This window comes from Vulpes vulpes, chromosome 12, assembly GCF_048418805.1.
Source record: "Vulpes vulpes isolate BD-2025 chromosome 12, VulVul3, whole genome shotgun sequence".
NCBI lineage: Eukaryota > Metazoa > Chordata > Mammalia > Carnivora > Canidae > Vulpes > Vulpes vulpes.
The window spans coordinates 76,765,077-76,902,797 of NC_132791.1; the positions used below are offsets into that span (position 1 = coordinate 76,765,077).

Genomic DNA, 137,721 nt, shown 5'->3' on the forward strand with positions numbered 1-137,721 from the left:
GACCAGAGACCTCCAGAGTTAGGATTATCTAACTTGCTGTTGGGCATGGGACAGTGTTTGCCCTAGGGACCATGGGCCATCTAGCTCAGAGGGGATTGGGAGAAGCTTATGCCTCCAAGGCTAGTGGAGGGAAGTCTGACATGAGTCCTGGATTGGGTGTTGTCAGGTCGCAGGAAGTTCAGGGCTTGGGTGCCTTGGTAATTTTCACCAAGGTCCTTGATCAGAGGGCATGGTCACTCTGCTAAGCTGGGAAACAGGGGTGATTGCCGAGTATCTTTACCTCTTTCTTGTTTCAGACACAGTTAGGGAGTGATCATCTCCACCTTGTTCTATTGTGAGGAACAGAGTGGCCTCTTCTGTTTACTGTCAATATTTGATGTTCTATCTTCCCAGGATTTAGCTCCTAGCTGCTAGGGCAATTCCTTCCCGACTTATGAGGATTGACTATAATTCTATAACAGCAGAGGAAAACTCAGAGAAATGTTGCTGGCCCACAGTGAGTGCTCAAGAAATATTAGCATCCTCTTATTGTCATTACTGAGAAATGCTGAGAAAATGTTCTATGAGACCTTGGTGGTCTGGAACCAGCTTGTACACCAGGGACGTATAGTCCCTCCCTTCCTAACTCAACATTCAATGACTTCAGTGCTTTCAGATCTCCAGCGTCAATCAGCTGTGGCAGGAGAATTTATACCACGGAAGCTGCCAAACACTGCAGACCAGGATAGAGTTTTTCCCTGGAGAGCCAACAATTAAATATTTACCAGCATACCACAGCCTGAGAAGGACCAAGAACCCAAGTAGCCCAGTGAATAATGAAGGGGCACTTAAAAATATTTGCCTTTATCAGAGTGAGAGGAAATTTGAAAGTGAGTTTAAAATAAGATCATACCCAAAAGAAGTCCACATTAATATGAGATTTTTAGGATAGCATCGCATTTGCAGAAGAGTACTATCCATTTATATATTTTTGCTCGCCTTGGATTTTTAAGGTGAGGAAGTGGCATGCAGGAGGAATCCTAAATTAGCTTATGAAATAATTATACATTTTAAAAAGATTTTATTTATTTATTGAGAGACATAGAGAGAGAGAGGCAGAGACATAGGCAGAGGGAGAAGCAGGCTCCCTGTGGGGAACCCGATGTGGGACTCAATCCGGAGACCCCAGGATCAATCCCCGAGCCAAAGGCAGCCGCCCAACCACTGAGCCACCCAGGTGCCCCGAAATAATTATACATTATTAATGAGTTGATAATGTTGAAGAAATCTGTATTTTCTGCCATATACATAGCATGTGTGTGCAACTGATCCCTGTTAACCTTATCACTTGGTAGATTATGAAGATGCTGTAATTATGAGAGCTAGAGTTTGGGCATTGAAATCAATAAGATTACTAAGAAAGGAACAAGAAAACATTGTTCTGCTAGTGATATGTTTGGTTGCTGTTAACACAGAAACTCACAAATATCAGTTTTTCAACTCCATAAATATTTATTTTTCTCTCAGGCAAGATCTAATGCAGCTTTCCTTTTTTTTTTTTTTTCTTCCTTTTTTAAAGATTTTTTTTTTTTTTAATTTACTCATGAGAGACAGAGAAAAAGGCAGAGGGAGAAGCAGGCTCCATGCAGGGAGCCCAACGTGGGACTCAAGGATCTTGCCCTGGGCCAAAGGTGGTGCTAAACCACTGAGCTACCCAGGGTGCCCTAGTGAAGGTTTTCTGATTGGTCTTTGCATGGCTGCCAAGGGACCATCTTGTGGCTCCGGAGTCTGGGGTCATGGAGTCCTCTGCTGGTCCTCGGCATTTGAGAGAAAAAAAGAGAGAAACTTTCATGGGAGGTTTTCCTGGGTCAAGCCTCAAGGTTGTAAACTGCTGTGTTACAATTCTTCCACTGTCCATTGTTTAGATCTTAGCCCTGTGGCCATCCCTAGTTTGCAAGGGAGCCTAGCAAATGTCATTTAGATTGAATTTTTGTGTTCCCCTCAATTCCTAATGCTCAGTGTGATTGTATCTGGAGGTGAGGACTTTGGAGGTGAACAGTTTGAGACCTCATGAACGGAATTAGTGTCTTTATTTATTTTTTTTTTTTTGGAATTAGTGTCTTTATAAGAGACCCTAGAGAGCTCCCTGGCCCCCTCTGCTCTGTGAGGACACAGCCAGACCAAACCTGCCAGCGCCTCAGTCTTGGACTCACCAGCCTCCAGAAACTGTGAGAAATAAATGTTTATTGTTTAAACCCCCCAGTCCGTAGCATCTTTGCTACAGCTGCCCAAGTGCAAAGGCCCTGAGGTAGGACCAGCCTGTGGTTTAAGGATCAGGTAACTCCTAGGGAGATGAACTGATTCTGCCAACAAAAGATACCTCTTCTAACTAATAGAAGAGGGAACACAATTGATGACTTGTTTAAACATTATCATTATCACCTTTACACGAGTATAAGGTAGCACACAAGTGACCACCAAGTCTGGAAAGAATTCTCACAAATTTAGACAGTTAAAGGTAATTTATCCAGTAAAATGTATCCGCTGGAAGTTCTATTTCCCTGAGAGACAAAGCATGCACCTTGTATCTTTTGTATACCTGGTGAGAGACTCCTGAGTTGATTTCAGTGGTATGTGTCTACAGCCAAGGGCCAGACCTTGCATTGTAAAGTCAAGAAGTATGACGTCATAGCGAACATACTGTGTTTTTAAGGAGGGAGGGTGAAGAGGACACTGCTTCCCTCCTCAAAGCAACTTTCATGATTTTTCCCTTATGGAGGCCAATGTGGCTGGGACAGAGCACAGAGGAGAACGGGGGTAGGGTCGGCAGGGCACCAATCTTACCCACAACACACCCACCAGTGGTCATTTTTCTGCACCCAAAGGGGGACAGTGACAAGTCATGTTGCACCTCTGCGGCTGTCTTTACTAACCTCCAGTTTCTCCTTATGTCTGCCCCTGTGTCTTTCTCTTTTAATTACTTTTGTAGTTACTTTTTTGTTGTGGTGAAATAGATATAACCTAAGTTGCCATTTTAACAATTTTTAAGAGTCAGTTGAGTGGTATGAGGTGCAGTGGCATTGTTGTGAAAGCATCACCACCATCCATCTCCAGAACTTTTTCATCACCTTAAACTGAAACTCTGTCCCCTTTAAACAAGAACTCCCCATACCCCCTCCTTTTAGAGCCTGGCAACCACCAGTCTACCTTCTGTTTCTGAATTGGACTATTTTAGGCACCCCCAGGTAAGTGGAATCCTACGATATGACATAATATCACAAGTACTTTCTGTCCGAGTCCCTGCTTTCAACCCTTTTGACTATATACCTACAAGTGAAATTGTTGGATCATATGGAAATTCTACACTTAATTTTTTGAGGAAACACCATACTGTTTTCCACAGTGGTTGCATCATTGTACATTCATACCAGCAATGCATAAGAGTTCCAATTTGTCCACATTTTGCCAACACCTGTTATTTGTTTTTTCTTTTTTGGTAATAACCACCATAACAGTGTAAATCTTTTCATTAGGTTTTAGACACGCATAATTACATTTGACCTCTGTTTTCTACCCCAAACACAAATTTATGTCAGCACTGCAGGAGCAGTCTGAACCTCGGCCTACCTAGCAGAGTGGAAGAGGCTTGAGGGTGGCCCATTGTGGGAATCAAGAGAGAACCTGGCCAAGATGGAAGACCTCTTGGAGGAGGTGGTGGCAGACCAGGGTCTGTGTTCAGGTGAGCAGTCAGAAGGGGATTCCACAAAAATTTCAGCAACGTATCTGTCAAAGAGGGTGTGAGGATCTCAGTAGTGAGATGTGGGACAGGATCAAAGACATTTGGAGACCAGAGGAGCTACTGATACGGTAGGAATCTGTCAGCAGGTGGGTGATAGTGGGCAGGGGATGGTCTGACTCAAACCAAAGGGCTTATTCTTGGAGTCCCTTTCTTTAGCTCTCCAGGACCAGAGCCAAGTTTCTGGAACAGGTACTAGGAAGAAACAGAAGATGGACGCAAAGACAAAGCCAGCTATCAGAAACATGGTTCAAGATCAAGATAAACAGGGTGATTTGGTGCTAAGATGTGGGCTCTGAGGGATCCTGAAAACTCACTTGCTGGAGCTTCAGATTGGAATAGGGTAACTAGTAAAACCAAGTCTGCAAGGCCTGGGATCATGGGCTCTGGCTCTGGGAGAGAAAAGATTCCCCAGGCAGCAATGCCAGGCAAGGAGGGAGAGAGGTAACCTGGTGCTCTGGGAACTTGTGAGAATGAATGACCATTGAATTTTAAAGTATTATTCCAAACTGCTCTGATATTAGCCACAGTTGATTTTAAATGACAGGGCAGAAATCAGCTGTGCTGTGAATTTTCATTAGACATCAACTGAAAGAAATGAATAAAAGAAAGTTCTATGAGTTGAAGTGTTTCACTGAACTTTAATTTAAATTTCAGTTGCTGGTTTGAGGTGACGTTGGTCTGGGTGTCCCTCTGTAGCCCTGCTTTGTCAATGCCTGTCTGATTTTAGCTCTAACCTGGGATGATACCCGTTTTTACTATTTTTTTTAAAAATTTTAGTTATTAAGAAAAAACAATAGTTCTAACATTTGAGATAAGGCAGTTCATTTAATTCTGTTTGATAACAGCAAACTCAAAATCTGTGGAGGAAACTAACGATTGACAAATGTAAATTTTGTCACAGTCTCTGCCAAACCAGGCTGGCATTATGTGCACATGCTTTTAAGAATTTGAAGGTTATTACCACAAACCTTAGGGGCATTTGGCTGGTTTGGTTGGTGGAGTGTGTGGCTCTTAGTCTTGGGTTGGTGAGTCTGAGCCCCATATTGGATGTAGAAATTACTCAAAAGAATTTCAGCAAGCTTTATAGTGACAGCAATTTTATTAACTTGTTTACCTACTTGTTTAATAACTTCTGCACAATAATAATAATAATAATAATAACCTCTGCACCTACCATGGGGTTTAAACCCAACAACCCAGAGATCATGAATCACATACTATCTCTGCTGAGCCATACGGTCACCCCACTTACTCACTTTATTGAGAGCTTATTGTGTGCCAGGCAAGCATTATTCTAAACATATATAACTCATATGAACTCATATATAACTCATATGAACACATTATATTAATGAGTATAATATAAACTCATTAGAACACATTATATTTATCAATGCCATCCTGGGAGGCAGGCACTCCTATCATTATCCCCATTTTATAGGAAGGTGAGGAAAGTATAGATTACAACTTTCTGCCAACAAGATCACACTGAATTCTCTGGCAGCAGCACACCTGGGATCCCATTCCTTTTTATAAGTGGCCTCAGATTCTACCAAACTTTTGGTGGTTTACTTTCTGAAAGCTGGGTTCATCTCACCTCTCAGCGCTGCCGGTTCCAGCACATCTCTCACCCAGGTCCCTAACCTCATTCCACCCCGGGACAAAGTGACTACAAGCCACAGAACCTACTAAGGATAGTCCAGTACTAGCGAGGTCAAACACACACTCCTTCAATCCACTATCTACAGTCCTGTAGCAATTCCCAAGCCAAACCTGGGGCTCTGGACCGATTTTTTTCAAGATGAAGAAAGGGAAACTGATTTCCAGAGAAAGATGTGTCTGTTTTACAACAGTGGATCACTTTTCAGAATCTCCTTCTCTAGTAGGAATTCAAGGAGACTTTTCACCATTTGAACAGATGGTCTGCATGATTTCAGGTCTCCAGAAAAATTTCCCTGTGATTCAAAAGCCGGTCTTCAAGTCTCCAGGTCTCCAGGTCTCCAAATTGGCCTTTTCACCAGCCAAGCCACTGTGCCAGAATTATGTACCTGCTCACACAGAAAAAGATCCCTTGCTCTTTTTAGGGGCAGTTTGTAGTTGGGCGACCAGATCCTGGAGGACTCTAGCAGGCTGAAACCAACCGCGGACCCCACATCTGAGCAGAGGCCCCGGGAGCCACAGGTCGTTCCAGGCTGGTGTGACACAGCCTGCTTGCCTGACTCACTAGTTAGAATCTATGCTCGGGAAATAAATCCAAAACCTGGTTACCCTGACTGGGGGGAGAGAGGACATGCAATTTTTCTTTGCTCTCTCCCCTACCTCCACTTCTCTCCAGAGTGACTGCCCTTCACTATATTTTTAAAAAGACGAAAACAACAAAACTCCCCCAAACTTTTTTTTAAAAATGTATATGGAGAAAACCAGGAATGAAATAGAATAGGAAGGACTGTAAATAGAAACTATTGGGTGGCAGAATCAGGGAGTGATCGGATGGACAGCATTTTGATGTAGAAGGTGGCAGCCAGACAATATGTCATACTCACCTGCATGGTCTTCACCAGGTGCAGAAAATTAATTTCATGGATCATGTTAACAGGAAAAGAAACAAGGAATGCCCACAGAGACCTCGTGGCGCAATGGTAGCGTGTCTGACTCCAGATCAGAAGGTTGCGTGTTCAAATCACGTCGGGGTCAGTAATTTTAGTGTCGGTGGAAGGTTCTGGTCTGGGAAGTAAAATGGAGGAGGAAGAGGAAGGTGCCTGCCACACTTTCTCCCGCTTTGGCCTCCCTCATGAAAATGCCTTTAAAAAGTAGTAGGCAGGAATACACAGGAATGTGTGATGTCAGTATTCTGTTTTTGGCTTTTTTGGGGGGCCCATAGAAACATTTTTACTCTTTTATTGCAACTGTTCTGAATTCCACTTTTCTCCCACTTGGCCATTATTATTCCAAATGCTCCTGGCTTCCTTTCCACGCTCACTCAGTGCTGGCAGACCCATCTCTTCATCCAGATGCCTCTCTTTAACCTTTGGGACCTTAGTGGATCCTCTCAGACAACTAGTCTGCTTCTCCTAGTTGACCTTGGCTCCCCTGCTCCACATCTGGCTCAGCTTTTCCATTCTAGAGAGTTCACATAGCAAGCCCACCCTTGGCTCTCTGGGATTCTCCACCACATCAAATCAAAGAAGAGTTCCATTCCTTTCCAAACACAGAAAACCTGAGCACAGTTTTGTTTGCCAAATTGAGACTACAGGGAATGAGCCACGATATCAGAGAAAGTTAGCTTACCAGGCTAGAAGTTCTGTGAACCCTCTAAAACTCTATGTCAAGAATATGTGCAGGAATATGTGTCTTACCCTCACCTGGGGCTCTAGACTTTCATCCCCCATCAACAGATATGAACGATCCCATTACAGCATAGAAGAAAGGGAAAGCACATTTACTTCATCTATTCTATCACTTTGTAAAACATAGAATAAGTTTAAGACATGACCTCTGGGATGTCAGCAGACATTGTGCTATAGATATAATGTACACATTCACATAGCACACAGTAACAGATGTCACATCTGATTAATGCCTTTGTGCACTGTAGAAGTGTAGCCACATTAAGCTTTTTTCATTTCTTCTTAATCCTTCTCCTAGGAATTAAGTCAGGCTCAGTGCTATTGCATTAAAAAGATAAATTGCATTCCTGAAGGGAAAAAAGAGAACTCATTTTTTGTTTCTACAGATTGAAAGGAAAAGGGGAAAAAAAGAAAAAAGGACAAACCAGAGGGGAATCAAATATGACCTATGGGAGTGCTACTTTCCATAGCAGAGTGGTGTAGCAGGAGCGTGCTGGGCCTATAACCCATCTTCTGCTGTGTTTAATCCCTTTCCCCCCAAAGCAAGCTGCATTTTAGTACAGGGAGCAAGAAAGAAAAGATTAATTTGTGTTACAAATCTTGTGAAAGGCTTGATTCTTTAAATTATGTAAAAGGTTTAGAAATAAAAACCTAACAAAATTTGCAAACCTGCCATCTATATCTCTTTGATGGTGTCTGATAAGCTCTTTGGTCCATTTTTTTAAACATATGAAAAGGTGCTCCAAATCATAGGTCAGGAAAGAAATGAAAATTTAAACAATGAGCTACCATTACGTACCTCTTAGAATGTCCAAAATCCAGAACACTGATATCAAATGCTGGCAAGGATGTGGAGTCACAGGAACTCTCATCATTGCTGGTGGGAATGCGAAATGTTACAGCCACCATGGAAGGCAAAATTAAACATAGTCTTACCATATAACACAGCAGTTACACTGTTATTTGCCCAAAGGAGTTGAAATATATGTCCACACAAAAACCTGAGCCCTGATGTTTATAGCAGCGTATTCGTAATTGCCAAAACTTGGAAGCCACCAGGATGCCCTTCAGATGGTGAGTGGATTAATAAATTGTGGTCCATCCAGATAATGAAATATTATTCAGCATTAAAAAAAAAAAAAGAGCTACCAAGCCATTAGTGGACTTGGAGAAAACTTAAATGCATATTGCTAAGTAGAAGAAGTCAAGCTGAAAGTCTACATGATTCCAAATACGTGACATCCTGAAAAACCAAAACTATGGAGGCAGTATATGACCAGTGATTGCCAGAGACTGGTGGGAGGAGGGAGGATGAATACACAGAGTATAGAGAGCACAGAGGATGGGGGGTGGGAAGGTTAGTGAAAATACACTGTGTGAAATTATAAGGATGAATACATGTCATTATACTTCTGTCCAAACCCACAGAACTATAACACCACGGGTGAACTGGAATGTACACTATAAACTGGGTGATGTGATTACGATGTGTCAAAGTAGGTTCATCAGTTGTAACAAATGTACCACTCTGGTGGAGGATGTTGATAATGCGGGAAGCTGTGCATGTGGTACCTTCCTCTCAATTTTGCTGTGAAACCTAAAACTGCTCTGAAAAATTAAATCTTGAAAAAAAGACAGAAGAAAAGATTTAGTACTTAGAAATACTCTTTGTGAAACTCCCAATCTTTACTTTCAAGGGATGATGCATTTAAAAGGTTTTCCTTCTATTAAGTTTTTATCATCCAATGCGAAGACTAATCAATTTTGAAGACAATCAATTCAATGATGTGATTTAAAGAAAATTTACATGTGTAAGAAAAGAGTAGTGAACTATATAGCTGGCCTCTGTATTATTAATATTTTTGGTCATTTTGTGTAAAATGATTTTACAAAAGAAATTTAAACATAAAAAAATTTATATATATATAATCACAGTGGTCTAAGAAAGATGGAAATTGTGGACCTCAGAGAGGGTAACCAAAATAATGAGCCAGCCAGGAGTCAAACCTAGAATCTTCTGAATCATAGTCAGATGTATTATCCATTGCGCCTCTGGCCCACACAGATACTATAATTTACACTTATAGGAAAAGGAAGTGGTGAAATTGCTATGTTGCTCTAAATATGAATGTGTGAAGTCTTTTCTTTCAACTTCCTTTGTCCCTCTTACCAGGATCTCCAACACCAAAACAAAAGAGTTCTATTGGTTCCTTAGCTTTAGTTCACTCATACAGTATGATTTCTTCGTGGTCAATAAGAACTCCATTTTGATGTAACTTCAAAAAATCTGAGGAATGGTTAATGTTTTTAAAAGTACGCTTAATTGAAGATGAATTACACTAAACAGAGAAAATGCAAATATGTAAAACACTACCCACCCCATAGTCAGCAAGATTTGAACCTGCACAGGAGGACCCCAGTGGATTTCTAGCCCATCACCTTAACCACTTGGTCACAACTACAGCTGCTAGGAGGTGTTTTCTATCTCCTTAATGTTACCATATATTATGTATTCTAGGCTACTTCAGGATTAGTAATACAAGAGAGCAAAACAGAGGATCCCCATGAATGAAACTGGAGAGGAATCAACCAACTTCTCTTCTTGCAGATGATAAACTCAGAATGCTCTTTGGGTCTTTTCTAGATAGCAAATCAGCTATATGTTGCAATAATCCTCTTTAATTCCCTTTAAATAATCCTTTAAAAACCCTCATATTCTTGCTGAAGTAGGAAATTTATCCTCAATAAATAATCTGACAAAGATGTCCTCATAGATACCCTATGTCTTCAGGAACCAAATCCAGTGCCTGGAACAAGGGCTCAATGCAGTCAGCTGCTATTGTAAGCATCATTTTTAAATTCGAGAAAGTAGACCCATCAAAATGTTCCAGAGGGAATCCTATCTCCTGTTTCTTGGTAAAGCTCAAAATATTTTAAATCAGCTGATAGAATATTTTTAAATGAAATAGGGAAGTAGAAAATATTTCTGAAAGTCAAAGCCACTTCATTGCATGGAGCCTTCTCTCACAAGGGCAAGAACAGCTGTATCTGATACTCTGGGGACAATAGTTTAAAGGTGACTTCAAAGCAAGAAGAGATCCCCAGGATCTCCACATTTCTGAAACTATACCACCATTGTCACAATCTTATCTGTATGTTTATGAGTGCGTGTGTGTTAGTGTGTGAGTAGATGATTCTATATTTCATTGATCGCTCTATAGAATTGAAGAGGGATAAGACTTGACTGATAAACTACTGCTCATGTACTGAAGGATTGAAAATTATCTGCAGCCCAGAACTCTCCTCTGGGCTTCATGATATAGAGCTGTCCTAGTAATTTCTTTTAGCATGTTCATGGACATCTCAAAAGTAAGACATCCTAAATGAATGCTCTACCCTCTCCCTACAAATCTGAATCTCCTTCAACAACCCAAATTTCATCAGGAGCCAAAAACAAAGACTTATAAGTCCCCTTAACTTTCTTCCTTTCTCTGATTTTCAACCCATCAATCAGGCTTTCAATTCAACCTCCCCATTAGTTCTCAAATCTGGCTCTTCCTCCCAAGCCATGGGCCCATTTTCTTCCATAAGCTTCTTACAGTTTGTCTCAGGGGTTATTACCACAACTTGTTAGAAGTAATTTGGCTCCCAGGCTCTTGTTTTTGAACTGATTCATTCATTTCTTCATTCTTTCAAAAATATTATTTGAGCCCAATCACGTGCCAAGCACTTTGCTAAGTGCTACTCATTCAATGGAGAGCAAGAAAAATAAAGCCACTCCTTTGAGGGATTTCCAGAATAAACAATTATAGAAGTGGACATTTATAGTTAAGTATGACAAGTGAGAGGTCCAGTGTGCCAAGTAGCCTGTAGGAGTAGTGCTAGGTCCCAGACATGAACATCTTGGATGGTTGCCTGGAGAGTCATTCATTAGACTCCAAGTTTCATGAAGAAAGTGTACAGTTCTACCTTTATTACCTTGGAATGGATAAATGGGTACTTGATGACTAGATGTAGAATGAATCATAGCTAAGCTCAGATGTGAAGGATGAGTAGGAGTTTGCCAGGTTGGAAAGGGGTGTGGTGGTCTAGACCTAAACCTCACAGGATATGAGAGAAACTGAAGAAAGTTCTGTCTTGCTGGAACATTATTTTTTGGAGAAGTCCAGGGAGGGGCAGCAATGAGAGGGAATAGCAGAGATGTATTTTAGAAGAGATTTTCTAGGTAGGGCTACGTCGGCACCAACTGATGTGTTCATTTGAGAATGCAAATCTGGCTGCGTCCCTTCCCTCCTTTTTAAAGTCTTCGAAGATATTTTGTGGCCTAGAAGGAAGATCACAAATGGCATAGGAGGCCCCCATCATGGGCTTCTATGTGATCTTCTCGGCTTCTTTTCTGGGCCCTCAGTCAAGGGAGCCTGGGATTCCTGAAACAAGGAAGGACCTGCTCTTTTTATATGGTGCAGGCTTTTTCATGCTGACCCTCTGCCTTATTACCTTGGAGCTCTGTGCCCCTTCTTTAGGGCTTCTGTTTAAATAAAAAAGTTGAAAGAGTAAGGGATTATCTGTATACCCATCAACTAGATTCAACAACTGTTAATATTTTGCCATATTAGTCTTATTTGCCTTCTTCTTCTGGAACATATAAATTTCCTTTGTAGACATCATGATGCATCGTACCTACACACATATACTTGTATCGCATCTCGTAATACCATGCCACCATTATCATAACTAAAGAACCCAGTGATTCTTTATAAAAACATCTAAGATCCCAGCCTTATTTAAATTTCTCTAAGTAGGGCAGCCCCGGTGGCGCAGCGGTTTAGCGCCACCTGTAGCCCAGGGTGTGATCCTGGAGACCAGGGATCGACTCCTAAGAGTGGAGCTTGCTTGCCTCTTTTCTCTCTCGGTGTGTGTGTCTTTCATGAATAAATAGAATCTTTAAAAAAAAAAAATTTCTCCAAACATATTTTTTGGAGCTGGTGTTTCTAACCAGGATCCAATCAAAGTTCATTCATTCATTGCATTTGGTTTGTAATGTATCCTTAGTCCCTTACAGTTTAGAACAGCACCCCAGCTTCTCCTTGCTGTTCCTGTTTGGACATCGACTTTTTAAAAAATCCAATTTGTCTTGTAGAATGTCCCACATTCTGGATCTGTCTCACTGTTTCCTCAAGGCAACGTTAAATATCTTCCTTGACCCTCTTTAAAACGAGAAGTTGAGTCGAAGTTACTGATTAGATCCATTCTGATTAGATCAAATTCAGGTTAAAAATTGGGGCTTGGCACTACCGGGTACTTGACACAGTACTTCACATCAGGAGGCATTTGTCAGGAAATCCACAGATGGCGAAGGTAGAGTGGTCCCCTCAGGGCTTTCTTTTTCCCTTTGCAATTAGCAACTAATCTTGGGGAGGTCCTTTAACACCGTGCACACACTGTCTCCCAGATACCCTGTCCTGAGGGTTTGAAAATAAGGGGTGCTCTGTGCTGAGTGTGTGATTCCTCTGAGGATTGCCGACGGCAAGTCTTCCAATTCCACCACTTCCCAACATTTGTTAGAGGGTACAGTGAAGCTTGACCTTTCTCCTGCCTTTCCCCATCCCCAGTCCTTCCTGGGGTCATCCCCCCACCCCCAGCAGGTGGGTTGGCGCTCTGTTGGGGGTGTTTGCACCCAGGGACTGGAGAACCTGGAAGGGTCCGGCAACCTGCAGGGGCTTAGCCGCGGGCATCAGGGCTCCCCTGGCAGGCCGACTGAAACTCAGGGTGCTGGACCGCGCCCCAAAGATCCTGACCTGTAGGCCGAGGGTAGTGCTGAGCGGAAAGAGGGATTAGCTGGGGACTTCCCCAGCTACCACTGGTCTGCGGCCCGGGAGGAGGGACTGTGCTAATGGCGTGGGACAGACACTGGGGAACAAAGGGACACGAAGGAAGGGGTGTGGAAGAGACATACGCCGGGGTCTAAGGCTATTGGGGTGACGTGAATAGGAAGAGAAGATGCTGCTTATCGACTTTCACCGAGAAAACAGAAGTAGTAAAAAAATGGACCACCAGGAACCGATCCTGGTGTCTTAAGCGGACAATAAATAAAGGAGCTGCACAACAACCACGAAGGGATTCGAACCCTCAATCTTCTGATCCGAAGTCAGACGCCTTATCCATTAGGCCACGTGGTCCTCCTGCGACATAGTTTATGTATGTTCAAAATTTGTTACAAGAAAATTGTCATGAGGTTTTAACTGCAACCTAGTGAAATTATTATTGTCAACCAAGGCATTTTCAAAAGTCTTATGGTCTAGACTCTTAGCCACAGAGAATGCATTGAAGGTTCCGGGAGGTCGGTGGTGGGGTGGTGGAGGAGGCAGGTGATGGGCAGTAAGGAGGACACCTGTTGTGATGAGCACTGAGTGTTGTATGGAAGGTGAAGGATCACTGAAGTCTACAACTGAAACTAATATTACACTATATGGTAACTGGAATTTAAGTACGATCTTGAAGAAAAATAGAAAATCCTCAAGTCTGGTTGGAGAGACAAGTTGAATCTAATGGTGAAAACCACAGTAAAGTTACAACCAAGGTAACCACCAAGGAGAGGGATATGGCGCAGTTTGGACAGGGATCTGGAAGAGAAGGCAACAGTGAGGAGGGGGTGCTTGAGCCCAGGGCTGAGGTGGGGCATGGGAGGGAGGCAAAGACGACACCGGATTGCTACCTGTACCCAGAAACGGGTACAGGTTGGTAGGTAGAGGTTGTGGGTAAACACAAGAATTCACTTCTGTGCACTCCAGAAATCCTGCGGAAAACAACTCTGAGATAGAAATTCACATAGGACAAAAACCATGGGAGAGAGATCACAGCAGCAATGTTTTGTGATCTGGAAAGCCAGTGGAGGTGTGATAGTTGACTTGTCAGACTCCAAAAAGCTGAATCCTAAGCAAGTCGTGTGGGAAAGCCAAAGCAGTCAGATTTATCCATAAGCCCTCCAATCCTCATACCCCAGGGCCAGGCTCAGGGACTGTCAGGGGGGGGCTTCATCTGGATACTGCCTGTGAGCCGGGGAATTGTGTGTCCCACCGCCCCGCCCCCAGTACCCTAGAATGTGGAGCTGGATCTGGAGCTAGGGCTTCCAAAGACATAGACAAAGTGAGGCGAGGTCATATGGGTGGGTCTGGTCCATCACGACTGGTGTCCTAATAATAAGACGTTGGGACACAGACACACAGGAGGAAGACAACCCCACGTGAAGACACTGGGAGAAGAGAGCCCTCTGCAAACCTGCTGACAGGGTTGACCTCCCTCCAGAACTGTGAGAAAGGAAATCTGTGGCTTAAACCAACCACCCAGGCTGGGGCACTGTGTTGTGGTGGTCCTAGCAGACTAATCCATTGTCCACCCTTCATCCTGGAGGAAGACTGAAAGTTTATTTTCTTGAGAGAGAGAAATATGTGATCTCCAGCCTGGAGCAATTGATTCTCAAACTTTCCTCTGTATCACAATCACCTGGAGAACTTGCTAAAACACAGACTGCTCTGTTTTTGATTCCGTGGTTCTGGGGTGTGGACAAGGGTGTGCATTTCTAGCCAGTTCCCAGCTGATACTCACTATCTGATTCCAGGGGACACTTTTGAGACTCACTAGACTGGAGGAGGATAACACACAGGGCTAGCAGAAAATAGCAAGAGCTCAATAAATATTACCCACTTGCTCTGAGTCGTTGCAGTGTACTTTTACACACACCAGAAGGCCCACACATTCTGATTGAAAGGAGCAGTGAGAATTCTGGGAAGAGAGGTCATTTCTTTTATTTTATTTTTAATTTTTTTAAAAATTTAAATTCAGTTAATCAACATATAGGGTTTTATAGTTTCAGAGGGACAGTTTAGTGATTCATCAGTTGCAAAGAGATACCATTTAAACTAGGCTTTTGAGTTTAAGCTTTTCAGCAAGTTGAGGATGGGATTGTCGGGCGCTGGGAAAGGAGGGAGGTGGGGCGAGGGCAGGCACTGCAGGGTGATGCACGGCTGGGCCTCTTTCAGAAGAGGGAGAAGTCTCATAAGTTGTAGGAAAAGTCGCCGTTCAAAATTTATAACCATTATTACTTCTGTTTCACTGTGGGTCTAAACCCAGTAGGTAGAGGAGTTTTCTCCAAACAACTTCCACAACTAGAAAAACTGAGCATGAGAAAGCACAGAGTTTTCCCCATAGGGAGCATTTGGGTTTTTGCATTAATATTTAATTTGATAAGTTCCTTTCTTTGCTAAACAAAGCATCAGTGAAGCTATGGCTAGTGGGGAGAAAAATGATCAAATCCACTTAGTAAAAAGAAATAAGCCCTTAGAACCTGAAAAGATTAATTGGGATTTAAATTCTAATTTAGAAGATAAGCACATCTTTCTCGTGGCCTTCTGGCACAAAGGTAGCGTATCTGACTCCAGATCAGAAGGTTGTGCGCTCAAATCATGTCGAGGTCAGTTGAGGGTATCTTTTTAGGGTGAAGACGAAATGGAAAACAAGACCCTTTCCCTCTGAGATATATATAGTAGTTGGCTTGGAGAGGTTTCCAAGCAGTTGTGATTGTGAAAAAATAAGATTTACTGAGTGAATCTTAAAGATCTTACTGACTTTATGGAATGATTCATGAATTGGGCAATATCCCATCTAGTAGATAGAAAGGAGCTCCAGGGAGTTGTAGGAAATGAGACTTTTATAGGCAGAAGGGACTGGGAAGAAGGAAGTTATACTAGCAAAACGCAGAGAGGTTCAGGCAAAGTCACTTGCCTTTAGGGGGTGACAGGCACCCTCTTTAAAAAGATGTTATTTAAATTCAATTAATTAGCATACAATGTCTTATTGGCTTCAGAAGTAGAGTTCAATGATTCCTCAGTCTGACACCCAGTGCTCATCCCATCATCCAGTTACCGGGTTCCCTACCCAGTTGACAGGCATCTATCTGGCAGATTACCTAATGGTGCTGAGTAGCCGATTACTGATTGAATGACTGGTTGAAGATTCCATTTCTGGGCGATGCTGAAACTGTAACTGTTAAGTCTCAGTCTCCTTCCTGTGATTGGACTTAGTACACATAACTCCATTTGGGGCTTGTGGTCCTGGTTTTAGCTTGACAGAAAGGACGGCACATCTGCTCTTAGCAGAGTGTGGGATGCATTGTGAGTCCTCTTTTGCTCTTAGCTTGCCATCGGAATTCTAAATGGGGGAAGAATCCCCTACATGGACAGTACATTCTTTGTGACCTTCTTTAAAGATTTAATGTCAACACCCTCTTCTTGGGCATCAGGGGATGCACAGTCTTCTGGTTTCCCCCATTCTTCTCTGGTTGCATTCCTCACTGTTCCTTTGTTAGTATCTGCCTGTAACAATGCATGTATTCTTCTCAGCTTCCTCCTCCTTCCCCTTCCCCCACTGAGCCAGGAATCTAGAGCTCTCCTAGACATGTCCTCTTCTTCACTTCCTGGTCTGAGCAGCGAATTCTGCTTTTTATTTCCTAAAATGTCATAGCCCATGTATCCTCCTCTCTTCAGGACCACAAGGACCTCTTTCCTTTCATCAGTATCTCTTGCCCTGGATGTTGACATGAACCTCCTAACTCCTCTTCCCAGATCTCCTGTTAGAGGTTCAGTGAAACTGGAGTCCTTGTTACACATATTTTGAAACCCACATCTTGTCCTGATATCCTCCTGCTTAAAACAGCCAACTGTGTGTCACACAGGCCTTCTTTCAGCTCCTAGAATACATGTTACTCCTTCCCAGGATGGGGCCTTGGTCCCTGATCTTTCCTCCGAAAGGAATGTTCCCCTTGGTTTGCTGCATGATTCTGCTGCAGGTGAGCTGGGGAGACCCCAGGCCCTGGGGCCTTGCTCCAGCCAGATCCAAGGGCTTTGCCAAAGGTTCTTGGTCTTGTCATGAGGATGAATTCGAGGACAGGCAGGTAGCACGGTGATGAGTAACACAAGGGGGAAAGTTTTTTAAAGCAAAAACTCACTGTGGAGATGTGAGAGCATGAGAGGCAGGGGGAGAGAGGGGAGGAGAGAAAAAGATGGAAGAGCTTGAGAGAGACACAGGGAGAGCTCACACAAGCAAGAGATTACCCTGGAGCTGCATGCCCTGGGGTGTTGTGTTTCTATCTTTTATTGATAGTTGTGAACTAGGGGACGGAAGGTTTATTACTTGAGGCTGGAAGCAGAGTTTCCTGCTTTTTCTTCCTAACCTGCTCAGGGGTTTCCTGTGGTGGCTCCGCCACCCGGCTCCTCTCATGGTGGAGTGCAGCCAGGACAGGCCTGGACCTTCCCCACAGCTGGCCACCGCCTCCTCCTTGCTGGCATCCAGGCATCCCGTTAGAGCCTCACCAACTGCCTGCTCTAAAAGTCCCACCAACATGAACACCAACTATGCATGTTACCCTGAAGAAATAAGGTAAACTCTCTAATTTTTCAGTAGTTCATTTAAAAGTTGCATTAAGTAAAAATCAGTAGCTAATACTTAACTGGTGGTTTTATAGAATTTTTCAAGTGTTTTTAATAGACATCATTTTTATTTACCTTTAAAGTCCCTGGAAGAATGTAGGGCAACCCCTCTAGGCTCCATTTATCTATGAATAAACGAGAATTAACGCATCACATAACTTGATCAAATTGATTTATTTGTCTCATACTGTCCTGTTCTGTTTTCTTCTGTTGCTAGGATTTGGAGAAACCCATTTTATAGCTCCAAATCTTCCTTTAAGATCAACATTGATAGCCTTTTGATTTGCTACAGTAGCTTCCTGCCATCCCTCCCCTTCAAAGCATCCTAATCACAGCTGCCAAGTAAATACCATAAGTTCTCTATTCTGAATAAAAGATGTAAAGATAGAGATTAGAGCAAGATAGATACATGTGAAAAACCTCCTGGCTTTCTTTATATAATCCAGACTATCAGAGTCTATCACCTCCCTGAAACCCAAATTTAAGACTCACCTCAGTAAAGATAATTTTCAACAGTTGTCAATTTTTTTTCTCTGTATTGGTTTTTTTTTCCCCCAAACTACTGAAAAGTCCTCAAAAACAGAGGCCACACTCCTATTTGTTTCCAGGCCCCCTTTGGCTTTTGGTTTTCCAAAGCACACATGACCCTCAGCAGCTGGTGGTCATCCTCCCCAGCGGCAAGTGATAGGGATGAATGTAAGGAGTAGGATTCAGGGGGATTCCTATTTTCAGCATATTCTTCACTATTCTCACTTCTGATGATGATACCATCCTTGTACAAACTTGAATCTTCACAGAGGAATGACAATAGGTCTTTTTTTCTAAAAGGAGATAACTTGTTTCAAACTTGAATTGAGTGCTGTGACCTAGTAATTAATCAAATTGGCTTGCATAGTAAAATGAGAGATTTTTCAGAATTTGTTTTTATCAATGATTTAAAGGGGGATGTGGAGAGACTTTTTTTTTATATGTTGGGTATTTATGTTTGCTTTTCACCTTCAAAAGTCTCCAAGGGCCCACATATCCATTTCACCTTTCTTCTAGGCCATTGGTTTTTGTGTTTAGGTGAAGCTTTTTTTTTTTTTTTTTTCATTGGATTTAAGGAAATCCTATGGGGAAAAAAGTCGATTTTACTACGGCAATGAAACTTTAGTTAAGAGGAGAAATAGATACCACAGGCTGCTGGTCATTGATGGTTGGATGGTAGAATTCCTGCCTGCCACGTGGCGGGCCGGGTTTGGTTCCCCGCCAATACATCCTTGGCATCTTGCCCACGTTGGAGTTAAAGTATTTTCACTGAAAAACTACAAACTAAAATCACTTTGAAGTAGCTGTGTTCCTCGTACCCGAGTATGGCTGGGAAAGATCAAAGCTAGTCCTCCTGTTGGGATCCCTGGGTGGCTCAGCGGTTTAGCGCCCGCCTTCGGCTCAGGGTGTGATCCTAGAGTCACAGGATCGAGGCCCGTGTCGGGTTCCCTACATTGCGTGGATCCTGCTTGTGTCTCTGCCCCTCTCTCACTCTGTGTCTCATGAAAAAATAAACAAAATCTTAAAAAACCTTACATAATAATAATAAAAAGCTAACCCTCCTTTTGCATGCCATTTCACCTTCATGAATTATGCCAGTTGGCATGCATTTGGTTTGTCCAATGCCCTGAAACGTCATCCTGTCCGAGCTGGAGGGCACTCCGACTTCAAGGGAGGGGTCTTTCAGAGCCCCTAGTAGTCGAGGGCGGAATGTAGCCACGGACGGAAATCAAGGTATTTTCATTCTATCTTGGCAGCGATTATTAAAAAGTAATAAGAAAATTCAGATGCAGGAAGGTGCTAAAATGTATTATCTTGACATTTAAAGGTGAAAAGCGAGCTCGTTTGATGGGAGCAGAGTGGCGCAGCGGAAGCGTGCTGGGCCCATAACCCAGAGGTCGATGGATCGAAACCATCCTCTGCTATGTATTAGGGCTTTTTTGCCTGTTTCAAACTCAAGATTTTAGAAAAAGGGAGTGAATGAAGTTGATGACCAGACGTGTGAGTCCCCAAAGTAGTTTGTTACAAGTACGGCCGCCTGTCTGTAACAGAGGCACACCTGGCCATTGCATCTGGTTGGTCTGTTTTTATTCGGTCCCCGGTTTAGGGACCATCCAATATGACCCTCGAAGGTCAGGGAAGTGTCACAATTTGTAGTAACTTCTGTCACCACATCTCTATATACAAAATTTTGTTCCTTCAAGTATGAGAACAGGTGCGCTGGAGCGGTTGTCATAGAAACCAACCGAAAGGTCAGTTTATGCAGGGAAAAGATATTATTCCTCATGGGAATATATCCAGACAGCTATAAAGCCGTCATGTAGTCGTGGCCGAGTGGTTAAGGCGATGGACTTGAAATCCATTGGGGTCTCCCCGCGCAGGTTCGAATCCTGCCGACTACGGAGTAGCGTTTTTCTTTCTAGGTGGACCAGCTTTGCTTTGGAAACTAAAACACAAAATAGCACGAGATGCATCGTTTTCCTGGGTCTTCTTATATTTCTCCATGGGATTGTAAGTAGGTAGTCCTGTCCTTTAAGTGTGACACTTGGTGGAAAAAACTTTTGAAAATGATTTTGGGAAAATACTTAGGGATTTCTGAGACCTCCAGAAAGATGCTGAAAAAATGCCTGGGCTTTCATTCTTTCTTTAATTGCTATTTCCTTAGTGGACATCCAGCTGGAGCCTGACTTCCGAAACCTCGCTTGCTTCAGCTTGTCGTTCTTGCAGGAATTAAGGCACATCCAGGGCATCCCTTTCCTATTCACGAGCACATTTAGTGTTTTGGAAACAACATCTCAAACAGAAATTTCCAACCTTTCCTCCTTCTGTTATCATTACACTTAGGAAGCCAGAAGTGCAGAAAGGAAGGATAGTATAGAGAATTTTCAAAACTATTTTCAGACGTTGGCTAAATCTTATTAAAAAAGAAGAAAAACAAAACTGTTTTGCTCCATAAAACTAACACATACACAATAACTGTATATGCAACACAAATAAGAATAACTGTAACAAAAATTTACCTTTCTTTACACTTGCAGTCAATCCATAACAATGCAGATAAGCAAAAAGAAAGATGTAAAAATACTTAGAAATGTAAAATACTTAATCCTTGAAAGTACTAGTAAATTCCCATGTTATATTTAACTTTTTTTTACTTCTTGCGTTTTCTATATTCGTACATGTCCTAAGAGATTTTTAAGTGTTGAGCGTTTTCTATATTCGTACATGTCCTAAGAGATTTTTAAGTGTTGACACCCATCGGTAGACAAACTTTCATTGTCAAGGCTAGGAATATAGTAAATGCAGTTTTGATTTTTCTAGGGACACTGGTACTCAAGCCCTCCGTGGACCCTGGGGAAAAATCCAAGCAAAGATGAGCTCTGTTGGGCTGTTCCTTCAGCGGAGCAAGTTTGTTGCCTCCTGGGATTCCGAGAACGAGAACTTTCAACCTGTCCAGAGCATGCGACTCACTGCAAAGAACTTCCAAAAGCTTGTCTGAGAGTTCACTTACCCGTGGCCCCATGGTGTAATGGTTAGCACTCTGGACTTTGAATCCAGCGATCCGAGTTCAAATCTCGGTGGGACCTGTCTATGTTTTGGTATCTTCCCTCTTCTCTTAAAGCAGCCCGCACCCACACTTGGCTGGACTCCTGAGCACCTGCGAGCCTCAACACCGCATCCCACCATCCGGCAGAACAGCGTCGCCTGCGCTTTCCTCTAGAATTCTACCTACGTCCTCCTCGGCCCCTCCTCCTTCGTGAGTAAATCAGGTTTTCATCCGAACCGCCCTAAATACTCCTGCTTCACACCCCAGACCTCAGTTCTGGGTTCTGGGTGCACCAGTTTCTAACACGAACTTGGCAATGCGTGTGAGTTCCAGTTGTGTTCATTTTGGAGCATTTGTTGTCTGGGATGCAGTGGATTTTCTTATTAATATTTAGGAAATGAAAATTGCAGTTTACACAAGATTGAGCACAAGGACAAACTCTGCATTGCATATTCATAAGTATTCCAACAAAGACACTTACGAGGTGGCCCCATGGTGTAATGGTTAGCACTCTGGACTTTGAATCCAGCGATCCGAGTTCAAATCTCGGTGGGACCTGCTCTAGTTTTGGTGACCACCCTCCATATTTCAAATTGCTGGAGGGTTCTGGCTGTGAGCGTGAACTTTCCACTCTCGCTTTCCTCATCCGAAGAGCATCAGGTAATTCCTCACACGCTTCTCACACACTGGAAAAATGACCAATTTACATCACTTTTGTATCCTTGTGAAACACTCGCTCTTAACTCCCTGGGGTCCGGGAGTCCATCTGATCTTTAGTCTTTAGGCCCTAATAGTTCACTTGTCAGAAGACCCTCTTTTCTTCTCTGAAGCTCCTCATGATGTCATGCACCGTGCAAGAATATGCACAACAATTGCAATAGAAAGAGTCCTCAGAGAAGGACTCTTTGGTTAGCACTGTGGGCTCTAAATCCAGCAACGTGAGTCCATATCTCTTCCAGACCTCAGCAACATTTTGGTGATTTTTCCCTCTATGGTTCTCCTAACTTATTTGATCCCCTTCCAGGTGTATACATCTGGCTGCAGGTTCTGCCAGTTGCTTCCAAATCAACATAGAAGAGTCCCTGGCCAAGAGAAAATTGTCTCTGACTACTCATCTCTGGAATCCTAGCCCTACTCCCCCTCACACTCCATGTCCCTTTTTTCCTTTTTGCCCAGAGCTTCTTGGCTCCTGGTGAGTTGGACTGCCGGCCCAGGTGCCTAAGAATTTATGTTTTACAGTTCCAAACCTAAGTCCTTCCTTTCATGGAGCCACTTAAACTGTTCCATCAGCTTCTAAACGCTGTCCTGAAAAAGTTCTCTTGTGCACTGGTACAGCTGCAGACTACATCTTAGAGCCTCTACTGTCTGCATTCATTGGAGGCTCCATGCCCACCTCAAGCTACTGTGTCACCTCCATTATTTTGCAGATACACTGATCTCTTAGGGGTACTCATTCGTCTTTCAGGGGGGCCCCAATTTCAAGGGCCTCCTGATGTAACGCATAGCACTTGGACTTCAGATCTCAGTGGACCTGTCTCAGTTTTGGTCACCTTGCCCTTGCGTTTCCCAAACCAGGAGTACACTTTGGTATGTATGATATTCCCTTACCCTTGCACTTCCTCTTCCACATCAATAACCAGCTCCTTGCTCTTTCCTCTGGCTACTGAAAATTGCACTCTGTTCATCATCCTCACATCCTCCTAGAATCTCTCCTCTTGGAGCTTCGTTTTGCTTTGTCTGGTGCCTGAAGTCAGTCAGATCCCCAGAAGTTAATTATGTGCTCCAGTGATTAAGAGTTCATGTGTCAGAGACCCCACCTGTGACTCTTTCCCCAACATGATCTTCATGCACATCTTCTATAGACCTGCAAACGTCCAAACCATGGAGTGAGACCCAAGCCATCATAGTCATTTGAGAGTTTCCGCTTGTTTTCATACAAGAGGCTCCCTCTTAATGTTTCTTAGATTGAATTTCTGCCCACACACTTTGAAGATCAGCTGACCAGATGCAGGAATGTACATGTCTTCCCTTGAAGGTTTGTTATACAGAAGCCCCATGGTGTGACAGTTAACCTCTAGGCATTGGACCATAAATTCCCTCTGTTGATTCTCCTTAGTTCAAGCATATCCTCTAGGGCTCTTGATAACAGCAAAAGAAGAGCCTCTATAAACTCATCTGGCCTCTAAACATGGTTCCAGAAAAAGCCCTGCAAACTTCCTCATATCTACTAAGCCCTAGTCCTGGTTATGTTTTAGAACTTCTGTATCAGTTTCCTACTGCTGCTGTAGCAAATTACCACACATTTAGTGGCTCTAAACACCTTACCAGCATGGCAGCTTGTTTTGTCAAAGCACATAAGATGAGAAAGCAGTAGTTCAAATGTTTTGGTAAATTGGAAATCACAATCTGTTGTAATCTAATCATGCAAGTGAGATCATATCACATTTACTGTGTTCTGAAGGTCAGGAGCATGTCACTAGGTCCAGCCCACGCTCAAGGGAAGGAATTTCACAAAAAGTACGTCTACCACACTGGGCTTCAAAGACCCTAGAGAATGCAATGCAGAATGAGCCCTGTCTGGCTCTGGCCTTCTGCTATGACTGACTGATACTTTGCAGGCAGCATTTTCTTTTCTTTTTTCTTTTTTTTCTTTTTTTGCTTTGTCAGCAAATGCTATATTGAGAGGCTATATAATTCCTGGTACCTCCCAACTGGGAAAATAACTTCCAGGTTTTAGCTTTTATCTATCTTTTTTCTAGGTTTTCCTTTATCTATCTTTCTTTATAATGAAGCCAGCCAGCATTGAAGAGCTAGACTATCCCTCCTGACAAGTAAATCAGAATCTCATGGTATCATGCCCTGACTTGGGTAGTTTCCTAAAGTGCCCCATGGATTCAAATGTGCAGCAAGGAATGAGACCCACTGAGCTAATTTTCCCCTGACCATCCTATTCAACTGGCTGCCACTCCAAGGCATTTACTACTTTCTGACATATAGTATGTTTTGATTTTTAAATTGGTTATTGCCTATTTCTGCATAAGTAAGTTTCGCCAGGGCAGGGAATTTTATGTATGGTGTATGTTCCAGTACTTAGAACAGTGCCTGGCACATATGAGATACTTGATAAATATTCCTGGGAAGACTATTAAATGATTCTTTTAGTTGAAATAAATGAACTCTTTCGTTGAATAAATGAATAAATGAGAGAATCAATGAACTCTTCAGTTTGGCCTTGGTCATCGTGTTTGACAATTCCCAGACCTAACACTTCCAAACCCAAATACATTTTTTTTCTTTCCAGAAACATTTTAGAATTTGTCATGCACTTAAGCTTAACAACAATTACAACTTTGTATTCTTTACCTGTTTTATAGGTATTTATTATACTGATTTGATAATTAATGTTTGCTCTTTATTAAATAATTCCTTGAAAAAAAAATTCCTTGACACCTCCTTAGAGCCTGCAGTTTGAATCCTGATCATGTTGTAGAGCATGTGTATGCCTGCGTGCACACACACAGACACACACATACCCAGAGTTATATTTCTGGTAGTGACATTGGATATAGATGAGAAAGAGAAAAATCAGCTCCTGGCATTCAGGAACTGGCTTGACTATCCACTAGGCCTGGGTGTCCTCAGGAACTGGTCTGGCACTTACTTCTAGGGGATTTTTTGTGTGGAACATAAACAATTTCACAAAACAGGAGTATCAGACAAGGGCTTTCCCTGGTCATGATGATGTGATACAGAAACAAATGAAAGCAACAGAACATTCCATAATCTAGTCTAAAAATAGACAGGAAAAGAAGGTCACTGTGTGTACCACAAAAATACCAAACATCTCCTTCCAGCCAACATAAGGACCACTAGTTTTCCAAATTTAGCTTCATTCTATTCTTACCTTTTTCTAGATAGAATTTATGAAGATACCAAATCACAGACCCTCTCTTCTTGACAGCAATCAATCCAGAACAAAGCCCAGCTTCTTTGTCACTTCCTTCAAGTCACCCAACAGAAGACAAATGTTACAATAAGCCCCTCCTCTCCTTTTTCCAAATTTGAGATATAATTGACATATAACATTGCAGAAGTTTAAGATGTGTAACATGTTGATGCGTTTATATGTTGCAAAATTGTTACCATATAGCATTACGGAACACCTTCATCATGTCACATAATTGACATTTCTTTTTTGTGTGATGAGAATATTTAAGATATGGTCTCTTAGCAACTTTAAGGTATATAACATAGTATTCTTGACTATAATCATGAGCTTGTACATTAGATCTTGAGAAATCACTCATCTTCTAACAGCAAGTTTTGTTCCCTTTGATCTCCAACTCCCCAATTCCACCCCCCTGCCCAGCCCTTGGCAACCACCATTCTACTCTGTATTTCTGAAAGTTCAGCATTCAGCTTCTTAAGAGTCCATGTAGAAGTGAGATCACACAGTATTTGTCTTTCTCTGTTTGATTTGTCCCACTTAATATAATGGCCTCATGGTCTACCCGTGTTGTCACAAATGGCAGTTACCTTCTTTCTCATGATGGAGTAAGATTCCATTCTGTGTGTATCTCTGTATATACATAATGTATATATACACAGCCTTTTCCTTATCCATGCATTCACTGACATGTCGGTTGTTTCCGTATTTTGGCTATCGTAAATAATGCTGCCATGAGAATGGGAGTGTGGATATCTCTTTGATAACATGTTTTCATTTCCTCTGGATAAAAACCCAGAAGTGGGATTTCTGTGTCACATGGTAGTTCTATTTTTAATTTTTTTGAGGAGCCTTCACACTGTTGTCCAGAGTGGCTGAACCAGTTTATATTCCCACTAACAGTGAACCAGGGGTCCCCTTTCTCCACAGAGTTGCTAATGCTTCTTATCTGTTAACGTTTTGGTGATAGCCATTCTAACAATGTGAGGTGATAGCTTATTGTGGTTTTGACTTGTACTTCCCTGATTATTAATGATGGCCATTTAAATGTTTCCTTTGGAGGAACGTTGTTCAATGAAAGGGAAGTCTGCACAAAATGATCTCCAAAGGCCGAAGGAGCCAGAAGACTGAAAGCATAGGCCAACAAGTCCAGTTTGAGGAGAAATGATTTGCTAAGGGGATTTAGGGACCGAAGCATTTCTTGGGAGACTTCAGCTCCTGTATGACCTGCTTTTATAGGCTTAGAGACTGGGAGCACCTGCAGGGGGGCCCATCGGGGGAGGTGTTGGAGACTCACGATTTTATCTCCAGAGCAGATTGAGGACACTGCGCCCTGCGGGTGTGCTTATAAGGGTGGGTTAGACAGAAAGAATGCCTGCGTGTATGTGTGTGTGTGTGAGGGGGTTTGGAGTGTGTTTGGGGCTGTGCTCAGGAAGGCTTCAGGCCACAGGGGTTTTCATAGCAGTTTTATCTAAGATGGTGTTAGTTTAGTTCATACAAATGCCTATATGGTTCTCTGACCATTTTTAAATTGGACTTTTTTTGTTGTTATTGAGTTGTACGAGTTCTTTCTATCTATATTTTGGATATTAACTCCTTATCCAATATATGGTTTGCAAATATTTTCTCCCACCCCATAGTTTGCTTTTTCATTTTGTTGATTTCTTTTGCTGCACTGAAGCTTTCTAGTTTGAGAGTCCTACTTGTTAATTTTTTTCTTTTGTTGTTTGTGCTTTTGGTGTCCTATCCAAAAAAATCATTGCCAAAATAAATGTCAGTGAGCTTTCTCCCAATATTTTCTTCTAGCTCTATGGCTTCTTGTCTAATATTTATGTTTTTAATCCATTTCGAGTTGATTTTTGAGGGTGTGAGATAGAGGTCCAATTTCTGTTTTCTGCATGTGGTTATCCAGTTTCGATAAAAATCCAGTATTTGGGTTTTATCCAACATGAAGGTTGTGTATGACTTTCATTATGTTGAGGTACATTCTTTCTAGACCCAACTTGTTGAGAGTTTTTCTTTTAATCATAAAAGAATGTTGTGTTTTGTCAACAATATGGCAAGACATGTGAAATATGAAAGGATGTTTGTATTTAATAAGGTCTTTTCAACTACCCCTTTCATGTGATCCTCCAAGGTTCTAGTGGTGGCAGCAACCAATGCAACTTATCCAGCTGCAGGTGTATTCTTGGTGATCTTTGGTCAGAGGGCATTGAAATAGGCAATTAAAAAAATAAAAAATAAATGACAGTAGTAAATTGTTAAATTTACCTGCTCAAAACAAACAAAAATCGAAACAAAACCAAACTCCCTCAGATGGTCCTAAAATTCTTTAATCAAGTTCAAAATCTTTAGTCTGACATTGGGTACCAGTTGATCTGACCTTCACCCCTCACTCCAGATTTTTACCAACCACCTGCTCGCACTTCCTGGAGGTGATGAGGATTTCTAAGAAGACCTAATGTTCCATATGGCAGCCATCCTTCTGAGAATCCTGCAATAATATATGTCATGTAGCTAGTTTAATGATGGTTTCAGTATACATGGCCTATAGGAATGACGAAAACCAATTTGATTTTTAAAATAATAGCAGTCCTGAACTTCATGTCAGGGGCTCCCAGGTATCCTCAGGAAGTGTATTTGGTTTTTATTCAGGTCCACTCCTCCCCCTGAACCCCTCTTTCCCCGGTCTATTCTTCCTCCCTCCCTCCTTCCTTCCCCCCCTCCCTCCCTCCCCTTTTTATTTTCTTTCCCTTTTTCCTTTATCACGACAAGAGGGCCATTTGCAGAGAGTAAAGAGGTCTTCATTAAGAAAAACATATAATCAAATAATGGAGATTGCAAGAGAACCCTGGCCATGCTCAGTGTTGTTAAGAACTGCTTGCTCAATATAGCAACATAATATTTCTGTGATGCCCCTTTCCCAGGTGACGAGGTGGCCGAGTGGTTAAGGCGATGGACTGCTAATCCATTGTGCTCTGCACGCGTGGGTTCGAATCCCATCCTCGTCGTCAGTTCTCCCACTCCGTCAGCGGGTTGAGGTTTTAGCTCCTTAACGAGAGATTCTGAGGTTTTAGCTCCTTCACGAGAGATTCGTCAGCAGTTGGTGGAAGTGTTGGTTTAAGAAAAACAGAAACTGGCGTAATGAGGTATTTTGACTATTAATACCGCTTTAACCGTTTTACGGAGGTTTCTGGGGTTGGGAAATGTTCCTCTATCCCTTACGGTGCGAGTGTCGCGCCGAATCTGCGCCCCCAGGGTGCCCACGGAGGTCAGAAACTCTGGTTCCGGACCGTGGGACTTCTAACGCCGGCCAGCGCCTTGAGCCCGGGGCCCTCTGCGGCTCTTGCCTGAGTTCCGGACCACGGTGCAGGTGCGGCGATTACCGGACGTCTCTCCCTCTGCCCCCTTCACGGGGTGACCTACGCACTCCCAGGTGAGGCCCGGCCGTCGCACAGGTGATGCTAGCGCCTCCTTCTGGCAAAAAATCCCTCTGCAAGGCCCGATCATCGAAAGTCATCCTCCATTTTTGTATTTTAGTTAAATGAACTTAAATCCAAGAACTTTTGCAAGCGCTCCAGCCTCTAATGGTTTCTCCCTTCTTGATCGTCTTCTGCCACTTGCAACTTGATTTTAGCATATAATCCCCAAAACTCTCTCCTGCCATCTGTTTTCACTTTACTGTGAATTATAGCAAAGGTCGGGTTGGTTACCCAGCATAGAATAACAGCATTATAGCAAAAGGTCAGGTGCACAGTGTGGAATAACGAAATTCGAAGGGACCAAAGAGATGATGGCTCTGGAAACGCTCCCCCTGTCACTTGTCTCTGTTTTACAGATGAGGAACCTGAGGTAGAGACCAAACTGATTGTTCTTTAAAAAATCACATAATGAGCCTTTCATGGAAACCAAGTTCTTTCAGATCACGTGGTTCTGGTGATGGGATCTTTCCAACATGTGCAATCCTGCGACCGACTCTGTGACTTTTGATAGCTAGAAAATCCTTCTGAAGTAGATTGTTTATGAGCCAGCGGATCTGCCAGAGCCTCATGAGGATTGAGGCCTACAAAGCATGATTTTGAATTTCATTGAACAATATCTGGTTTATACAGTATATGTATTTTGGAGATGGTTTACAAACTTCTAAATAAAACAGACCATGAGACCATTAAAAATTATTACCATGTTAAAAAAAAATCACAATGGAAAACATTGATAGGATTCCTAAATAAAAATTAAAAACTATCACATGGCCCAAGGCACCCCATATCTCAACAAGAACATAGCATGTTAAAATATAGCAAACTGGAAAATGTCACTCTTATGACATGCAGAGATCGTCTTCAACTTTTAAACCAATGTCCCCTTAACCTGGCTGAGTGATAGATGGAAGGAAAATGTCACATAACAGTTAATTGCCCTTATGTCTTGCTTCAAAATTCAAGATAATTGATTTCCTCCCAAATACTATGAGGGACACACTGTAGTTGAACAAAGTTGGATTTATTGTGTTGTTGCAATGAGGAAGGCAAAATATCATGCTAAGTGACTCAGTAACTCTCTGAGTGGTTATTTTAATAATTTTTGTCTTGGATAGTGAGAGGATCAAAGTAGGACTATATTGGTTTAAAGAATTGGTCAAAGGCTAAAATTGGTTTAAAGAAATGCAGCAGTCCCTCATATTAGCAGGAAGGAGGGGATGTTTGGTTATTTTTGTTACATGGGCACTGTTACTACTTTTCATCTGTGCTCAGACATGATTACATACAGTTTTTTTTAATTTTAATTTTTATTTTTTATCTTGCTTCCTGATGGTCACAGAGTGGCCTTGACTGGTTTCCTTTGAAATTATTTATGTTCAACAGGAATTGACCAGGGCTTAGCTGGGTGTGCCAGGCCAACTCCTAGCAATGCTCACGCTGAGCTGTGAATGTCAGAGCAACTCCTGGCTGTCAGGGACTGCTCTTCTTTTCTCAAAATGCATCTAATTCATACACTCAATAACTCATTTTAAAGATGAAATGCAGTAAGGTCTAAGATAATAGGAAAGGATTAATGATTTCTAAAATTCGTAAATCTGCATTGATTTCTCAGATGATTCAAGTACTGGCCTCAGTTTCATATTCCTTACAGTATCCAAGCCCTTTGTCTAAGTGACTTCTTAGTTCCTCTTCAAGAGATGCAGTGTCACCCCTTGTCTATGGGCTGGGGCAGGAGGATGACTTGGGTCAATGGGATATGAGTAGACGTGAGTGGACCAGGGCCTTTAGATATGTTTGCATGGTTGAGCTTGCCTCCTGCCCCTCTGCCATCTTCATGAGAGGCATTCTTCTGCAGGGAGCACTGTGCTTTTACCCATGGTCCCAGAATGAATACGCTGCCAACTGACCAGAGCGCCTGCAGTGAGGAGCCGAGTGGAGCTGTACCCACAACTTAAAATACAGCCTTTAGTTAAGTTTGGCTGAGATCGTTTGCCTTCAGATGCTTGAGTAATAAATGCTTATTGTTCTTTGCTTCGAAGTATTTGTGGTTTGTTTTGTGTGTTTGTTATGGAGCAATAAGCTAATGGAAGCACATAGTCTTTGCTCCTTCCAGGACATAATCAAGAGTCCTTCCATTTTTGAGCCTGTCTCCTCTAATATATAATTTACTTATATTATATAATCTACTTAGTCTCCTTTTGGGTTTCTGTTGCTCCCTTCCCCTCTCCCTATCCCCCACCCCAAGTCTGTTAAGGACATAGACTTTTGTGTACTTTGTTTATTGTGATCCTAGAATCTTAGATCCTAGATCCCGGAATCCAGCACTTGGAATAGTGGCTGGGGAGGGAAATTGGAACATGGAATGTGCTCCATGAGCATTTATTATGTTGATGAATCTGTTCTTCCCTGTCCAGCAGGGCTCACATGTAATCCACATCCAGGAAACTTTCTTCTTTTTTTCTCTTCTTCTGGTCATTTTTTCCATCAATCTCTAGAGTGTTACTTTTTTTTTTCTGAATCCCCTTCTCAAAGCAGAAAGCTTTACACACTTATTAGTGGGTGCATATATTCTTATTCTCTTGATTTGGGGGCAAGCCCTTAATCTCCAATGACAATGTAAAGCTCAGGATGCCTGTGGATTGGTCTACCATTTTCAATTTTTTTCTCTTTGGCACTTCTTGGTCTGGAAAGGTTGTCTGCTCCTTTGATATGCTTTGCTGTGAATGCAGGAGAAAGACAAGGAAAAAGAAGAAAATAGGAAAGAGTTTGTGTCAGGAACATTTTTATCTTTTTGGGTCAGATTTTCCACTTCCATTAAAGTCCTGGGGAGAGTATGGGTAAAGAAAGTCAGTTTATCCTCTGGTCCACAGGTTTAATTAAATACCCATCTAGTGGGGAGGAGGAAGTTTTTGTGTGTTCTCAGGGTACGAGAAAAATGTGAGCCACTTAAATGTCTTTTAACTATAACTATTCAGTTCTTTTGAGATTATGTCATTTCTCTGGTTTATAAAAGGATGCTTAGAGTAAATGCTACGTTTTGTGAGGAAGGAAGCAATGAGTGGCTTCACATGACATTGACTTAACATTGCTTTTTTTTTTTTTTTTTTTAAGTTTGAGAAATCTCAACACCTAGGACTCAACGTTCAAGCCCCAACTTTATAGCTGATTAGGGAAAACCAGAGTCATAGAAGAGATCTAAAAAAAGAGGCTGGGGAGAGGAAGAGGTAATTATTACCTTGTAACATTCATTGCTTTGACCTAGCAAAAGCATTTGTATCCTCCACTTGATTTGACTGAACTGTTTCACCATGAAGCCAAGAATTGCTAATAACTTTTTCTTTATCCTGAATTATTAAGTTCAAGTATTTAGGCACAAAAATTTGTTTTTGTGCATTTCGCACAGCTGTCTTCTCGGTGTCCTGCTTGCCTACACCCTCTATCAGCCCCTGGGCTCTTTGCGTGGCCTTACTGCACCTTGCACCTGTTCTGGAATGTAGGTCGGAATCTCGTCCTTTTGATGGCAGCAAGAGCAAAGGCAAGAAGGAAGGGAAGGGGGAAGATGAGGGTAAGAGTGAAAGCCAGTGACCCGGACTCCGCGAGTCCCCGGCCTCCCGAGGGCACCCGGCGAGCTGCTGACCCTCAGCCCTCCTTGGGGAGGCGCCGCTTCACAGCCGCGAGCCGCCCTGGAACTGTGAGCTCAAAAATCCGGATTACTGGACGGGCTTGTTCCGTGTCTTCGGTTCTGACCCTGGTCCTTCTCAGGCCTTTGAGAAGGGGAAAAAAAAAAAAAAAAAGTAGGAGAAAAGACACGGGTGTGGAAAACAGAACAGGTAAAAAAAAAAAAAAAGCATATCGGGGCAACGCATAAAGACTTATACTAACCACGAAGGGATTCGAACCCTCAATCTTCTGATCCGAAGTCAGACGCCTTATCCGTTAGGCCACGTGGTCTTTGAGCCTGCTGTGCAGCCGTGGCTCTTAGTACGTCTAATGAGCTTTCTGGCCCATCAGCAGTCGTCCAACAGCGCCCCGGCCTCCTTGTCCTTGAAACTATGGCCTCGAGATGAGGTTATTTGGTTTATTTGGGGCAGCGGAGTTGGAACTCGGGAAGGTAGGCACTGACAATTATTTCGGTCTGGGGTACCCGCCTGACCAGCCAGAGCAGAAAAGCTGTTTCTGGCACCTGAGAGATGCCAAGATACTTCATTCATATGTCTGCATCCAAGGACATATATATTTTTTAATAAACTAACTCAGAGCTGCTTCCTTATACATACTCAGCCACAGTCAGTATTTTCAGACTCTGGGTACTTGGAAGGTCCTTCTGGACAGTTATCATGTAAACCGCAGCCGAAGAAAGCCTTAGCATCTGTACGGTTGTCTTTCTCGCTTTTCCTCCTGGACACCTGCAGGGTCCCTGGGCATCACCATTTGCCCTTCTCGTTCTCCTCTGGGACTTTTCTCCGATTGTAATATTACACTTTCCCCAGTGTGTCTATCTGTTTGGAGAAGAAGAGGGGTCTCAGGCACTGGCCTGGTGGAGACACTATCTTCAGGAAGATTACTGGCAAGGATATCCAACCAAAAGAATTTTTGAGGATGACTGGTGTGTTGGTATCCATGACATGCATCAACATATTTTCTGATGATATCTAAGAAAAAGCTATCCTAGATATCTGTAGTAGAAGATAATGATGAAAGCCTCGGACAGTTAATAATTGTTGACAAGAAATGTGCTGCTGATATGGGCCTGGTTACGGAATGGTGGACAGTGAAGGTTGGGATGGGGGTCAATCCATCTATCATGTTCATCTGGATGTTTTTGGAGGGGAGAAGATGAATTGGCCTCCTTGTTTAGCATACTTTAGGGATAATTTTCTTTTCTTTTGGCAATTATCAAGTTTGCAAGTTCCAATATGTTAGACAGTACACTTATTTTTGCCTGTATATGGAGAGGTTGAAGAAATAATTTTCAAAAACCCTATACATTACAAAAGACATTGTTGTATAGTTTATGATTAAAAAAACCCCCAAAACACAAAGACCAGATCACAAACTTGAAAACTCCAGAGATTTTTTTCTGATGAGAAAATGTTACTCATATTACTCCTTTGATCAAAATTAGTGATGGTTTCTTACTGCCCCTAGACAAATAAAACCAAAACCTGTTTGTACTGCATACTCACTTTCTTACGACTGGCACTTTCCCTATCTCTTCTGCCACAACTCAGGATTATATTGTAAGATCTAAAATTTCAATGGCTCCTTTGGCATCTCTGAGCCTTACAGGGCCCCAAAAAGTCCTGTGAATTCACCTGTTCTCACAGGATATGCCCCGTACTTGGCCAATTCCCCCATCAACCAGACGAGGTACATTCCAGCCCTTCAACCTAATGGGTTTCACCTGTCAGTCCTGGAAGCTATTAAAATAAGCCAATTCCATCTTTTTGGAGAGAACTAGGGGTCACACCTTCCTCTCTCTGCTCCAAAGTTCACCTCTCACAGTTCTTGCTGGTCACTCTATTCCGGAGTGCAACCTGAGCAAACTTGCATAGCTTGCAGTGGCCTCCTCTTCTAGGCTGTGAGTATACCTCTACCAGTCTCATCTGTTCAGTGTTGAGCGTGGTGTATTGGGCCATCTGGTATTGTTTAGGGAGGAGGATCCCTCCTTCACCTATAGTGTAAATGGGAGGTGATCAGAATACAGCTGCTTTACTTTTCTCCCCAAAACCTCCTCCTACAATCTGCCTCACCTCCATGTTCGGTCACACTGTTTTGTAGTTCTCTAGAAACCCTTAACTGTTATACCTCCTTGTATTTGTTATTTTTCTATCTAGAAGCCTCTTCTTGGCTACCTGCCAAGCTCTTACTCATTCTAGATTGGACTCAAAATCTGCCACCTTTCCCAAATTGGGCAATTGTCAGGGCAAAGGTAATGCAGCAAATCTTTTTTTTTTTTTTTTCAGCAAATCTATTTTGTTCAAGTTTTCACAGATCTCTTTATCCATGGTGATGACCCTTTGTCAAACTCTGAACTGAAATACTGGAATGTTCACTTAGTTACTGGGTAATGATGTTATTTTGGGTACTGAAGCAGTGGGTCACTATGAAGTAGGTTGTCAGCATATTTAAAGTAAACTTGGAAATTCAAGTTTCCATGCGTATCTGGTGTCTGGATGGCTGATCATGTGTCAGGTATCCGATTAGCTCCTTTTCAGAACTTGGGCTCTAATGCTCAGGTGGACTTTGTTTGGCAACCACAGCTTTCACTAGTCCCTGCAGTTCAGAACTGGAGAGAGAGTGAGTATCATCTCTGAAGATGGATGGAGATTGAGGACAAAAAAGACTTCTCTTGTGTTTGGTTGTATATCTCTTTTTCCTGCTGTGTCTGCACTTTTTGCTGTAATGAATCTTTGTATGTTCATGTTCAGTCATGTGAGTCCTTCTAGAAAATCATCCAACTACTCGATGATGTAGCTACCAGAAACAATCATTTTTCCTTATTCTCACTGTGCTTTAGTGAATAATATTTGAAAAATATCTTACTGTACTATACAAACTTGTTTAAAAGCATGACTAGGCCATAGACTACTTAAATACTTTTCTTAGTGCAGTATCTGACACATAAATATCTGTATAGGGATCATTTCTGAGAGATATGTAACACATACACTTTTAAAAATGAGCCTAGAGAACAGTCCTATCAGAGATTGTAAAGAAGGTAGGTGGTAGAGACATTACCAGCAGCGACCACATAAGTGGTTTTCTCAGGTCAGAGTTCTATCGTGGCCACCAAGACTTTGCATTCTGCCTCAAACTGTTACTTATTTACTCTGAAGATTAAGACTCTCATAGCTGCACAGGTTTGGGGCTGGGATGGCCCAGTAAATTTCTTGTCTATGGCTTTAGCCACAAGGCCACAACTACCTAACAAGCAGCTCTTTGAATTATGCGTGAAAGGAAATAAAACTCATTGCTACATTCAGCTTATTTTAGCGTTTACCCGCTTTCATACATCAGTGAGACTCATGATAACTGGTTGCAATAGTAGCAGTGTCACTTTGGCAGCCACTAGAAATGAGGTTTATTGTGGAAACTCATATTAGTTATTGATAGAGTGTCCTTTATTGATGTTCTATTTATGTCTAGAAGTTGTAAACACTTTCACGAAACCATTGAAACTTCAGAATTTGGCAAAACAGCCTCTTTTTTCTTAGTTGTGAAACTAAACCACAGAATTTTAACTAAAGTGCTGAAGCAAAAATTGTTAGCAGAGGATGGTTTCGATCCATCGACCTCTGGGTTATGGGCCCAGCACGCTTCCGCTGCGCCACTCTGCTTCTCGGCAACTTCAGACTCCTAATAATACTTTTAACTATGTTTCAAGGTACAGGCAGAACCCTTCCCCCACCTCACGAAAACGCCTATGTACTTCAACCTTCGGCTACCACAAGCTGCCAGTTCTCTTCGGAATAATATCGGTCCCAGAATCAAAGAGAAAGCGAAGTAGACGCAGAACTCCCGGTTGAGGTTCCGGACGTAGAAGTGAGAAGTGGCGGGATATAAGAATTACAAGCTTTAATCAGCAGGGAGGGTAGAGAGAGGAACCGAGTAAGGAACCCGGGCTTCGGTGCGGCCGCCGAGGATTCCCCTGCGGAGACGCTGCCCAGGCTCGCTTCCGCCCGCGGGAGAGCACCCCCCGGGCCCGGTGATGCGGCCATTGGCTCTACGCGTGAGCCCGGGGCCGGGCGAGCGGCGGGAAGGGCTGGTCCGCGGACGCAGAACGCCGGGGGCTCCGCGGACTAACGCGGGAAAAACGGTGCCAAACGCTCCTTTCCTTTAGCGCAGTTAAGAAAGTCTGAAATTCCCATTTGGGGACAGAGGGCGGAGGCGCGGAGGGCACGGCGGCAGCGGGGGAGGGAGCGCGCCGGCTCAACCCCCGTGACGTCACGGGGGTCCGGGCGAGGGGCGGGTTCGGGCAACGGCCAGTCCCCCGTGAGCGCTTCCTGTTTTCAATTAGGTCCGCGATCCGCATATATAAGGAGATTGCCCCAACGGTTTTTCACGCTGATTCTGAGAACGTTCTGAACGTTGCAGATATGTCTGGTCGCGGCAAGGGCGGGAAGGGGCTGGGCAAGGGCGGCGCCAAGCGCCACCGCAAGGTGCTGCGCGACAACATCCAGGGCATCACCAAGCCCGCCATCCGGCGGCTGGCCCGGCGCGGCGGCGTCAAGCGCATCTCGGGCCTCATCTACGAGGAGACCCGCGGGGTGCTCAAGGTGTTCCTGGAGAACGTGATCCGGGACGCCGTCACCTACACGGAGCACGCCAAGCGCAAGACGGTCACGGCCATGGACGTGGTCTACGCGCTCAAGCGCCAGGGCCGCACCCTCTACGGCTTCGGCGGCTGAGCTCCGCATCCGTCTCCTTTTCTAAACACACAAAGGCCCTTTTCAGGGCCGCCCACATGTGTCCCGAAAGAGCTGCAGCTTTTCTTGCTGTTTTAGTAAACCCGCGTTTGCGCTTTTAGATTTCAGACGCGGGGCGGGGGTGGTTGGGTTTTAGTTGCGGAGTGAGTCTTTAACTGGTTAATTCCCGGATTCTGGGAGTTGCTTTGCTGGCAGTCGGGTCTGTTCAGATCTTCGCTTCCTGACAGTTTTAAGATGGGAGAACAGGTCACGTGGCGCCGCCTGCTCTCCCAGGGAGCTTCCCTCTGTTTTCGAGGGTCGAGGTAGGAGTCGTGCGTGCCTGGTTCCACTGGAGAGAGGGGATCCCCGGCCGGTAGGCAGCGGGTGGGCCTTCCCCGCCGAGCCCCGCGCCCAACATGGCGGGGCGGCTGGGAGACAAAGGGAGCGCGCCCGGCCCCCGCTGGGCGGCGGGGGAACAAAGGAGTCCCGCGGGATGGCCGGCCACGACCTCGCTCCGCCGTGTCGCGCCCTCACCCGGGGCCCCGTTCCCGGTCGTCTACGTTCGGAAGGCACTGGGGGGAAACACCCTCGCGGGGGGAGCTGGCCAGTGTTTAGCATCGCCCCCGAAATTTCCTGATAGTTTGAAAACCTTAAAAAGATAAGGGTGTTGCTTAATGAACAAAATGTCAACAAAACCTAAGCAGACACGATAGCATTTTTAAAACGTGTACAAATAGGCCTGGGGATATTTTACCCAAGGTTACTAGGTGTAGGGAAGGATATATTCTTCCTTCAAGGTCTTCCAGCTGCACTAAAGTTTACAGGAGACGTATGGACAGGAGAAAAAAATACCTAAAGTTTTATTACCTTTGGGCAGAGGCCCAGTAATGAAATGGAGACAAACATGACGGGCAGGCAGTTTATACCTTTTAGACTGAAGACAATAAATTTGTGGGGAGTTGACAGGATTAAAAAGATGTGTTAATTAACTTTTAATATTAAGGAAAATTTATTGCACTGACCTTATTTTTCTCATTTTTACACAGAGTAGGAAAAATAATAGAGAAAATTGGCACAGACTAATTAATACTAGCCATAGATGAGCATTTGGACACCAGTGATGTGTTCCTTTTGTTTCAAAATTGAAAAAAAATATCTCTGAATCAGCTCAGCTAATCAGAGAGTGGGGCAAGTAAGTTAAAGCAGATTTCTTGACTATTTCCCCTAAAATTATATACTTCTACCTGTTTTAAACCTTATATCCTATTATCATAAGTAATTCACACATGCATTAATGTTATTAGTAGAATATTATGAAGTAATCCACACAATGAAATTTCTACTTAATATTTTATGTTCCAGCAAAGCATCCTATAAATTTTTTTTAAGGTAGCCAACAAAGCAAATGTCAACCAATAGATGTATTGTAACATAATTAGGCATACAATCTAACATTGCTACTAAAACAAACTAGATTTAGCTACATGAGTCGACATGGCAACTCATTGTTCCCTGAATAAAAGCACTCCCAGAAACTAGCTGCAATATGATACTGTTTTGATTCATTTTGGCTAATTATGCTGATAGTCCTCACAGCATAATTATAGTAAGTCCCGTTGACTTACTATGATAAAGGTTTATGTTTTGCTCATAATGTTTACTGACTGTGGGTCATTTATTGAGTATGAAGATTTCTTAATTTTGAAGTTATCTGAATTTCCTTTGAGCATATAAAAGAGTTCTTTTAGGAAGGGAGGTTGATAGCAGTCTTCTAAGTTGTTGGCAACACCACAGCAATCTTTAGGGTGCCCCAAACTTTCCCTAGTCGGGGAATGATTGTGGACAGCAATTTCATGTTTCTCTTGTAGCTTTAAAAGTGCAGCTGCTTTTCTGAAGATGATTCTTCATTCTGGCCAGGTACTGCTGTAAGGTTAGGCAAAAAGAACTGGAGGCATGGGAACAAAATAGGAATAAAAAATTATTAAAGCAGCTTTTATGAGTTTCCAGGGTCCTTTCCTCATAACCCAACACATCTGTTAAATGAGGTATTCCTAATACTAGTGAGACATGAAGTCTCTGGAAAATAAGTCACATGTTGCTTGAATTGGCGGGCAGGGGCAGAGAAGTCTCACAGTCAATGGCCCTAGGTTGTCTTCAAAAGAGTTCAGGGTAGGAACACCTGGGTGGCTTCAATGGTTGGGCGTCTGCCTTCAGCTCAGGTCCTGATCCCTGGCTCCTGGGATGGAGTCCCTCATCAGGCTCCCTGCTTCTCTCACTGGCTGTGTCTTGGCCTCTCTGTGTGTGTCTCTCACAAATAAATAAATAAAATCTTAAAAAAAAAAAAAGTTCAGGGTGAAGAGATGGTCCTAAAGAGGGGTGTAGACTGTTAGAATGGGATTAGATTGTCATTCACCTTGCCAGTTGAGGAACTCTTAAGTAGAATAACGTGCTGCTAGGCTTTGGAGTCTACTGACTTGTTCAAAGCCTCAGGACTCAGATTCCAATATGGGCAGGACCAACTCACCTTCCCTATCACTTCAACCAGAGGCTTTAGCTGTCATTAACGTTTTGGAAGACTTTCCTCTGCATAAGAACTGTCCTAAACGCTTTATAGTGTTCTTTTACTAATCATCCAGCAATGCCATGCGGTAGTTATCATTCCCATTTTAGAGGTAAGGAAATGTTCACAGACAGTTTAAGAAATTGGCCTAAATTTAGCATTGAAACAGTCTTTCACAACTATATCTTGTTTTAAGGGATTCCTCCTTAAGCCATGGTAGTATATTTGTTTTCAAATGTGCTTAAAATTAGCTTTGGAGAGCAAGAAATGAATGCCTTAATTACATGTGGGGCTTAGAGTATCTTCTTCACAAGTCCTATTACAAAATTGAGTCACTTATATAGGAAATAGTTGGGGTTTGGAGCCAATGGCCAAGAAAGAATTCTTAAGACATCTTTGGTGCAAAAAGGTGGTTTTATTAAGGAATAGGGACAGGACCCATGGACAGGAAGAGCTGCCCTGGGGTCATGAGGAGTGGCCCAGTAAATACTTTCCAGTTGGGAAGGGCTTAGGGACAGCACAAGCCTCCAAGGTATTTTGGAAACAAGGTTTCCAGGATCCGAAGAGGGCTAGCTATTGTTAGGAAAAGGTCATTATTATTACTTAGTAAAAACTCAGTCAGGAGACTCTTCAGATGTTTATCAGTGGATCATATGTTTGGAGGATGATTGCTAATAGATACCTTGATGGGTAGAGATAAAGGAAGTTTCCAAGGGAATTTTTACATGTTAAAGCAGACTTACAGGATCCTGAGGGGTTGGGCTAGTAAGTAGAAAATGAGGTTTTTGAGCTTAGTTTTATACTGCTAATGCTCATGGCTTCCCCTCTATGGCACAGCACTCAGAAAAGTTAAATTTGCCATAAGGAGATCCTTAGCTTCCATAGCTCATTATATACTTTGGGTGGTTTAAGGCCTGTGCTGTGCATCAAAGAACAAGTGTATCTCCTGACCAGTTTTAATTTAGTTTTATTCTAATGCTTAATTTTCCTTCTGAGCCGGTTTCCCTATTCCTATGATTGCAACTGGCCTCTATTGCTTGAAAGTCTAATAGTGTGCAAACAGTCCTTAGGGATTCAGATCCCACGTTTCAGTAAGGAGTTACTTAACCTTAATTCCGCATTCACTTGTAATATGGGAGATTCCATTTCATAGGTGATTGTAGGCTAAAATCTCGCGGACAGGCACACGAATGTTAATGCCTTGACTTTTCTCCCTTAAAATAAAATCCCAGGGCATGAATAAGTCACTGGACATGGAGAGGTTTAGGGAGATCTCCTTGGGCCTGGAAAGTGAAGAGGCTGAGGCAGATCCTTATGCCTGCCCACCCCCGCCCCCATCACAGATAGACTTTCACTTGCTTCCTCTTCCTTCACATATTCCACTTGTAGTGTGTCTTACATTCTTGTATATTTAAGCCCGGTAGAAAACTCTAATGGATGAATTCCTGACCTTTGCAAGCAGTATTTAGATTACGTTAACATTTTTGGTGAAGAAACTGGTGGAATTGGAAGGACATGGGTTTGAGACTGGCAAGAAATCCGCTGGGATTTAGAAATGCAAGTCGCAGATAGTACATGGCTCCATTAGATGCCACTGTAGCCACTCAGATGCACACAGCAAGTTGATTTTCTAAAAGAATGTTCCTCTTTTAATTTAGGGCCACCCAACACTTTGCCCAATTTTGCCCCTAATTACTCCCAGATCTAGGGTAGTGGAAATGACAAAGCAAAACAAAATGGGGAAACGAAGCCTCTCCAAGTGTGGTGGGCCTCCAGGGACATTACACGCAGTAAGGAGCTAAGGAGCAGCTAAGAGAACACAATAGTCCAGTTGCATAATTTTACCCTTTGGTGATTCTCACAGGCTGGAATTATGTATTGCTCCTAGATTAATACTGCTTGACAAAGTATTACAGTGGCTGTACTGATCATTTTCAAGCTTAAGTTACAACTTTAAATGAGCATATGGGTGCTCTTAAAACGGTCTGAAGTCTTTGTCGTAGTTACACAGGAGTTTACTTGGAGCTGGTGTACTTGGTGACGGCCTTGGTGCCCTCGGACACGGCGTGCTTGGCCAGCTCCCCGGGCAGCAGCAGGCGCACGGCCGTCTGGATCTCCCTGGACGTGATGGTCGAGCGCTTGTTGTAATGCGCCAGGCGCGACGCCTCGCCCGCGATGCGCTCGAAGATGTCGTTGACGAACGAGTTCATGATGCCCATGGCCTTGGACGAGATGCCCGTGTCGGGGTGCACCTGCTTCAGCACCTTGTACACGTACACCAAGTAGCTCTCCTTGTGGCTGCGCTTGCGCTTCTTGCCGTCCTTCTTCTGCGCCTTGGTCACCGCCTTTCTTGGAGCCCTTCTTCGGGGCCGGCGCGGACTTGGCGAGCTGTACAATCAGAAAACAGTACCAAAACGCAAAGAAAAAGGTACGCCCACGACCAAGCGCCCTCCTATTTATTTGGTACGTATGCAAATTAGGGATTGCAGACTTACGTTTCTGATTGGCTTCTACAGTATCCTAACCGCCGATAGGCTCCTTCTTTACCCTAAACTCTCATTGGTTTTTCCCCGTAGTTCAACCTTAAATAATTTGATCTTGCAACTCGCAAACGTTCTATGCAAATTACGGGCATTGTTGCTCTGGCTGTGTCTCTTGATTGGCTGGAATTTCTTCTGTGCCAACGGCATAAGCTGCTTTACGAAACCGCCTCAGGATATAATAGTTTACCTTTTTGCGTTTTGCAGTTCTCAACTCCTGTTTTTTACTGCCTTGTTGCTGTGCTATCATGTCAGGTCGCGGGAAGCAGGGCGGCAAGGCTCGCGCCAAGGCCAAGACGCGCTCGTCGCGGGCCGGGCTCCAGTTCCCAGTGGGCCGCGTCCACCGCCTGCTCCGCAAGGGCAACTACGCGGAGCGGGTCGGGGCGGGCGCGCCGGTGTACCTGGCGGCCGTGCTGGAGTACCTGACGGCCGAGATCCTGGAGCTGGCGGGCAACGCGGCCCGCGACAACAAGAAGACGCGCATCATCCCGCGCCACCTGCAGCTGGCCATCCGCAACGACGAGGAGCTCAACAAGCTGCTGGGCCGCGTGACCATCGCGCAGGGCGGCGTCCTGCCCAACATCCAGGCCGTGCTGCTGCCCAAGAAGACCGAGAGCCACCACAAGGCCAAGGGGAAGTAAACCTACCTAAATACTTTGTGCATCTAAAAACTTATTTTCCCACCCAAAGGCTCTTTTCAGAGCCGTCCACATTTTCAAATTAGGAAGCTTGTAACAAAGTGTTACTTTTCTATTACGTAAGCCTTACACGGGTACAGGCTCTGGATAGTAAAATCAGTGTATCCATTGCAATAAATCGTGGCTGCTTAGTTTGCACAGAAACAGTAGTATGGTAAGCAAGGTTCTAATAGGTGAGGGGAAGCTAGTTAGTGATGGTAATGTTTACAAAATCCTAGCTTTATATAGATGGACAGGGGCCTCCATGTTCAATCATGTTTAGCGAGTAATACACCTACAGTGAGGAAACCAGAAGTAAGGGATAATTCAATGAACCTCCATGGGAAGGGTGGTAGCCTGGGATGTCGTAAGACAAAAAAAGTATGGGACCGGAAATCGGCGCAGGCTGTTTCTATGCTGAAGTGAATGAAGCATAATACTACTTGGGCACCACAGGAAATCCCAACATTTGTCACACGGTGGTGACCGCTTCGTCCCCGGGCCAGGAGTCTTACCTGTGGTTTCCCAGAGTGGATATAGAAAGGGGCTGTCCCCGCTATTCAATTCAGTTAAAGTAAACATTAGAAAACAAATTTGTTCTTAAGACGTGACCCTCGGTCTTGGGCTCCATTACGTGAGTCTCCTGAGCCAGAGTTAGCATGTTCCCCGGCCCCCTGGTTATGCCTTATTTGGAATCTGAGAGGAGTTGAAGCAGAACATCATAAGGTTAATTTCTGGATTGGCTGACTACAACAAAGGCCGGATTGGAATGTTTAATAATTCATCCAATCGGAGCCTCCAGTGGTCCACCAATCACGTCCTCACGCTTCAGCCAATGGTTTCATCGCGCGGGAGTTTTGAAAAATGCAAGACCAATCGGAACGGTTCTGAGTATATATAAGGGCAATGTAGTCTGCGAGCCTTGGTAGTGTAGTCTTCTCTCGGTTTCCTCAAGATGGCTCGCACGAAGCAGACGGCGCGCAAGTCGACGGGCGGCAAGGCCCCGCGCAAGCAGCTGGCCACCAAGGCGGCCCGCAAGAGCGCGCCGGCCACCGGCGGCGTCAAGAAGCCGCACCGCTACCGGCCCGGCACGGTGGCCCTGCGCGAGATCCGGCGCTACCAGAAGTCCACGGAGCTGCTGATCCGCAAGCTGCCGTTCCAGCGCCTGGTGCGCGAGATCGCGCAGGACTTCAAGACCGACCTGCGCTTCCAGAGCTCGGCCGTCATGGCGCTGCAGGAGGCGTGCGAGGCCTACCTGGTGGGGCTCTTCGAGGACACCAACCTGTGCGCCATCCACGCCAAGCGCGTCACCATCATGCCCAAGGACATCCAGCTGGCGCGCCGCATCCGCGGGGAGAGGGCGTAAAGCTTCCCCCGCTGATTGAATTAACTCAAAGGCTCTTCTAAGAGCCACCCACTTTTTCTCTAAAATTGCTGTAATTGTGTCCCCTCAATTTCGAGTCTTTTAAAAACCTGTTTGAAGTTGGTTCTTGGTTTTCAGGTGAGGTCTTAAAAGGTGGAGGCTTGGTACGTGACATTTGCTTTCCCTGGGTTTTCAGTTGTGTCTTCCGCCCCTCCTTTCAGCCTCTCCCCATGTGCAGAATCCTTACGTGTAAGTTCTCGCAAGTTTGGGCAATGCGCGTTGCAAAACTAGCTATGTGGACCTGTTTGACTTCGTGAAGTCTTGGTTCTCCTGCAAAATCTTAGATGCAGGCTGGTACTTGATTTCTAAAGAATTCTGTTCAGGGTTTTTTTTTTTTAAATTCATGAAAGACCGGCAGCGGGAAAACCAGCGTCCTCTGGACCTCAATAAGGGACACCATCCCAGGACTTGGGATCATGACCTGGGCCAAAGGCAGATGCTCAACTGCTGAGCCACCCAGATGTTACCTAGACTCAGGATTTCTAAGGAGCTTACTGGTCACAATTAAAGACCATTAATGACTTCTGTGGTCCTTGACTACACCTCTGTCCACCGGTGACATGGGCATCATTTGGGAGCTTGCAAAAGATGTAGATTATCCCATCCTATCCTATGCAGGCCTAGTGAGAATTGACATTGTGTCACATTCACCTCAGGTGGTTGACCTAACACTAGTTTAAGAAGCCTATTTTCAAAAGTATTTTTGGGCTCATCAACAGAGGAACCTGTGAACTCTCACTAGGAATAAGCATTTGCAAACAGCATGTTTATGTCACAGAATTAAATGATCTGTAAATCAATTGCACAAGAAAACCAGGGAAGGTAGTTTCATTTAGAGATCAGGGACCTTGATATTGAGTGCACAGTACAACTGGAGGTTTTATAAAAAATACCTGCCTGTGGGCCAGTCAGTGGCATTCTAATTGTAGCCTGGAGGGTAATCCCAGGCAATTATAATCATTAAAACTCAGGCGTTTCCAACAGGTCGCTAGTCAAGAGCAGATGCTGCATAATACATTCCAATCTTGTGATTTGCTCCTATTGCTTGGACTGCAGGTTTAGCAACGATTTATCTGCAGAATCAGGCTTTCTGAGAGTGAGCTTGCTTTTGGAGGAAACATACTGCTCTTCTAAAGACGATTTCCTGGCTTGCTTGAGGACTATTAAATCTCTGCTATGAATCAAATAGTATCTGGTTTTTGTAGTAATTCCTGGGGACAGTGTTAATGTGAGCCTGCGATGAGAGATGGACCTGCTTTGGGCAATTGACAATACCAGGTTTTAAGGGATGCTACAAAGAGGAAGTTCCTGGCAGGCAACTCGTGGATACCTGTCTATCTTCACACTGGGCACACAGTCCTGTTTAGGTTTTCACCTGATCTTTCTCCATGGTCATTATTTCTTTATCAGTTTATATTTTCCTTCTTTCCTAGCTATTCTTTTCATTTTTTTTATTATGTGGCATTTCAGAATTATATGGAAGTAGAAACATTAGTTTAATAAACTCTGTGTGCCCTGCACTTGGTTTCAACATCATCAACACTAGCCAAATGTTTTATCTGTGTCTCTTCCATCCAGCTGCCTTGATCATTGGAAAGAAAATTGTATCCTTTTCACTCTCAATATTTTAAAACACGTCCACCGTTTTAAAACCTAATTAGGGTGCCATGACATTTTCCCCAACCAACCAACACTGGTTAGCATTGATGAATTTTTAACTTTTGGTTACTCTTCACGTATTTGTTGATAGTTTGCAATGTGCCAGGTCCTGTTCTGCGCATTGGGAATATACTCAGAGAACAATCCATTCAGAATTCCTAGCCCTTGAGGAGTTTACATGAGTCTAGGAAGGAGAGACAGTAAAATCAGATATGTGTAGTATGTTAAACGCAAGAAGGAGAGAAATAAAGCTAGAATAAGGAGTGTCATGGGGAGGTGAAATTTGGATTAGGCTACCTATAAAGATGGCATCAGCATACACTTGAAATGAGTGGAGAGGGGAGGGTAAGGGGCCAGGTGGCTGCCTGGAGCGGGTGGAGCACAGCAGGAGGAGACACAGAGAAGCAAAAAGAAGCCGGATCAAGGAGGGGCTTGTAGACTTTAGTTCTGAGATGTAAGGCCTTGAGAGGAGTTGAACATAGGAAGGAATTTCTGTGTTTGTTTCCCACTTAAACAGGTTCTGCTCTCTATTTAGATAGTCTCAATAGTGCTCCAGTACAAAAGGAGGGCCCTGCTTTATGCTCTTCAGACCTTGAAAATAGAAGCTGACCTTTAGCATTTTATATAGAGAAAAAAGTCTGAAAGTTAAGGGTTAAATGCCATTCATATCCTGGTACTTCATACTCATTAGTGTGTTGGTTTTTTTTTTTTTTGCTACAGGCAAAATGTTTACCCTCAGGTGACACCTTCCATTTATTTGGATTGCAAAATAAGGATTACAGATGCAAATGTCCTCAGGGTTTTAGGCAAGAAGTGCTTGTATCAGGAACAGGGGTGAGCTACCCTTCAGTACTTCACTGGCTCAGTCAGTGGCAGTGTTTCTGGAAGAATCTAAGGCCTTTGACAGCCAGCTGCAAGCTCTGGATAGCAGCTCAGTATCTGTTGTGTCATTTGCCCAATAGAGCTGTTAACAATACCTGCCTTGGGAACTGTCTAGGTAAAAGAGCCATGACTTCATTAGTTCAAAAGTGTAATTTGGGGGGCACACCAGGGTGGTTCACTCTGTTAAGTGTCTACCTTTGGCTCAGGTCATGATTCCAGGATCCTGGGATTGAGTCCCGCATCCCCTGCTCAGAGGGGAGTCTGATTCTCCCTCTCCCTCTGCCTACTGTTCCCCCTTGCTTGTACTCTCAAATAAGTAAATAAAATCTTTAAAAGATAAATGAAAACAAAGTATAATTTGGTGTCTACATAGGTCATTTTATTTAATCTACACAATAACTCTGTGGCTTAGGGGCCATTAGTAGCCCAAATAAATGATGAAGAAACTGAGGTGAACTATTCACACAGTAGAATAATTCAGTCATGGACTTTATCTCTGGTACTAGAGAATGGATGACTGTTGCATGTTACCTGCATAGTTTAATTTTACTTCATCCTTCCATCAAAAACTAGAGTGCTTACTATGTGCTCCGCATTGTTCTAGGTGCCAGAAACAGAGCAGTGAATAACATGGGTAAAGTACCCTGTGTGGAGCTCACGGATACCCTCTTTGTGGGTGACAGGAAATAAACAAATATAGTATTTTGGTAGGTAACAAGATTAAAGGGATTGGGGCATCTGGGTGCCTCAGTTGGTTAAATGTCTGCCTTTGGCTCGGCCAGTGATCCCAGGGTCTTGGGGTCCACCCTGTGTCCAGTTTCCTGCCCAGTGTGGTGCCTGCTTTTCTCTCCGCTTGCTGCTCTGCCTACATATGCTCTCTCTGTCTCTCAAATAAATAAAAAAAATCTTTAAAAGAGAGAGCGAGAGAGAGAGAGAGAGAGAGAGATAGAGAGAGAGAAAACAGGCCAAAAGATTAAGGACTGCCGGAGAGTGGAGGCATGGGTAGTAGAGGGTTGTGGTTTTAAATAGGGTGAGTGGGGAAGATTTCACCACTAAGACGCTACTGAGCCGAGGCAGGAAGCCAAGAGGGAGACAGGAGACAGGTGTGCACACACCTGTGAGAAGATCATTCCACAGAGAAGCTACAGTTTTGACTAAACCGATCCTAAGCTGGGAGAAAATTCGGGGTCATGGCCACAGGTCTGATGACCAAGTAGATAGAACCAGGATTGTCTTCTGTTTTCTCAAGCTGGAGTTTCTAGGTAAATTCAGTATTGATGCACATGTTTATAATATTTTTTAAAAGTATGACTCCATGTTCTTCAGCACACCCAATTTAGATGGTGATCCAAGAGGCAAAGGCAGGAATGGATAAGTGTTTATCTCATGGAGGTCTGCCAGCCTGTTTCAAGGACACCAGTAGTTAAGGAAAGAGTATTAACTACGTGATAATTTATTTAAGATACAAAGAGATCTGAGGTTCCAAATGATCACTGTCATCATTTTTCAGAAGAAAGTACATAAACAAACTGAGTAGTTCCACACCATGCCTCTGGTCACCTAGCTAGTAAACGATGAAACAAATTTCAGCCCAAGCTCTGGCCCTCAAATCCCTCCAATTTTAAGCATATTTTATTGCTCTTTTGTAGCTGTGTACATTATTATTTTCTCTACGAGACAATATTTCATGTCCTGTATAACAGAGACCATGCCTGGTTCACCTTTGTGCTTTGATGGAATGATAGATACAGTTAAGTGATGTAGGTATTCCTGACACGGGAGGCTTTGAGGAACATGTCTGGGTATTTTGAAATGAGAGAGCAGAGTTTTTTAGAACAAAAGGCAAGACTGGGTCTTTAGGAGGTTCAGTGCATAAAGAATGAGTTGAGACAATGAGTTGAATGAATTGAGAAAATCCACCAAGATAGAAAAGAACCTAAAAGCCAAAACTGAGGCAGGTAGGACTGGGACTTGTCTACTAGATTGTTGGGCTGGAATGTCCATTAAAATCATTTGGCTATCACTGGACTCCCAACTCAGCCTGACTTTATTCACAGGCTGTAAGTCTGACCATATAGAAGCCTTCCTCCACTTTCCATCGTGTCTTCTTGGTCTCCTAAGCCTTGTACTGATTCCACCTAGCTCAATCAGGATTCCCAATTGTGTTGAGCATCGTTCATCTGCAAAGGAAAATGTGCTCCTAACTAGACTTGTATCATTTTGTTTTCTCCTCAACTAAAGCCAAATATTGCCAATATTTACAATTCATTTGTATTGTACCAGGAAACTCCAGTGTCTTACTGTAGATGTAAGAACTCATCAGTTTCCCTCCTGTCTTATTGATAATATTTGTAATTACCCACTTAGGTAGGAATTACCTACTTATAGTAGCTATGGCAGGGACTACCACACAGCTGTCCCCTGAAATGGGTTTTCCTTTCTTACACACTAATTAAACTCCCTGAGCTTCTTTTGTAGCTAGTGTGGCCATTGACTATTTTTTGGCTGATGGTATGTTAACAAAGGCAGATTTATGGCATCCTCAGGATTTCAGTAAATGGTAGGGGTGTTTCCTTATCCTTTTCTCCTTCATTCAGGATGGAAAGTGAACAGGATAGCTGTAGCTGGAGTGGACATCTTGGACTACAAGGTGGAAGAGGTATGATACGACTGACAGCTAGATTCACTTGTAGGAAATGACCTTAATGTCTTCAGATACCAGATTACCACCAGGCAGGCCATTTCTGATGCACAAGGCCTCCCGTATAGGCTGACAGTTACATCCCAAGCAGCCATGCCTTTTATGTCGGTGTTGTCTGCAGACGGCAAATGTGGCTAAAGCAGAAGTCACCAGTGGGTGGACAATATAAGACTACATAAATACTGAATACCTCACAAATATTTGGTGTCTCACAAATATCTGGCGCTTCTTGGTTCTTTCGTCTTGTCCTATCTCTGTGAAGCCCACAAGCTCTACTTACTTTCTCTATGTGAAACATGTCTTCCAGGCACTAATTTATGATTTTTGGTAAATATAGCTTTTCAATTATGCCTGTATCTCATAAAATTCCTTGTTTATCTATTTAACACTTCTTAGAAGTTTCTTACTTAGGAATTACCTACCTAACATTTCTTATGTTTTATTCATCTGATTAGTTGGTCTCGTCTTGGTCCTCTGTAGATTTTCATAGCAGAATATATTTGAGAATATTCTCAAATAATAGAGAAAACACACGTTGCACACAGAGGGAGAGGAGTTCTCTAAGGAGAGCAGGGCCCCATTCCAGGCCTGAGCATGAGAACTAGACTTTTATCGAGTTTAACCAGTGACTATTTTAGGTTGTTGGTCACTTGTAAGTGTATCTAATACTAACTCTTAGGTGTACATAAAAAATAGTCCTTAAGAGGATCAATGGACAAGATTTACTATCCTAGCATTCCTTTCTACATTTCAGTAAGATCTTACATTTTAGTAAGGTACAGCACTAGGACTTTTACAAAATCCCTGTGAACCAGATGAGACATGGCCAGATGAATATATAAATACATCGCCCTTGTTGTTAACTATAGTCCATAAATACAAACTCTGCATCTTTGTCTGCACATGGATTTTCCTTTCCTTATTGTCTCCTTTTTCCTTATCATTATCTCTTGCTCCACCTTCCTTCCAGAATTGCTTTTCAAGATAAATCCATTCAGCTTTGGCAATGCTAAAGTGACCCTCAGAGGCTTACCCCTTCTGTTAAGGCTGTAAGATTACTATTTAAATGTCCATTCTAGAGTAGGAACCCTGTGAAGTCAAGGATTGTTTTTATCCTGCTCACTCTTTCCCAAGTATCTCACTTTCTGAAATTTAACAGGCTCTCACTACCTGAACAAATAAACTCAGAAGTTCTAGTCCTTTCACTCAACACGTCCTTTAGGCAAGAATTTGAGGCGCATTCAGATCTATGATCTTGGAATACCAACTACCAACTACCACCCTCCCTGCCCCACACTCCATGATCCAACAGAGAAATGCCTGTAAGGGTGGACTTGTCAAAAGTGAGGACAGTACCTGAAGTGCTGTGGTTGAGATTAATCTCAAGGTTTTTTGTACATCTATAGCTGACATTGTATTCTGTTAATGATTCCTATCAAGCCTTCTAAGGGAAGATTACCCAAACGTGGCTTCTTTGCTGGCTGCCTGACATTTCTCCAATGAGGCATTGTTCCCAGGCTGTTTGCTGTTGCTGCTTTCCCTTCTTCCTCTTACAAATCCAAGAGGCCTGAAAGCTTCTATTACTTGCAGAATAGCCACAGTTGAGTAATTCAATAGTCTTTCTTTTCAGGAAGTCTTCCTCAGCCTCTTCCATTTACTATGAAATTAGTTTCTCAACCTACCAAGTATACAGTATCCAATTTTCTGCTAAACAAAGTCTCAGACTCACCAAACAGTATACACTCTGGACAGGTTCGTCTATAAAGGATGCCAATATATATTCAACTCGTCCGCACAACTCAAAAAATTTTCACCTGTAAGCCCTGGCAAAAGTTTTGCCCGGAGTTAATTTCATCTTCTGAAACCCTAAACCCAAAACCCAGAGCAGTAGCTCAAACTGCCTTAGTTTGCAAAGGAAGTTTTTCTGCTCTGCGCTTGCGGAAACCCATCTCTGTTCCAGCAAAATAAGCTACTGAGGGGTACCTGGGTGGCTCAAGTGGTTGAGCACTTGCCTTTGGCTCGGGTAATGATCCCGGGGTCCTGGGATTCAATCCCACACTAGGATCCCCTCAGGTAGCCTATTTCTTTCAGACTAGGTCTCTGCTTCAGTCTCTCATGAATAAACTTAAAAAAAGAAAAAGAAAAAAAAAAGGCTACGGAGGAAACAACGGGAATATGAAATTGAGGGAGATAAACATTTTAACTTTGGCAGGCTTTCCTTATTACAATTCAGTACTAAAGCTCTTTACGTGAAGGACTGCGTGGCTCTGAAAAGAGCCTTTGGGTTTGGGAAGGAGACGCTTACTTGGCACGTTTACTTGGAGCTGGTGTACTTGGTGACGGCCTTGGTGCCCTCGGACACGGCGTGCTTGGCCAGCTCCCCGGGCAGCAGCAGGCGCACGGCCGTCTGGATCTCCCTGGACGTGATGGTCGAGCGCTTGTTGTAATGCGCCAGGCGCGACGCCTCGCCCGCGATGCGCTCGAAAATGTCGTTGACGAACGAGTTCATGATGCCCATGGCCTTGGACGAGATGCCCGTGTCGGGGTGCACCTGCTTCAGCACCTTGTACACGTACACCGAGTAGCTCTCCTTGCGGCTGCGCTTGCGCTTCTTGCCGTCCTTCTTCTGCGCCTTGGTCACCGCCTTCTTGGAGCCCTTCTTCGGGGCCGGCGCGGACTTGGCGGGCTCAGGCATAATGCAGATCCTACACTGAAACCGAAGAAAGTGAAAGCAAAAGGCGGCATTGGCCTACTTTTATATGGCTTGTATGCAAATAACGGCTTCATGGGTCTTAATGCCTGATTGGAGGAAATCAGCCAATAGAAACCTTTTATGCAAATAAGGTGAATTCCAATCTACTTTTTGATTGGCTGTTTATGTGGAAAGAACTCCAGTCTTTTCTCCGTCAGAAAAGTTTTCGTTTTCGAAACAAAAGCTTCATGTTTCGTCAATAATACATGTTTATGGACCTTGTGTCTCCCTAGGTCCTGACCTAAAGAGACAGAAGCCTGTTATAAATTTATGGCCCCATTTTCCTGCCAAATTGCAGTTCCCCAGATACTAAATACAGCAAAAAGAATACAAGAGTTAGCTATTTAAATATTTTAAAAATTATGCCATGGCATTTCTAGTTTGGTTTGATCAAAGTCGGCAAAACTTAAGCTTTCAGAATTAGAGGATCGTTACATTTCAACAGCGGTGCGATCTCTATGTTTCCTAGGAGAGGAGTGTCTGGAAGGAGTGCCAGTGTTAGCGTGTTCGGAGTTTTGGGATAGAGTGTTTCCACTGCTAAAATAAAACGCTGCTTCAAAGTCAAACTTTGAGAAATGATAAAGGACGAGACGGTACTGGATCACCTCCAGGCGCAGAGCTTCTGAAACCGCTCAGGAACTGTAAATTTTCATTCTAGTCTCTTCCCAAATTTAATCCCAAACAAAAGGATTAAAACAAGACCAATTAAGGTACTGCAAAACATGAAATACAGGCTAAACAAAGGACAGAGAACTCAGAGGATACAAAACACCTTTCAACATGAGACTTTCTGAAGTGAAATCTGGTAGCCAATCACAAAGCCCATCAAGTTAATTCACGGCGCGGAATTTGAAGATTCGGACCAATCAGGAGGATGTTGCCTTTATAAATAAGAGCCGGAATGTTCAACTGCGAATCACCTTTGCAGTTGGTGGTCATGGCTCGCACGAAGCAGACGGCGCGCAAGTCGACGGGCGGCAAGGCCCCGCGCAAGCAGCTGGCCACCAAGGCGGCCCGCAAGAGCGCGCCGGCCACCGGCGGCGTCAAGAAGCCGCACCGCTACCGGCCCGGCACGGTGGCCCTGCGCGAGATCCGGCGCTACCAGAAGTCCACGGAGCTGCTGATCCGCAAGCTGCCGTTCCAGCGCCTGGTGCGCGAGATCGCGCAGGACTTCAAGACCGACCTGCGCTTCCAGAGCTCGGCCGTCATGGCGCTGCAGGAGGCGTGCGAGGCCTACCTGGTGGGGCTCTTCGAGGACACCAACCTGTGCGCCATCCACGCCAAGCGCGTCACCATCATGCCCAAGGACATCCAGCTGGCGCGCCGCATACGCGGGGAGAGAGCGTAAGTGGCCACGAAGAACGCAAGTTTTGAACCCAAAGGCTCTTTTCAGAGCCACCTACAGGTTCGCTTGGATGAGCTGTACCTGGAGAGAATGGGGTGTTTGCACTCTCCCTGTCCCCTTCCGCCCTCCGGGTACTGATCAGCTGGGACAGCAGCATTTGCGGTGCCAGTACGCACCTGTCGGCTGCCCTTTTCTCTATCCTGGCCGCCACGCGAGCACTCCAAGCCTCGCGCTCCTTTCCTCGGCTGGGCAGTGTACTACGGCCAATTGTAGTGCGCTCTCCAGCGGAGGGTGTTTGGTAGGTCTTAGCTTTTCCTACTGTCGATATGGCTGAGCGTAGTTAAGGAAGCTCACAAAACTGCTTTGGTCTTTAGCTCAACCAAATGAACCGGCAAATCTTACCAATTCCTGAAAATAATTAGCTCCCTATTTGGGAAATCTATAGGGCGTGCTGCCCAAACCGTGACCTGCAGCTAGCTAGGGCGATCTACAAGGGCAGCAATTGATAGATGCGGTCATGTTAGCACTTACAAGTCTGCAACTTGCCAGGAATCCAGGCGTGGATTTTCTCATTTCATTCTGACTCTGAGAAAGGACGGATCTTTGGGCAACCGGTGAGTCCTCCTAGGGGTTTACAATGGTGGGAGCTAACACTGATCAAGAACCTATGCTGGCTGGTGCCTGAAAGCAGTTTTGCAATCCATTTTTCTTTACCGAGCAATACATCCTATTGTAATGGTAGCTTTTCCGTACTGGGAATAGAGACCCAATACCCCAAACATGGGATCTGTGGAGTTTCCAGTTTGATTTGTAGCAATACCAGTAGCAGTGTGGGCAGTGGCCTATCTGGTACAGCTGGGCAGACCACCACCGTACCTAACCGGTGGGGTGGGGTGGGGTGGAGTGGAGTAACAGCTAAGTATACTCACCCTAGGAATTCAGAGCTTGTTACAGCTCATGTCTGCACCTTCCTTGTGTGAGAAACATGTAGTCAGTCATTAAGGCAGAACTCGGCCCTTGCACAGGTGGTGGTGCATGATCTGTTAATCCTCAAAGAACCAAGGAGGCTACAGATTCTAACGTTTCCTCCAAGAAATTCAGAAGCCTATGGTGAACCCCAGAGCCATGCAGGATTTGCACATCAGTCAGATTTTACAGACCTTAGTCGTGGGAATGTCTAGCCTCATCACAGGGTTTCTCCCAAGCTGTGGGGATTACTAAACATTGGAGGCTTTTCAGGAATTAAGTAAACAGCTCTGCATGTCTGAAAACACAAGTCCTGTGGCAGGAACCACAGGATAGGGATACTAGCAGTTTATTCAACAAACATTGCAGGCTCTTGGAATAAATCCCCAGGTACAGAACCTAGATGTTGGATTTCGGAAACAGCTGAAAATATTGCTCAGTACAATGTTTTGGAAACTTGAAGCCAACTTGTAAATAATAGCAACACCATGTGATTTCTTTGTGACTATTGAGAGGGTTATTGGCTCCCAGTCATCACAGCAGTACTTTTGCATCTTGAAAAATGTAATTTTGAGGTGGGATGCAGGAAACACAAAAATAAAACAAAACTGGTGGGTAGGAGGGGGCCCAAAACAAAAATGTACATGAAAGTTCGTAACAGCCCTAAATTAGAAACAAGTTAATATCTTTTTTCGTTTTTGCAACTTAATATCTTTCAATGAGTGAATGGTTAAATGTTTTCCTGCATCCATGAATGGAATCATACTCAGTAATACAAAGGGAGGCTAGTGATGTAACAACTGGAATGGATCTCAAGAACATAATGATTAGTAAAACAAACAAACAAAAAAACTGCTGAGGAAAAAATTTTCCTCTACCCTTGTAGGTTTTTGGCTGTAAGCTGATATAAAAACATTACCAGGAGAAAAATTTAATTATGTATGTATGTATGGGAGCCCCATAAAAATATGAGACCAAAGGATAAGGCTGTCATTTGAGATTTTTTTTTTTTTTTTATTTACTTATTTGAGAGACAGAAAGTGATCGCAGGAACTCGGGGGAGGAGCAGAAGCAGGGAGACTGATGTGGGACTTGATCCTAGGATCCTAGGATTAGTACCTGAATTGAAGGCTGACTGCTTAACCCATTCCACGTCCTTCACCTCTGGCCAACTTCTGCATGAAGGGAATAATACACATGCCTCTGACACACATCCTAGGATCGAGTGTCCTGCGGCTTCTGTCCCCTCTCTGCACGAAGACAGATCTTTACACTCACCTGTTTAGAGCATCTCTCTCATAGTGACACAAATCACTTTTCAACACATTTTGTCACCTGTTTTATTTTTCCCCAATTTGTATTATAAAATATTCAAACGAAGAAAAAAGACAAAAGATGGGTTGGTCATTTATCTGTAAGCCCTCACCTAAATTCAGTAACTGAGCACAATTCACCGCTTTTGTGGCTATGTCTAGGTGCATGCACAGTTTTTGCTGAGCCTTTTAAAAGTAGATTGCAGGGATCCCTGGGTGGCTCAGTGGTTTAACGCCTGCCTTTGGCTCAGCGCCATTTCTCGCGTTGTTCGGTGTTTTAGTTTTCACCAAGTTCTGCACAATTGTTACAAAAGGGGGGGCTGCACAATTGTTACAAAAGCTGGGGGCTGCTTTTAAGCTCTTTGGTCTGTAACATCCAGTGACTGTTACTGGGTCTGGTCGCGGCAAGGGCGGCGCCAAGCGCCACCGCAAGGTGCTGCGCGACAACATCCAGGGCATCACCAAGCCCGCCATCCGGCGGCTGGCCCGGCGCGGCGGCGTCAAGCGCATCTCGGGCCTCATCTACGAGGAGACCCGCGGGGTGCTCAAGGTGTTCCTGGAGAACGTGATCCGGGACGCCGTCACCTACACGGAGCACGCCAAGCGCAAGACGGTCACGGCCATGGACGTGGTCTATGCGCTCAAGCGCCAGGGCCGCACCCTCTACGGCTTGGGCGGCTGAACGCAATGGACCGGTTGTCCTCCCTAAACACAAAGGTCCTTTTCAGGGCCACATGCTCTTTCTACTAAGGATCTCTTTCTCCTGCTACTGGGTGCTGCTCTGTGGAGGTGGCTTGGTATAAACGTTGGAAGTTCATCAGCACGATTGTCGCCTAATGCTGTTTGGTGTTCGTTATCAGCCGCTGCGAATGTAGCATCGAACGAACACTTTCAGGATCCATGGATCAACGGGCAGGAAGTAGTTAAATTTGGAGATACAGCAGGCAATGAAATGGGTTAGACAGGTTCATAGATGTGGAATCTTTTGGACTGCCTCCAGACAGCCCAGATGTCTACACTGCCTCTTTAAGGCAGCTATAGAAAAGTTTAGCAAAGTATACTAGGATGTTTTCTCTAGTGTTAGTTTTTATTTTTTCAACATACATTTGTGTGTGTGTGTGTGTGTGTGTGTGTGTGTGTGTGTGTGTCTGGAAGTGGTGGAATCTCCCAGTCATATTACATGCTGCCGAGTCAGATCTGTTAGCTCTAGAATAAACAGAAATGAGCATAAACCTTAGCATATGCCATGTTGAATGTATTTCCTGCACACAAATTTTGTCCTATTGTCAAACCTATTTTTGACCAGATGGTCAGAGATAATCAATGCTAAAATCTTTTGGGGAAAAAGTTGGGGAACACAAGATTTAAACAGTGTCATAGTATCCTCAAGCACCCTTATTTGCAAAGGGAAAAAATATCTTTACAGTGGACCAATGCTCCCCCCCCCCCCAACGTGTTAGCTAAGTGTTCTTACTTAGCACCACTAAAAGTAATCCACCACCTGTGTGCCTTCCCTTGTGTATTATACAGAACATCACCTTTGACAAATGTGTTAAGAATCTAATCATGTCTCAAGCTGCCATTTGCACACAGTACAGTCATAAAGGACCCAGTTTAACACCATGACAAGGGAAAAACATCAAATCAGAATGTAGGACGTTATATAACACAATCGGTTTGGTTTCTCCCAAAAGGTGGAGGACTGTTCAAGATTAAGAGAGACTCAAGTAATATAGCACTGAACAAGGTGTGTTGATTGGATCCTAGTTCTATAGATAAAGCTATACAGGCCATTTTGGAGACAAGTGGGGAAGATTTCAGACTATTAGGTCATTTTATGAATTAATTTTTTTTAGGTTTGATAATGTTCAGATTATGTGGAGAATTCTCTTATTCATAGAAGTTAGATACTGAAATATTTGAGGGTAGAGGCCTCATGATGTCTGCAATCTATTTTTATTTTTTTATTTTAAAGATTTCATTTATTTATGAGAGAGAGAGAGAGAGAGAGAGAGAGAGAGAGAGGCAGAGACAGGCAGAGGGAAACAGGTTCCATGCAGGGAGCCTGATGCAAGACTCGATCCTGGGACTCCAGTATCACATCCTGGGCCAAAGGCAGGCGCTAAACTACTGAGCCACCCAGGGATCCCTGCAATCTACTTTTAAAAGGCTCAGCAAAAACTGTGCATGCACCTAGACATATCCACAAAAGTGGTGAATTGTGCTCAGTTACTGAATTTAGGTGATGGTTATAAAGATAATTGACCAACATATCTTTTATCTTTTTTCTTCATTTGAATATTTTATAATACAAATTGGGGAAAAATAAAACAGGTGACAAAATGTGTTGAAAGTGATCTGTGTCATTATGAGAGAGATGCTCTGAACAGGTTGAGTGTAAAGATCTGTCTTCGTGCAGAGAGGGGACAGAAGCCGCAGGACACTCGATCCCAGGTTGTGTGTCAGAGGTATGTGTATTATTCCCTTCGTGCCGAAGTTGGCCAGAGGTGAAGGACATGGAATGGGTTGCTTTGGGCCATGCTAGCAAAGAGTAGGACAACCACCAGAGTGAAGATTCAGGGGACAGTGAGTATTAAATGCCATGGAGCTCGGGGAAGAATTTCTGAAGGAGGGCCAGCAGTTGCCTGAGTGAGGATGGTCCCTCCTGTCAACTGAAGAACTGGGAATCAGCCTGCTTGCATCATCTTTTTCGAATATTGTGATCATGCACTTTGTGCTGTGTAGTCACCAGTTTTGGTTAATGTCACTGTTCAGTTAAGGTCAAAACAGGCAACAGAGAGCCCCCTCACATTGGGCTATAGGAAGAGATTTTCCTAAAGAAGCTATTTGCAAACTGAGTGCAGGGAACAGAAACCCCAAGAAATTGTAACTCACCCCAGTCCTGGTAAGTGGGGCAGCTTATCCCCTACAAGCTTAATGGGGCGAGGAAAGCAGTTAAGAGAGCTGCACGGGGAGAGATCCCTACCAGGTGCTGAGGTGTTGAGAGGGGAAGTCTGTGGGGACCCCTGGAATGGGAATAAATACTCACAAAACCCATCTCTCCTTTCCTCCCAACTCCTACAGGTGGTTTCACTGGCTGAACCCAACCAGAGGTGGGGGTCCAGGTAACATGTTGATGAGATCCACATAGGGGAGCCCTACATGGTTAAGGGTCAGGGGGAGAAGGTAGAGCTAAGTCTGGAGGCCAACTGGAAGATACCCAGTACAGTTATGTTTGAAGTAGGCCATCTCCATGTTTTATAAAGTGAAAGATCTAGAAAGTTATCTGTTCTTATGACAGATGAATCTTTTGAAAGATTTAAAAGTCTTTGTCTTGTGACTGGAAGTAGCTTGCAGGGATGATGTCACAGTTCAAAACATTCATGGACCACATAGGACTTTATAAACTATTATAAAAAACTTACTCTATATACCCCATTTCATAGAATTAAATATTTACTCTCTAAATACATGAATTTTGAGTTCAGAATGATGTATAATTGATTGGCATTTCGTTTTCCATGGGAAAAATTGAAACCTGACAAAATAATTCATGTGTTTTAAACTTAAAAACAAACAAAAAATGAAACAGAAACAGAACACAACAAAAAAAAAATAGATGTTAATTCAAGGTTGCATTTAGAAATTTTAAAAGATTTTTTAAAAGTTTACCACAGATAAATGGTTATTTTTAGATTCTTCTATGTGAATTATAGAACTTGGTTTTTTGCTTCTGCCTTTACCTTCCCATTGTGAGCTATTTTTCGTAACTTCCTCCAGTTTGTACATGTGTTTTTTTAAAAGATTTTATTTATTTGTAAGACAAAGAGTGTGTGAACAAGTGGGGGGAGGAGTAGAGGGAAAGGAGAAGCAGACTCCCAGCTGAGTGTAGAGCCCTACACTGGGCTTGATCCCAGGACCCTGGGATCATGACCCGAGCCAAAGTTAGATACTTAACCGACTGAGCTCCCCAGATGCCCCTGTGCATGTGTTTTAATATGAACATGATATTTTGGACAAGTATATACCAGATTTTTGGGTAAGGTTTTAGCAGGGCTGCTCAGCTTATAACAAGGTCACTGCATGATTTTGGTACTTTGCTACCTCCAAACAGATATCTATAAATCTTTGCTCCATTTCTTAGACATAAAGTCCTTTCTAGGATATATATTTTCCCATTGTTACTTTTTTTTTTTCAATCATAGCCAAGCTTTTCAATCAACTTTCCCTTAGGCACCAGAATATTTTGGGCCCTTGCATGGCAGGGTTTATTTATTTATTATTTACTTATGATAGTCACACAGAGAGGCAGAGTGACATAGGCAGAGGGAGAAGCAGGCTCCATGCACCGGGATCCCGACGTGGGATTCGATCCCGGGTCTCCAGGATCACGCCCTGGGCCAAAGGCAGGTGCCAAACTGCTGCACCACCCGGGGATCCCCGCATGACAGGGTTTAAACAGCGGACGAGAGGTAGAGTGACTGGCTTAGTATTGTGGTTCCAACACTTACTAGTTGTGTGATAAGTCACAACCTTTCTGTGCCTCACTGACCTCATCTGTAAAATGGTGATGATACCTTCCCCACAGGGTTGTTGTGAGGGTCTTGAAGTCAAAGAGACATGGTTGAATCTTGGCTTCTCTCTTTTCTGGTTTGAGATCTTGGAAAGTGTTAACACTTGGAGTGTTCACACTCCAAGAAGTAGTGTGGAGTATTACACAGTGTTTGAGAGTTGAATTTTTATCTCTAAATCTTAGTTTAACCCATGTGAGGGATAGATGATGATCATCAATACATTTTGAATGAATTTTTCTCTTATATTTTGCTTCTAAAACCCAAAGCATCTTCAATTCTCCAAGAGAAGAGAGGAAAGGAGAATTTTGAATCACAATAGGGTTCTTTTAGCTCCCACTGTGGTTGGGAGCATGTGGCCACTCTGAAGACAAGCACAGGGTTACTTTAGTTCTCCAGGACAGACAGCACCCATGGGACCCTCTGTTCTCTGCCTTTCCACCTATTCTTTGCGAACTTGGCAGCACTCACATCATTCAATGGAATGGCTACCTGGCTTTTCCAGCCCCAGAAGCCATAATCCTCTCCTCCAAGATTTCTGTAGCTCCTCACTATAGACCGAAGTGGGTTGGTTGCTTGTGTTACGGGCTTCACAGAGCAGATTTTTCCCTTCTCTTAGTTTTTTGGCTGGTCAAATATTTGAACTTACATAAGACAGAATAACAGAGGAACAGCAAATATCATACATACGAGGGCCCCATAAAAAGTAGATTCCTCAACAGTCACGTAATTGAGGTTTCTATCATCCTGAGCTAAGAAGGGGGCAGGGGGGTGGGGATCCAACAGGGAGGAAGATAACTTACAGGAAGATGGGAAGAGCAGGTGTTTAGTAAATAACATTTGCCATGGCATGCACATAGGTCTTTCTGACACAGAACTTACCTGTGTCATAGCCCCAAATGATTATTAGGCTTCTCAGCCTCATCATTGATTTTGTTTTAGTTTCTCAACAAGTGCTTAGGCCCTTGGGGGAATGGGCTCAATTCAAACCGCACTCCAATTAATTTGTAAAGAAGAAAGCTAATATATAAAACTAAAATGGCTGTTACATCTAGGGTTGTGGCCTTGAAGAGCGGAGGACTTCAGAATTTACAAGAGCTGTTGAGAGAGATTCAGTGACTTGTCTAAGGTTACCTCATGAGGTTTTCTGAGAGAAGCCTGTGGTCTTTTTACTAAATGTCTGCTTAGCTGATAACTGTTTGTTTACAGATTGTGGTTGAATCAAACTAATAGTAAGGATTTAAAACGTGTGTTTCTCCAAAGCTGATGGTTTTCCTCCCCACTGCTATGTATGCGATGCTGATATTCTTGGTGAGGTACTTGATTATACGTGATCACAACATTGCAGGTAGGAGGCATTAAGAGGAAAAGGACTGAGGTTTCCTCTTGGGATATTACCTCTACTTATATTCAGCACACACCAGATGTCCTGAGCACCCACAGTGTGACAGGTACTATGCTAGGTACTTGTGAGAGGAGGCAGACAATGCCCAAGTGCATAGAGAAGGTAATTTCAGATGGTGAGCAGTGTTGTAAAAGAAAGAAACTGGGTGATTTCATAGCAAATGGCCTATCACTTTAGATGGGACAGCCAGGGAAGTCTTCTTGGAGGGATTGCATCGTACTTAAAAGATCTGGAGTTCAAGAGGGAGCTTGGCTGAGGGTGTTCCAGGCTAGGGGATCTGCAAAGAGGAAAGTCTCAACGCGAGACAAGCTTTGTGTGTTCTGGGAACGACAGCGCAGCCAGTATGGTTGGGGAAAATAGCCAAAGGAGGTGACCAAGCCAACTGAGAACCTACTAGGAACAAAGTAGGAAAGGTGGTCAGGGATCTTGCAGATGCTGACAAGGAGTCTGGTTTTATTCACACAGAGAAGGAACATCTGGTATAGGTTTCATGTGTCAAAAGATTCCCTGTGGAGAAGCCACCTCTGTAGTTTAGCAGATGTCAGAGTGGATCAGAGTGCAGAGCAATGTGGAGGCGTGGCAAGAGTGGAGTAGGTCTTACATGAAGGTGGAAAGGCGGGGGGAAGTGGAGAGAGAAACTGACTTTCACTCTAGGATTACTATACTTGGAGGGCCAACTAAGCCTTACCACCCACTGCACCCTTTCCCCCTCAACAATGCTGCACACCCGTTGGCAAGTTCTTTTGTCTCCTTTTAAAATAAGCTGTATCAGTCTTCCAGTAAACTTGGTCTGGTCCTCCCACTGTTGGGACAAGAATGATGCACTAATTCATTCTGTATCTTTTTTTTTTTTTTTTTAAGATTTTATTTATTTATTCATGACGGACACACAAGAGGCAGAGACGAAGGAAGAGGGAGAAGCAGGCTCCCTGCGGGGACCCTGATGCTGGACTCAATTCCAGGACCCTAGGATCACGACCTGAGCCAAAAGCAGATGCTCAACCACTGAGCCACCCGGGCATTCCATTCTGTGTATTCTTTTATATCAGCCACATTTTAGATTAATACTTCCTCTTTAGAGTGGCATCTTGGGTCTGTTCCTGAGGTTCAGGAGCAATCTGAGCCACGAAGGACATTTAACATGAGTGAATTTTTACAAGTCAATTCATGTCTGAACCCCTGTAGAAACAGGATAAATCACCATACCTACCTCCCAAAATTGTTGTGAGGACCCAATTAAACACTCTGGGTACACATTATGAACTTTATAAGAAAAGTGTGAGTTACTGTGACCAACGATTCCACCCCTACGAAAGCCTTACTATCTGAAGCAATTTACCTAATAACAAGCTAAGGATTTTACAGAAATGACTATTGTTGGTTCTTAATTGTTTACATATAACTTTCTGACTGTGACATGGCATTTTGAATTTATGCCAACTGCGGCCTGTAAGTCCTTTGAGCAATGACCTGATTCATTTATGCTTGGAGTATAATATTTGTTCTGTCTGTCTGATTTCATTGTATCTTCAAAACAGCCTGGCCAGAGCCTATGCCGCAATCTAGAGATGGGAAAGTGGGGCTGAGAAGTTAAGTCAACTGAATCTAGGGCCTATAGGAACAAAAGTCCATGGTCTTTCTTCTCTAGCATTCTGCTTTATTTTCAATAGTTATCCATTTATCCCTGCTTTACCTTTTTCTCTTAATAGCACATGTGTCCTACCAACAGTTTGGGGATGAGCCACTCCCTGACCCCATGTGATTCTGGTTAGGCTGCCCTCATAGCAGGGTGATAGAATGGGTCCCTGCATTTGGAAAACGGTGCAGTCACACAGGGATGATCTATGTTGTGATTTTCTCTTCTGTTCTGCTTTTTTGTTTGTTTGTTTTTTTGAGAGAAATAGAGAGCTTGTGCATGGGAGCGGGGTAGGGGCAAAGGGAGAGAATCTCAAACAGACTCCCTGATGAGCACGGAGCGAAATGTGGGGCTCAATCTTAGGACCCTGAGATCAAGATCTGAGCTGTAATCAGATGTCAGACACTTGACCACCTGAGCCACCCAGGCACCCCTGTTCTATGTATTTTTGGCATATTAGTCAGTCATTTGGCTTTTCTCATTTGTGAAGTTCCTGAGCTAGTCTTTTGTCCAATTTCTATATAATTTCCCCCTTTTTGTTATTAATTTAAATAGGTATTGATATATATTCTAGATCCTAGCATTTTGTCAGTTTTATATCTTTTTCAGTTTTGTGACATATTTTTGCTCTATATGGTTGCCCATACAAACTGCATTCTTTGTTTTTAATACCGTCACATTTATCCATCTTTTATTTTATTTTTTCCTTTTTCCTGTCTTATTTTACAAATTTTCTTCTCTAATCCAAGATCACAATGATACTTACTTATGCTATTTTTTAGAAGTTTATGTTTTGCCTTTCATGTTTCATTCTTTAGTCATCTTGGGGTGAAATTTTAATTCATTAATTTTTCTATGTGGATATCCAGCTTTCCAAGCATCATTTACAGAAGGCATCACATTTCCCCTGCAGGTGTGTTATGCCTTCTCTACCCCATACTGAGTGCTCCCAGGTGTGAGAGTTCCTGGGTTCTCTACTATATTCCGGTGGTTTTTTGTCTGGACTTTTATCAATATAATATATAGTTCCACCATGATGTCTTGATGATCTTTACTATCTGGGAGCACAGTCCACCTCATTGCTTGTCACATAGGAAATTAAGTATTGGTTTTATTAAGAATCCAAACTGCACATTTTAGAAATAAAAGAATTATGCCTTTTACTCTGGGAACTAGAGTTTATTATGTCAAGTGTAGGTTAAGTTCCCAGGTAAAATCTGAAGTCAAATTTTCACAGCATGACAGAAGGTTTTTTTTATTTTATTTTAATTTTTTTTTTAGCATGACAGAAGGTTAAGGCTACTTCAATTGGAGGGTGCCTGGGTGGTGCAGTCAGTTAAGTATCTGCCTTTGGCTCAGGTCATGATCCTGGGGTCCAGGAATCAAGCCTGGAGTCCACTACTCCTTCTCCATCTCCCCTGCTTCTGCTCTCTCTAATAAATAAAATATATATATAAAAAAAGTTACTTCAATATATTAGTTTTGTATTAATTTCCTGTGGCTGCTTTATCAAATTAACACAAACTTAGTTGTTTAAAAGAAAAACACCCTGAAATTTATTAGGGTTTTCCACTTCTGGAGGTCAGATGTTCAAAATGGGTCGAAGGTATTAACAACGAAGGTCTAGAAGAGAATTTTTTTCTTGCCTTTTTCAGCTTCTAGAGGTCACCCACATTCTTTGACTCATGGTCTTTCCTGTGTTTGCCAAGCACTCTGATGCAGTCTCCACTTCCATGGTCACTTCTTTTCTGACTCTCATGTCTCCTTTCATAAGGATTCAGGCATTGCATGGAGCTCACTGCACAATTTGGAATCATCACCTCATCTCTACACCTTCTACTTCATTGCGTCTGCAAAGTCCTTTTTGGGAAAGTAATGTGTTCCCAGCCTCTGAGGACTAGGAAGTGGGCATCTTTGCAGGGGGGGCCGGGCTGGGTATTCTGTCTACCGTGGCCGCAACAAGGAATCAAGCCTTTCTGCATTTGTGGGGGTTCAGAGCATGCCACCTCAGTAAATGCTGGTTTGATATCAGAGATCAAGTCAATTGGACTTGATAATCAAAATATTGAGTATTTTGGGGCACCTGGGTGGCTCAGTTGGTCACGTGTTTACCTTTGGCTCAGGTCATGATCCCGGGGTCCTGGAGTCAAGTCCCGCATTGGGCTCCCTGTTTGGCAGGGAGCCTGCCTCTCTCTCTCCCTCTGCTACTCCCCCTGCTTGTGCTCTCTCTCTCTCTCAGTCAAATAAATAAATTTAAAAGAAAATTGAGTATTTTCAGCTAAAGGCATTTGAAAAACAGTAGATGTAAGAAGGGTGCTCTGACCTTCCTTTTACTTTCTGAAAGCAGGAGCTAAAATTCCCATGTGACAGGTTGCCCCTCCCTGTCCCAGGAGGAAAAAACATTCTCACTAGAGACAGGAAATGAAATGGAGAGAAATCTGTAAAAATGGACTTTATTAAAATAACTCTTATCTTCCTTCAGCCTCCCTATATCATTCTAATTACTTTTTTCATAATTTCCTTTGTTCAACCAAGTATGTAAGTACGTAGGCCTAGCCACTTCTCTGGGTTTTTGTTTTCTTGTGAAGACTCCATGTACATGGAAAATAAAATTTGTATGTTTTTATCCTGTTCATTTTATCTCCCTTACACATCACTGTTGTGAAGCAACATTATTTATTTATTTATTCATTTGGGGGCAGAGGCAGAGGGAGAAGCATATTCCCTGCTGAGCTGGAGCCCAACATAGGACTCGATTCCAGGACTCCGAGATTATGATCTTAGCCAAAGGCAGATGCTCAATTGACAGAGCCACCCAGGTGCCCTGAAGCAGCTTTAAGTATCTAAAATATACCAGAAAGCATTTAAAACCACTTTATATATATACATATGAATATGAGTTTATGTTTTGTTACATATTTTATATATATATATATATATAGAGAGAGAGAGAGAGAGAGAGAGTTCGTTCTTAGTCGCAGACAAGAAAGGCTGACTCTGACTGATCAAACGTTAAAGGTGATGTTTAAAGGAATAGATGACTACGTTCTGGGGAGGGCTGTGGAACCAGGCCTGAAGACACTTCCAGGTACAAAACCCAAAACCTAGCTATGCGGTCAGCCTGGCACTGCCATTACAGCTGCCATCAGTACTTGACCCACCTGGAAGCCATGGTTGGTGCCACTACCAAAGTCTGGATGTTCTGATAGCTCCTGTCCCAGCAGAAGGGTAGCTCCAAATAGTCTCTGCTGTCCCGTCCATCAATTCTGAAAAGAAGTCTTTGGAAGGTGAGCCTGATCAGTGGCGCCTGGTCACATATATCCATTTCAGCTGTGCGGGAGGCTGACGGTTGCAGGTCGGGTGCCCGGTTACGGGAGGCCAAGCTCTAGCCTGGGAACTGCACAAATGTATGAAAGAAATAAATGGGGCGCCTGGGTTGGCTCAGCGGTTGAGCCTCCACCTTTCGCTCAGGGTGTGATCCTGGAGTCCCGGGATCGAATCACAGGATGGAGTCCCACATCGGGCTCCCTGCTTGGAGCCTGCTTCTGCCTCTGCCTATGTTTCTGCCCTTCTCTCTGTGTCTCTCATGAATAAATAAATAAAATCTTAAAAAAAAAAAGAAAGAAAGAAATGGACCAGTAGTTTATGCAAATAAATGTTTGCAGTAGTTTGCAAACATTTTGTCTTCCAAGTTCCCCAGAAGAAAACAAAACAAAACAAAACCATATATGCTTGAAACCAAAATTTAATGATGTTATATTTTCATGTATTAAATGAAATGGTACTTCGATATTTTCTATCCATTCCATTCCATTCTATTTCTATTTCTATTTCTATTCTATTCTAATAAAATCCACATCAATGGATACAATGTAGGAAAGATGTTAGGGCTCAAAGCCGATGGCCAAGAAAGAATTCCTGAGATATCTTTGGTGCAGAAAGGTGGTTTTATTAAAGCACTAGGATAGGAAGAACTGCCCTGGAGGAAGGAGGGGCCCATTAAATACTTTCCAGTTGGAAGGAGGTTAGAGATAGAGTAAGCCTTTCAGGTATTTTGGAAGCAAGGTTTCCAGGATCCTGAGTGGATTAACTATTGTTGGGAAAAGGTCATTTATTACTGTTTGGTAAAAACTCAGTCATGAGACTCTTCAGATGTATATCGGCAGGTCATATGCTTGGAGGGTGATTGCCAACAAGTATCTTGGCAGGGGCGGGGGCGGGGGTGGGGGTGGTATGGGGAGGGTGGGGCTAGAGATAAAGGAAAGTTTCAAAAGGATTTTTTAATGTTAAAGTAGACTTACAGGATCCTGGAGGTTAGGATACTTTTAAGCTATGATTGCCCTTTGCCCTTAGCAAAGTATTAACATTGAGGCAATTTCTAGAGGAATGTCACTCTGCCTGCCTGTTTTAAGGGCTTTGTCAGTGGGTGATAAGTAGTAAGGAAATTTTATTTTTCTTTTGTCTTTGGTTCCCACATCAGATATAGGTAAATCCAAATTTTAATCTTGGATTCAGAAGTGCAGTCAAGGGACACCTGAGTGGCTCAGTGGTTGAGTGTCTGCCTTTGGCTTAGGTTGTGATCCCAGGGTCCTGGGATCAAGTCCCACATCAGGCCTTTTGCAGGAAGACTGCTTCTCCCTCTGCCCGGGTCTCTGCCTCTCTGTGTCTCTCATGAATAAACAAATAAAATCTCAAAAAAAAAAAAAAAAAAAAAAAAAGAAAGAAAATTTTAAGAAAAAAAGTGCAGTCAATAACTGAATAAACATACCATTTTCAGAGTAAATTAATTTGGATGATTAAATATTTTCATAAAAGATATGTTGCAATAACTGTTTTTCATACTGTATATGTGAATATGCTAAAAACATAATAACATACATTTCTAGGAAAGTTTACATTATATTTTTTCTTTTTTTTAAATAATAAATTTATTTTTTATTGGTGTTCAATTTGCCAATATACAGAATAACACCCAGTGCTCATCCCATCAAGTGCCCCCCTCAGTGCCTGTCACCCATTCACCCCCCACTCCCTCCCTCCTCCCCTTCCACCACCCCTAGTTCGTTTCCCAGAGTTAGGAGTCTTCATGTTCTGTCTCCCTTTCTGATATTTCCTACCCATTTCTTCTCCCTTCCCTTCTATTCCCTTTCACTATTATTTATGGAAAGTTTACATTATAGAAAAGATCAACTCAAGTTAGAGAACTAAAGAAACAGTTTTTTGCTCTTTTCTTTTAAGTATGCTTCACACCCAACATGGAGCCTTGAAACCATGACCCTGAGATCGAGTCGGATGCCCATCCAGCTGAGCCACGCAGGCACCCCAATAAATAGGTTTTTGAATCACACTTAAAGCAAATATGGACCTACCAAATCCTGCTAATCCCTCTTTTTTTTTCTTTCTCTTAGAACTCATGCCAGCAAAATAAAGCTTAGGAATTCCATAGCAACATATGGCTATTCCATTAAATAGTGATAGAAATCTAGCTCACTTTGATTACATATGAGCCTATAAAAGTGGCATTTTTGTGAGAAAATTTTGGGTAAAATTATCCTCTTTGAAAGGTGGACGTTAAAATAAAGATCTGTAACAACAAGAAACAGGAGACATATTTATTTTACAAATGCAGGTTGGGAACCATTAAACAATTTATTACAAATTAAGGGTTTACAGTCTGTATCTTAAAAGTCTGCAATAGGGCTTTGTAGCTACAAGCCTGACATCTGTCTAAAGGAAAATGTTAAGAGAGGAAAAAGTTCTAGGGGAGCAGTTAATATTAAAGGGGAAGAATTCATATAAAAGTTTTCTTGTGGCCTTTGATAGTGTAATCATTGATTGAATCATTTAGGCATTGCACAAATATTTACTAAGGGAATAACATGTGCTGGTAATTACCTGGGTCCTGAGAATATCAAAATGAAGATATTGTCCAAGTCTTTAAGGCATCTAGGGAGCTGTTTAAGTGTGTAGTAGCTCGGAAGTCGTATAGGGAACTCCGAAGTTGTGTTAGGCAATGTGTGGAGTACATTTTTTGGAATGTTAGGAAGTCCTAGGCACTGATTTTTCCTGGGAGAATCAGGTGAAGTTCTCCTGAAGGAAACTCTTAATGGAATGAAGGGGATCAGGATATGCCCACCCCAAAATATGCCACCCTATATAAGCACTTATACAAAGCATAAGAATTAATTTTGTACTGAAGGCATTTGAATTCCTGAAATCTTTCTTTGCCTAAATGCGGATCCTCAAAAATAACTCAGTGTCATACATCCCCTCCTCAGGAGCAAGACTAGTCAGTCTCCTGTTGGAAATGAGAAGCTGGTACCACTTCCAGACAGACTGTCATCAGCTATCATATCTGCCATCTACTCTTTTAGGGTCCATTTATCTTTCCAAAAAGTCATTTGCTTTTCCATGAGAACCCTTCACTCCCTGTCCCCTAAGAAGTGAGATACATAGATCCCAAACTCTAACTTCCGCTTTAGGCTGTCTTTTCTCAGTGTAATTTGCAGGGCCCAGCCAGAGAACCTCAGAGCAGTGGAGGAAAAAGATTTTTGTAGAATCTCCAAAGGAGTTGCAAGTTCTTTGTGGAAGAAGAAATGGTGTATATAAAGGACACTGTTGAGGAAAACAAAATTCCACATATGACAAGTTGTTGAGTATATTCAGCTAGAGGAGTCAGCGTTGGATGGGGACAGAGGCTGGAAGAGGAGATTGTGCAGGTGAGCAAGTGCCAGAAAAAACACAAGAATTGGATTTTATTCTGTAGATGTTAGGAGAACCAGTGAAGGCTTTTGATTTTTGTTGTTTTGCCTAAAAGATAGTGAAATGTGCACATCACTCAGTCTCTGACCGCAGTGAGGTGGAGGGATTATAGGGGAAGTGGGGTGATGAAGCATGCAGGGAAAGATCGGACATGAATCTGTGGGCACAGAAGGGCATTGAGAATCGGACTGGAAGGCTATGTACAAGAGACAGAACTTCCCTCTACCCTTCCAGGGTGTCTGGTTGAACCTGAGAATTAAATTGACATAAAACAGATTAACTAGGGGATCCCCGGGTGGTGCAGCGGTATGGTGCCTGCCTTTGGCCCAGGGTGCGATCCTACAGACCCAGGATCGAATCCCGCGTCGGGCTCCCGGTGCATGGAGCCTGCTTCTGTCTCTGCCTCTCTCTCTCTCTGTGTGACTATCATAAATTAAAAACAAAACAAAACAAAACAAAAAACAGATTAACTAGAGAAAAGCATACACATGTTATTTAGTATTTTTATGTGTTCATAGGAGTCTTCCCAGGAAAATGAAGACCCAAAAAGTGGTTAGGCCTAAGGGTTTACATAGTAGGTTGAACAAAGTGTAGTAATCCTGAAATAGCAACAAAAATAGGGAGGAAAGGAGATGCAGGCTTATTTTAACAAGGCCTGTCTGTACAGATTTCTCTTAGTGCAACTCCCTGTTTCTGGTGATAGATTCTTCTCTTCTGGATATAGAGATGACACCTTTCACATGGGATCATTATGTGCTTTCAGAGAGAAATGGGAAAGTCAGAGCCCCATTCTCGTAACCGTTTTTCAAGTGCCTTTAGCTCAGAATAATCCTTATGCCAAACTGGTGTATGTTGGGGTGGTCTATTCTATCTTTCAGCTGATGCTCAGGTGTTTCCTGGGTGTGTGGATGTCTCACCATTTATGGAAGAGATGGCTCAAGGAGGATCTATAGGCTGATGTGCAGAGAATGCAAGTTTGTAAATTGGTTAGAATCACAAGCAGGAACCCCAAAAGCAAACTGAGAAGAATCATACTCACATAGGATGAATCAGGAAGAAAGGTACCACAAAACCCTGTGAAGAGAAGGGAGGAGAGATGAACAGTGTCAGATTTAGCAAAGATGTTATTAGGTCACTGGTAACCACAGCAAGGGTATTTTTAGTGAGTGGTGCAGAAGTCAGATAACCCTGAATGGTTAATGAAACATGGAGGTACTCCAGATTACTTGGGAGATTTAACATAAGAAAAAGGTAGGAACTGACAGGGCTCTGGATCAAACTGAGACACAGTGTGTACATAGATAGTAAGGCACCAGGAGTGGAATATTAAAACTTAATGGAAAAAGTTGGTAATATGTCATGGGCTCCATTAAAACAGACTAATGCTGTCCAAGAGAAGCAAGGGCACGTTTTCAGGTAGAGAAAGCAGATATAGAAGAGAAGCAGCAGGGTGAGCATGGCCTGGTCTGAAAGCCACCCTAGCCGGCTGCCAACTACAAGTTTCCAGAACCTGCCAGGGGACGAAGTGCGCGCGAACTAGAGCCCACGGGAAGGAAGGACCAGGTAGCGGCGTTACCTTCGTCCTGCGAAAACAGCTCTTCTTCTGAGGAACACCTTGAGCACCCCGCGGGTCTCCTCGTAGATGAGGCCCGAGATGCGCTTGACGCCGCCGCGCCGGGCCAGCCGCCGGATGGCGGGCTTGGTGATGCCCTGGATGTTGTCGCGCAGCACCTTGCGGTGGCGCTTGGCGCCGCCCTTGCCCAGCCCCTTCCCGCCCTTGCCGCGACCAGACAAGACCTACAGTGAGTGACAGTCACACTAGTGCCGACATCCTGGCTGCGGCCGTTTATATACCACTGCTGCGGCCCTTTGCGGAAACTGAAACGGTGGAGGCGGGACCGGCACCCGCTCCGCCTCTTCCATCTCTCCGCGCGGGGCTCGCGGCTGAAGCCTGGAAGGGGCGGAGCCTGGGACTCTCCCACTCGGTTTCCTCGCAGAGCGGGAATCGCGGGTTTCCCTGCCCAGGTCCGCCTGTGGGTCCCTCCGATCCTTGACGTTTGTTTAAGTCCCCTAAGCTCTTTTATCATTTATAAAATGTGAAGATTCTTTTAAAAATACAAGTACTAATGCTTACAATTTTAATAATACTTACTTAAATTTGGCAGATCAAAGGGGAACATTCCCTTTGGCCGAACTTGTAGACTTAGGTGGTTTTCAGCATTCCTGATTAAAGAGGGAGCTGTAGGACGGGGAGCAAACCTTAATTGGATTTCTACTCTTTACTCCCAAATTTATAAAGCACCATTTGCATCGTAGAGATGAAGAATCCCAGACCCGGAGACCTCACTCTGTTCCAGTAAATGATATTGTTGGGGTTAGACCGGAGGCCTTCTGATTCCGGTCTTTGTGAAGTTGCCATCTACCACTGATCTATGTCAGTAAAACATTGAAGATACGTGCATCATGCTGTGCAAAAGTTTGTAAATCAACAGAAGTAATAATAAAAATCAACGCTAAGAAACTAAAATATTGTCCAAGTAAAAAAGAGAATTAATGTTCTACACACAGATGATACATTGATATACCTAATAAAGAAATGCCAATATTTACTCATTCTGCACACTCGTAGTAAGTGCCTCCCTTCTGTGTCCTATAAAAGGTAATTAAGAAAAATTCCTTCTCTGCTGGTACCTATGGTATAGGCAGTCAGCAGATTATTCATTTCACTATCTGAAATTTAACTCAGTTACAGTTACCTGAAAACTTAAGACACAGTGATCTCCTTATGCACCAAACAAGAATCACTGATTCGTTCACTCATTCAACAAGTTTGGGTCTAGTATATGCCAATATCAGTGTACAAATACCAGGTTTACAAAGAGGATCATACATGTAATTTCTTTCTCTTTTTTTAAAGAATAAAAAGCTTAGAAGAGTGAAGAGAAAAGTAAACTCAGGGTGAGGGGTCAGACATCAGCCCAGAATGCAGTTTCTGCTGAGCAGTAAAGGGTGGAGAAGCTGTATCCCAGCAACAACAGCATCACCTGGAAGCTTATTAGACACACAGGATTTTAGATCCAACCCAAAGTCTACTGAATTGACATGGCAATTAAAAATAACAGGATCTCAAAGTGGGTGGCACGCTTTCTCAAGTTTGAGAAGAGTTGTTTTAAAGCAGTGCTGCCCTATGTTAGCCACTAGCCACGTGCTCATTTAAATTTATATTACTTAAAATTAAATCAAATTAAGAATTTCTTCAGTCACTACAGCCATATTTAACTGCTAAATAGCCACATGTAGGTGGTGGCTGTCTATTTGACAGTGTAGATAGGGAACAATTCTATCCTTGCATATATGCTGTTGGGCTGTGCTGTGACAGTAAATTTCTTCTGAGGAACTTCTAGTCCAGACTGGGAAGGGACTGTGGTGGATGTTTGAAAGTGAGATTTACTGTAGGAAGTGAGGATTAGAGTATTTTTGAAATATGATGGAGAATAATCAACTTCTGGGTATACCAGATAGTATAGACAGAGGGGGACATACAAAAGGAAATTGGAAGTTTGACATCAGTAGTGCCCTTCTTAGGAAATAAAATGAGATATAGTTATCCTTGAAGAGGAGTTTCAAGTGGGAGAATGTCCTCAGATGACAGCATCTGATAGGAAATTTAAAAAGATGTGCTATCTTATGGCCCTTCTGAATACATTTGACCCAAATGCAATGCTCTATCTGCTATCGAGGCCTTATGTTTTCTTCACTCTTTTTGGTATTTATTTAGTATTTACTTATAGTCCTATTTCTCCTTAAACTTTGAGATTCACTGAATTTTGGAACATGAAAGTACAGCCACTGTGGACTGACCTGATGAGTGCTACCTAGATCTTTCACGGTGGTTTATGAGAGCGATCACTCATCCAGCTGTGTTTTTTCTCAGTTATTATTATTATTATTATTATTGTTTTTAAAGATTTTATTCATGAGAGATACAGAGAGAGAGAGAGAGAGGCAGAGACAGGCAGAGGGAGAGGCAGGCTCCGTGTGAGGAGCCTGATGTGGGACTTGATCCAGGAACTCTAGGATTAGGACCTGAGCCAAAGGTAGACACTCAAGTGTTGAGCCACCCAGGTGCCCCTTTCTCTGTTTTTTTTTTTTTTTTTTTTTTTTTACATTTATAAAATAAATGTAAAGTTTCAGTCTAGTGTAAAATCAATCATCTTAATATATATACACAGACTGAGGCTTGAAAGTAATGAACACAATTTTTTTGTGTGGGCTACCAAGGTAATAGGGAAAACATTTCAAGTTTACAGTCCCTTGGGATGAGCCAGCTTTCCAGAATGTTGTCCATGCTACATTTACAGAGAGGTTAAGTACTTGGGTCTTAGGCAGTAGCAGTGATCATATTCAGTCAAGCCCCAACCTTCTATAAACATCTGTGGAAGAATTTTTGAGGCGGAATCAAGTCTCAACTATTGCCCTCTGGGAAGGGCAGAGATTACCTACAGTTAAGGAAATAGCCCCAGTGTCTTCTCATTTATTTGGAACCTAAATAACCCTGGGAACCAGCAAGAACTGTACAAGAATGGAATGGTGACATCTGCTGTGGGAACTTGTCACCTATCTTAATTGAGTGTATGTAATTTAGGGAATGATTCCAAAGGGGTATTCAGCTACTGATGTTTTGACTACTATGATGACTGAAATGGTAAACTTTTAAAAATCTTAATTTTAATTCTATCTTTAGGTCTAGATAATAATAACCTCTGATCTGAAAAGAAACAGGGCTGATACAATGTTTGGGACTATTGCTATTGACAATGCTATTGAGGATGACAAATAGCCTCTTCCAGATATTCATAAAATGCCTCTGAGGGGAGAACTGCATGCTGCAGATCCAATCCTATAAATCTACCTCTTTATACACAGTATTTGTGGTTGATATATAACATGGACCTAATCCCAGAGGCTTGGTTTGAGTTAATGCTGTCAATAAATGACTATTTAAAAACAAGCCAAGTGCCCTTTATGGAATTAGTTAAGTGTGGAGAGATGACATCTTCCAAACTGATTATCCTATCTTGGATTTATTTGAGAAAATTCTTAAATCATTATTGAATGTAACCTAGAATAACAAAATTTCGATAGTAAGGGTATTTGTTAGAAGAAACATAACACCAAAATACTCTTCTTGTTTATCTGTTTTAAGAAGCATGGAGTTTAATTTCAGTATCCAATTAGTTGGTAGAGAATATTAAATTTGTGCTTACTTACCCAATATTTACCTAATTTCATTAGCTTTGTTGTGTTGCCAACTAAAAGAGATAAAACAGTAAAGTGGGTCATATTGTCTGTGAAATGTTTGTTCAACTTCTTAGGTGGACATATTTAGCCAAATAATTGAGGTTGTGATAGCCTAGTTCATATTCTGTTAGTAAAAAGTCCAGGAAGCATTAGGAAAATCCAGAGTGACTTAAATGAGAACTTTTGCTTTCTAATCTTATGTCCCTACTTCCAATGTTGGAAAAGAGTCAAATGAAATTTGTACTTTAAATATCATTTTGAAATACAGGAAATATGTTCAAAGTTCTATATTAAGTATTGGAGGGAAAATATCTTATGGACAGGGTGTCTGTCATTAAGTAATTTGGTTTCAAGGAGATGGGATATAAACACGTGACTTTGTGTTCTTCAACACCAGACTGGTAAAATGACATAGAACTGCCATTCCATTGCTTCTATGACAATATCACTTTTCCTCCTTAGAGTTTTGGTGGTTGATTTCTAATGCCCACTCTGGGTCTGAAAAATCTATTCTACTCCTATTTTAGGGAAGTTTCCATTTAGAACTGTTTATCTGGAAAATGAATGGAGCAACATTGCCCCCATCCTTCCTAAAATGTTTAAATCACCAAAACACGGGGATCAAACAGTTTACGTACTGGTCACTCAAATACTTAAAAATGAATCTATTAAAAAAATAGTTATCTATTTTGAACGTAAAATTTTCAATCCCAGGGCCCATCCCCAGTGCTCACTGCAAACAACTGTGGGAGAGCTGTGCTATTGCTCTCGCGAAAAAAACGTTTTTCCTTGTAGGTTTGAGTAAAAATGAGCTTATTTATGTAAGCTCGCAAAGAAAAGAATGTGCAGAATAATACCCTGGAAGACAGACGTGCAAAGGAAACAGAGAGAAATGGTATTTTTAAGGAAAATCTGAAAGTTGTCTCAAGTTGACGGAAGTTTTCGAGAGAGTTTGGAGAATCAGGAAAGTTTCAGAGTACTGGTTTCGAAAGTAGGTAAAGCAAATAAGGCAGGAACGAAGCCTGAAGACTCTTGGATCCGTTTCCTCCAAATCTCTAATTATTTCATGCCTAGATTTCTGATGTTTTTCTTCTTTTTTGAGAGGAAAGAAACACAGCCACGCTGCAGAGCGGAGGAGCCCTACGGAGCAGCGCGGCGTACCGCGCAGGCAGCCAATCATCACTCAGTCGTGCTCTATATAAACCCGCGGCCGCCCGGCTGGAGCCACGTCGTCCTGACAGTCTTCGCGGACTTTCTGTGTATTTTGGCTAAGCAGGAAAATGTCGGAGACCGCGCCAATTGCTCCTCCTGCTTCCGCACCTGCAGAGAAGACACCTGTTAAGAAGAAGGCGAAAAAGGCGGGCGTTGCTGCTGGAAAGCGCAAGGCGTCCGGGCCCCCGGTGTCCGAGCTCATCACCAAGGCCGTGGCCGCGTCCAAGGAGCGCAGCGGCGTGTCCCTGGCCGCGCTCAAGAAGGCGCTGGCGGCCGCCGGCTACGACGTGGAGAAGAACAACAGCCGCATCAAGCTGGGCCTCAAGAGCCTGGTGAGCAAGGGGACCCTGGTGCAGACCAAGGGCACCGGCGCCTCGGGCTCCTTCAAGCTCAACAAGAAGGCGGCTTCCGGGGAGGCCAAGCCCAAGGCCAAGAAGGCGGGCGCGGCCAAGCCCAAGCGGGCGGCGGGGACGGCCAAGAAGCCCAAAAAAGCACCGGGGACCGGCACCCCCAAGAAGAGCGCCAAGAAGACCCCGAAGAAGGCCAAGAAGCCCGCCGCGGCCGCCGTCACCAAGAAGGTGGCCAAGAGCCCCAAGAAGGCGAAGGCGGCCAAGCCCAAGAAGGCGGCCAAAGCCAAAGCCCCGAAGCCCAAGGCGGCCAAGCCCAAAGCGGCCAAACCCAAGGCGACAACAAAGGTAAAGAAAGCTGCGCCTAAGAAGAAGTAAAAGTTGCAGCTCCTGGATGTCTTGCAAATATCAAAGGCTCTTTTCAGAGCCACCCACTAATATCCGGCAAAAGAGCTTAGTAACTAGTAAGTATAGTGCATTTTGCATTTTCCGCTCTTTGCGCGTTCCCAGCCCGCGGTGCTTTTTCACTTGGCCGCCGCTGTCTGATTGGCTCGCTGGCACTTAAAGCAGTTTTGCAACCGCCATTTCGGGTCACCGTTACCGTAGGAGAGACTTGGCTCTGAAAAGGGCCTTTGGCTTTGGGGAAGTAATAGCTGTGAAACTCTTCACTTGCTCTTGGCCTTGGGGGCTCTCGGTCTTCTTGGGCAGCAGCACGGCCTGCATGTTGGGCAGGACGCCGCCCTGCGCGATGGTCACGCGGCCCAGCAGCTTGTTGAGCTCCTCGTCGTTGCGGATGGCCAGCTGCAGGTGGCGCGGGATGATGCGCGTCTTCTTGTTGTCGCGGGCCGCGTTGCCCGCCAGCTCCAGGATCTCGGCCGTCAGGTACTCCAGCACGGCCGCCAGGTACACCGGCGCGCCCGCCCCGACCCGCTCCGCGTAGTTGCCCTTGCGGAGCAGGCGGTGGACGCGGCCCACCGGGAACTGGAGCCCGGCCCGCGACGAGCGCGTCTTGGCCTTGGCGCGAGCCTTGCCGCCCTGCTTCCCGCGTCCGGACATGTTAGAGAAGAACGTGTAATTCTCTTAACTAATTAGGAATTGTTACTATAGTCTCCGATTGTTGAGCGAAATTTCCTTTCCCATTGGTTTGCAGAGCTGTTGAGAGTTAGCCAATCAGAAGGTACTCTGGGTTTACAGTACCTCCGTTAAAGCAAATACTTAACCAATTAGAGATTGAGGTAAAAATTTTTATATATTTCCAAACAATGGGAAATCTTGGATTTTTTTCCCCCTTGATCAGATGGAGTCTTTTGAGGGACTATTCAGGGTATTCTTCGCTAAAGCTGCATAAATTTTTTGCCACCCTGGTGCTAAGGAATAGTAAAAAGTGTAAATGTCACCTCTGGTGGTTTATAGTTTATCCTCCCTACCAGATTCCTTCCCCTAGTTTGTTGAGAGGTACCAGGGGAGCCATGGTTGGCTGTCGATTTTTCTGCTGAGTAGGCAGCAGGAATTGGAACGGTGAAACACAATAAAAGAAAAATCTCTGGGAAGGCTGCGTGGTTGGCTAGAAAGTTCCTGGAGTTGAGGTGACCAGTGGAAAGTAAATGGGTTCTAGATGGTTTGATCCAGGTCCACTTTTTTCCCAGGGCAGAAATGTTCCTATTTATTTCTGGGAAGCCCACTTAATTTTACTGGGAAATCTTGGCAAAAATTGAAGTCCTACAGATCATGATGGGGCTGTAAACCTGGTGGGGAAACATTTGTGTCTTTATTTCCACAAAGTGTAAAGGCAGCTTCTCTTTTCCTTCCATGATGGGTGTAGGGAGCTAATGACAATGGATATTGCAAGTTCCTGTGTTTTTTTTCAGAAATTGGAAGCACAGATGTTTTCTTATCACTTGAAGTACTGCAGATATCTTTAAAAAATTTTTTTTTAATTTTTAAAAAAAATTTATTCATGAGAGACCAGCAGATACATAGGAGGGAGAAGGCTCCTTGGAGGGAGGCTCATGTGAGACTTGATCCCCAGACCTGGGATCAGGCCCTGAGCCAAAGGCAGACGTTCAACTGCGAGCCACCCAGGCATCCCAGTACTGCAGATATATTGAAATAACCTTTATACTCATAGTGAGCTCATGACCCCTTCATTATTCTACATGCTACTCCTAGTTATTTGATGAGTTCCTAATAAAAGATATTATTACATGCACATACTTAAAAGAAATACACTTTGATAACTTTAAAATATTTTATTTATTTGAGAGAGGGAGACCACAGAAAGAAGTAAGCTCCCCACTGAACAGGGAAGCCTGGCTTGGCGCTCCATCCCAGGACCTGAAATCATGACCTGAGCTGAATGAAGGGAGATGCTTAAATCACTGGGCCACCCAGGCACCCCGATAACTATTTTAATTTTGCTTTCTTATTCTGTATGCCTTAAGTATTGAGAAGGTGTTGTCTTTATGTTCCCCCAGACTATCCATAGCGTCCATAGTAGGATAGAAGTCCTAAACTTCTGAGCCTATCTATCTCCAGTGGGCACAATACCTCATACTTGAAATACTTTTCACTTTCTTTCTTAGAGCCTCCCTTTCCTATGCTTATTGTTCAATAGCTCATTGAAATTGACAATTAAAATTTTCTCACAACTAGGTGGGGTGATGTAGCCTGTAAGTATCTTTCTAGTTCTTCTAAGCAGGAGTTCGGTTTTTCCCAATTACAGTTACTCCCCATATTTTCTTCTTTCCAGAAAGAGTCTAAAAAACCTTGATGACATTGGTTTGTATGAGAATGAGATCTGGATAAATGAGGAGAATGAAATATTTACTGAAAAGAACCTTTTTGAAGACAAAAGTTGTGTGGAGGGGAGTAAGGGACAAGAGACCCATGAGCTCTTTAACACTCAGAATGAGATCGCTGGGCTTCTGATGAAGAGGAATGGGGGAATATGAGAATTATGCTAGAATGTGACATTCAATGAGTGGTCAAATGACTAAAGAATATCTCTGTAGTTCCTTACAATTTACAGAATAATCTGATTGCATTCCTTTTTTTTTTTTTTTTTTTTTTTTATTTATGATAGTCACAGAGAGAGAGAGAGAGAGGCAGAGACACAGGCTGAGGAAGAAGCAGGCTCCATGCACCGGGAGCCTGATGTGGGATTCGATCTTGGGTCTCCAGGATCGCGCCCTGGGCCAAAGGCAGGCGCCAAACCGTTGCGCCACCCAGGGATCCCTCTGATTGCATTCCTAGAAAGCATTTGCCTTAGGTATAGTTAAAATACTTGTTTCACAGTGAAGAAAATTGTAGCTTAGAAAGATGAAATGGGCAGAATTGCCTTGTCAGTAAAGGGTGAATCTGGGTCTCACAAGTTTCTATGTTCCTGGGGCCTGTTTCTTTACACTGCACCCCATCTATTCTATAAACTACAAAAGGAGTGGAGTTCTTGGTTTCATTTTTAGGCTCAGCCAGCATGATAGTAGAATTTATATGATTCCCTTGTAGGCCCTTTGTGAGTTATCTATTTCACAAGCCCTTTGTAATGCTTCAGACACAATTAAACATGATTTAATCAATGACCTAGTTTTAGTCTGTATTCTCTATAAATTAGTTTTCAAATTCCTTTCCCTAGGACAGGCCTTGATTTTTCTTTTCAAGGGCATCAGAACGTATTACAATCTTTTTCCATCTCCCCCAATTTTTGATACAGTCAAATCATAAGTAAAGAAGACTAAAGACATTTTAGTGTACTCTCTGCACCAGGAAGTGATAGTGCAGGAAGCTCATTCCCAGTCACTATATTTTACCACTAACCACATGCCTAGAATGGTCTCCCTGTGAGGATCTCTTGGAATGCTCATGTTTGGGTTTCTGATGCTCTTTTGCTGCACAAAGATGGTCTGTCAATTACAGTGGCCAAATCCAGGTTTAGAAAAATCCCAACAGAACAGAATGACACTTCAGGATGGTAAAATATCAGACAGGATCCTGTGTGAATAGTTCTCTCTCAACCATACAGCCCAATCGACCAACCAATCAATATCAATCAGTCGTCTTTTTTTTTTTTTTTTAAAGATTTTATTTATTTATTCATGAGAGACACAGAGAAAGGGAGGCCACACAGGCAGAGGGAGGAGCAAGCTCTATGCAGGGAGCTGGACATGAGAGTTGATCCTATGTCCCCAGGATCACATCCTGGGCTGAAGGTGGCACTAAACCGCTGAGCCACCCAGGCTTCCCTCAATCAGCAGTCTTACCATGGAAATCATGAAGAGCAAGTTCAAATTTTCTTAATGGCAGGAAGGTTTTTATGCACATTGCATAGATCTGAGCCAAAAGTAATTTTTAGGACCAGGCTGAAGTAACTACATTTTGCTTTCTGCTTAGTAATCATCTGACTTCTTACAACTGGAGGAGGCACACTGTATTCACTGCATAGTGTTGAGGTGTTGATTATTCCTGTCAGTCACTAAATCAGGGTGATGTTTAAAGAGTCTAGCTACTGACAGTTTCTTTCTTACATGTTCTCCTTCTCCATTTATACTTGGGGATGATCTCATTGTTTCCTAACCAGCATCTTTATTCCAATGTCTCCAGCCCCTAATTCCTCAATTCTGGTCATTCTGTTAAGTGTCCTATGAATAGGGTCACTGGCTCCCCATGGCCTGAGGCTCAAGTGAGAAATTTGTAGTCTTTTTTTCATAATACTTTCTGCTTGCAGTAATTAGCACTAATAACAACTCACATTTCCTTTTCAATGCCTTCTTGTTTTTTAAACAACTTGGTTCATCTGCCATTCCTTCCCTGGGATAGTCTTTCCAGTTCCATCTCAACTTCCAGCCCCATGAATAAATTACCCTGATTTAAAAATCTTCTCATAATGTGCTTTGATGATATTTATTAACTGGGTGCAATTAGTATCACTGGCAAATGTATCATGGTCCCATTCTTTTTTCTCACTAACTATACTTTGGGGTGTTATTCATCTCTCTTGTTTTCTCTGACTTTAAGTATGTGTTTTTAATTGACTGAGGGTACCTCCACTCCTCCCCCATCACAATATGTACTTTTTAATCCTCATCCCCTTTTTCTCTCCTTGCCCCACCCACCTCCTGTCTGGTAACCATCAGTTCTCTAGAGAAAGAATCTGTTTCTTGGATTGTCTCTCTCTTTCTCTCCCTTTGCCTTTCTTTTTCCCCCTTTGCTCATTTGTTTGTTTTTTATATTCCACATATGAGTGAAATCATATGGTATTTCTTTTTCTTTGTCTGACTTATTTCACTGGGCATTATACTCTCTAGCTCCATCCAAGTTGTTGCGAATGGCAAGATTTCATTCTTTTTTTATGACTGAATAATATTCCATTGTGTATATATACCACCTCTTCTTTATGCATTCATCAGTTGATGATGGACACTTGTGCTGCTTCCATAATTTGACTGTTGTCAATAATGCTGCAAAGGTGCCTGGATGGTCCAGTCGGTTAAGGGACAGCCTTCTGCTCAGGTCATGATCCCCAAATCCTGGGATTGAGTTCTGAATCTGGCTACCTGCTCAGTGGTGGAATCTGCTTCTCCCTGTTGCTCTGCCTGCCTCTCTGCCTACTTGTGCTCTCTCTCTCTCTCTCTGAAATAAATAAAATCCTAAAAAAAAAAAAGAAAAATTATGCTGAAATAAACATAGGGGTGCATGCATCCCTTTGAGTTACTGTTTTTGCATTCTTTGGATAAATACTGGGTAATGTGATTTTTTTGGGTCTTTGGGTGGTTCTATTTTTAATTTTTTAGGGAACCTCTGTAGTGTTTTCCACAGTGGCTGCACCAGTTTGTATTCCCTGCAACAGTACACAAGAGTTCCTTTTTCTGCAAATCCTTGCCAATGCCTGTTGTTTCCTGTGATTTTGTTTTTAGCTGTTTTGACAGGTGTGAGGTGATATTAGAATGGACTGAGTTTTTAATCCTGTCCAATGGATGATATTACCCCTAGATATTATCATATTTAGTAATTTTATTTTGTTTTTCTATGTGTTAAGCCAAGAGTAATAAATCTCTCTGCCCCTTGTATGACCCTCTTCCCCTTGGCTTGACTTATCCATTATCTCTGATACTTTTTGAAGTATGCTGCCTAACTTGTTAGGGCTACTGCAAAAAGAAAACAAAATATTTATAACACTTTTATGGTAAAAAAAAGTCTGATATAAAATATTGGTATTTATCTGTGGGCAGATGGGGTAGGAAGGCTATGAAGAATGAAATGGAATTCCTGAATTGTGTTGATTTTTAGCTGTCATTGCCATAAGAGAAAGTTCCTGGTCATTCAGAGATTATACATTTAAACAAAATGATTCATAGTTAAAGGAAATCATGTAAGCCAGAAATGGATAAACAACCTATCATACCAGTAGGTGCATATAAAATGTGACCTGAGTCATATTTGTGATCCTTCTCCAACAAAATAAAAATAATTTAAAACATTTGATAACAAATACTACCATTTTAATATATACCTTTAAAAATTAAAATAAAATATTTTTTGTGTGTATGTGTTTAAATATGAAGAGTACTGTTTGTATAGTGGGCAGAAAGGCTAACAATTGTCCATAGTCATGTTATGTTTTTATTCTTGTGAATTGGTTATATCTATGTGCAACTGGCTGTAAGCATAATAGTATAATAGAACGTCACAATCATATAAGACCCTGTAAATTTTCAAAACCATTCCATTTTCTCAACAGATTTGAAAGAATTAAACATGCCAGTCTTTCTCTGACAGCTTTTCCTAGGAATAAAGCCCTCAGGGATAAGTGATGATAAGTATTATGTTAATGCTGTTGTTTAACGTAGTAATGCATAGTGGGAAAGTTGTGGCTCAACTCTTCATTGTCTGAAACTTTCCTACTTTTAGTTTCCTTATCTGTAAAAGCACTAATAGAATAATAATTGTATATAATGCATAATACTAGTAGGTCATGATTGAACTTTCCTTATATTTTGGAGTCTTATACCTGACTTCTGGCCCATTGTGACCCACTCAATAAATTTATTTCTCCTTTGGAAAAAGATCTATTAAAATTACACAAACTCTATCAATCTTTTATTTCTGTAATCAGGAGTGCACCAATCAGTAATATGGTTGTCCAATAATTTTTTATTTTAGATTCTAATTTAACTAACAAATTTTCTGAGCCTTTGTTTTAGGCAAAGGACCATTCTAGATATTCTGATGGATTTAATAAGACAGAATGTTTTCTGTGCTCAATATGTCATGTCTTGACAACCAACATCTGGTGAGATAGAAATACATATTAAAAAACTTACTGTGCTAGAAACTCAAAGAAAGTACAGGATATAGAAAATCACAGTCTAATAGAAATGCCTTTATCCAGCATGGCAAATATCCAACACTCAGGTGATTTTAGTTATGGATTGCTAAACTCTTCTCCATATGGACCCAGGGTTCCCTATTCCCAACTCCCCAAGTCTCCAATGCCTGATAGAGTTGCAAGAACATAAATGTTTTCTATAAAATCTCCAGGACTTCTAACTATGACTTGTGTACTTTATTTACAGCTTTGTCCCTCTTAAATGTACCACCTGACTAATCTTTTTCCTTAATCTTTTGAGGGGAAACAGCCCACTAAAATTTTTTTTTGATAGAAGCCTCTTAATTCCATAGTTAAGTGTACCTTCTCCCATCTCCAAACTCAGATCTGCAGAAGCATTCAAACAGATGAAATCCTTCCAAATAGTATACAGTATCCTAATTAGGAAACATCCTCCTACATTTCCAAATAACTGCCTGAATGGTTTCAGAACAGAATTCCTGGCTTCTCTTCCATTGGGCTACCAGTTTAGGAACTAAGGAACCTGTTATTTCCATCAGAAGGGAATATGTTTCATAAGTAATAACAAAGTCGTTTTGTCTTTTTTTAAAAAATATTTTACTTATTTATTCATGAGAGACAGAGAGGCAGAAGACACAGGCAGAAGAAGCAGGCTCCACGCAGGGAGCCTGTTTTGGGACTAGATTCTGGGACTACAGGATCACACCCTGGGCTGAAGGCAGGCAATCAACTGCTGAGTCACCCAGGCGTCCCAAAACCGTTTTCTTATAGGGATAGTAGAGAACAAAACATTTTCTGCTAGAAAACTATCCAGCTTCCAAAGGATTGTCATGTTTTATTGACAAATAGAAGGTACTCTCATGAAATTTAATTTAAATTAAGATAGAGAATTTAGGAAACCTGAAATAGACTTTTGAAAGAGTGTTAATTGAGGGGCAGCTGGCTGGCTCAGTTGAGGATGTTTCAGGTCTACCCAAAAAGAACTAAGACTTTATCATCATAAAGTAGAACCGGCCTTCGGGGAGTGTCACGGCATCTATCAAAGATAAGGTGGTTGGCTCTGAAAAGAGCCTTTGGGTTTAATTAAAGCTGGAATCGAATTAGGAAATTAGGCTTTAAGCCCTCTCCCCGCGGATGCGGCGCGCCAGCTGGATGTCCTTGGGCATGATGGTGACGCGCTTGGCGTGGATGGCGCACAGGTTGGTGTCCTCGAAGAGCCCCACCAGGTAGGCCTCGCACGCCTCCTGCAGCGCCATGACGGCCGAGCTCTGGAAGCGCAGGTCGGTCTTGAAGTCCTGCGCGATCTCGCGCACCAGGCGCTGGAACGGCAGCTTGCGGATCAGCAGCTCCGTGGACTTCTGGTAGCGCCGGATCTCGCGCAGGGCCACCGTGCCGGGCCGGTAGCGGTGCGGCTTCTTGACGCCGCCGGTGGCCGGCGCGCTCTTGCGGGCCGCCTTGGTGGCCAGCTGCTTGCGCGGGGCCTTGCCGCCCGTCGACTTGCGCGCCGTCTGCTTCGTGCGAGCCATGGCTTAGCTGCAACGCAAAGAAACCGCAGAATGGGCTCATCCCTCTCTTTATACAGGTAAAGAACCACTCTGATTGGATAATGGGCAATTCCAATTAGCAAACCGTTGCTCGACTCCGAGCCTGTGGAGGGATGCTGCAGGGGTGCGGCTCTTCCGTGCACGTTTCTGATTGGTTGATTTCAATTAGCAGATATCTTCCCACCCCCCCTTGAAAAAAAAAATTGTTATCCGTTTCATTTGTGATGCTTCACAACTCGTTAATTATAGCTAATAATAATTTTGGAGTTTTCTCCTGTGTGGATAGATAAGACAGTCTATTCGGAAGAGAAAGCGGTTTAGGATTTCTCTTCTTTAACATATGTACGCCGTTTGCTGAATTTAACTCCTTTTCATCTGCGTGGTATTTCCGGTCCTTACCTATTTGCAAATTCCAGTATCTAAGCATCTCATGAGTTCTCTTTCGTTATGTTTAGAGCAAGTATCTAGTGCACTGTAGCATGGTCTCCTAGGACATAATGTTAAAACGCAAAGGATTTATTTTAGGCTTCACGTTTTAAAGTTGCAATATCTTGGAGCCCCCGGCTCTTCAGTATCGGTTTTAACTCAAGTTGGTTTTCGGACTACGCGGTTTGGTTTTGATGAATTAAAAAAGTCAGCCGGGGTGTAATGGCGAGAGTTCTGGGGAAAAGGTTTGCGAGGCGGAACCTTGGAAAAGATGGCGACGATCGAGTGTCTTGATTTTTTTTAATAGCAATGGTCCAGCCTCTCGGGATTCTTGCCGGAAGAGACCCGAGGATTCCTGGGCAATTTGTCATAAGCCCGAAGAAGCTAAAATCACCACTGGACTGGGATAGATAATAGGACTTCCTTCCTTGGTTTTCGCGTTCAAATCTGAAGGTTTCTACTTCTCAAAGTTAAAAGTACGTTGGGAGTTTATTGGGAGTTGCGTTCGTTGTTCTTTTTAAGTGAATGTACTTATAGTAATGTAGCCGTATTGCAAATCAACCTATTGGAGTCCTGAAAGCATTCGTTGATTTGTCCAATAAAAACGCAGATTTGGAACTCACGATTTACATACTACTAATCTATTGGTCAGTTTTTGTCCAATGAGAATTCAGATTTTTTTGAGCCTTCTTTTGCATGTATTTGCTATAAATCTTTGGATTTTTTTTTCCTTCTCCCGTTCTTCCTGTGGGTCCTAATTATTGTAGTCTAGTCATTATCATCCCCGACCCAGCCAAGTACGCGCCGGTCCCCAAAAAGGGCTCCAGGAAGGCGGTGACTAAGGCGCAGAAGAAAGATGGCAAGAGGCGCAAACGAGGTCTTAAAAACCGATTCCATCTACGTGTACAAGGTGCTGAAGCAGGTGCACCCCGACACGGGCATCTCGTCCAAGGCCATGGGCATCATGAACTCGTTCGTCAACGACATCTTCGAGCGCATCGCGGGCGAGGCGTCGCGCCTGGCGCATTACAACAAGCGCTCGACCATCACGTCCAGGGAGATCCAGACGGCCGTGCGCCTGCTGCTGCCCGGGGAGCTGGCCAAGCACGCCGTGTCCGAGGGCACCAAGGCCGGCACCAAGTACACCAGCGCCATGTATATGTTTTCCTACGTTTTGCTTTACTTAAAGGCTCTTTTAAGAGCTACTCACATTTGCAAATCGAGAGTTTAGTAACAGTTTATAGTTTACAGCACACTTTGGTATTATGCATAAGTTTGGTGAAATGATTACAGTAGAAGCATCGCTAAAGGTGTAAAAGTCTGGTTTTGGGGTCTTCATTAAGTCTTTAATTTGTACTCTTTCATCTAATCGAGACTTTAAATTGTTTTGTAGAGTGCTACCTGGATTTTAAAGTTGCCTATGCTTAAACTACATGTTGGATTATTGCTTTAAATACAATTACTACTTGATAACAATATAGGTTTCATAAAGGTTAAGTCGTCCTATGCCTTTTTTGTTGTTGTTGTTACAATGGACACCAAGTTTCAATTTTAGTCTTATTGTAGAAACTGAACTAAGCCTGGGGAATTACTGGACCCCAGAATTTAATGTTAGCTACTGATGTAGACTGCTTCAAAGATGATTCTGCAGGTTTGCAATAAAATGTTTTTATCCTTATTTTGCCTTTATGTTACTAATGTAATCAACTGTATAGCATGTTTGCTAAACATGTAAACTAAACTCTGATTTGAGTTACTTTTATATTTTTTCTTGCCTTCAGTATTTACTTCTGTATTCGCTTAGAAAAAAAGAAAAGTAAAACAAAACCAAAAATATAAGAGTAAGAAAAGATCTTGATACGCACCAATCCCACAACATAAGGACATCAAGAGGTTTCGTGTGTTAATTATTTAAAAGTAGACCGTTTGTTTTCATGCTGCTGAAAGTCCAGGTAAGGATTTATAGGCTTGGTAACAGGGAGGACTGTAACACATGAATTTTGTAGCTCAGTGTTCAGGGTATGCATGAAGGGTTACATAGTGGTGAAAGGGAATGTTGCCACTATAGGGTTTCTCCCTCACCCCTTTTTTCCTTTTTTCAAATATGTGTCTTCCATTAGAAAGAGATGGCAGTTTCAGTTCATTTCATCTGTTCATTTAGATGGGACACATTTTGCTGAAAATGCTGAGTTGAGTGTGTTGGCTAAGTGTATTAGTTATGTATTGCTGCTAATACATTACCTTGAATTTACTAGCCTCAGACAACACAAATGTTATGTGACAGTTTCTGTGGATCTGGGCATGGTTTTGCTGAATCCTATATAAGGATGTTATTGAGATGTTAGCTGGGATAGAGTTTTCTTAGATGCTTGACTGGGGAAATACCTTACAAACCCACTGGGTGGTTGAATTTTCCTTGTGGTTGTAGCGCTGAGGGTTCCACTTTTCTTTCTTTTGGTGGTTTTTCTAGTGTTTATTTTTCTGGTTATAAAAGTAATACATGAGGAGCACTGGGTTGGGAGACATTTTGAGTCCTGTAGCATCTAGACAGACAGTTCTTGGAACTTCCATTTCCACTTTCTTGCTGGCTGTTGGCTTCAGGGCTTGTAGGCAGTTAGATGGAGGCCTCCCTCACTTCCTAAAGAGTCCCCCCGCAGTTTCTTGTCCTTTGGGCCTGCCAGCATGGATATTTGGTGTATCAAAGTTCGCATACAAGAGTTGAGGAAGACACGTTACTTAATAGACTTAACAGGTCAGATAACCTAATCAGATGCAGAAAATTACATCCTGGGCAGCCCCGGTGGCGCAGCGGTTTAGCGCCGCCTGCAGCCCAGGGCATGATCCTGGAGTCCCCGGGATTGAGTCCCACGTCAGGCTCTCTGCATGGAGCCTGCTTCTCCCTCTGCCTGTGTCTCTGCCTCTCTCTCTCTCTCTGCATCTTTATGAATAAATAAATAAAATCTTAAAAAAAATAAAAAAAAAAAAAAAAGAAAATTACATCCTGTCGCCTCTGGAGTACTCTCAGATTAGAAACAAGTCAGAGGTCATGTCCACGCTCAAGGGAGCTATTTCACAGAAGGGTGAATACCAGGAGGGGGAATGCTGGTCACCCTCAGGCCATAAGCACAGGGACCCATCAGGAAAAATAAAAGGCACCTAAGAACCCAAAGAAAGTTAAGATAACGGTTCCCTCCTTCCCCAGGCTACGTTACTCTGGTTCAATTTGCTTTCAGGCAAGAACTGTTTCTTAGAAGTAAGGAGAAAGGCTACAAACATGTTCAAGTGCTTTTAAATAGGCTCCTGCCAGTGACGTTCCTGTGAAGCCAGGAAGCAGAAAATAATTTGCCTGGGTTATTACTTTGGAGGATCCTTCTCCCCCCTTTCCTTTGCAAGTACTGACACATGAGAAAACATTGTGTGGTTGAAGGCTTGGTGCCGTTGTATGCCCCTCTGGCTTTAAAGCTGAGAAACAAGAGGTTTTGAGACATTGTTGCTTTTATTATAGGATATCCGGGAATATGTAACACGGTATAGCAAATCCCCAAATCTATGTGGCTTAAAAATACGTCATTGGTAATCAGTTTACATGATCCACACAAATACTTTATGGGGGAGAGAAGTCCCCATGTACCACCTAGGCCTGCTTATTGGTGCGTTCAGTTTTTGAGTTCAATCGGCTTTTCATTGAGCCCTCTCTAGTTTCACAACTACTGGCTGATCAGTCCAAATTTAACAAATTTTTTGAGTTGTGTAGGCTAGTAAAGCATTACAAAACCAGGAACGGATTTAAAAAAATCTATCCCACTGGTGTGAATCTCATTTGAATTGCTGCATTATTTATTGTATTCCGGCAGTAGGAAGCAGGTTATATTGAAAACAAACTTTCAGTGGGCAGCGGGATGGCTCAGCGGTTGAGCATTTTGCCTTTCTTTGCCTTAGGGCTGTTGTGATCCCGAGGTCATGGGATAGAGTCGCGCTTCACGCTCCGTTTAGGGAGGAACCTTCTCAGTTTTCCTAGGTCTCTGCCTCTCAAACAAAACTTTAAAAACACACTAAATACAACCAGAAAACCTTTCATTCCTTTCTTGAGGGTGTTAAGGAAGCAGAATACAAATACACCAATGTCATCAGCTCTTTCAAAGGAGTAGATTGTGTGGCCCTGAGAAGGGCCTTTAGATTTTTTGCAGAAGTCGAGATTGTGGGAAAGGTCTTAGCCGCCGAAGCCGTAGAGCGTGCGGCCCTGGCGCTTGAGCGCGTAGACCACGTCCATGGCCGTGACCGTCTTGCGCTTGGCGTGCTCCGTGTAGGTGACGGCGTCCCGGATCACGTTCTCCAGGAACACCTTGAGCACCCCGCGGGTCTCCTCGTAGATGAGGCCCGAGATGCGCTTGACGCCGCCGCGCCGGGCCAGCCGCCGGATGGCGGGCTTGGTGATGCCCTGGATGTTGTCGCGCAGCACCTTGCGGTGGCGCTTGGCGCCGCCCTTGCCCAGCCCCTTCCCGCCCTTGCCGCGGCCTGACATCCCTACAGAGTCAAAGTGGAACCAAAGGAGAGAATGTTCGGGTTGACGAGCGACCTTCTTACTTATAGCCCGGTGGCGGACCTAATTGAGAACTACCAAGGAGGCGGGGCCCGGCCCCGCCCACATTGCGCGCGAGTCGGTCCACCCTTCTGGGCGGAGGGAATCCTGCCTTGAGTCCCTGTTCCTCCCCTGAATTCTCGGAAACAAGCTCTCTCTAAGGGCGTGTAAGGAAAATCCAGTTTATTACGGGACTGAAATAATGGCACCTCTCAGGCTGGCATCTGCTTCTGAGGTTTGAACTGTTAGGACCCTAGTGCGCCGTGGCCTCGACGGTGGACTCGGCGTGTACCAAATTCTACCTCGCTTTGAATTCTAAACGCGTGCCTGAAATGTAGCTGAGTGTCGGGCTTCTCTCCTCCCCCTGAATCCTGTTTGTACATTTTATTTATTTATTTATTTATTTATTTATTTAAATCCAAAAAAGTAGTTTTATTGCTTATTCACTCTCCGAGCTATTTCACAGGAGCAAGTAAGGGGTGCTGTGTGGACAGCCAACACTGCTGGCAGGGGCTTCTGGGTTGTCACAGGCTATGTGCCAAGCTCATGCTGGCCACAAGGCTATCGAATAGATTAGAGACATGAGGGAGTTTGAAGAAATTTGTCATTTGATCTGGAACAATCTGTAGGGAGGTCCTGCCACCACGTTTTGGACTAAGCCTTTCTTTCACCTTCAGTTTGTCTAAGATGCTGTGGGTACCCACTCGGGTGGCCCTAATGGCTCTGTGCCGAAAAGAGAGCTAATGGCTCCCAGATGTCACTAACAGTGAAAGAGCTAAGGGGCAGGCTTCATTGTCTGTAGAAGCCAGTAACATGTCACCAAGGTCCAGATAAACATCTGTGGGGGGTCAGATGCCAGAGTCCTCATCCTCATAGGGAGGGCAGAAAACAGTTGGATCTGCAGCTAAGAGATGCTCTTTGCACAGAACTGTCTAGGCCCAGCTTGGGACAGGGCAGTCTGTTCCCTAACTTCCAGTGTTAGTTTTCAGGTTTCTCAGCAACTCTATTTGGAATCTCTTTTTCAGAACTGAAGAATCAAACATTCCTAGTGAAAGTATTTCATGAGAACCTTTTCAGCTTCCTTCCAGACTCTGAGGTGCTGGAAGGAAATGCCCAGCCTCAATTTCCTCAGTGGGTCTTGTCCACCCCTATTCTCATTTTGCCTTTGGTAGAGGCAGGGGTGCAGCCTGCCGCAGTCTGGGTTCAGGCTAGAAAGCTTCAGGCTGTTGCTGGTATGTCCTCCATTCAGTTGGCAAAGTGGGACAAGCCCATAGGACACCACATCATCAGTTTCGGTCTGAAAGACTCTGCTGGTAGGGGGTAAGGGGACTGATTTATAAGTAGGGAGGCAGTGGGTACAGGGAAGGTGGGATAAGCAAGCAGGAGGCCCTCTAAGAGTTCCCATCACTGAACTGCTCTTTTAACCATTTCATATGCTGAGGGGTCACTGATGTTTGAAAAACTCCTGCCACAGGGCACAGGTGCCAGGGAAGAAATGTGTAGAATTTTAGGGAGAACAGCAACTTGTTTCTGGCGCAATGCTCTTTAGAGCCAGAAAGAGAAAAAGGTGGTGCAGTCTCTAGACCATCTAGATTCACAGAAAATCATGAGCAGGTTTGGAAAAAAATTTCTCTTCTTTGGACTGAGGTTCAATAAAAGAACACATCTCTTCTCTCTGGAGACTGACTTTTTTCACTTGCAAGGTTGGCACTGGCAGGTCCACCATCTGTGGAGAAATATATTTTCTTATAGTGGGCTGAGCTGGGAGGCAATCCTGTGCTTCTGGCTATCTGGGCAGAGTTGTAATTCTCCCACACTGCAGACTCCTGAGGATGGGCTAGGTGTCAATCTTGCTGGAGGAGACTTAGGAAGGGCTTATCATTCCCATTGGGCTGGGGCTCTGAGATCACGTGCCCACTGGAGTAGACCTGAGAGTAGACAGGCTCTGAAGTGCTGGGGCTGGCTAGGGAGGGGTAGTGCCATGGCTAGTCAGATTCAAAGCGGGGGTGGGGTGAAGGGGGGTGGGGGGGGGAGTGGGGGGGGTGGAGCTCCCGGTCAGGGACGCTGGGTACTGATCCATAGTAAGTATGGCCTCTTGAGCTGGGCCCAGTTGATGGCACCATATGCAAAAGATGCTTCTGGCTCTGGCTCTGGCTCTGGCTTTGTCCACTGAGATGAGAAACACCACTGGTTTGGAGGCATGTCACTATCATTCCTCAGGATCAACGTCTGCGCCCTGGCTCAAGGTGCTCAATCCTTGAGGGCTCTTGACATTGCTCAGAGCTCTGGAGAAATGTTCGTCCACTACGCTGCCCATGTCTCTCTGGAAATAGGTGAACAGGACACACTGGGTGTTCTACTCTGTCTTTATAGGTCTCTGTAGCTGGATATCAGTCTTCTCCATTTCTTCCATTGTGAGTGACACAGGTAAGTGGTAGCTTAATTCCTGACCATGAACTGAGACAGCCCCTGTTTGTACACTTTAAATCAAAGTATGATAGGGTTGTTGGCATGATGGTCTCCTAGAGTGAGAAAAGAACTCAAGTCCCCAGCGGCACAGGGACACCTGGATGGGAGCTGTTTCTGCGGAGGACTGGCCCTGGGGCTTGAACGCTGTACTCTCCCCATGCTTCACCTTCTAGGGGCTATGACCTGTATTGTGCCTTGAGAATATCTCATTTATGCTTTAGTTTGTTCTTCTGTAGAATGGAAATGTGAATCCCGACATCAGAAAAGCAGTTTGAAAATCAAAAGATAACTCTTTGGTCTGGTGTGGAATGTGTGACAACTACCTTGCCTGTGGAAATTCTGTCTTCATGCCCAGGAATTGGCTTCCTTCCTTAAATCTCTCAATGTTGTATTTTGCAATATGGATTTATACTCAATTTTTATTATTTTTATGACCTCTATATCTTTGAAAGTGAAAATCTTTGAGTTTAGGGGTCAATTCTAAATTTACTTGGTTACATTTAAATTTGTACACTTTCCCAATTTAACCAGCAATCTCCATCACCACCTTCACGTCACAAACATAATTCCTTCTGGAATTGCATTGTCTGACCACTGCTGGGCCTCAGGGCCTTGGTCACTACTCCACAAGGCTCTTTCCAGAGTCATACTCAGCAGGATGGAGGCTCTTAAAGTAGCTTTGTAGCTTCAGAACTGACTTCTAGGAAGAGACCAAAGGCGGAACAGTCAAGTCTACCCTGGCTGTGGGTGGCCCGTCTCCTGGGACCATCCCACCTCTTCCCTCCCATCCACTTCCATAGCTATGTCCTCATACCTTCGTGGGGAGAACGTGCAGAGACCCCAGCCACAGTCTGTCCTGTTCCTAAGAGCCACAAGGGCTCACCCGCCACACCATCCCCAGGCCCATGAGGTCATGCACATAGCCTCAGCCACCATGACTCCCTCAGACATCTGGTCTGAGCTCATCCCCGTGCCTCAGTTTCCTTAATGGTAACCAAGAACGGGCACATTTCCCCTGCCTACCTCATGGAGCTGTTCTGAGGATCCATGTAAAAGTACTTCCTCCAAGGAAGATGATGCAGACTGAAAACCATCTGTGGCTGAGCCGATGCAGCTGCCAGCGTGTGGAGGGTGGCGTGGGGGTGTGAGTTAGGTGGGTCCCAGGCAGAAGCAGCCCCCTCGGTGACCAGATGGAACTAGGACTCAGGTCACGCCACTGCTTACCATTGGGCAAGGCCCAGGCCAGGAGGTGGCCCACTGTTGCCTCCTCCCATGTTGTCCCCTGGGTCAGTGTCTCCTCAGGGCAGGCCGGCTAGTGTCCTGAGTCAGTGTCATGGCTGCAGCTCAGGGAGTGGCCAAGGATGGCCTTGTTGCACTATCCTCGCCCCCAGATGGGAAGACTGGACTCCTCTCTGGGGTCTGGCCTTTGTCCTGGAGCAGGTTCCACATTAGGAGACAGGGCCACTTATATCTGTGGGGTAGCTGCCTGAGCTCCTATGCCTGTCCCATGCCCCCTTCCAGACCTGGCCTCTGTTTGGAGATGAGGGGAAGCATGTCTCCTGTGTGAACCTGAGGGCTGGGCTTGGTGGCCACCGTGGGGCCTGAACCTATAGACCGAGGGGTGCCCCCTCTGTCTCTACAGACCTCCTTGAAGGCCCCCATCCAGTTCATGTCCAGCTAGCTCATTGTCCATTGCTTAATTTCTAGAATGTATGTGTTGCTAGGGTTTTTTTTTTTTTTTTTTTCCTTTTTAAGTAAAAAACGGGATTGATATAAATAGCCTCTTTGGGGAACAGATTCTAGTCTGTAATGTATGCACCCATGTAGACTCTTAAGGTGCTGACCCAACAGTAATAAACCTGGAGAGCGCCTTCCTCCAAAAATAAAATAAAATAAAATAAAATAAAATAAAATAAAATAAAATAAAATAAAATAAAATAAAATAAAATTGCATTGTCTGATAAAGTGATCTGGACCCACTTTTGAGCACTGGGAGAGAGGTTGATGTTGGGAGGGGCTGCATTTTTAATTTTCTTATAAAACAACTTAAATTTAAAAGCAATTACTCTGTTCAGTTATTGGAAAAGTTGGGATGTATTTGAAGAGCTTGGGCATGTGAACCTAATTTTTCCACAGTACATTTTATGATATTGAAATGCAAATCAAGTTTTCTACAATAAAAATTTAGTATCAGATTGAATGAATTAGACACCCCATTTAGAGGATTTAGATGAAAAAAAAAGAATGTAAATATTGCATTACTAATGTCTTTATATTGATTACATATTGAAACAAAGATATTTTGGATTCTTTGGATTATATAAAATATATTATTAAAATAATGGCATCTTTTCACTTTTTAAAGCGTGGTTACTGAAAATTTTTAAATGATGTATGTGTTTTGCATTATTTTTTATAGATGGTGCTGCTCCAGGGTTCTTCCTTTCCTCTCGCTGTTACTTGATTTTTTCCCAAACCTTGCTGACATGGGCTTTGGGATATGGTGGACCTTCAATGTAAAATTGACTTTTGAACAACAGGAGTTTGAACTGCGTGGACCCACTTATATATAGATTGTTTTTTAATAAACACTGTACAGCAATGTGTAATAACATTTTTTTTTGTCTCAAGCTTCCTTTATTATAAGAATACAGTATATAATACATAGCATATACAAAATATGTGTTTATCAAGTGTTTATGTCATCTGTAAGGATTCTGCTCAATCGTAGGATATTAGCAGTTAGGTTTGGGGGAGTCAAAAGTTACACCCGGATTTTCAACTGTGCGGGGAATCAGCGCCCCTAACCTTTGTTCAAGGACCATCTATATTTCTAACAAACCCAGTGACAGAGACTGGCTCCAAACTAAAATGAAACATTGTATAAAAAATTTTAAAAAGAACAAAAAGAAATGACATTAGGGAACAAAGGGAGGCTTGTCAAAGAAAACATTACTCATCAAAGCAAAAAAAGATAGCTAGCTAGAAAAATTGTCCTTAGAATTCTTCAAGGGCAGGATATCAGGAGCTGGAGACATCTTGAAGATCTGGGCTAACATTTTTTTTTTTTCTTGCAAGTATATTTTGTTAAGAGAGGGCATCCAAAAATGTTTATAACTCAATGATAGTCAAAAATTGCTTGAACGGGCAGCCCCGGTGGCGCAGCGGTTTGGCGCTGCCTGTAGCCGGGGGCGTGATCCTGGGGACCCGGGATCGAGTCCCACGTCAGGCTCCCTGCATGGTGCCTGCTTCTCCTTCTGCCTGTGTCTCTGCCTCTTTCTGTCTAGCTGTGTCTCTATGAATAAATAAGTAAAGTATTTAAAAAAAAAAATTGCTTGAACTTTTATCCAGAGAATGTATATTCTGTATTTTTTATTTATTTTTATTTATTTTTTTAAAGCAAAGTTAATTGCTGATTAAGTGCAAAAGCATTTCATGGATAGGAAGGGAATGGTTTACTGTTTCTGGAGTCCAGGTAAAGACCGAAAGAGACAGATAAGAAAATCAGGTCAATTCAGTTACAGTGTCTACTATTTGGTCAATGAGTACAGGAAGAATGTCAAGGAAGCACATCATGAAGTTTCATAAAAATTTATCTTGCAGGTTCTATATTTTAATTTTTTTCCAGCAGGATTCACAGTATGAGACACAGTTTCTGAGATTTGGAAGTAAGGAAAAAAGAATAGGCCATAATGCTTAATATCATAAAAGGTTAAAGACCACACAAAGGACAATGAATTTTGATCATCTCACTGTTTGCTATTGAATGAATGTAGCAAATTTAGCAGGGGTTAATTTGGTAGAGATGCAAATAATTTTTGTCAGGTGTAACAGCTCTATCTTTAAAGGTTTATGGTCTCTTGGACATTACTAATTTTGTTTTAACCTCATTCAACAATCCTATTCCAATATCTCTGTGTTAAGTTATTTATAAGTGCCCTAATTTCTTAAATATTCTTTGAACCTATCAGAGTATTTTATCTTTTTCTGTCAATGATGGTTTAAGTAAACTCTTTGTCAACATGTTTATTTTATATTTTCTGAATTGTGAGAAATTCAGAATTTCTTTCTTTTCTTTCTTTTTCTTTCTGAATTTCTCCTTTCTCCTTTCTCCTTTTTGAGAAAAGATGAACTAGTGAGATGTTATGGGACTTTGACTCGATTGGACATGAACAGAGTGTCATAGAGCTGCTGATCCTCTCTACTTCTGTAGGCCTGGGAAATTCAACATTAGGCCCACTGTGGCATGGCAAATCATTGATGAGCAGGAAGGTTGAAAGTGCAGATGGGAAAGCCGAGTCTCCATCAGGCATGCAGACACTGAGGACAAGGTCCCAGACTAGGGCAGCTCTGAAACTTGCTAAGAAATACCCATATTAAAGGGATAGACGGCACACATCGCCACATACAGCAAAGCCTAAAGGGCCTGCCCAAGTGTTTTGAATTTATTTTACGAGAATGTGCTTCTGTTTGACTGTTTATTAGGGTCTAGTATCTGAAAAATCTGAATTTAGATAATTTGTAGCATGTTGATAATTCCAGTGATTTTTGTCCATTGCAGATAGAAATTCTGTCAGTAGAAAAGATTGTCTAGAGATTATAATTATGCCATAGGACCATAACCCTTTTTGATCTAAATTTGCTCTTTTTTGTTTTATTCCAATCTTTGGAGGGGAGGGAAATTTTCCCTCCATCCCTTTTGGTTCTTGGCTGGGGCCTCTGTTACAAAATACAGATTAGCAGGAGAAAAGCAATCAAGTTTATTCACATGTATATTTCATATATACATGGGAGAAAACCTGGGAGGTGCCTTAGAACTGCAAAGAGGTGTCATACAGTATCTTCAAAATGACAATAAATACATAAAGTGACAGGCACAAAGGAAGGCAGGTCTAAGCTTTAAAGGATGAAAACCCTGGGAAGGTAAATATGTGGGAGGCAACAGAATAGGGTTTGCAGATTCCTCTGGTGTCTCTCTGGGTTGTTGATTCTAGAGGTCTCCCTTATAGAATTCATATCCTGCCTTAAGGCAGAAAATGGAAAGTGTAAAAGGGAGCTTTTCTTGTGGTTGTTGCTTAACTGCCTTTAACCCCCAATCTTTGTCAAAGAGGAATACTGTGGGGTAATTATTCTGGTTTCCCTCACTTCCTTGAACTATCCAGTCTTAATGTCCTATTCCTCCTTTGAACGAAGTTTATCTTCCTGATAGTCCCTTATTAATGAGCTATGTATTAGAAAAACTCACTATATGAGACTCAGCTTATTATTTTGAATTTTATACTTTGATAATGCATAACATAATGGCACAAAGACCAATTTCTCCATGTGAAAAATGATCAGATCTGTATTTGCTTTTTTAGGCTGAGGCCTACCTAGTGGATTGGAGATCCATTAAAAAAGTATGACTCGGAGAGTTTTACTCCACTGATAATAGTAATTGTAAATGTTATCCTTTTCTTTCACTCCAAAAGGATAAAAGGCTGCATGTAAACAGGGAGTTCACAACTGTGTGCTTTTTGGCCTTTAGTACCTAGAAGCCATTCTGTGTGGTTATCAAGCAGTTTGAAAGACATCTTGGCAGTAGTAAGGCGTTTTCCTACAATTAAACAATGGATTATATAACCTTACACACAATTACTATGAACCCAAGTAGGACCGTTACCAAATCAGGGCATGCATCTAATAACGGTTCCAGAGTATTTTTGAAAGCCAAACTCCTTTCACCAAGGAAGCTTTAAGAAAAGTACTACAACAGTTTTTGACAGAAGTAGGTGGCTCTGAAAAGAGCCTTCTTCAAAGTGCGGGGGTTTATGCCCTCTCCCCGCGTATGCGGCGCGCCAGCTGGATGTCCTTGGGCATGATGGTGACGCGCTTGGCGTGGATGGCGCACAGGTTGGTGTCCTCGAAGAGCCCCACCAGGTAGGCCTCGCACGCCTCCTGCAGCGCCATGACGGCCGAGCTCTGGAAGCGCAGGTCGGTCTTGAAGTCCTGCGCGATCTCGCGCACCAGGCGCTGGAACGGCAGCTTGCGGATCAGCAGCTCCGTGGACTTCTGGTAGCGCCGGATCTCGCGCAGGGCCACCGTGCCGGGCCGGTAGCGGTGCGGCTTCTTGACGCCGCCGGTGGCCGGCGCGCTCTTGCGGGCCGCCTTGGTGGCCAGCTGCTTGCGCGGGGCCTTGCCGCCCGTCGACTTGCGCGCCGTCTGCTTCGTGTGAGCTGAGACAACGACACAGAAAAGTAAACTGACGCAAGCAGTCAGCAGCTGGTTCTGACCTTATTTATAGATCAGTCGGGTTCGTAGGTCCCGCGCTGTTATCTAATTGGTTCTCAGGCTGCTTTCCTGAGACGTGATTGGATTGCCATGAAGGATTGAATATAGAAACATTATTTCGTTATTTATTCCTAGTTTACTTCACTTAAGAGTTGATTTGAATGTACTTCATTGCCCTTATTGTGAAAAGCCAGAAACGAACACAAAATAGTAATACAGTCGGCCGTAAAACTCAAAAAGCCCGCCCTGATTTGTGATTGGAAAGGTAATGGCTCTTTTCCCCCCTCAGTTGTCACGTTTTAGACTTTCGGACCGTAACTGGAATATACCACATATACAATTACGTACGTCTTTATATGTGAGCTAAACAATTTCAACATGGTTTCGATTGCCACCTTTGTCATTTACCTATCTTAAGCCACTACGTTACGTCCTCCAACACTTGAGCACTACGTAAGAACTTAACAAGAACTGAATCAAGAGTTACGCACTTCCTAAACTGGGAAATTTTAAAAATCACGTCACCTAGGGTTTTTAAGTATCCCAGCGCTTTACACAAAGTATGGGTGGCTCTGAAAAGAGCCTTTCATTTACGGGATAGGGGCTGCTAGGTTAGTAGTTTCACTTCCCCTTGGCCTTGTGGTGGCTCTCGGTCTTCTTGGGCAGCAGCACGGCCTGGATGTTGGGCAGGACGCCGCCCTGCGCGATGGTCACGCGGCCCAGCAGCTTGTTGAGCTCCTCGTCGTTGCGGATGGCCAGCTGCAGGTGGCGCGGGATGATGCGCGTCTTCTTGTTGTCGCGGGCCGCGTTGCCCGCCAGCTCCAGGATCTCGGCCGTCAGGTACTCCAGCACGGCCGCCAGGTACACCGGCGCGCCCGCCCCGACCCGCTCCGCGTAGTTGCCCTTGCGGAGCAGGCGGTGGACGCGGCCCACCGGGAACTGGAGGCCGGCCCGCGACGAGCGCGTCTTGGCCTTGGCGCGAGCCTTGCCGCCCTGCTTTCCGCGTCCCGACATAACTTCCAGCACCTGAGAAAGCGAGTTCAGCGAAAGATTAAAGAAATGTCCCCCAAACAACCAAAAGGCACCAGTTATAGTGCTGGATGGAAGTGTAAACCTCGAGTTAGGATTGGTTAAAGTCCCGTTTGGCTGTCCAACCAATAAGAAAGGAGATGTGACGCGCTCAAATTTACATATTTCCCGTCACTAATTCATTGTCAAATCAGATCTGGCTATTCTTGCATACCTTATTTGCATAGATGGCCTATAAAAGAAGACACTGTCTTTGTAGGCGGACATTTTAGGAGTTTTTCTTGTCTGTTGCTAGATTTCTTCGTCATCGAGATGCCCGAGCCCGCCAAGTCCGCGCCGGCCCCGAAGAAGGGCTCCAAGAAGGCGGTGACCAAGGCGCAGAAGAAGGACGGCAAGAAGCGCAAGCGCAGCCGCAAGGAGAGCTACTCGGTGTACGTGTACAAGGTGCTGAAGCAGGTGCACCCCGACACGGGCATCTCGTCCAAGGCCATGGGCATCATGAACTCGTTCGTCAACGACATCTTCGAGCGCATCGCGGGCGAGGCGTCGCGCCTGGCGCATTACAACAAGCGCTCGACCATCACGTCCAGGGAGATCCAGACGGCCGTGCGCCTGCTGCTGCCCGGGGAGCTGGCCAAGCACGCCGTGTCCGAGGGCACCAAGGCCGTCACCAAGTACACCAGCTCCAAGTAAACGTGCCAAGTAAGCGTCTCCTTCCCCAAACCCAAAGGCTCTTTTCAGAGCCACTCCATTCTCCCCCAAGGAGTTGTAACACAAGTATTAATATTTAGGCGTCATTTTGGCACTGAAATTGCTGTGAGGTTATCGATTAAAGCAAACGGTCTCCACGTCCTTAGTGAAGCATGTCCTCGGTTTGAGTTTATGCAGTTCCTATATTGTCCATGATAACCGCCTTGCCCGAGGCACTCCTTTTCCACCTGGCTCTCCAGGGAATGGTAAGGAGGCTTGAAAGGAGTTGGTAGGTGTTCTGGCTTTCTCCTTCGTTTTGTGTCCTTGTACTAGCGATTAATCTCCCCGCCCCCTCCACCCTTTATGAAATCCACAGTCCCAGGTTTTTCACTCCTTCCTCCCCCCACCTCACCAACAAGCCTGAGTTCCACTTGGCATCTTTCAAAATTAACTTGTTTAACTCTAGGATGCATCAGTTTTGTCTTTGAAGTGTCTAGGATGCATCAGTTTTGTCTTTGAAGTGTCTGAAGACCTGTATAGTTTTTAGTTAAACTATATTGAAAAAATCAGTAGTTTTGCGTTTCCTGAGTAAGGCGTTGCTCCAAGCCTCCGCTTTTAAAAAGGGTCTTGACTACATTTGAAAGCATTTGCTTATTGCACCTTTTTCCATCAGGCACTTTGATAACCATATAAAATATGTGTTCCAGAATACAGAAGTGATTGAATTTGAGGGCAGCGGCAGTCCTATGGGATACAGAGTTTCTTCTAGCCTTACCAAGCCTTTCTTTGTGGCTGACTCAAGACCCTTCAGGAAAGTGAACAAAGAATGCACCAAGAAAAGAGATGAGATATATAGCCTAGTGCTGGAGAGCAGATAATTTATGTAAAAGTACTTACCAAAGTGTTGAGAAATCTATCTGATGTAAAGTGTCTTTGAATTCTATCCAGACATCTTTGAAAGAAAACTTTGGTGGGAATGTTCTGCCATGTAAATGAACTTTGGTTCTCATGTTCACTGTGCCTCACTTTATAAAATAAGACTATTCTTAAATATTACTAAATAATAAAGTTCTAAAATAAACTATGGGTACTTTTGTGAAAAAAGCACAAATGCAACACTTTGTAATACAAATATACAATTTAGAGGGATTTACATTTGACACATTTTTATGAACATTGTGAGTATAATTTTCCATTTCTCCCATACTTTATATATAATAAATGGAGGCATTTTGAAGTAGAATTATAATTAAAAGTAATAATACTGCAATGAGTGGGGCAAATGTTACTCCATGAAATAAGAGTTGCTGCTTTTAAATCCAGACATTTTAAACACCAGGAAAAAAAGGAAATATAAAATGCTGTTCTCGAAATCATAGATACTTCAACATCATGGGAACCTACGCTATTTAGGAAGAATTTACATGTATAATAATTCTACTATTTATACATTTATATTTACACATACATGTAGTTGTAATCTTAATGTCACTGAATACAGAATCACTAATTCCTAAATTATGTGGGTGCATTAATTTCTTACTGTTGGTTTGACAGATTATCACAGATTTAGTAGCTTAAATCAGTACAAATTGATAATTTCATAGTTCTGTAGATCAGTATTTGGGTATGGATTTCACTGAGCTAAAATCAAGGGGTCAGGAATTTGGCCTTTTTGGGGGTCTTTCAAAGAAAATTTGTTCGCTTGCCTTTTCCAGCTCCTAGAGGCTATCATCTTTCCTTGGCACAGGGCTGCCTTTCTCAATTTTCAATGCCAGTGACCTCTGGCCAAATCCTCTGGCTGTTACCTCTCTGGTTCTGTATTCAGTTGACCTCTTCCAATTTTAAGTATCCACGTGATTACATAGGGCTCACGTGGATAATTCAGGATAATCTCCCTTTAAAAAATCAGGTAATCAGCAATCTTAGTGCCATCTGCAACGTTTATTGCCCTCTGTTATGGAACCTAACATATTCAGACCCTTATAAATTAGGAGTTAAATATAATCGTGATGGCATTTTTCTGCCCAGCACAATGGGTCATAGTGGTTTTAGAATTTGATAGAAAGCGATATACTTTCTGCTCTACGAGGGGGAAGACATATAGACAAACTACCATAGGTACTTTCAGGGTGTTTATGGACTCCAAGAAAGGTCATATATACCTTGTTTAGATATTTATTTACTTCTGGGACTACATAAAGCAAAAATTGGCTATAACAATAAAAGTCCTCATATACAGCAATCTGGTATTTGAAAACCAATTAGATTGTTTTTCATTCTTTTACATTTCTCTCCTTGTTGCTTTTGTTTTGTTTCAAAATGCATATACTTTGTGTGTGTCATTTGTGTGTGTGTGTGCGCGTGCACACTTGTGTCGTGTAGGGAGTAGACAGTTTGTTATTCATGAAGGAAATTATACAAGAATAGAGTAGTTTTCCTATTTGGGTTGAATCTGTACAAATTTCTTATATGTACATTCTTAGCATTTAATTCAAGTGGGATACCATTCATGGCAGTTTATAACTTTTAAGTAGGTTTCTAATTACAAGGAAAAAAGTTTGAGTTTCCCTTATTGTTATATATGTCTGCATATGCTAGGGCAGTGGTAGGTTACCAGAATAACATGAGGTTTTTTTTTTTTTTTTTTTTTTTGTTGTTGTTGTTTTGTTTTAGTTTAAAAAGAATTTTTGTTGACCAAGATAGAAAGAAGCTGATTTAAAATCCACTCTGGGGATCCCTGGGTGGCGCAGCGGTTTGGCGCCTGCCTTTGGCCCAGGGCGCGATCCTGGAGACCGGGATCGAATCCCACGTCAGGCTCCCGGTGCATGGAGCCTGCTTCTCCCTCTGCCTATGTCTCTGCCTCTCTCTCTCTCTCTCTCTCTGTATGACTACATAAATAAATAATAAAAAAAATTTAAAAAAAAAAAAATAAAATCCACTCTGGAGGGAAATAATTTTAAGGGAGAGGCACCAAAATATCTCTAAAAGGTATTTCTTTCCCACACTGCCAGCATCATTACTGCAACGTGGGATTTTGCCAATGGTCTCCCTGATCATTAAACAAGTCTTCGAAAAATTCTCATTACAATTAAATAAGCCCATCTTGTAGTCAGCGATATTTGTTTTTCAATTTTCATGCATTGCCTTGATCCCATTAGTATTTGCAAATTGTATTGCCTTAAGCATATAAGTCCATGAATCTGGAAATAAACGAGTTTCTTTTTAACCTAACATACCAGTAACAAAAATAGCACTGCAAATTTCTTAAGCCCTCTTGGCTTTTCATAGAACCAATGTGTAAAGGACACTACATCGAAAGAGCTTCAGTGAAACATCTCTGTATCACCTGAGCCAGGCGTGTAGTCAAAACGGGAAGTAGAGAGAAGAGAAATCCATCCTGCCATTAACTATATCCTACCTTTCTCTTACAACCAGTGAAAAAGTATGTATTTTGAACTGCTAGTACCACACAACCGCAAGCCTAACATTTTCAGCAAAGCAAAGCAAAGCACCTTCAGCTGTTACATTAACTCTTAAAGCCATTACAACTTACGCTGAAAATCTGGCTGGCTCTTAAGTGTCTTAAGGGACATATATGAAGACATTTTGTCAGGATTATTTGGAGGTCCAGCTCCCAAGGGAAACAGCAGGCGCAGGCCGTCTGGATCTCCCTGGACGTGATGGTCGAGCGCTTGTTGTAATGCGCCAGGCGCGACGCCTCGCCCGCGATGCGCTCGAAGATGTCGTTGACGAACGAGTTCATGATGCCCATGGCCTTGGACGAGATGCCCGTGTCGGGGTGCACCTGCTTCAGCACCTTGTACACGTACACCGAGTAGCTCTCCTTGCGGCTGCGCTTGCGCTTCTTGCCGTCCTTCTTCTGCGCCTTGGTCACCGCCTTCTTGGAGCCCTTCTTCGGGGCCGGCAGGGACTTGGCGGGCTCGGGCATGACGCAGAAGAACTATGCTTCGGAGATTACAGATATGTGCCCTCCTTACAACGCTCATAATATTTGTATGACTCCTATGGGAGTGAAGTTTTAAGAGTCAGACTGATTGAATAAATAAACTGCAAGTTAGTACGGAAATTACGTGTCTTTAATTCTGATTTGTAATTGGTGCAGACGTCAAAATTGTTTTAGCCAATGAAACCGCCTAATTTACAATTCGGCTTGCAAGTATAATTGTTTCTCATTTGCGGAAAGGACTCGTGCTTCCATTTCTTTTTCCCTTTGTAACCCGAGTGGTCAGAGATTGTTAAGATGTCGGGACGCGGGAAGCAGGGCGGCAAGGCTCGCGCCAAGGCCAAGACGCGCTCGTCGCGGGCTGGGCTCCAGTTCCCGGTGGGCCGCGTCCACCGCCTGCTCCGCAAGGGCAACTACTCGGAGCGGGTCGGGGCGGGCGCGCCGGTGTACCTGGCGGCCGTGCTGGAGTACCTGACGGCCGAGATCCTGGAGCTGGCGGGCAACGCGGCCCGCGACAACAAGAAGACGCGCATCATCCCGCGCCACCTGCAGCTGGCCATCCGCAACGACGAGGAGCTCAACAAGCTGCTGGGCCGCGTGACCATCGCGCAGGGCGGCGTCCTGCCCAACATCCAGGCCGTGCTGCTGCCCAAGAAGACCGAGAGCCACCACAAGGCCAAGGGGAAGTAAAGTGGTAAAATACAATCTTAATTCATCGAGGTGTTACTTTTAACCAAAGGCTCTTTTCAGAGCCACCCCCATACTCATTGAAAAGGGCTTACATTTTTTTTTTTTTAATTAATTGTAACTAGTTGAAAAACCCCTGCAGGGTAGTTCATCACCTGGGAGTAGATGTTTGTGCTTCCAACTACACAGAAAGATGAAACTAATCAGTTTAGAGTTACCATAAAAAAAGTTGTTACTGGCAAATTAAAATTTGTGCTACACATGTTTATATACTGCAGTCTCGGCATTGTAAACCATCAGATAATGGGAAGCATAACGCTTGGTTTATGTTGAAAGTTTAGATTCAAATCCAGTTAGTGATAAAACAATGCCTTCGTTTTAATTTTTTATTAAAGATTTTATTTGTTTATAAAATAAAGTGAGAGACAGAGAGGCAGAGACAGGCAGAGGGAGAAGCAGGTTCTCTGCAGGGAGCCAGGTGTGGTATTAGATTCCCAGACCCTGGGATCATGCCCTGAGCCAAAGGCCCATGCTCAAATACTGAGCTATGCAGGCGTCCCAAAACTATACCTTTATTGATACATTATTGAAAGCTGTTGTTTTGCACCTTGGTAGCCCAAAGCATTTGCAATTCAGACTTTATTTTATTTATTTATTTATTTATTTTGCAATTCAGACTTTAAAAAACAATAAACCAATAAGTAAACCAATAAACCCGACTTTACTGGGCTATGGCCATTCTGTTGTAATCTGGAATACAATGCTATATGCCCTGGAATCAGTTGTCCTTTAGACAGAGCTTCTTCTCTGGGTTCAACATGACTTTAAAAAGACAGACAATGATATCTATGCCATTTACCACTTTGGGTATCTTTTAACAACATTTTCACAAATTTTTCTTAGTGCAAATATGTTTGATGAAATTATAGTAATAAGTATGAAATAACTCAGGGGTCATGGTACATTCAGCTGTATAAAATATATTTAATAATCTGACTTTGGGGGATCCCTGGGTGGCTCGGTGGTTTGGCGCCTGCCTTTGGCCCAGGTTGTGATCCTGGAGTCATGGGATCAAGTCCCACACCGTGCTCCAGGCCTGGAGCCTGCTTTTCCCTCCTTTTGTGTCTCTGACTCTCTCTCTCTCTCGCTCTGTGTGTCTATCATGAATAATAAATAAATAAATAAATAAATAAATAAATAAATAAATAAGTCTTAAAAAAAAATCTGACTTTGAGGACAGCCCTGGTGGCTCAGCGGTTTAGGGCAGCCTTTAGCCCAGGGCCTGATCTTGGAGACCCGGAATCCAGTCCCATGTCAGGCTCTCCCCTGCATCTCCCTCTGCCTCTCTTTCTATCTCTGTGTGTCTCTCATGAATAAATAAATAAAATCTTAAAAAAAAAAATAAAAATAAAAAACCTGACTTTGAACAGAGGCATCAAGAAATAGACCTTAAATTAGCCTTCCTAACCTTGATCGAAGGTAAAAAATTACAGGGACAATCGCATCTAGAGGGTGTCTTTTCAAAATTATGTAAAGAAAGCCAGTTTGAGAGGCCATACTTTAAATTTTTATTCAGCTCACAAGAAGTATCATTGTAATAATTTGCATTAAATTCTGCTTTCAAAAGCCAGAGAACATTGTAAATAAACAGTTAAGGTATATAATAGATCACTATAAATAAGGTAAAGATGAGAAAGTTGAAAACATAAGCAGTTAGGTTAATAGATTGGAGGAAGATGTTGATTTTTTTCTTTGAAGACATTAATTTTTGGATTAAATGTACTGGAGGTCATGTGATTCAGGGAGTGAAGGTTACTAACCAATATTGGTTTGATTCCCTTGGAGCCTTAGGGAATTAAATGTCTGTCCAATCAGAGAGATAAGAGTGTGGTATGGTTTCCTCTTTCCTTCATGTAAGTGTTGTGGTTAATTTTAGGATGCCTTGCAGGAAGGCAACTGCTTGCTTGTCCATCAGGCCTTGCGCAAACAGCTGTCACCATGGAAGTGGATGGGCGGCAAGGCCCCGCGCAAGCAGCTGGCCACCAAGGCGGCCCGCAAGAGCGCACCGGCCACTGGCAGCGTCAAGAAGCCGCACCGCTACCGGCCCGGCACGGTGGCCCTGCGCGAGATCCGGCGCTACCAGAAGTCCACGGAGCTGCTGATCCGCAAGCTGCCGTTCCAGCGCCTGGTGCGCGAGATCGCGCAGGACTTCAAGACCGACCTGCGCTTCCAGAGCTCGGCCGTCATGGCGCTGCAGGAGGCGTGCGAGGCCTACCTGGTGGGGCTCTTCGAGGACACCAACCTGTGCGCCATCCACGCCAAGCGCGTCACCATCATGCCCAAGGACATCCAGCTGGCGCGCCGCATACGCGGGGAGAGGGCGTAAATTCTTTTAAGCCGGTGATAGCAGCTAGCCTTAAGCTCAAAGGCTGTTTTTAGAGCCAAGGTCCATCCTTTTTTTAATGAAAGGTTGCTGTGTACTTGGTTGAATTGTGAAAGATGCTGGAGGAAGCAAGTGATACAATTCTTTCATAAGATTATTTGTGTGGCTCTGAAAAGACCCGTTAAAGCATTCTTCTGTAGCCTGAAATCTTACTTCTTGGTGGCCACCATATTGGGTTTGGCTGCTTTGGCCTTGGCTGCCTTCTCCTTCTTTGGGCTCTTGGCCACCTTCTTGGTGAAGGCGGCGGTGGGAGGCTTCTTGGCCTTCTTAGGGTTCTTCTTGGCTGTCTCAGCTGCCCGCTTGGACTTGGCCGCCTTCACCTTCTTGGGGCTCTTGGTCACCTTCTTGGTGACAGTTGCCGCGGCGGGCATCTTGGCCTTCTTCGGGGTCTTCTTGGCGCTCTTCTTGGGGGTGCCGGTCTCCGCTGCCTTCTTGGCCTTGGGCTTGGCCTCCCCGGAGGCCGCCTTCTTGTTGAGCTTGAAGGAGCCCGAGGCGCCGGTGCCCTTGGTCTGCACCAGGGTCCCCTTGCTCACCAGGCTCTTGAGGCCCAGCTTGATGCGGCTGTTGTTCTTCTCCACGTCGTAGCCAACGGCCGCCAGCGCCTTCTTGAGCGCGGCCAGGGACACGCCGCTGCGCTCCTTGGACGTGGCCACGGCCTTGGTGATGAGCTCGGACACCGTGGGCCCGGACGCTTTGCGCTTGGCTGCGCCGGCGGACTTGTGGGCCTTCTTCACCTGCGTTTTCTGGGCGGTGTTGGAGGGGGGAGGAGCGGCAGGAGCGGTCTTGGACATGGTGGGTTTGGGGTCCTAAAACTGAAAAGAGAAAATAATATTAATCGAGTCTAGGAGTTGAGCTCCTGGCCCAGTGTGCATGCCTGTGTGCGTGTGTGCCTGTGTGTGTATATATACAACAAAGACGCTGCGCGCTGATTGGCTCCGAGCTCAGTCCTCCAACATGAAAGTACCCTGGTGTCAGCTCTCTCCTGGAATTGTGTTTGCTACAGTTGGGGAAAGCAAAAATAATTAAAATTTCCTTGGGAGGAATCACGCTGATTACATTCTATAGTGAAGCATGACCCCTTACACTTTGACATTTTCCGGTTTTCATCATCTGGGTTTCAGCTTTTATCAAAAGCCCCTGACACCCTGAGAGATTCACAGGTTAGAGAGACAACTTCTTGATTTTCATTTGAAATACAAATTCTTCGCTTTGTGCTTTTGATAACTTGCTCTCTAGGGTTATTCTATACATTTTTGGCTTCTCATACGTTCAACAGCTGCTTAGTAAGGGTTCAAAGGAACTATCAATGTAGCCAGCTCCAATGAACACCAGTGGGTTCTGAGTAGTCCAAGTATGTCTCTCCTTAGAGAGACTTGATCCTTATATCAATATACAGGATGCATGTTTCAGCAACCATATTCCTATTAAATATGGTAAATTATTGTGAAAATTATGGGGTTTGGTCCCTTTACATGGTGGTGAGCAAAAGAACCCAGTCAAAAAAATGATCTATCTGTAGTAATAGGAAGGAGAGAGAAAAACCTAAACAGAGTACTAAATAAGCATTAACAAATTTATACTCCTGTAATTCAGCTTCTCCCTGGAGAAGCCAAATCCCCACAAAGTCAACTAGAACCCCACAAACGGATTAGTGCTGAATTCAGTCTTTCAGTGCTTCTTGTTTTTAAGGAGTTCTGGAAAGAAATATGTAGGAAACGAGGATGCTGTTAGGCTCATCATTCCGAGGAGTGATTAGTGAGTGAAGGATCAGAGAAACATCCACAATAATATATCATAATCATTTTGTGAGTGCTTATTTGCGGATAGTAAACGCTTTACGTGGGTTTTCCCTTTGAAAATTCAATGCTCTATGACTTAGACTTTCTTATACATTTGGAAAGGAAAAGAAGCGAGTATAGCCCGCCCGAGGTCCTGTAGGTAGCACGGCGGCAGGCTGTGTCCAGAGCCGCGTTCTAGGTTATGCCAAAGGCCGGAGCACCAGAACGTGGAGGCGGACACCGCGCTACCTCTAAGCTGTGCATAACTAAGTATACACTGAAGTCGCAGAGTGGAGACTCACAGCAGAACCCGGCTCTCCTCCCTTTGGCCTACAGGCGTTTACAAAGGCTCAGCGCAGCCTTCAGGGTGGAACCTGACTTGACTTTGAAATGTTTAAGGCGATTGTGTCCGTTCCCTCCGCAGGGACCGGACAGCCTGCATCCCAGCCAGCCAGCCCTCCGCAGGGACCGGACACCCATCGGTGGATAACACGAACAGAATCTTAGCAATACAGATAGGATTAGCTTTAAATGTTCTTGAAAACCTCTCCTAGGGACGACAGCGAGGAGGATCTAAATATTTCTGCCCTTGTTTGGGAAATGTGAAGGACGAGGTCTTTGTGGAAAGCGTATGCATTGGTGGCCGGCATAGCGGGTGCCCGGCATAGCGGCTGCAAGTGCTGCAAGGCCACTGCACGGATCACATACTCGAGAGGATTTACGGAATCCCCTTGCCCCGGCACAGACTCCTGCTTGGGGCGCCCGGCCTTCCGGGTCTGCACAGTCTGAGCAAAGGCTAGAAGGGCGATGGGCGGGAACGGAGTGTGGATCCGCCCCTGCGCTTGCGGTTTTCAAACAGGTCCGTCAAATTGTTATAAAAATGCGGCGTGGGGGCAGCTGGTAGTGCCGTGCAGGTTCCGGAGATTCCGGTCTCGTCATGTCAGGCCGCGGCAAGGGCGGGAAGGGGCTGGGCAAGGGCGGCGCCAAGCGCCACCGCAAGGTGCTGCGCGACAACATCCAGGGCATCACCAAGCCCGCCATCCGGCGGCTGGCCCGGCGCGGCGGCGTCAAGCGCATCTCGGGCCTCATCTACGAGGAGACCCGCGGGGTGCTCAAGGTGTTCCTGGAGAACGTGATCCGGGACGCCGTCACCTACACGGAGCACGCCAAGCGCAAGACGGTCACGGCCATGGACGTGGTCTACGCGCTCAAGCGCCAGGGCCGCACCCTCTACGGCTTCGGCGGCTGAGTTGTGAGTTCAGCTCCAGGAAATCCCAGTTTGCAACCAAAGGCCCTTTTCAGGGCCACCTATCTAGTCTACAGAAAGAGGTGCTCACTTTGTACTATCGCTGTGAATTTCTTACTTCCGGCAGATTACACCTAGTTGGGTGTCTCCATTTGCCCAGGCAACTGTGCTCCCCTTCTAAATTTGACCCCTTAGCGCCGGTCAGTCGTGAGGCATCTTGTGGGGGGGAAGGACCTGTCCGCCTCGCCTCCACTGAATTCCATTCAGAGGTTCTGATCTTCCTCCAAGACCACCTAATGTACACGTGCTATAGGTCCACTTAAGAGGTGCTTTAATCGAGTGCCTTCGTTAATTATCGGACATAGTCTTAGGCTTCTGAGGTCCCTTCAGTTAACAGGTGATGGTTCTATGGTCTGCATGCAGCCTATCCTGACTGTGCGAGCCCAGGTTTTTAGGGCTTAAATCCCACCTTGCCTAGTATCAGCAGATTAGGGAGAAATTACGTTGGTTTTCTAGTGAGTTCCCGCTTTCTTGTTCTTAGGTTCTTTAAGCATGCCACAGACTGCCACCTTACCCCTGTATCCTTTGGTGTGATCCCAGTGTGTTTGGTTTTGTGGAGAGTCTTAGAGGTTCCTTGCTGTGTAGGCTGGCTTCCCCGCCCCCCCCCCCCCCCCCCCCCCATTAAGATTGTTCACTTGAACAGAATAAACTACACAGCTGGGCGGGTGGCCTTGTAGCCTTAGGCAACATGTCCCAGCTTTCCTGGAACACAGGTAAGAATGTGGCTAAGAGCTCCAAAAGTCAGAAGTCACTCCCAGGTCTGGGCTTTCCCCTTTCCCACCAGGTAAGAAGGTGATCCAACAGTCCCTTGGCAGGGACATCAGGTCCCAGGGGATAGCAGAGCAATGACTTGACGGGAAAAGATCCTGGACTTATCAGGAAGAGCAGAGTTGCCCTTCAGAGGTGAACTGATCACGGTGGATCTGTCCTGTGTGACATGAATAACTCCTTAAAGTTAAAGCTTGAAAGTACAAACTGAGTCTCACATGATTTGGGGGTAAATACAAGCAATGAGGAATTAATTTTCACCCTGATTCAGGAGGAAGTCATGAATTTTTCCTAAGGCCCACTGAAATGTCTTCCATTCACCCATCTGGGTAAATAACAGTACAAGGCCTCAGTATGTAGTAGTCTAGGTCTTTGAGCAAATCATAGGTTAAGTTTACAAGTCCCCAATATCATGTCAGGTATATATAAAATCTATGAAACTGGAAGCCTTGTACAGAGAGAGATTTGTGCTTGTGTTGTCTTTGGTTGAGTCACTTAACCTCTCTGTGTCTCTGTTGCCCCATCTGTAAAATGGGGAAAACAGTAGTATCGACCTTATAGGTTTGGGGTGAATAAAACCAAACCATTTGTCCAGTGCATGGTGCACGGTAAGTGCTCTAGGTTTTCTCTTTGATTATTATTGCTGTTACTATTATCATTATTGCTCATGACATTAGGCCCAGAGAAAAAGAAGGGGACCTATAAATTATGAATACATGCTCTTAAAGTCCTGACCTGTCTCTTTCTGTCTTTGTGGTCTGCAGCAAATCACTAACCACTCTCCATCATAGGTAACGTGAGGGTAAGTTAATACTTCTGTGACACTGAGCAGGATAGTGGAGGATGATTAACATGACCATATTTGACTTTACATGTTTCCCTGAGAAGTTGTGAGTGAAATGATGAACGATTTGTGGATGCAACCATAAAAACTCAATTCCAGTTTATTTAAGCAATGTAAAAAACCTTTGAAGGAGATGTTCTCCTACCACCCTGACAAAATTGCTGAGCAGGCAGGACTTTCTGTTCTGTCCTGTTTTCTAGTTTCTAGGAAAGCAAACCTAACTGATCCAGCTGGAGAGGTGCCAGCATCAGTCATCCATGATGACCCAAGACAGAGAGGAACAACATAGTGCGGACACTTAAAGCCTAGGTAAGAGGGAATACTCCTGAAGCTGTCCCCCCGAAATCTGGGTAACTCTTTGTTACCTATAATCCGAATCTCCAGTGAGATCCATTTATCATATGCAAAGGTCATTTTCCTCATCTCATACACATCACCATAGGTTGGCCATGTCCTCTTTCCTGACATACTCTTTTCTTGACTTTTGTGAGTCTATTCTCCTCATTCTCTTCCTAAGCATCTAGAATCTTTGGCTCCCTCCTTTTTCTCTGAAGTTTGAGTCATTCCTTATTCTTTCTCCATGGGTAAATACCAGTGTTAATGTGTGCCAAGCACAGTAAAATTGCCACTCCAAATATTTAAACATTTCTTTGTACAGTCCCAAAGTTGCCTCTGAATATCAGGTTCATATCTACAACTACTTACTTGACCCTCCAGTGGAATGTTGATGGGGATTTAAAAATGGTCCTGTCCCAGTTTCTGAAACCTCAGCCTGTCCCATGGTTGGTGATCATTCATCCAAGAACTTCAGCCTCATCGTAGGCTGTGGGCAAGCACACAACCTGTGGGCAAGCACACATCTGGTTCCACTCCATCCCCACACCTGGCTCATCCCTAGTCAACTAGACAGAGAGAATGGTTGTATGTGGGTACTGTGGATGTTGAGAAGGATGATGTGAGCTGCCCTTTAAGGAGAGAGTCTGGCACAGTGTCTTCAACACCTGGAAAGTGCTCCATCAATGTCATCCACACTTTTCTTTACCCATGAAACTGTGTTCATCAATGAATTCTTGGGACTTTCTCGTCCATAGCACCTGTAATAATTTCACCAGGGTTATTGCAATAACTCTTCCATTCTTTCTTCTGCTTGTTTCTACCTCTAAACCCACAAATACCATTTTCCACACAGCACCCTGAGTGCTTTCAAATTCTAATAGTTTCTCTTGACACAATAATTATCTGGGTGCCTTCTTTGGCCCACAAAGCCCAACATTTTCAGGCACCCGTTTAACCCTCGGTCTTATGTCCTAACACCTGACCTTTGCTTACAAGTCTCCCAGCCTCTGAGCCACCCTGGATCCCTTCCACCCATGAGCACAAAGTCATCCCTGCCCTAGGACTTTATTGTACCAACAGTCCCTTGCCCTGGACTACCCCCTAGGTCATTGGTTTCCTCATTGGAAGCATCATCTCATCAGTATCAGGGCACCTGTTTTATTTCAAATGATTTCATAGCGGTGAGAACTGCTATTTGAAATGATTGAGCTGAGGCATCAGTGTGATGATGATCTCTCCTCTCCCACCGGGATCTCAGGCCCAGAGAGCGGTCTCTTGTCCAACACTTCCTGCTGTAGCTTAATACCTCACACAGAGGAAATCAATATCTGACCAAATAAAGGAATTGCTTCAACTCTCCTCTGATTTTTCTTTCCTCATTTTTAAATAAGATTTTATTTGAGAGAGATCGAGAGCACAAGAGTGGGGTGGGTGTAGAGGGAGAAGCAGATTCTCCTCCGAGCAGGGAGCCCAAATGTGGGGCTTGAACCCAGGTCCCTGGGATCATAACCTGAGGTAAAGGCAGATGCTGAACTGACAGAGCCACCCAGGCACTCCTGATTTTCCTTTCCTCATATGTCATAAGCTCAACTTTACCATCAGAACCCCCCCCACCCCCCCCACCCCCACACACACACAGGAAGGGCTTTTGTTTGGCTTGTTCTCCATGTATCAGATGTTCTCAAAGCAGAGTAGCTACAAGCAACATTTGTATCTGTGGAAACTTGTTAGGAAGCCAAGTTCCCAGATTTTGCCCAGAGCCAAGGAACAGAATCTCTGGGAGTGGGTCCAGTAATCTGTCCTCCAGCAAGCCTCCAGGTGATTTTGATGCACTCATAAGGTTAGAAGCCCTGCTCTGAATCCCCAGGACACAATTAAGTGCTTGGCACCTGGGTAGGAATGACCAAATGGATGCTCTTTCTTTCTGCCTAGAAGGCTTTGTATCAGGCGGTGCCATGACACCACCCCTCCCCCCCTTTTCTCTAACGTTTTTCAGTGTTGTCTGGGTCTCCCCTTGCTGGTTGTCCTGTGCTCCAGGGAAGGCAGAGTTTCTCACTAGTCTCAGGGATCAGGTCCTGATTCAATGGCAGTAGTCCTGAGGGTCCCAGCCATTTAGTAATGATTAGTCTGGGGCTGGGAATCCAGCCAGTCCTTTGTGGCCGGCTGTGAGAGACTTTATTAGTGTGGCTCAGCTTCTCCAATAGCGTTTTGATTGAGCAGAAAGGTGAGTTGTTGATTTAAAAAACTGTGCGTCCGTGTGTTTGTTAGGGATGCAGTGGAGTTAAGGACATTTCAGGCAGAGAACATTTTAAAATCCTGGAGGCTGGAGATGTCACAGGGAATTCCTGACAGTGAAAAAAAGCAAACCAAGAAGAAAAGAGAATACTAATAATAAAAAAATTAGGGAAATAGCAAGAGGGAAAGAATCCTCTGAGGTTTGGTTTGAGTTTTAGGTGAGGGGCAGGGTATGGGCTCGATTTCTGATTTTGTGCAGCAGGGGAGGGGTCCCTGAAAGGCCCTGAGAGGAATAATACATGAGCAGGTGGGCTCCCTCTGGTATGGGAAGTAGATTCTCTACGCACAGGAGAGTTTTGGTATTATCTCAGAATGGAACAAGAGGATCAGAATTTGAAGTGCAGTTTTAATTTGGCAACCTGAAAATACTTGTTTCCTTGTGATTGTTTGCCTTTTTGGGAGAATAAGGGATAGAGGAGGACAGAGTTAGCTATTCCTGGGTGCGTTAGGTCTTTCCGTTTACAGGTGAGGTGTTCTGGACCCAATCCTTCTCACCTAACTTCGAAAAGGAAGCCTCCACATGGCAGCGTGCGGAGAAATGAAGCAAGGAGACCGATTCTACTTTTAACTTTTGGGGTGTAGGCTCTTGGGCATCAGGTCTCACAATCCACAAACCTTCCAGACCTTGGTGTCCCGCATCACAATGTTAAAACGCACATCCTGCTCTTCTCCGCTCTCTGAGCCCGGGTGTCGGGTCTTCTCTCCGGGATCACTGAGCTGGGGGGCCGGGGCTGGAGACAGGACAGGTGGACGGCTCAGAGGGGACTCGCCCGTGACAGAAAAGGTTGGACTCGGGGTGCTGAGCCAGCCTTCTCCTCCTGTGGCTGCGCTAGGGAGGAGACGGAGGCGCCTGAAGGCCCAGAAAGGTCTTCGCAGGTCATGTGGGAGTCAGGGACCCTGAGAGCGGGAGAGGAACGCAGTCTCCCCCATAACCCCTAAGCATCAAATATAACGAACCCCTTTTCAGAGCAGCTGAGGAAGGAAAGGGTACAGCCACGCCTGCTAACTCTACGGACCTGTGTCCTCACTGGAGCGTTCAGCCGCCCAACACACTTACAGACCCGCAGCAGGTGTCCAGCCAGGTCCCTGATAGCCCGGAGCAGGCGAGTGGGACAGAGGGAGGCGGGGAGGAATCCGAGCCACACAAGGAACCCGGGGTCGCGAGCCCTGTGGCACCAAAGAGGAAACCTCGCCTGTAGAAGGCGCGCTTTTCAAAGGTCCCTGTGGCCGTCCCCACCCTGTGGGGGGACACTGAACAGAAGGCGGGAGCCCGGTGCCTCCAGGTCAGTCCTCGGAGCGGAGATCCCTCCAGCACTGCCCGCGCCCGAACACCTCTCCGGAAGGCGATCCGGGGCTCCAAGGGCGAGGGCTGCGAATGGGGACCATTCCAATGCGCCTTCATTCACACTGCTGGGGACGCGCGTACACACCACGGCTGTCAAGAGTCACGGGCAGGGAGCCCGCCACCCGACATCGGCTACGGGCGGTGGCGTCCCGCAGGTCCCTACTAACCTGACCGAACCCCAAGCTACGAGTACAGCGAGTGCCAGTTGCGCAGCTCTGCTGGTGAAACCGTGTGGCTCTGAAAAGAGCCTTTGGGTTGGATGGTGCCTCGGAGAGGGCTCACTTGGAGCTGGTGTACTTGGTGACGGCCTTGGTACCCTCGGACACGGCGTGCTTGGCCAGCTCCCCGGGCAGCAGCAGGCGCACGGCCGTCTGGATCTCCCTGGACGTGATGGTCGAGCGCTTGTTGTAATGCGCCAGGCGCGACGCCTCGCCCGCGATGCGCTCGAAGATGTCGTTGACGAACGAGTTCATGATGCCCATGGCCTTGGACGAGATGCCCGTGTCGGGGTGCACCTGCTTCAGCACCTTGTACACGTACACCGAGTAGCTCTCCTTGCGGCTGCGCTTGCGCTTCTTGCCGTCCTTCTTCTGCGCCTTGGTCACCGCCTTCTTGGAGCCCTTCTTCGGGGCCGGCGCGGACTTGGCGGGCTCGGGCATACCGACTGGGCTTTCTCCTGAGAAGAGAAAATGGAGTCCGCCTCTGGATCCTGTCTATTTGTAGCCAAGGTTATGCAAATGAAGGATAGGCTTTGCCACCGCTGATTCGTCGGTTTGTGGTACGGCCTGCCGTCTAGTGATTGGCTGGAGTTCTGCTCTCCCATTGGTCAGATCTTGATGCAGCGGGTCAGCCTGGCTGCTTTAGTTAAAGGTGTTTTATTATAGTAAGCTCTGATTATTAATAGGAATGCCGATTAACTTATGGATTAATATTCAATATTAGAAATCACACTCTTGTATTTTCGAATGCCAGGTAGGCAATCTAGTGTATAACATATTCGGATTTTTTATAGTGTAGTTGTTCAGGAAGGGCCACTGCCCTGCAGTTGTGAGTCTTTGGAGTGTGGGTTATTTTGAGTTGAAGGCGCTTGAGACCCCGCATACCTGGGATATTTTTCTTCTTCTCTTAACGATAGAGGAGAATCTAAATTGGATAAAGGGTACCTTTCTCGAATAAGTATTATTAACAGAGATAAGTTTTATATCAGTGACACACACCTATGGTAGGTCAATCATCTATCAAACATCTGCTCTAGGTAGTGCGTTGGGTTCCTCCCAAACTCCTTCGGCGAAGCGACTCCATTTTCTCTTCTCTCAGGAGAAAGCCGGGTCGATATGCCCGAGCCAGGCAAGTCCGCGCCGGCCCCGAAGAAGGGCTCCAATATATATATATATATATATATATCTCACATACTGTATAGTATATATGTGTATGGTGTATATATATACTAGTTTCCTTAGTTTACTGTGGTATATATATACTGTATAATATATATATAAATATATATCTATATATACTGTATATATACTATATGTATATATCTGCTTCATTTTCCCTGTCTTTGGAATATCCGTGTCTTTGTGAATTCCCCATATGTACAGTGTATGGTTGGTTTTCTCTTTTTAAGTCTTTTCATACCAATTTGAGTCTAGCCTCAGGGAGCTTTGAAGGGACAGGATTATTTGCTCCCCTACAGCTGTCCTAAATGCCAGGATACTTTAACTCCTTGGATACTTCTTGCCCCAGACTCTGCTGCAGCTTAGAAACTTAGGAGATCTGCCACGTTGCTGGCATCAGGTAAGATTTATCATCTCTGCCTCTTTTAGTCTCTGTGGAGTGCAAGGGTAGTGATGGAGCAAGAATGGTAAGAATTCTTTTTCTCTCTTTCTACGTTTAGATTAGGAACAGAGAATATTTATGGGACTAGTTTCTTGGACTAAATGACTCTGCTTAATTTGACAGAGTACTCTTTGGTAACTAACTGATCCTTTCCTCCCAGAGATGGTCTTTGCTTTTTTTTTTTTTTTTCTTGTCTTTTATGCTGTTTGTGTTCTCTTGCTAAGGGACTTCTTGGGAGCCAAAGCATCATAATTTGTGGGTATGGATTGAGCACTCTAAAGCTATTTGAATGCTGGCTAGCGCAAGAAGAAGACACTCATGATAGGATAAGTTTGGTCTGGAAAGGGTTATGTTGACACTAGGTCACCCCCAAACTCAAATAAACTTCGTGAAGTAAGTACACTGGAAAAGAACATGGAGTCCCAACTCCACAGCACATACTTCCCAGGTATTAGTGTGGCTCCAGGAGTCCGAAGGCTTTGATCTGTTACTATTTTCCTTTTGTCTTGTTCTATGTCCTAAGAGCTTGGCTTTTGCCCAATGCAAAAATTCTTTTTGGTCTCCCCTGTCACCATCGGGAGGGTGCACTTACCAGGGTGCACCTTGGTGGGCAATCGAATCCACTGGGGATCAGAATTTCTCTGTTCAGCTGTGTCATGAGAGGTCCCAGTTCATAGGCATCTTTGTCGTCTCAGCATTCCTTCCTCCTTAGTGCTGGAAAGTCTCTTTCCAGAAGCGCCTACCTGATATCATGAATTAGTGGATCTGAGACTGGAGATGTATCACATTGTCATGAGAGACCAGGCACATCTTATTCATTATACCATCCTTACTGCCTGCGCAGTGAAGGTCTTTGCTCTCTTAGACTAATTTCATAAGTACACTTTTGGATCAGGGGGGCTGCATCGTCTGCATCCTCTCTAGACACCTATTGTGTCTTTGGTTAAGCCATCAGAAAGCTCATTGGTTTAAGTGACTATTAACAGGGGTCGCCTGGGTGGCTCAGAGGTTGAGCATCTGCCTTTGGCTCTGGGCCTGATCCCAGGGTCTGGGATCCAGTCCCACATCAGGCTCCCTGAGAGGAGCCTGCTTCTCCCCCTGCCTATGTCTCTGCTTCTATCTCTGTGTCTTTCATGAGGAAGTAAATAAAGTCTTAAAAAAAAGCAAGAGAAGTCACTATTAATAGATCCTAAGCATCAATGGCCACACAATGTATCATTCATTTATTTTTACAATGGATCCTTTAAATTGACTGTATTAAAATATATCTATTAAGGAGCCCTCAATTGTCTTATAGTGGCTCACCTTAGGGACTCCACTGACAAGATAAAAGACCAGAAATCAGATGGAAGACAAAAAGAAATGTCCACAGGCAATGTAAATTCTCCTTCTTAAAGTTTGGCTGCAAGTGCCTGTTTTAATTCCCCTTTCCTACAAGATTTACAGAGATCACTCTGGCTTAATCTCTAGGTTCAAAATATACATGTTGCTCAGGTAAATGCTGAAAGCCAGAAAATGAGTTTCACAAAAGCAGCAGGAGATTAGCAATCAAGGTTGCTTTGGTCCTACCTGCCTTAGCTCTGTAATCAAGTTCTGCAAGCCTCAAGCATGCCTATACAATCAATGCCCTTTGCAGGAGTATGCTAGATTGACTGCCCTCCTGTCTGCACCCAGCCCCACAGCAACACAACAGCAAAATCCAGTTCCCCTGGATCACAGCCAAGCTTTTCAATTATAAAGCTTTTCAATTATAAAGCCCCTTTACTCTGAAAGATTCTACCACATTTTGGGTGTGATTTGAAAGATTACTTGACTGTATTCACAACTTTGGCTTCTGAGGAAATATATAACCAAAATATCCCTTAGGCCCTCCGATAAATGATTTACAAAAGGCCAATATTCAGGCCCAGTTTAAATTGTGTATCCAGAAAAACAAGGCTGTTGTTTAAATGCTTTAGATAGACTTTACAAAGGCAAAAATTTTGGGCTTCTAATTTGGTTAAACTTCTCTGTAATATGAAGAAGTAAATTCATTTAAAAAGATGGGCCAATCCTTTGATATAATCCAGCCTTTTGGGAATTAGGAATAACTCTCCTTATTTTACAAATCTCTACAGAATCTCCACAACTCTAGAAACAAGTTAAAGCCCAGCTGTCTTTACGAATCTCCAAACCTTGCATATTCCTTTCAAAATGTTTGTGGATATTATTTTAAAAATCAGCATATTGGAACAAAATTGTTCTGTACTTTAAAAAGAGGAGTAAGTTTTTAATAGGAATTACCCTGAAACTCTTGACAAAAATTTCTTTTGCATTCTCAGTCCCTTGAGATTATAAATCTTACATGTCTTTGAAATATAAACACATTCCACAATTTCCTGAGACTGAATTTATTTTTATTTATTTATTTATTTATTTATTTATTTATTTATTTGAGACTGAATTTAAAAAGAGGAGAGGGTAGGGTGGAGGGAAAGAGGCCTTTTTAACATGCAGGGGATGCCTGAGTGGCTCTGTGGTTGAGCACTGGCCTTTAGCTCATGTCCTGATCCCACAACCCCGGGATCCAGTCCCACATCCGGCTCCCTGCATGGAGCCTGCTTCTTCCTCTGCCTCTGTGTGTGTGTGTCTCACAGAAATAAATAAATAAAATCTTTAAGAAAAAATCAATAAAATTAAGTGCAAACTTCTGAAAAGTGCTTTTATGGCCAGAGTATACAGTACCTATGATAACAGGCAGAGATGCTCCAAATATCCACCTTCAAGAAAACTTATATACTCTCTCTCTGCTTTTGATATACATTTTCTACCTCCATTTTCTCTAAGACCCAGAGCCAGTCTTTTTGACATGCAAACTTTAGGGAGAAATTTTTCATAAAAATCGATAGATAGATAGATAGATAGATAGATAGACAGATAGATAGATAGATGGAACTATTTAAAAATTAGGCCTAGTAGCGCCTGGATTGCTCATTGGTTACATGTCTGACTCTTGATTTTAGCTCAAGTCATGATCTCAGAGTGGTGAATTCAAGTCCTGCTTTGGGCTCTGTGCTTGGTGTGGAGTCTGAGATTCTCTCCTTCTCTGTCCCTCTGCTCCTCCCCCTGCTTTCTCTCTCTCTCTCTCTCTTTCTCTCTCTCTCTGTCTCTCTCCCCCCTCCTCAAATAAATAGATAAATTTTTTTTTTTTAAAATTGGAGCTACAATATCCTCTCCACAAATATCAAAATTTTGTTTGTATCTTGTCTGTATTTTGTGGTGTGTGTGTGTCCATGTATGTTTTAATGTGAGATATTTGCTCTCTCTCTGGATGGTATTGGTATAGTTAACACATACAAGAACTCTATTTAGTTTGAAGGTACATGTTTGTAGAGATTGGGCATTCCAACATTCAGAAAGTTAGAAATAAATTTAAACTCATGTAATCTGAGAACATATTTGGTATTAAGCTAAATTAAGTTTGTTGGCTTAATTAAAATAGTTATGTTTTTAAAGTTATCACCATTAAATATAAAATTTTTATTCTGCTTGTGTTTAGTAAAAGTCAAATAAGTTCATGGTATTTCTGTTGCAAAATTTGTCTGAAAGAAAAAAGCTTAGACTAATGTTGAGTCTGTCTAATGCCTCATGAAGTTTTTGTGGACAGTGATGTGGGAGAGAAAGGAAGAAGAAAAATATCTAAATTTCCTTACAACTTATAGCCCACTGACATGTCCTTGAAACAGGCAGAGTGACCTTCCTCGAGGGACTCAGCTGCCTGGTGTTCATACTTTGCTAAGGGCAGAAGGCAATCTTAGCCCAACCCCAGGACCCTGTAAGTCTACTTTATGTATGTATGTATGTATGTATGTATGTATGTATGTATTTATTTTTAAGATTTTATTTATTTATTCATGAGAGACACACAGAGAGAGGGAGGTAGAGACACAGGCATAGGGAGAAGCAGGCTCCATGCAGGGAGCCTGACATGGGACTCAATCTGGGGTCTCCAGGATCAGGCCCTGGGCTGAAGGAGGCGCTAAACCGCTGAGCCACTGGGGCTGCCCTATCAGTCTACGTTAACATATACAAACTTCTTTAGAAATTTCCCTTATCTCTAACCACCAAGGTATCTATTAGCAAGCATCTTCTAAGAATATGGCCCACCGATAGAAGTCTGAAGCATCTCATGACTCGGGTTTTATTAGACAGTAATAAATGACCTTTCTCAACAACAGCTAGCCCCTCAAGGTCCTGGCAACCTTGTTTGAAAATTCCTTAGACTGTGCTCTCCCTAACCCTCTTCCAACTTGAGTGCATGTAATAGGCCATTTCTCATGAGCTCAGGGCAGCTCTTCCTGCCCTTGGGTACTGTCCCTGGGCTTTAGTAAAATCACCTTTTTTTGCACCAAAGATGTCTCAAGAATTCTTTTCTTGGCCATAGGCTTCGAGCCCTCACTCTTTCCTACATCAGGTAATCTATGCATAATTGTTAAAAGAAGTAAATGAAATAAAATAAATTTAATTTAAAATAAATTTTAATTTTAAAAATAAAATAAAAAGCTTTTTAGGTAACTTCTAATTAGCTTCCAAAATCTTTGGAAAGCTAAAAATTTGAAAGTTTTGCTAAGGTAAATGATGAGTAAAGCGAGGTTTGTTAGTAATCTAGATCTCTTCCGAGTAAGAGAAAATAATGAACCATTAAGTACTGAACATGTCTATCTACTTCTGTCTTATTATAGAGAAACTAAAGATAAATTTGGGTCTGTTAATAAACACATTTTATGCTTTATTGAAAGATTATATTATAAAAAATACATGCTTCTAAAAATAATGAAACATATTCATAGATTTGGCAACCTGAAGAGTTCTGATATAACGGTTCACAACTACTTACTACTAGTTTTCACTAGAAATTAAGGTTTCGTTAAGCATTAAGAATATTAAGAAATGTAATTAAGGCTACTGGAAATGACAATTCTATGTGAGGAAAGTAAGATAGTGTTTTTGCTAAGAAGCAGCATGAAAAATAAAAGTACATAATTGTTGAGACTGAAAAGGAAGTATTACAGCAAGACTGGTTATTATAGAGGGAAAATTTAGGTCAAAATTTGAGTGTTAAATAAAGAAAGTTGTACATTTAGGGTGAAAAACTCTTTGGGAAGAAACTTTATGTGTGGTCAGTAGTGGCTAAGATTAGGATAAATTTAAATAAGTAAATAAGATTTATTTATGTATTTATGTATTTATTCATGAAAGACCCAGAGAGAGAGAGAGAGAGAGAGAGAGAGACAGAGAGAGACAGAGAGAGGCAGAGACATAGGCAGAGGGAGAAGCAGGCTCCTCGCAGGGAGCCAGATGTGGGACTCCAGGATCATACCCTGGGCTGAAGGCAGGTGCTCAATCGCTGAGCCACCCAGGCATCCCAGGAAACAAGTTTAATATCAAAAGTACAAGGGTGCAAAGTTTCTGTTTTCTCTTTGTTGGAAGAACAAAGTTTTCTTAAACTGTTGCTTTGCCCTTGATGAGAAATTGTAAACAATAGTTGTTCTTTACTTTTTAAATTATCTGCCTAAAAAAACCAATGATTCTAAGTTTCCCAAAATAATGTCTATGCTTATCGGGTCTTTGATTACTTAAGAAAACAGTCTTAATATTGAAAGAACCAAATTTTATTCACAACTATGTAACCGTCTGTATTTGCCTCTGCTACCTTTTCTTGTTGGTTTCATTAAATGGAACAATTATATATTGTTTCGTAATGACTGTGATCCTATTTAATCAAATGCTCAAACCTTCTGTTACATTTTTTGGACATACTTCCCACAATAAAATTCCAAAATTAAGTCCTTTAAGCAGAATCTAAGTGCAATTTCCCACCAGACCCCAGGTAGATTAAAAAAAAAAAAAATTTTTTTTTTTTTTTTTTTTTTTTTTTTTTTAAGAAATAAAACTAACTAGGCTTATTTAGTATGTGAAATTACATGAGAAGCATTGCCAACAAGGTGATACTAAACCCTGTTAGGTTATATTTATGTAGACCTGTTATCTAAAATTATGTGAAACTCCTAGAAATATGATGTCTTGGTATGTTATTATTTTAAAGTATTGTATGTCACAAAAAAAATCAAATTTCCTTGTCAATCACATTGTAATGAACTCTAATCAGATCCTTAACTCTGGCCATTTTTAAGTCTTTATCATTTACAGACAGTTATACTTTTACTTAGATGCCACTATAAAAGTTTCCTGCAAACGTGCTACAGTTATGGAAAAAATTCCACGTATAGGTGTCTGGTAACCTTAAGATCATAAAACTGAATTACGTTGGGGAGCCTAGGTGGCTTAATTGGCTAAGCGTCCAAATCTTGATTTCGGTTCATGATCTTGGGGTCTTGAGAGGAGCCTCACTTTGGGCTCTGCACTGGGCTTGGAGCCTGCTTAAGATTCTCTCTCTTCCTCTGCTCCTCTCCCCTAGTCACTCTCTCAATAAAACCCAAACCCAAACCAAAACACCGAACTATGTAAAGATTTCCAGGACTATTGGAAAGATTGTATTCAAACAGAACAAGAATTAATAACATGGGATTGAATGACTTGAGGAAAATAATTATACTTTTTATGACTTTTTGTTTCTAACATTACTGGCTTTTTTTTTTTTTTAAGACTTTATTTATTCATGAGAGACACACGGAGAGAGGCAGAGACAGAGGCAGAGAGAGAGGCAGGCTCCCCACCCAGGGCCTCATGCAGGATTAGTTCCTGGGACTCTGGGATCAGGACCTGAGCCAAAGGCAGATGCTCAACAACTGAGCCACTCAGGCGCCTCAAAACATTACTGATTTTTAAAAAAAATGCCTCTTCCCCACCCCCACCCCAGAGTTAAGAATCTCTCAGGTTACCTAACTTACAACAATTTGACAAAATACGCCTTTGTGCACCAATTGAAAAATTTATCTTCTCGCCTTACCTGAATGCTCTGGAAAATCTCAGTGACAATTCTTATATTTTTATGGCAATATATTTATTTGCATAAGTGCAATAAACATGTGTTCTCCTTATGACAAGACATAATTGGAAACAGTAGTCATATTACAGAGGCTTTGACTGGATGTCATATTTGAGAGAATGGCATAGACTCAGATATAATTAGGCAGCTTTAAGGAACTAAAGCTGATTTTATGGAGCCAATAAAGACCCTTGGAAATGTTACCCTGATACCTTGCTTTCCGAATTCCAAACAACCTTACTAGGTGAGTAGAGGTTACCTCCTGGCATGTGCAGGAATCCCAGGATATATTGGGGACCTCGAGAAGAGTGGAATTCACCCAAACATATGGGTATTGCAGGTTAGGTCTGATGGCAAGGATTTGGCTTGGCTTCTGGCCTTAAGAGAATTTAAAGTTCGATTTAGAGTTTCCCCCAAAAGTTGAAAATAGAGCTGCCCTATGACCTAGCAATTGCAGTCTTGGATATTTACTCCAAAGATAGAAATGTAGTAATCCGAAGGGGCACCCGTACCTCAATGCTTATAGCAGCAATGTCCACAATAACCAAATTATGGAAAGAGCCCAGATGTCCATCAACAGATGAATGGATAAAGAAGATGTGGAATATTATGGAATATTCCAATGGAATATTACTCAGCCTTTGAAAAATGAAATCGGGCCATTTGCAACAACATGGATGGAAGTGAGGGTATTATGCTAAGTGAAGTGAGTCAATCAGAGAAAGACAAATATCATATAACCTCACTCATTGTGGAATTTAAGAATCAAAACAGAGGGTCATAGGGGAACAGAGGGAAAAAAATAAGATCAAATCAGGGAGGGAGACAAACTGTAAGAGACTTAATCATAGGAAACAAACAGAGGGTTGCTGGAGGGAAGGGGTGTGAGGGGACGGGGTAACTTGGTGATGGCCATTAAGGAGGGCATATGATTGGGGCATCTAGGTGGTTCAGTTGGGTAAGTGTTTCCCTTTGGCTCAGGTGGTGATCCCAGGCTCCCTGCTCAGCAGGGGTCTGCTTGTCCCTCTACCCCTCCCCCTGCTCATCCTTGTACTCTCTCTCTCTGTCTCTCAAATAAATAAATAAAATCTTAAGAAAAGGGAAGACACATGATGTAATGGGCACTGGGTGTGATATGCCATTGATAAAATACTGACCACTACTCCTGAAACCAGTAATAATATATGTTTATTAACTGAATTTAAATTTTAAAAATCTAAAAAAATATTTTAAAAAAGTTTTGATACGGAGACTCTTTGTGAAACCTCCAGCATTACAGATTTTAAAAAGTCTGTAGGGTTAACCACTGTTCTTGCTGCACTTATATGAATAATCAGGGCAAGATTTTTTTGATACTAGACTCATTTTGGAAACAAAATACTGTTAATGTGGCTATCTTTGGTAAAAATGAGGGGGAGTATAGAGAGAAAATATGTTTCAATAACATATCTTTGTAGATACACTACTTTAATACTATCCATTACAAACTGAACTCGATCGTAATTTCTTCTTAGTGTCCTCCAATGCGTGGCTTCAAGTCTCCAAACTAACATTTTGATTCTTCTCCCATTTCTCTGACTTCAAATCCTTTGAGATCTAAGACTTCCCTTTCTCCTGGAGCCCTGGCAAACTAAGTATAAATCACTTGATGTGAAGAAAGTGCCATAATAGCTCATGCATAGACAGTCTTTGTCCTGTTGCTCTATGGGCCACTCAAGAGATCCCCAGAGACATCTGAAGTATAATCTAGGAAGATCCGTCAGATTGCCAATATGTGACCTCATTCTAATTGAAGATGCTTCAAGTTTGACTTCAGAAGTTTTCTCAACTGGCTATCCTGAGACTCAGGATTCCACCCCTCAGGTTCCACCCCAGGGAACCCTGGGTGGCTCAGCGGTTTAGCGCCTGCCTTTGGCCCAGGGCAGGATCCTGGAGTCCCGGGATCGAGTCCCATGTCTGGCTCCTGGCATGGAGCCCGCTTCTCCCTCCTCCTGTGTCTCTACCTCTCTCTCTCTCTCTATGTCCATCATAAATTAAGAAAAACAAAACAAAAAAACTGGGTTAACGTTTGATCCAAACATTAACCATTGCTTCTCTTTTGTTTCCATAGAAATTTCTCTTATTTAGTGCCTGATTAGGCCTAAACTGGAGATTACAACTGGATCACTGCCTCCTGAAATGAGTTTGACTAAACTGCCCCATTGTCAGGACTAGGAGACTAGATCAATGAGATGAAACAACTTACCAGCTCAACTTTTAATATGTAAAACTCCCAAGGAATTTTTAGATGTGGAAACTGAAGAACAGTCAAGACCACTCCACTCCAAATGTGCCACTTTGGCATGTCGATTATTTTGAGGTAAAGGCACTTGATACCCCACAGTCTCAGGAGAACTTTTGTCCCTCTCTTAACCAAACAGAAGATTCTAAATTGGTGGTGTTTCCTAGAAAAAGAGTTATTAACAGAGATAAATTTTATCTGAGTGACTCATTTTTCATTTTTTAAAAGATTATTTATTTATTCACGAGACACACACACACACACACACACACACACAGAGAGAGAGAGAGAGAGAGAGGCAGAGACATAGACAGAAGCAGGCTCCCTCTGGGGAGACCGATGAAGGACTTGATCCCAGGACCCTGAGATCAGGATCTGAGCTGAAGGCCGACCCTCAACCACTGAGCCACCCAGGCATTCATCTGAGTGACCCATTTGTACGGTAGGGCAAACATCTAATTACCAAACATCTGCTCTTCTTATCCCTCTGTGAAGGGGAGACCTTCCCTCTCTATGAAGACCCAGACCCCTACCCTGTCTTCTTCATTCAGAACAACAAATATACCTTATTTTGCCTGTCTTTGAAATTCCCATATCTATGTGGCTTCCCCATACAGACAGTATTAAGTTTGAGTTTCAAGTCTTCATCTTCCCATATCAATTTGATTCTTAGTCCAGCTAAAAGGACCTTGAATTGCAGAGAAATTCTTCCTCCCCAACATTAGAGTTCTGGAATGTGCACCATATTTTATCTTTTTATGCTGCTTATATTTTTCTATAAACCAAGAAAGCATGTATGACACAAAATGCATAAAAACGTGCTCCTCTTGAGTCTGAAAACAAATCATGCATGGATTTGTAAAATACTAATAAAGAAAAAATAAGGATGGGGGAAAATATGCCTGGAAAATGTTACCAAGAGACAGCAAGTACAGCAATAATAATATTAAACAAATTTGAAGGCTCAAAGTATTCGATAGAGAGGTACACTGTAAGGACTTTTGGTTCCAGTGTGGACAAGAAAATATTCTGGAAAGCCACCCTGAAGCAAAATAGCTAAGGACTAGATAAACTGCAAAAACACTGTAACACATCATGGCCCAGAGAAGAAGAAACCAAGGAAAACTGATCTCCAAGAACAATACACATCTAGGAGCTGAAGCCTCATAAACACAGCTGATTGGGTTCCCTGGGGCAAATACCATGATCAGATTCTGCACTTTGTCAATTAATGCCAGCCTCTTCGGAAAAAAAGGATTCTAGGCTTTTCAACTGAACTGCAGACAGCTAGCATGGGGCCACGGCTCTTGAGAAAGCTCAGGCTTGAGGAAACAATATCTATCAAAGATTTCTAAGAAGGAAACCTGTTTGTCTCAGAAGTGGCACTGTGGAGAAAGGCAGAGGAATTTTACCATAAGGATTTCTCCAAAGGCCTAGAGTCTAGACTTTCATAGAAAGTTACCTGAAATTAAGGAGTGGTGGGCGCCCTCTAGTGTCTCAGGGCCTCAAACTTAAACCTTTTCCAGGAAGGAAGCATCTTTAACCCATGTTGTCTAGGTAGGTATGCATTTACTATCTATCTATCTATCTATCTATCTATCTATCTATCTATCTATCATCTATCTATCTATCTATCATCTATCTATCTATCTATCTATCTATCTATCTATCTATCTATCCATCTACCTACCTATCCATCCATCCGTCTATCTATCCATCCATCCACCTACCTACCTATTTATCTATCAATCATCTATCTAAGTATTCACGTATTATTTGCTGAGCGCATGTTAAACACCAAGCCCTCTCCGAGCAGTCGGGGGTGTACAAATATAAACTCAAATTAATGTGACCTAATCGAGGAAGAAACCACACTGTGACAAGTTAGGCTTCCAAATAAAGAGATCACGTCCTCTCCCTCAGACAAATAATTTCAGATATTAAAATTATACTTAAAGTTTAACGAAGTAAGAATGCAATAATGTAGGTGAGAAGCAAGGGACATTCAAAACAATACCCATTTTTAAAACTAATGACATAGAACTTCCGGTCATGAGAAAGAACTATACTCCCTAATGACAAAATAAAAATCCCCTGGTAAGATGCAACATTCAGGGTCTTGATGCACCTGACCACACAGCCACTATGTATGGCGGGAACTGCCAGAATTAGAACTTCATGTTTATAACTGTAGGGCAAGTTTTCAGCATGGTACTCTTGGAATCTCATATAACCAAGGAAAACGCTTACGGTTATAGAAGACTGAACAATGAACATACTTCATCTGTGATTCCTGCACCTAACGCATACAAATATCTGATTTATTACAAGGTATACATTTATTATTATTTTTTTAGTTTTTTGTTTGTTTGTTTAATGATAGTCACAGAGAGAGAGAGAGAGAGAGAGAGAGAGAGAGAGAGAGAGACAGAGACACAGGCAGAGGGAGAAGCAGGCTCCATTCACCGGGAGCCCGACGTGGGATTTGATCCTGGATCTCCAGGTTCGCGCCCTGGGCCAAAGGCAGGCACCAAACCGCTGCGCCACCCAGGGATCCCTACAAGGTATACATTTAATAATTTCAAACTTCAAGTCTGGCTTCAGAAAAATAACAATATCCCCCAAAAAACAGTTTCACATATTCTGAACTCATTTATCATCATTTAACTAAACTGTAATAGAAAGGACTTTTCTAAGATAGAAAAGAAAAAAAATCTTCTCACATGCTTGCCAAGTAAAAGCAGTTCTAGATACATGGATGAGAATGACTATCATGAAAGAAACTACTATTCGAATATTTGCAGGAAGGGTCCTATAAATTTGGGACAGTCCTTGGGGCTGTGAAAGCCAGCTGTCCTGCGCAAGCTCCGCGAGGGTCCCTCGGCCACTGCAGACGAGGAGCAGGGCCAGCTCACGCAGCCGCACAGGAGGACACCGCGGTCCCGCTGCTCAGGCTGCACACTGCTAGGCTCTGCGTCCTTCTCTGCGCACCGCCCAGCGTTGCTGCGAAGGTCCAGAGGCAGCTGTGCGAGGCCGGGTGCAGCAGGGGGCGCCGCGGAAAACCGCCAAGGCGAAGGCGACGCGCGACCCCACGGGGGCGGGGGCGGGGGAGGGGGAGACCCGGAAGAACGTAGCGTGACGCACGCGGAACGGGAGGCTCCTTGGGGCACTGGGCGGGCCGTGTGCGCGGAAGCGGACCAATGAGAGGGCAGCGTGGAAGGCGTGGAAGGAGGGGCCACTGAGGGAGCCGGCGTCGGGGCGTGGCTAGGAGCCCGGGGACGTGGGGGTGGGGCTTGTCGGGGCTCGTGGTCATTTCCACTCCCTAGTGGACGCAGGGGGCGGAGGACGGCGCTGCCACTTCTTAGGACTTTCCAGTTCCCGTTGAAAGGGGAGTGTGATTGTTGTGTGGCTGTTTCGTATTAGTATTGCGAGGAAATCCCCTCTTCTGGTGGAAAGCCCATTTCTGTGGTGTGAGTCCTGCACCAGGAGCATCGCAGCAGCACTTGGATAACATGGAAATGCAAATAATGGGATCCTGCTAGAGATCCAGGGAATCAGGATCTGTGAGGTGGGCCCAGCCATCTGTTTTACAAAAGCAGTGCAGGTGATTTTGGTGCACGCTGAAGTTTGAGACTGCTTCCAAGTATTGTGATTCCCTTAATTCAGATGCTGGAGGTGACCCCTCAAATGTCAGCTGAGCTGAACCAAGCTGTTGACCTTCAAGATCATCACCAAAGCCAAACCAGTGCTTAGGTCTTACCCACTCAGACATCCATTCCAGGCTATAAAGTGAAAAACAAATTGTATGTCTGGAAAGGCGAGATCTAGAAGGATTGTTATCTACAATCAATGCGGAATTCCATTTCTCCAGATTTTATTAATCATCCCTTTTCATTTACAGACGTTTTGCACTCATTTAGACTTCCCAGCAAAGGTAGTCCGTGGTAAATAATGAATTCCCAATCACTGGGCCTGTAACAGAAGTAAATTCTGCTTTTATAATTAGAGCAAAAACTACAATGAAAATGCTAAGACACTTTATGTAGGCTCTTACTGAGGTAATGCTCTCACTCTAATGAATCAGTGTACAGCAAACCAGGACAGGTTAGATTTGAGCGGGATACACACACTAATTATTCTCAGGCAGATCAGACTTTCATACTTCATAAATTCCATGAGGTCATCCATATTTTCAGTTGCTGTTTGCATTCATTTCTTCTCTGCATTCGTACCTCTCCTATGTCTGAAGAAGAAAAAAGGGTTCTTCTTCAGTCCCATTTTGCCATCAGTATTAATATTTGTTATACAGGGAAGAGAGTTCTTTTAATATGTTTGTATAATGTGCTATGAGATATCTTTACTCCCGTGTTACGTGTGTTTTAGTCATTGTTAGCACAAGCAGTTAATGAGTCAAACCATTTTTAGTCGAGATATTCTTGAATGATATTATCTTTCTTCCAAATCCCCCAAGTATACTCCTTGAGGTGGGATTCTAGTCATCCGAAGGCTCCTATTTTCTTGTTAGTCTTTCTTCTGAGAAGAATTGGCTACTCCGATTGTCCTTTTAATTCAGTGACTAAAGAAAATGGACTTGCTAGCGATTGTTGCTTACTAAATGTCCATCAGTGTTGTTAAACCTTTACATGATATATCTCATTTAATCCTTCAACGTACACTACTTCCTAGAATTATTATTGTTGTTGTACAGATGTGGAAATAAGTATCAAAACGCTGAGTCACTAAATCAATGGGACCATTGCAATAACTCAGCCCTGGCCTCTCTCCTTATTGTTACAGATTGATGTTCATTGACAGCCTACTGTATGGGTAGAACAGCTTTGGGCATTTGGAGGTCAGCTGCAAAAAGAAACCTAACCCAACCCAGTGGAGAATGGGAAGAGGAAACAAATAATACACAGATTCATGTCAGTTAGTGCTAAGTGTAATGAAGAAGAATAAACAGAGCAAGTTATGAAGGAGATAGAAGGGTGCCATTTTACTTTTGCAGGTCAGAGAGTACCTCCCAGACATGGTAACATTGTAACCCATCCACTCGCCCCAAGACCCACGAAACGTGGGGAGTATTTCAATATGTAACAGGTGCTATGCCCAGGTGAAGTGCCCAAAAGATGATAAGGTCTATCCCCTCATCTCCCTCTTTTCCCTTTCTGCTCTCTCTGGCTAGTGTGCTCTGTGGCTTCTCTTCCATCTTCAGGCTCTTTAGCCATTTGCTGCTTCCATTCTTTTTCTGAGTCCCTCTCAATATCTCTCACCTTCTTTCCCTATGCTCCATGTTTCTCCTTAAAAAATCGTCATAATTTGGCTGTGATACTTATTATTGTATTGTACTATGAAATACAGCCTAACAACCTTCATGGTTAAACTTTTAGACAAAATTCTAAAACTTTAGTCCTTCACTTCTTCCACAATTCCCAGTCCCTATCCATGGTAGCAAATGTCATGGTTATGGAAGGAAAAGCCATTCAAATGCTGCTGTTCATGTAAAGCAAAGGGAGCCTTCTGTTCTGTGCAGCACTGCATGTCCACGACACCAAAATGAAACTTGAGAACTGTGGGCATCCCCCGGGTGATCTCCACCGCTCCTCAGTCTTCCTTCCAGCGCCAGGGTTTGGAGGACCACTGGAAGTATAAATCAGGCGGGACACAGCTGAAGTTGTTCATCTGAACAAAGTACAAAAAATAGCCTTCGGTAAGAAGTCTCCTCCTTATAACTTTTGAGTCCACACTCGACCTGAATAATCCAAACTATTTGACAGAACCATCAAAAGGCAAATAGTTGGAGAATTCAAGTTCTGGTCAATGACAGATATCTGATCAAAACTGTAAAAACATAGTTTTTCTTAAGACGATGTGCATAGTAAAGAGCTAATATTACGCGAAGGGAGGTGTGGCCTTTGCCCTTTGCTGAGAGGTGATGTGTAGGCCCTTGGAATGTCCTGCAGGATAAGAATACCTTTGCTTACAAAGAGGCCTTGGGCTGTTCGGGACACTGTACTAATGTCCTTTATGTTGGGGGCTTTGGGCCGTGTGGTGCCTGGACTACCTCCAGAGGGACTGCTGAGTAAGAGATCAGCCACGTGGACAGTAAACCATGTGTATGTGATGAAGCCCCTTGGTTGGCAATGTGTACTGTGTTGTTAAAATATTGTTGTGCTGCAGGGAGGCAATAACTCTCCCTATTCCCCCAAAGGGCAAGGACTACAGAAGCTCCGAGTTAGGAACCCTCAGAGACCCTGCTCTTCTGCTTCTTACATTGGCTTAACCTATTCTTTTGTTATAATAAACCCCAACTTTGAGTATAATAACTCTTAGTGAATTCTGTGAATCATCTAAAGAATAACTAAATCTGAGGATGGTTTTGGTAAACCCATCAACTTTGCAGCTGATGTCAGACATGAGGGCAATCTTATGGGACTATACCTTGACTTCGGACTATAGCACAAAGATATTAGTATTACTCTATTCTAAATATGACTAAAATATTTGGATGAATATTTTGCATCAATTTAATGAGTTCTGTACTTCCCATAAACCGGCCAGCAGATTTCTAAAGAGTGATAGACATTTTAGGTGTCAGTAAATGATTATTAAAATAAATAAATAAATAAGAAGCAAGCAATGAGCTGTGGGTTTCCTTGATCGCCTACAAACCCGAGCGCTCCAGAAGGACAAGAACAACCTCATCTCTCTTTGTATCTCTAGTGCCCAAAGATCTTCCATGACTATCTCTGGATTTATAAGAAATACTTGGAATGATTGCCATGGTACAATTTAGTAGGGAATTTAGACACATGTCAAGGGTCTCCTTATAAGCCTTCATGACGAAACTATGCTTTTAGTTTCTTCTTTCATGTCCTTCTGCTACCTCCTAATCTGTTACTTTACACTTGAAGCATTGTAGGTCATTTTTAAGTCTGACTCAATCATTAACTCAAATTTTGCCTTTGAAGTCTATTAATGTAGCTTTAACTTGTCCAATTGCAAAATTTATTAATTGGTCCTTCCATATTGTTAATTTCTTATATTTTCATAAGTTAAAATATTTTCTGGGGTTTTATCTTTTTATTTTGTTTTCTCTTTTAACTTGTTTTCTCCGCACCCATTAGTTTTGTTGGACATTCTTATAACCCTCATGAACCAGAGTCTTGTTGTACAGATGGCTGTTTAGGAGTTTTCAGATGAATTCATTCAATATTTTCTCTAAGTACCTGCAATGTGCTGCTATATGTAATGCAGAGACCACTGTTTGGTCCCTTACAATCTTAGGGAAAATTCGACCTGGGCATCATGAGGGAGTTTCATTGGATTTTGTGTTTATGGATAGTGGTCAATTATGGTCTAATTTCCTGGAATCCTTTTTTTTTTTTTTTTTTTTAAAGATTTTACTTATTTATTTACCAGAGACAGAGAGAGCACCAGCAGTGGGAAGTGGCAGAGGGAGAAGCAGACTCCCCCACTGAGCAGGGAGCCCAATGCAGGGCTCCATCCCAGGACCCTGGGATCATGACCTGAGCTGAAGGCAGATGCTTAACTGAGCAATCCAGATGCCCCCAATTTCCTGGAATTCTTAAAGAGCTACCACTTAGAAAAGTATTAGGTCCAAGTGATTATACAGCTGACTTCTATCTACTTTCTAAAGCACAAATACTTTTATACAATCAAGTATTTAAAGCATAAAAAAGACAATGTGTTGGTTTCACAGTATGTTCAAAAATGTGCTATCCTTTCCTTGAAAGGTGGAGCCTAGTTGCCCTTCTGGGTATACGCCATTTTTTAAGTGACTTGTTTCTAATTAATAGAAAGTGGCAGAAGTGACAGCGTGTGACATTTGGAACTAGGTCGTAGAGACTCTGTGACAAATTCCTCCTCCCTTCTCTCTATGATTTGTCTTTGTGGAAGAGAGCCAGTTAGCAGTCCTGACAGGTCTATGTGGCTAGAGTCGGAGGTCCACCTGCTGAGAGCCCACAGGAACTTGGGTGGCATGGGAGTGAGCCACCTTGGAAGGGAACCCACAGTTAAGCTTCAGGTGACTGCTGTGCGTGTTTGCATCTTGACTTCAGCCTCATGAGAGATCCTGGCCAGAACTTCCCAGGAAATCACTTCTAGGTTCCTGATCCCTCCCCGCCCCCCGCAAAAAATAGATAATAAATGTTCATTGATTTAAGCTGTTGAATTTTGGGGTAGTTTGTTACCTAGCAGCAGATAATGGAGGAGAGGCTCACAATTAAGCGTTCAAAGTTACCATAGTCTTATTGACCAAATCTGATACAGGTTAACCAACAAGGGAAAATCACAGAATGACTTTATGTGTGTAGGGAGGAGGAAAAATCCCCCGGAAATCTAAAATGTGCGCAGCCAGTATTTAAGATACTAATAGAAAATGACCAAAGAAGATTTGGCCTTGGAATACAAGTATAGGGTAGCATTAGGGAATCTACTCGTAATTTATTGTAGCAGGCTTGATGTGGGAAAGCCCTTGATTTCATCAAATACCGAAAATTCACACATCATTCGTGATAAAACCTTTAAAAATATATTTAGAAGGAAACTAACCAACACACACAGATTATATACATATCCATGCATGCAAGCAAACAGGTATTTAACAAGTCAGGAACTACAAAAGCCACTTTAGTGAAAAGGAAGAAAATGACGGTGATGCCTTAACATGGCATATAGCGTGTGACATTAACTAACACAAAACCATGATAAAGATAGTTACAGAAATAGTTATTGGAAAAAATATCAAAGTTTCTGGTCTGCTAATGATAGTACTATATGTAACGAACTCAGGACAGTCCATTAAATCATTAAACATTGATTAGGTTTTGCAAAATTTGGTAATCAGATAGATATCAAGTGCATGTAAATAATCTATTTGTCAATTATCTTCCCACCCTCAGAAATCTATAACAGTGCTTCAGTCTATTGCCATCTAGCAGAACAGATTAGAAAACTAGCTTTACGTTTGTTTGGAGAATTTATGGGGTTTGGTTCACAGTGTGACAGAGTGACCCCCGTTTTGGTGTATGAGTTTCACCCTATTTTATTGATTTTGAGTTACATGAGTAATCCATTAACTCTGAAAAATTCTCAGCCATGATCATTGGAAGCTCACACCAGCATCAATCTCTCTGGTTGTCCTTGTGGTGCCATGATTAGACACATGGCAGACAATTTTACTACTAATTCCAGATCTCTTAAACTCACTTTTACATTTCTCTCCCCGCATTTTGGATAAATAAGGTCTGCTTACAGAACTCATTAAAATTCTTCATCTGGAGCCTATTGATTTTTTTTGGCCCATTTAGCAAGCCTTTAATTTTAATTTTCATATGATTAATGTATATATATAACGTGTATATCCACAACTTCATTTCTGGAAGTCGTATTTGGTTCTTTC

General features: G+C 43.3%; 18 protein-coding genes, 2 long non-coding RNA genes, 9 other non-coding genes and 2 pseudogenes across 35 annotated transcripts in view; 17 read left to right on the plus strand and 14 right to left on the minus strand.

The window, feature by feature from the left end:
- The first annotated feature begins 6,400 nt into the window (after positions 1 to 6,400).
- TRNAW-CCA (transfer RNA tryptophan (anticodon CCA)) lies at positions 6,401 to 6,472 on the plus strand. Its single transcript has one exon. It is a non-coding gene; the product is annotated as a tRNA-Trp (tRNA).
- Positions 6,473 to 13,231: 6,759 nt separating this feature from the next.
- Positions 13,232 to 13,304, minus strand: TRNAR-UCG (transfer RNA arginine (anticodon UCG)). Its single transcript has one exon. It is a non-coding gene; the product is annotated as a tRNA-Arg (tRNA).
- Positions 13,305 to 19,489: 6,185 nt separating this feature from the next.
- On the plus strand, positions 19,490 to 19,561 carry TRNAM-CAU (transfer RNA methionine (anticodon CAU)). Its single transcript has one exon. It is a non-coding gene; the product is annotated as a tRNA-Met (tRNA).
- Positions 19,562 to 19,956: 395 nt separating this feature from the next.
- Positions 19,957 to 20,038, plus strand: TRNAS-UGA (transfer RNA serine (anticodon UGA)). The gene has a single exon. It is a non-coding gene; the product is annotated as a tRNA-Ser (tRNA).
- A 1,113-nt stretch (positions 20,039 to 21,151) lies between these two features.
- On the plus strand, positions 21,152 to 21,223 carry TRNAQ-UUG (transfer RNA glutamine (anticodon UUG)). Its single transcript has one exon. It is a non-coding gene; the product is annotated as a tRNA-Gln (tRNA).
- A 446-nt stretch (positions 21,224 to 21,669) lies between these two features.
- Positions 21,670 to 21,741, plus strand: TRNAQ-UUG (transfer RNA glutamine (anticodon UUG)). The gene has a single exon. It is a non-coding gene; the product is annotated as a tRNA-Gln (tRNA).
- A 6,317-nt stretch (positions 21,742 to 28,058) lies between these two features.
- On the plus strand, positions 28,059 to 28,140 carry TRNAS-GCU (transfer RNA serine (anticodon GCU)). Its single transcript has one exon. It is a non-coding gene; the product is annotated as a tRNA-Ser (tRNA).
- Positions 28,141 to 28,346: 206 nt separating this feature from the next.
- LOC112910334 (uncharacterized) lies at positions 28,347 to 30,649 on the plus strand. Its single transcript, XR_003233237.2, has 2 exons — positions 28,347 to 28,565; positions 30,467 to 30,649. It is a non-coding gene; the product is annotated as an uncharacterized lncRNA (long non-coding RNA).
- A 1,840-nt stretch (positions 30,650 to 32,489) lies between these two features.
- Positions 32,490 to 32,562, minus strand: TRNAR-UCG (transfer RNA arginine (anticodon UCG)). The gene has a single exon. It is a non-coding gene; the product is annotated as a tRNA-Arg (tRNA).
- A 3,317-nt stretch (positions 32,563 to 35,879) lies between these two features.
- Positions 35,880 to 35,951, minus strand: TRNAM-CAU (transfer RNA methionine (anticodon CAU)). The gene has a single exon. It is a non-coding gene; the product is annotated as a tRNA-Met (tRNA).
- Positions 35,952 to 36,673: 722 nt separating this feature from the next.
- On the plus strand, positions 36,674 to 37,070 carry LOC112910329 (histone H4). Its single transcript, XM_025986578.2, has one exon. The coding sequence runs from the start codon at positions 36,711 to 36,713 to the stop codon at positions 37,020 to 37,022; it is 312 nt and encodes a 103-aa protein (XP_025842363.2). The 5' UTR covers positions 36,674 to 36,710; the 3' UTR covers positions 37,023 to 37,070.
- Positions 37,071 to 37,855: 785 nt separating this feature from the next.
- LOC112910318 (histone H2B type 1-C/E/F/G/I) lies at positions 37,856 to 52,182 on the minus strand. The gene is made up of 2 exons (XM_072728940.1): positions 51,767 to 52,182; positions 37,856 to 38,964 (listed from the first exon to the last, which is right to left on the minus strand). Exon 1 carries the CDS (start codon positions 52,154 to 52,156, stop codon positions 51,776 to 51,778), a length of 381 nt encoding a protein of 126 aa, XP_072585041.1. The 5' UTR covers positions 52,157 to 52,182; the 3' UTR covers positions 37,856 to 38,964; positions 51,767 to 51,775.
- On the minus strand, positions 39,975 to 42,369 carry LOC140594841 (histone H2B type 1-L-like; annotated as a pseudogene).
- Positions 42,368 to 42,760, plus strand: LOC112910310 (histone H2A type 1-E). The gene has a single exon (XM_025986557.2). The coding sequence runs from the start codon at positions 42,368 to 42,370 to the stop codon at positions 42,758 to 42,760; it is 393 nt and encodes a 130-aa protein (XP_025842342.1).
- On the plus strand, positions 42,909 to 46,326 carry LOC140594614 (histone H3.1). Its single transcript, XM_072728939.1, has one exon. It carries the CDS (start codon positions 43,752 to 43,754, stop codon positions 44,160 to 44,162), a length of 411 nt encoding a protein of 136 aa, XP_072585040.1. The 5' UTR covers positions 42,909 to 43,751; the 3' UTR covers positions 44,163 to 46,326.
- A 968-nt stretch (positions 52,183 to 53,150) lies between the features above and the next one.
- LOC140594616 (histone H3.1) lies at positions 53,151 to 53,561 on the plus strand. Its single transcript, XM_072728944.1, has one exon. It carries the CDS (start codon positions 53,151 to 53,153, stop codon positions 53,559 to 53,561), a length of 411 nt encoding a protein of 136 aa, XP_072585045.1.
- A 67-nt stretch (positions 53,562 to 53,628) lies between these two features.
- Positions 53,629 to 57,313, plus strand: LOC140594842 (histone H4-like). Its single transcript, XM_072731931.1, has 2 exons — positions 53,629 to 53,827; positions 56,218 to 57,313. Exons 1-2 carry the CDS (start codon positions 53,629 to 53,631, stop codon positions 56,517 to 56,519), a joined length of 501 nt encoding a protein of 166 aa, XP_072588032.1. The 3' UTR covers positions 56,520 to 57,313.
- Positions 57,314 to 69,047: 11,734 nt separating this feature from the next.
- On the minus strand, positions 69,048 to 72,119 carry LOC112910331 (uncharacterized). Its single transcript, XR_003233234.2, has 3 exons — positions 71,788 to 72,119; positions 71,251 to 71,285; positions 69,048 to 70,634 (listed from the first exon to the last, which is right to left on the minus strand). It is a non-coding gene; the product is annotated as an uncharacterized lncRNA (long non-coding RNA).
- A 4,616-nt stretch (positions 72,120 to 76,735) lies between these two features.
- On the plus strand, positions 76,736 to 101,216 carry LOC112910302 (histone H1.3). Of its 5 annotated transcripts, none has more exons than XR_011995640.1 (2): positions 76,736 to 77,535; positions 101,026 to 101,216. XR_011995640.1 is itself a non-coding variant. In XM_072728942.1 (2 exons), the coding sequence occupies exons 1-2, from the start codon at positions 76,793 to 76,795 to the stop codon at positions 101,098 to 101,100; spliced, it is 702 nt and encodes a 233-aa protein (XP_072585043.1). In that variant the 5' UTR covers positions 76,736 to 76,792; the 3' UTR covers positions 101,101 to 101,216. The 5 variants fall into 5 exon arrangements, 2 of the variants coding, with proteins under 2 accessions (XP_072585043.1, XP_072585044.1); XR_011995641.1 differs by lacking the exon at positions 101,026 to 101,216 and adding an exon at positions 95,851 to 96,045; XR_011995642.1 differs by lacking the exon at positions 101,026 to 101,216 and adding an exon at positions 86,691 to 88,145.
- On the minus strand, positions 77,669 to 79,086 carry LOC112910304 (histone H2A type 1-H-like). Its single transcript, XM_025986550.2, has one exon. It carries the CDS (start codon positions 78,125 to 78,127, stop codon positions 77,669 to 77,671), a length of 459 nt encoding a protein of 152 aa, XP_025842335.2. The 5' UTR covers positions 78,128 to 79,086.
- LOC140594617 (histone H3.1) lies at positions 85,529 to 86,764 on the minus strand. Its single transcript, XM_072728945.1, has one exon. The coding sequence runs from the start codon at positions 85,937 to 85,939 to the stop codon at positions 85,529 to 85,531; it is 411 nt and encodes a 136-aa protein (XP_072585046.1). The 5' UTR covers positions 85,940 to 86,764.
- Positions 87,098 to 88,145, plus strand: LOC112910322 (histone H2B type 1-O-like; annotated as a pseudogene).
- On the minus strand, positions 89,881 to 91,318 carry LOC112910323 (histone H4). The gene has a single exon (XM_072728950.1). The coding sequence runs from the start codon at positions 90,903 to 90,905 to the stop codon at positions 90,594 to 90,596; it is 312 nt and encodes a 103-aa protein (XP_072585051.1). The 5' UTR covers positions 90,906 to 91,318; the 3' UTR covers positions 89,881 to 90,593.
- LOC112910308 (histone H2A type 1-E) lies at positions 98,168 to 105,523 on the minus strand. Of its 2 annotated transcripts, none has more exons than XM_072728941.1 (2): positions 104,977 to 105,523; positions 98,168 to 100,727 (listed from the first exon to the last, which is right to left on the minus strand). In XM_072728941.1, exons 1-2 carry the CDS (start codon positions 105,370 to 105,372, stop codon positions 100,323 to 100,325), a joined length of 801 nt encoding a protein of 266 aa, XP_072585042.1. In that variant the 5' UTR covers positions 105,373 to 105,523; the 3' UTR covers positions 98,168 to 100,322. The 2 variants fall into 2 exon arrangements, with proteins under 2 accessions (XP_072585042.1, XP_025842340.2); XM_025986555.2 differs by lacking the exon at positions 104,977 to 105,523 and adding an exon at positions 100,945 to 101,061.
- A 157-nt stretch (positions 105,524 to 105,680) lies between these two features.
- Positions 105,681 to 114,908, plus strand: LOC112910312 (histone H2A type 1-B). 2 transcript variants are annotated; one of them, XM_072728947.1, is made up of 2 exons: positions 105,681 to 106,081; positions 108,023 to 114,908. In XM_072728947.1, exon 1 carries the CDS (start codon positions 105,685 to 105,687, stop codon positions 106,075 to 106,077), a length of 393 nt encoding a protein of 130 aa, XP_072585048.1. In that variant the 5' UTR covers positions 105,681 to 105,684; the 3' UTR covers positions 106,078 to 106,081; positions 108,023 to 114,908. The 2 variants fall into 2 exon arrangements, with proteins under 2 accessions (XP_072585048.1, XP_072585047.1); XM_072728946.1 differs by having other exon boundaries at positions 105,685 to 106,081; positions 108,011 to 114,908.
- On the plus strand, positions 108,083 to 114,908 carry LOC140594618 (histone H3.1-like). The gene has a single exon (XM_072728948.1). The coding sequence runs from the start codon at positions 108,083 to 108,085 to the stop codon at positions 108,458 to 108,460; it is 378 nt and encodes a 125-aa protein (XP_072585049.1). The 3' UTR covers positions 108,461 to 114,908.
- On the minus strand, positions 108,667 to 109,308 carry LOC112910274 (histone H1.4-like). Its single transcript, XM_025986498.2, has one exon. The coding sequence runs from the start codon at positions 109,306 to 109,308 to the stop codon at positions 108,667 to 108,669; it is 642 nt and encodes a 213-aa protein (XP_025842283.2).
- Positions 111,233 to 114,908, plus strand: LOC140594619 (histone H4). The gene has a single exon (XM_072728949.1). The coding sequence runs from the start codon at positions 111,233 to 111,235 to the stop codon at positions 111,542 to 111,544; it is 312 nt and encodes a 103-aa protein (XP_072585050.1). The 3' UTR covers positions 111,545 to 114,908.
- A 2,544-nt stretch (positions 114,909 to 117,452) lies between these two features.
- Positions 117,453 to 117,848, minus strand: LOC140594611 (histone H2B type 1-C/E/F/G/I). Its single transcript, XM_072728934.1, has one exon. It carries the CDS (start codon positions 117,846 to 117,848, stop codon positions 117,468 to 117,470), a length of 381 nt encoding a protein of 126 aa, XP_072585035.1. The 3' UTR covers positions 117,453 to 117,467.
- Positions 117,849 to 133,223: 15,375 nt separating this feature from the next.
- Positions 133,224 to 137,721, minus strand: part of LOC112920442 (histone H1.3-like) — an 8,151-nt gene continuing 3,653 nt past the window's right edge. The window contains exon 2 of the mRNA XM_072728936.1: positions 133,224 to 133,979. The gene's annotated coding sequence lies outside the window, so the exon portion shown is untranslated. The remainder of the gene's footprint in view (positions 133,980 to 137,721) is intronic.
- LOC140594612 (histone H2B type 1-M) overlaps positions 133,224 to 137,721 on the minus strand; it is a 6,581-nt gene continuing 2,083 nt past the window's right edge. Inside the window, exon 2 of the mRNA XM_072728937.1 lies at positions 133,224 to 133,979. The gene's annotated coding sequence lies outside the window, so the exon portion shown is untranslated. The remainder of the gene's footprint in view (positions 133,980 to 137,721) is intronic.

What these genes read in the sequence shown, in the direction of transcription:
- LOC112910312 (XM_072728947.1), top strand. Translation starts at nt 105,685, where the DNA reads ATGTCGGGACGCGGGAAGCAGGGCGGCAAGGCTCGCGCCAAGGCCAAG.
- LOC112910318 (XM_072728940.1), bottom strand. Translation starts at nt 52,156, where the DNA reads ATGCCTGAGCCCGCCAAGTCCGCGCCGGCCCCGAAGAAGGGCTCCAAG.
- LOC140594617 (XM_072728945.1), bottom strand. Translation starts at nt 85,939, where the DNA reads ATGGCTCGCACGAAGCAGACGGCGCGCAAGTCGACGGGCGGCAAGGCC.
- LOC140594611 (XM_072728934.1), bottom strand. Translation starts at nt 117,848, where the DNA reads ATGCCCGAGCCCGCCAAGTCCGCGCCGGCCCCGAAGAAGGGCTCCAAG.
- LOC112910274 (XM_025986498.2), bottom strand. Translation starts at nt 109,308, where the DNA reads ATGTCCAAGACCGCTCCTGCCGCTCCTCCCCCCTCCAACACCGCCCAG.
- LOC140594842 (XM_072731931.1), top strand. Translation starts at nt 53,629, where the DNA reads ATGAGCTGTACCTGGAGAGAATGGGGTGTTTGCACTCTCCCTGTCCCC. An exon ending in GCAGTGTACTACGGCCAATT is followed by an intron (nt 53,828 to 56,217) that starts GTAGTGCGCTCT and finishes TGTAACATCCAG; the next exon opens with TGACTGTTACTGGGTCTGGT.
- LOC140594619 (XM_072728949.1), top strand. Translation starts at nt 111,233, where the DNA reads ATGTCAGGCCGCGGCAAGGGCGGGAAGGGGCTGGGCAAGGGCGGCGCC.
- LOC112910310 (XM_025986557.2), top strand. Translation starts at nt 42,368, where the DNA reads ATGTCAGGTCGCGGGAAGCAGGGCGGCAAGGCTCGCGCCAAGGCCAAG.
- LOC112910329 (XM_025986578.2), top strand. Translation starts at nt 36,711, where the DNA reads ATGTCTGGTCGCGGCAAGGGCGGGAAGGGGCTGGGCAAGGGCGGCGCC.
- LOC140594614 (XM_072728939.1), top strand. Translation starts at nt 43,752, where the DNA reads ATGGCTCGCACGAAGCAGACGGCGCGCAAGTCGACGGGCGGCAAGGCC.
- LOC140594616 (XM_072728944.1), top strand. Translation starts at nt 53,151, where the DNA reads ATGGCTCGCACGAAGCAGACGGCGCGCAAGTCGACGGGCGGCAAGGCC.
- LOC112910308 (XM_072728941.1), bottom strand. Translation starts at nt 105,372, where the DNA reads ATGCCCGAGCCCGCCAAGTCCCTGCCGGCCCCGAAGAAGGGCTCCAAG. An exon ending in GAGCCAGCCAGATTTTCAGC is followed by an intron (nt 100,728 to 104,976) that starts GTAAGTTGTAAT and finishes TCGCTTTCTCAG; the next exon opens with GTGCTGGAAGTTATGTCGGG.
- LOC112910302 (XM_072728942.1), top strand. Translation starts at nt 76,793, where the DNA reads ATGTCGGAGACCGCGCCAATTGCTCCTCCTGCTTCCGCACCTGCAGAG. An exon ending in AACCCAAGGCGACAACAAAG is followed by an intron (nt 77,420 to 101,025) that starts GTAAAGAAAGCT and finishes GTCTGTTGCTAG; the next exon opens with ATTTCTTCGTCATCGAGATG.
- LOC140594618 (XM_072728948.1), top strand. Translation starts at nt 108,083, where the DNA reads ATGGGCGGCAAGGCCCCGCGCAAGCAGCTGGCCACCAAGGCGGCCCGC.
- LOC112910323 (XM_072728950.1), bottom strand. Translation starts at nt 90,905, where the DNA reads ATGTCAGGCCGCGGCAAGGGCGGGAAGGGGCTGGGCAAGGGCGGCGCC.
- LOC112910304 (XM_025986550.2), bottom strand. Translation starts at nt 78,127, where the DNA reads ATGTCCGGACGCGGGAAGCAGGGCGGCAAGGCTCGCGCCAAGGCCAAG.